Raw genomic sequence first — 144,179 nt, 5'->3', positions numbered from 1 at the left:
TACAAGTGCCTTTGACTAATGCTTATGAGTACATTTATCTCAAAACTGGGAAGAACTCTACTGAATGCTGATCGGTAGACACATCTGCCAATGCAGATCTGAAATTATGTTGTACATTTAAATCTACACGTGGTGGGCCATAAAATGTTAAAAGTGAAAGTGTTCTGATTCCATTTCCTACTTTCCCTGACTCTAATGGCTTCTTTGATCTTTCTTAGAAGCTATAATTGGGACACTTCAGAGTGAGATAACCGGAAGTTTCATTCACAGGAGGGTAATTTTGTTTCCTTAGGGTATGATCATCCTTCTGGTATTTTGCCAAGAATCATTTTTTAAATTCAAATATGATTAGGGAATCTTTAGAAAAAATATATAATGTTCTTACTGTGCAAAAGAGGTAAAATAACTACCCTCCAAATGTAAAGTTTTAAAGGGATCACAGAACATAATGGAATGTCTAGTTTGCATTCATACATTACAAGAAGTAAAGTGGGGGTGCAAGAGGAGAAAAGAGGTGCAATAAGTGACACAAGCAGAATCTTCAAAGAAGAAAATAAAAGCATTAAAGAAAAGGGGAGCAAAGGATACAGAGAGCTTATACATTTTCTGGCTGATTGCAAGGAAGTTTAATGGAATTAATCCTTTTTACACATTGTATCATGTCAGAGAGAGGCACTGCAGAGAGCCTTTTCAGAGTAAACAGAAAAATGGAAAAAAGGCAATAGAGAAACAGAAGACAATCTGAATGATCATGGATCAAAAAATTAGAAAGAGATTTATAAAATTCATGCCTAAATAAGTCGTACCAATTACCTAGTTTGACACAAACTTGAATGACTACACTTTTAATATATTTCCATGATAAGTGTGTGTTTATTGTTTTTTTGTTTGTTTTTTGGTCTTGTAATGAGGATTTTTAAGATCTATTCTCTTAGCAACCTTCAAATATGCAATACAGTATTAACTATAATATAAGTGCTGTATTATATCCTTATAACTTACTTATTTTATAACTGGAAGTCTGTACTTTTTGACCTCACACTTGGTTTTTAAAATTTATACAAAATATATAGTATTTAATGTAATGACTATAAATCTAAGTATACATTTTATCGTAAACTAAGTTCTTTGTTCCACATTTTATATTGGTTAGATCATACAATACATTTTTGTTGCCTTAAAGTAGGGACACGTTATGTCGATGGAATTTAGTTAAACTGAGCAAATTACCTTAAATGTTTCTGTTTGTCTGCTGCCCATAGTTATTATGGAACTGCGCTGAATAACAGCTTCATTTGGTTTTTAAAGTGTTTTTTTTTTTTTCTTTAAAACATGGAACTGTTGATTAGTTAGATTGGTATACAGTTCTCTTATATATTCTGTAAAATGTTTACTATTATTTTTCAATGATTGTTTTATGTGCACAAATCGTCAGGTTGTCATCTAGAAAGACAAATGTGGAATTTTGTTGTAAACTCTAACTCATAAATTGTACAGCATCAATTGACATAGCACACAGTTTTCAGAATTTAGAAGGAAATGAGAATTTCAGATTATATTACCCAGAGAAATATTACAGATTTCCACAATCCCTTTTTTGGGGATAATTCTCTTAAGTGATAATTATGCAAATTAATTTGTGGGCCTATGCAAAAAGGTTGAATTTACATGTGCCTAGATGACGCTATTAAGTTGACCAATGCAATTACTTTTAAATCCTTTGGGGAAACAATTTCTTTCAGCTGGTCTTAAAGAACTCTTTTGTCTTCTTGAATGAATACATTAGGAACCTTTTCTTCTATAAATAGCCATAAAATCATGTACGCCTCAAGGGGTTCTACCTTTGTTCTCCATTTTCTTTTTCACTCTGAAATGTAATGGGCCAATCATTTCACCACAGGCCTCAGATAAACTAACCACATGGGAAAATTGTGAATTTATTCCAGTCTGATCTAGGAAAAAAATGTTCAGAAGTAAATATATATCTCCCAGATGTTGGAAAACAGCCTTGCACTTAACATAACCTCTATGTATTTTTTCTTCTTGCCAGTATATTCTCACAAAATGAAAGTGAGTCAGTCCACAATCATCCACCTATCCATTCAGCTTGATAGTTTTAAAGCTTACAATAATTTTTGTGTTTGATGTTTATGTGTCTAGAGAGAGAACAAACTGGATACACATAATCCAAGTTTTTTAATGTTTGAGAATGTCCTAATTGCTAGTACTTGAGAAAATATGTTAAGACTGCTTTCCCAAGGGGTTATATGAAATGTCAAATTCGATGGTATTTAAATAGATACTCAGTTGACCACTGAACCATACAGGGGTTAGGAGTGCTGACCTCCCACATGGTTAAAAATTTCTGTATAAAAAGTATTACTCCTCCAAACTTAACTACCAATATTCTATTGTTGACCAGAAGCCTTACCAACAACATAAACCATCAACCCGTATTTTGTTATATATTTTATATACTGTATTCTTACAATAAAGTAAGCCAACGAAAAGAAAAATGTTATTAAGAAAGTCATAAGGAAGAGGCAATACATTTACAGTACTGTAAAAATTCCACTTATAAGTGAATAAGTTCTCTTCAAATCTATGTTGTTCAAGGGTCAACTGTGGTCAAAGAAAGTTATAGTTTTAAATGTTTTTGATGAGTTCTTGGGTTAAACATTGGGTGACATATCCATTCTCAGTACCAAAATCTGGACCCTATCATATGCTAACATAGTGTGAAAATCTTCATTGAATATGCAAATAATGCTTTCTACATTTAACCACAGATTTTTTTATTTATAGTGCATCTTGCAAGATGGATATTCCATGAAATATACTGTGATATATTCTACAGTCAGCTATTTCGAAGCCTCTCCATTTTCTCTGAATTTCTCATTTCTAACACCCCCTGTCTAATATTCAGTACAGAACAGATGCCAATAAGTATAATCTCACCCAAGTTCCTAGCAGAAATCCAGAAGAATTATTTATATGTGCATCAATATGTTTCATTCTTCTCCCACCTAAAGAAACACCTCCAACCATGCTCTGAGCTCATTGACTTTCATCTTCTCAGAATTATCCCTCAACTCAGTTCATTCCTATGTTTTCAGCCCCTCCAATTTTACTCACTTTTATTCTTCTCTTCTCCGAGTTTACTCTCCCCTAGGATGTTAGAATCGAAGTTCTACCAGAAGTACGATTATATGATATCAATCTTAAGTACAGATTGTCAAAATTGTTGCTCTAGAATCTTTGGCATAAGTCTAGAAACCCTCATAGATTCCAAATTAAACCTGAAGTAATAAAATTGCCAAAAGAAACAAACAAAAGAAAAAACCAACAGATTTAATAGCAAGGAATTTTCTGGAGATATATTTGGAGTGCTCTATTCAAGATCTTTTAAAAATCTTCCTTACAAATGAAGAGGGATGGAAAGTGCTCTTTTACAGTGCAAGTCTAGAGAGAAAAACTTTAGTGGGACCAGTGAAAGGGAGTAATAGCATCACTAAACTTTGGGAGCCACAGAGGCCTGGGGTAGGAGCATGCTATTCTTCTGATTACCAGGTCACCCAAACCATTTCTCTTTCTTCCTGAAACTATATCTAAGTTATAGTTCTCAACTTCTCATATATGTGGATGTGTGTTTTCCATTCTGGCCACTACAATGTGGAAGGGAATTCAATACAAAACTTCCAAGCCTCTATAAAAAAGGCCCTTATTTCTCTCCCTCTCTGTCTGTCTCTCTCCCTCTTCTGTCTCTCTCTTCTTCTATTGTTCAAATGCAAAGAATGGTGGAATTGCAAAATGGAAGGGCCCAGTTGAGCTCCTGAATGGCTGTTCAGAAAATCAACTTCAGTACAGCTACTTCAAAGTATTGACTGAGTATAAAATACACTTCATTCATATTGAATTAAGCGATCTGGATATGAAGGTTGGTTTTTTTCCATATTAACTTATATAAGGTAATTTTTTGCCCAAGACAGTTGGAGATAACAAGAGTTATACTGATCAGATACTTAGAGAGAGATAATGGAGACATCCTATCAAACCTAGAGAGAAAAGACCTGCTGACAAAGTTTCAGGTGTGCTTGTGTGTTTATAGGAAATGTGGACCACACAGACAGCAGAGAAAGAGATGAGCTGTTTTATAGAAACTTTCTTTTCTCCCCTTTCCTTATTTTTTCTGTGATTCAAACCTCGAAAGGTCAAAAATATTAGCTTCCAGGTTGAGGGAGGAAATGCCCAAAGAGATAGTATGGACTAAACTTCATAGCAAATCATTAACCTACAAGACTGAATTGGGTGGCTGAGAGTATTTAACATCACAACAAGTTGAGAGTTTGATAATTTTGAGGAACTGAACATTCCAAAACCTATAACCAAATATCTATCATGTTTTTGAAACCGAATAACCTTTGGAAAGCTTATTTCCTATGCATCCATGTGCAAGATAGAAATTTAACTCCTTATCAGATAAGTCTGAGATAGTATATTGACTCTAGTTCATCTATTGCTTACATCATTATTTCTAGTAATTTACCATTTACATATGTTTCCACCTTTACTGCATTTTATTAGAGATGATAGAGTAGGCAAAGAGCAATGTTTTAGGGGTTAAGCACATGAATCTTGCTCCTATTCTAATGATTGACATCAGTGATATAACCACACTAGCTGCAAGAGGCTTTAGGATTAATTATTTATTGTGTATGACCATTGGCTAGGCTAAAGATATTATTACTCTGAAGGAAAGCCGTAATAAATATGAGGTTACAATTAGCAATCTGGCCCATATTCTACGAAATTAATGGTAAAGAGGCAATTGCATTTTTTATTATATCCAATGGGTCACCTGCCTTCAATATACTAGTAATAGATGGTAAGAAACAACTTAAAAAAAGTCAACTCAATAAATACAACAAAAGACCTTTACTAAAATTAATTCCCATTTCTTGATTGAATATTTACCTGTATTGTTTTTCCTTCATCTTCTTTTCTTATTTAATTCACAATGGCATGGTCCTACTGACACTATTTTACCCATATTACACTCATAAAAACAAAACAAAAATCTCTTGCTTCCAGCTCATGTTCCATCTAATCTTCTTGTGTTATAGCTATATTGAGGATAGTTATCACTAGTGATAAAGATAAAATAAATATAAGCCATGAACTTTTTTTTTGGCTAGTCAGTGTGTGTCTGTGTGTGTGTATGTGAAGGACTGGTTTGGAGAAAATCCAATCCATGAAGTTGTTTCCAATTTTGCTATGAGCCTAAAACTACTCTAAAAAGTCTTTTTTAAAAAATGTTTTTACTTATTTGTGTGTGTGAGAGACAGAGAGACAGTGTGAGCAGGGGAGGGTCAGAGAGAGAGAGAGATACAGAATCTGAAGCAGGCTCCAGGCTCTGAACTGACTCTCAGCACAGAGCCTGACGTGGGGCTCGAACCCACAAACTGTGAAATCATGGCCTGAGCCAAAGTTGGACGCTTAACCAACTGAACCACCCAGGCGCCCCTAAAATAGTCTTTAATAAAATAAATATAAAAATGAACAACTAACAAAAATGTTTAGATTCTCAAGAAATAAAGCATATCCACACACAAAAACAAGTATTCAAATGCACATTGCAGTATTATTTAAAATAGTCAACACGTGGAAATGAATTAATTGGTGAATGGATGAACACATTTTGATATATCCAAACAATGAAATAATATTTGGCAATAAAAAGAAATGAGTGCTGACAACGTGCTATAGCATGGATAAACTTTGAAAACATTGTGCAAAGTGAAATAAGCAAGTCATAAGAGGCCACATATTGTATGATTCTATTTATATGGAAGGTACAGAATAGGCAAATTTATAGAGACAGAAAGTATGTTACTGTTTGCCTAGTGTTGGGAGGGAAACTTACTACCTATGTACCTATGTGAAAGATAGAGGTTTCTTTCTTATCATATAAAGGTCTTATCTTGTATACTGGCTCTGCTTCATCTATTTCTTACATCATTGTCCCTTGTAATTTACCTGCATACATATATTACCACCTTCACTACATTAAAGGCAGTAGAATAGTCAAGGAATACCTTTTTAGTGGTTAAACACATCATAGATGGAAAATAGAAGGGTAACAGCTAAGGGGAGTGGAGTTTTGAGGGAGATAGTAAAAATGCCCTAAAATTTCTTGAACGTGTGGTACTAGATGCAAAATGTATTAATGGATACACAATTTTGTGAAAATACTAAAAAGTGTTGAGTAATGCAGTCTAAATTGGTGACTTTTATGGTTATGAAATATATTTTGATTTCAAGTTGTAAAATATCATTTAAAATTTTTTTTTTATAGAAGAAGGGACCTGCAAAGGCAAAGCTTCCTGTGGTTCATGAAAGCCACAAGACATCCCTGACTATATATGCTATCAGAGGCTTAGAATACATTTGCCCTACACCTGCTGTTTTTGCCCCTGCTTCTATTTCTGACCTCAAAATTCAGAAGCAGAGGCAAGCCAATACCAATAATGTTTACCTATCAGATCTGTCAGTCCCATTCTATGTAATTTTGAAAGCATACAAATAGTTCATGAGATATTTATGGTTAAAAATACCTCTGGTTCTGAAAAAAAATACAAAATATCTGACTCTGGGTAGCAGGTACACAGCTGAACTCAGCCCTTTCTCTAGCATGGCAGATTTCCTGAATGACCTCAGTCTGGATCAAAATTGGAACAGAAATAATGCTCTATAATTTTCATAAATGTAGCATATATTAAAAGAGAAAAAAAACTCTAAGAAAAATTCAGTAGAAATGCTGGTCCTTATTCTGATATTTAAATAAAAAAAATACAGGCTGGGAAATAGCAAGCTGAATAGGACACTAAAGCCATGGTTGGATCTTCAGATAGAATTTACTAAGTACGGGACGTTTCATCTAAATGGTATTAGGATTCCAGTTCCCTTAAGGATAACATTTGGTGAATGTTCACAAATCTAAAATTGTTCCTATCCTAAATTTGGAGGACAGCTAATACATAAGCTAGATTCAGGTTTTTTTTTTCTTCCAAATACATGGATTTTTTGGCAGTTAATTATACCCTTTTATGATGAGAACACTTGAATTAAATTATTTAATAATCATCTTTTTGGGGGTTGTGGTACAGTTAGGCTGTAACAGAGGTACAACAATAATTTAGCCACTTAAAAAGGCTCTGAATTCCTTTCTCTTTCACGTACCAAATCACGGACAGTATGACGGTGAGCTGCCAGCTCTGCACCTTGGAAGCCTGGCTCTGGTCTCTGTGATCTCCAGCCCCACACATTCCAGCTGACATCTGAAGCTACTTTGTCTTCTCATCATGGACTAGTATATTTAACTTATTCACTTTTAGAACTCTTCACCTTTAGAGTTCATTATTTTTTAAAATGTTTATTTATTTTTGAGAGAGAGAGAGCCAGCGAGAGAGGGAGAGGGAGACACAGAATCTGAAGCAGGCTCCTGGCTCTGAGCTGACAGCACAGAGCCCGATGCGGGGCTTGAACCCACAAACCAGGAGATCATGACCTGAGCTGAAGTCGGATGCTCAACCTACTGAGCTACCCAGATGCCACCATTTGGAGTTCATTATTTAATCCATCTTTAAGGAAGCAGATTAAGGAAGCAGATTTTTGGTTGGACTAAAATAAGTGGTTTAGAACCTGTCACAGCCTTCCGATAAAATACTCTGGATTATTTTACAATAGGCACATCTGTAGAATCTAGAGGCAGGCTGACTGAGGGATATTTTGAGCCTTATTGCTTAGTAACTGTGAGAACTTACACATGAAGCTCTCCATTTAATGGCTCTGTATCTGTTAACTCATCTCAGAAATGCATGTTCTAATAACCATACCTCAAAGATATATTAAATCAATTAATAAATGTAAGAGCCTAGAAGAGTAGCAAAGCCATAGTTAATGCTCAATAAGTAATACTGAGTCCACTAAAATATTAAGTATCTTGAAGTAAGGTAAGATGTTGTTGTTGTTTTGTTTATCATTTTATCCCCAATGCCCAAAGGGCCTGGTAAATAGTAAGCACTGAAATGTTAGAGTTAATACATATTGAAGCATTACACAAAATATTCTTACATTTATCTATTTGTTAAAACAAAAGATCTAATATTCAAAATGGTTTGTTGTAACTGACATAGCATAACATTTGTGAACTAACATATAGGGATGCATCTGTTTAACTTGAATGCTGGGTCTTCACCCCCTAAAGGTTTATTTAAATTCTAAGTCACATTTGCCTTCTCAATAAAGTAAGACTACTAAAAGCATACCTTTCAAATATTATTTAAGGATCAGGTAATATGATATACCTGAAGTGCTTAAGATGATGATTAGAAAAATGATAAATGTATTACTGGTATTATTACTACTAATATTACTTCCCATTTGGATAATCATTAAAAGTGTAGGGGTTCTCTTTATGCTGTAATTACATTAACATCACTAAACCTACTTTATACCCTTGTTATTTTGTCTTTCATTAACTTTTAAAATGCTTGTTTTCTCAGTAGACATGTTTCATACCATTTTATATTCCATCTGCTCTCACTGGTATATGACTGCAATGAATGCCAGGATGGTGATTCATCCTAGTGATTTAGAGAAAGTATTCTTTAGATTTAAAATCAAGTAAACCAGTTTCTCTGTGATCAATTACTCATGTCTTTATTTCAGGAAAGAGATATTATTTAACGGGGCTGTCACTCAGTAACCTCTCAGAAACTTGGTTTCCTCGAGATACCCTCTTCATTTAAATGAATTATTCTTTGCCATCATGCCAAACAATAGTAGTACTTCTCTTAGGCAGGGGTTCATTGTTTCTATAGGCACCGTTGGAAGAAAGCTCTTCACAGATTCTTTGACACTTATTGTCCCTTTGGTATTTTTCTCACTGACAAAGGACAAGAAAATGATCTTTGACCTTATCATTATTATTCAGTAAGTCTTTTTAGTGGAGACAGTCCCTTGGGAAAAATTGTTGTCATCCATTTACTTTTCTTCCTACAGAATCATTTTGAATACCTTCTGGCTTTTAGGAAGTAAGGTTTTCCTAGTCGGCTCTCCTCTTTGAAGGCAAGGAATATTCATCCCAAATATTTTCATTTGGGTAACCAACAAATATATGTATTATTAATTCCATTGTATTGGCATATGCTATGTGCTAAGGATAAGCAGGATTTAGACTCTGTATGTATGTTGCTAGTGTCTTAAGGGATAGAATTTATTAAATTTTGAAAAATGAAAGAAAAGATATACATTCACCCAGCATATTATTTGGGTTCACTCTTGAACTTTGAATAGACATTCAAAGTTTTTTACTTTGTCACTATGTTTATTTATTTTACTTTGTTAACTGTATGTTTACTTTGGTAACTGTATGTTACCAAGAAATAGGAGTCATTTATTTTAAACATAAAAGATCTTTCCTTCTCATATTTTCTACTGAAACAGTGCCAAGATTAATAAACTAAGGAAGCCCACCAAATTATCAAAATGATCACATTTCATGAGAACTTATTAACTTTCAGGTTTTAGGAATCCAGAAGCCTTTATATATCTACAGGTTTATTAACATTAGAAAGTTATTGCCATAATGCTAAGGTGTAATACTACCCAAATGATCTTTTGTTTTTGGCATAGTGTATATTTTTTTGGTATGTGGAATAATTGTGTAATTGTAGTTTGACCTTCAGAATGTTTTAGAAAAGTAGTCATCTATAAATGTAAGCTAATTACTTGCTTACATATGCAATTATAAGAAATCAATTAGGAATCTCTCATTGGGTCTCTTAACTCTGTCCCCTCTTCTGTGTATAATCCTTCTCTTCAGTTATTGAACATGTTGACATCTTTCTTTTTTGATTAATTAAACATAAGATGAGGACAAAGTATGTCATTAAATACTTCTTTGAGGTTTACAAATGGACCCATGAAATATCTCTACCCTCCAATTACCAACCATGTACTATTCACCTCATTTTATGTACTTAGAATTACAGAGAAGCAGAGGGATCGTCATGAGGTGCCAAACGTTAGAAAAGATCTTGTTCAGGGCGCCTGGGTGGCTTAGTCGGTTAAGCGTCCGACTTTCGCTTAGGTCATGATCTCGCGGTTCGTGGGTTCGAGCCCCGCATCGGGCTCTGTGCTGACTGCCAGCTCAGAGCCTGGAGCCTGTTTCAGTCTGTGACTCCCTCTCTCTCTGACCCTCCCCTGCTCACGCTCTCTCTCTCTCTCTCCTAGAAATAAATAAAACATTAAAAAAAAAAAGATCTTGTTCATGGAAAACTGTCATTTTGATTCCCTTCCTCAATGTACAGGGGAGGAAATGATTCTTTCCCAGTGCTGCTTGCTATATACCAAGCTATCCCAAAACTTAGGGGTATAAAACAAAAGCATTTTACTTAACTCATTATTTCATGGGCTAGCAGTTTGGCCAAGGCTCAAGCCGGGTGTCCACATATTGGTTGGATATTATTTTCTGGGTTTGTTCACCTTTCTGGGGGATTAGCTGGAGTAGCTGGAGGCTCTCTTTATATGAATATTTTATCTTATATGCCAAGCTGGTAGCCAGGCTTGTTCACTTGAGGGCAGGTTATTTCTCAGGGCAGGGGTGGAACTGCAGGCTCAGAACTTGGACAAATCATTTCTGCCACATTCCATTAGAATAAAGCAACTAGAAATACCAGCAGCCTAAATTCATGGCCTGGGGAAAGAAATTATGATTCTTTTTTGTTTAAGTTTATTTTTATTTATTTTGAGAGAAAGATGGAGAGTAAGTGGAGGAGTGGCAGAGAGAGAGACAGAGAGGGAGAGAGAGACAGAGAGAGACAGAGAGAGAGAGTATCTGAAGCAGCCTCTGTGACTCCAGAACAGAACTTGATGAGGAGCTCAAAACTCAAAAACTGTGAGATCATGACCAGAGCCGAAATCAAGAGTTGATGCTTCACTGTGAGAAATTAAGCATGAAGCATGCTGAAGGTGCCCCAAGAAATTATAATTCTTGATGGGAGAAACTGTAGACAATCTTTGTCCAGTTTTTAAATGTACCATCCATAGGTCTACCTCCCAGAGTCAGATCTTCACAGTCATGTGAAGTGTTGCTCCATGAGAATCCAAGAAAATTCACCTGAACAGATCAGAGATACATTACAAAAATATAATCTGGCTTCCCTTCTCTTCTTAATTAGATGCTGACTAAGTTCCTATATAGGAAAGTTGCTTTATTGTTGTCATCAAAGCAGAAGAGAGAGAACAGAACAGGATGTCTTTTTGGAAAAATGCAACATGTGTCTCATAACTTTGAATGGTGGGTAATACTCTGTAGGTCCTTTTCATTTCTGTTTAGATGTTTAAAACTTTGATAATAAAATGGCTGATGATAGTGGGCTAAGAACAGAGTATGGAATAACAGAGTACCCATGGAAAAGATGGAGGCTATCTCCAAGTTCCTCAATTCTGCCTCTCCCTCACATTTTCCATGACATGTAGAAGGCAAAGAGTATCTTAGAACTTCTGAAATACCACATGCATAAGTACATAAACCAGAGAAAATGTGCTTGTATTAAAGAGACTGATGATCTCTAGAAAAAGAGAAAACTTTGATTTGTGAGTGTGAAGGCAGCTGGTCAAATCAGTATATGATACTGTGCAAAAACTGACTCAGTGCCTCAAGGCAAGTAAGTAGTGCTTTCACACTGAAGCAAGCCAAAGTAAATTAGTGATGATGGTTGCTTGATAACATCAAAAGTGGAAATAGTAAAAAACTATATATAACTTAAATAAAATAAGCAAGATAAACCAAGGAAACATGTGTGTGTTTTCTTGTTTACTATCTCTCCTGGCTACTTATTTTTATTCCTATCAAGATGCATTATGGCTTTGTACTGATAAAGGACATTTATATAATGAAAGATAATAAATGCCGTAGGAGCACATGAGAACTTTCATATGAGCATATTATTCCTTAAATCATTGTCATCTTTGTTCTCAGTGGATTAGAGCTTGACTCATTTCTATGGTTGATTTTGTTCTATTTGGGATTTAATTTTAAATTAATTTTTAATGAGGTAATTTCCTTTTCCTCATAAATTGAAGAAGAATAAGGATGAACTTTCTTCTTTCTTCCTCAAAATAGAATTCAACTTAAAAAATATCTTGAAAATGCAACTATCCTTTGAGATTTGTAGCATATTTTTTAGCTTAGGGCTTTTCTTTTTGATCACTTACATTTATGCTTTTCTTCTTGGACCTTTCATAGAAATCTATTAAAAGAGCTTTTCTCTCAGAGATGAGCAGAATTTCCTCTAACTCTTAAGTTTACTTCATTGGTCCCAATTCACAAAGGTGTTTTTGCTGCATATGCAGAAATTCACAAAAAATATATGCCTAAAATTGTTAAGTACACATTAGTTTTTCTTGGGAAATATTATTTTATTTATTGGTTTCTGATGCCTGGTGGCATGTATATTTATTCTTAAAAGGAAAATGAATATAGTATTTAGAGAATCAATGAAAGATATTTTGTTAAGCTGCTGAAAATAAAAACATGTTAATTAATTTGTCATATATGATCTAACGGCAAGCAGTTTAGCTGTATTAGTTTCAATTGAATTAGATTAGATTTTTAAATAATTTTTTTAGAAATTCAGATCACTCCTTCATTTAACAGAGATTTGCATTTAAATATCTTTTAACATTGTTTCTAAATTATTTGTTATTCAGTGAGTAAAACTGATGGTTATTGCATTAAAGTTTTAATGAATAAAGGTTGAGAATATTTAATATAACTTCATGATAATAAGTATGAGAGTAGATTAATAATGAAAAAATGCAAAATATGATCTTTCATTATAGCTGGAAGGTTAAGGAATTAATTTCACAGACCATGAAATGGAAATAACTTCCCCACTATTTTATTAACTGATGCTTAGATCAGTATAATCAACTCTCCTATTCAGAGCATGCCTATCTTCTGATCTGGTAGTAGTAGATCGACATTTCCATCAGTTCATTAGGTTAACATAATTCAATAAATAAATACTCAAGTAAGAACTACATCATATTACATGATTATTTCTTGATAAGATGCCTATTTCATTACACAAATACATCAACAGTTCTAAAACTGAAACAAGTGTGATTTGTTAGCAACATTTTTTGTAAGTTAAGCAATTTATTAGCATGATCCAATCAATACAGGAAGCTACCATTCACCCAGAATACAAGGGGAATATTTAGAATACTGTGAACTTCCCAATTAGTTCTTTCTTACCAGTTAAGTGAGTTGTAATTCAAAGTATGTTTATTTCTATAAAAATTAAAATCTGAGTATATAAACACTCTCAGATGACATATATGAATAACCTTCTACACTTTCAGAAGATATTATTATATCGATGCTATATTTTAAATATAGATATAAATATTCTATCTATCGAGATTAAATGTGTTTTAGTTTTACACTTGACAATATCCAAAATTTTCCATCGTTGAGAAGATAATGGCTTCCAGTTATGGAATGAAAAATTTATATATAATAAAAATAATAAAATATAAAAAGATTAAAATTTTAAAAAGTCACGCTTGGGGAATTGGTGGATATATGTGTGATGCAGAGTGGAAAGTCATCAAAATTTCTCCCTGGGTTACCTCAGTCATTTGCTTTAAATGAGTATACACGGGAAAAAAAGGCCATATATTTTATTCAGTGGTCAAAGGGAAAAATAATGAGACCAATGTCACCATTGCCCATTCCTCTATTCTTTCCTCCTAATAAGTTGTTCCTAATTTCCAAATTGACCTCTTTAGAATGACTGTGGGTAATGATAAGTTCAATATTGCTTCTTGACATTAGACTTAATTGCTGCCAGGCACCATTTTAATTTGCTTGCTCTACAGATTAATTCAAAAGTGGTCTTTCAAAGGTTTGAAACTATGATATGGAAATGCAAGATACAAGGTCTCACTTCTGACCTCAAATCTTTGTTTTTTGCTTTCTATTGTTTCCTCTGCCCCAGTCCTATCTGAGAGAATGTGGCAAGCTTCCACTATTACCTGGCTTCAATGTGCAAATACACATTTGGGCACCTGGTTGGCTCAGTTTATTAACCGTCAGACTTCATCTCAGTTCATGTTCTTGTAGTTTGTGGGTTTGAGCCCCACATCAGACTGTGCTGTCATCTCGGAGCCTGGATCCTGCTTCAGATTCTGTATCCCTCTGTCTCTCTCTCTCAAAAATAAATATTTAACAAATTTTTAAAGAAGTGTGAATACAAATTTGCCTATTATTATTAGCATTAACAGAAGGGTAAAAATAAACTCAAATATATTTTAATTTTGAGGAAAAGTAGATATATCTAATTCTACAAATACTCCACATGAGTTATTATCCAAGGCAAAGTATTTAATTTACAAAATTTTGTGGGAATTTCTCCAAATCACAGCGTAATTTCCCCAACTAATGATAAAAAACACAACAGAAATCTCATCCATATAGTAGCATTTTTAAATTATTTTTTAAGCTTATTTATTTTGAGAGACAGAGAGGGAGACAGTGCACATGAGTCGGGGAGGGACAGAGAGAGAGAGGGAGACAGAGAATCTCAAGGAGGCTCCATGCTGTAAGCAAGAAGCCCTACCTGGGCTCAGTCCTACAAACTGTGAGATCATTATCTGAGCCCAAATCAAGATTTGGACACTTAATTGACTGAGCCACCCAGGTGCCCATCAGAGTATCAATTTTTAATACATTGTTTTATATGCTGCAGTTTTGTTAGCCTTTGCTATTTATTATTAGATATTATATGTCTTCAGATTCTTATATTATCCTTATCTAGAACTTGCTTGTGTAATTTCAGATCTTTTCATTTATAAGAAAAGTATTTTATATCCTTTAGTTTTTCAAAATTCTAAACTGTTAGTTGACATATTATTATTATTTTTTAATTATTTTATTTCTAAATTAATCTTTACACCAACAGTGGGCTCAAGCTTACAACCCCAAGATCAAGAGCTTCATGCTCTACTGACTGAGCCAGCCATTTCATTATATTTTAAATCAAATTGAATATTATTGATATTATCTGAGACAAATATATGATTAAAAGTTCCTAACTCATTGCTACTACCATGCTTTCCATGTTATAAAATGATGTCCTAATATATAGGATACTGGTTAAAAGCAGAGCCTACTGTATTGAGTTAGGTTGCCTACATTTAAAGCTTTCCTTCATGTTTTACTAACTTGTAACAAATAAATTTTAGTTCCCTATTCTATATGAAGACAAAGATAATACCTAAATAAAAGACTTTTGAGACTTAAGTGAGTAATCCCTGTAAAACGCTGAATACAGTGCCTTGCACTTGGAAGCATCAGTACATCTGAATGTAGCTATTCTCTTTCTCTATTTACCAACTTCCTTAGTCTGTCAAAAAACCAAATTCGCATTACACTATAATTAAAATCACAAATATGCTCTATACTAAATTGTTGCATTTAATAAATGCAATGATAATTTGAGCAATTTCATCTTTAAGAGAACCATTATAAAGTATCTCTTAAGTATTTTAGAGTATTATTTAATGTTTATAAAATCATATTTTATGTTTTTAACGTTATCAAACTACAATTTTTAGATATCTAAAACTTAGTTGTAATTTGTTTCTTGTGGTCTCCTGAACACGTAGATGGACTCCCACTCAAAGTATGGTTTGGATGCAGAGACCAAAGACGCCATGCACACACACCAATAAGGTATGAAAAGCTTTATTATTTATATAATTGACACCTCTTGGAAGAACACTGTAGCCTCTCAAGTAAATCCAAAATGGCTAAGTTTTATTGTGGTTAGTGAGTAAGGCTGGATGAAACTTTGGTCCTAGGGGTAGGATGTACGTGAATTGAATTTCCTGTCTGACCCCACAGAAGGAAGGCCCAGACTTTTATCAGCTAGTCTAGACTTGGGGCTCAAGGAAAAGAGGGAAGGGTAAGCCTTTCAAGCTCTCAGTAGTTAAATATCAAAAAATGGTGTTAGTGTCTTCATTACACTGTGACCTTAAATTATAATTTGAATCAATACTTTCCATTAAAATCGTTACTTTTCTCAGCACATTATTCCTATAATTAATATAAAAAGGTGCCAATGTGTTTCCTATGAAAAAAAGAAATTTGAAACTAACAGACCACACAACTGAGCCATTCTTACAAAGTTGGTATTAGAGAGAGGTTTTAAATGTGATATACTCTGATGATTATAACATTTGAATCAAATATATAGAGACATACTTTATTTGGTTTAGTTGCTATTATGCGCATAATATTCTAGATCATGTTGTACTTGATTATTAAATGAATGTGAACATACTGAATTTCCAAGTATGTGAAGGTATTAAATGAATTTTGCAGGATTATATACAGTGAAAAGTAGAATTGAATTGGCATAATAAAATCAAACAGACAAAATCAGATCTGACTGTTTATATTCATCTCAAGAATATCACTACCCAAAATGTATTTCCTTATAATACTTACATGCGAGGATATTAGTAATGATTATATACTAAATTTATAAAAATTAAATTTAAATAAATAACATTTATCAGTAATAGCATTCATATTTTTTTTTTAGAATTCTGGCCAGTGTTTTATAATAACATTGTTACAAACTCAAATGCCTAATGCCTATGAGGAATAGGCAGACCATATAAATTAATAAAGCTGTTGTGTAAATGTCCTTAGAGAAATTTCTGGTGGCCAAGGAGTTGAAATATTTTCTTCAAACAAGTGAAACTTCATGGTACCAATACAGTTAGAGCATAAAGACAATTGATTACTAAAGCATTTTTGTTTGTGTAAAACATAATGGAACTATAATATTAGACACAAATGTGCAGTAACATCATTTAAGAGATATGTAGACAAAATTATCCTAAACGTGATGGGAAGAAGGAACAAGAAAAACAGACTGAAAGTTCTTGACATGGCACATAGGACTCCAGACTCCAATTCTGGGGGAGAGACCCAAGGAATGTGCAGGTGGATGGTGGGAGGAGGTACCAGGATGCATCTGGCTTAAGAAGGGAGTTAATCCCACTCACTGGAGCAGTTCAGTGACTGAAGGAAAGATTTCTTCAAGAAGAAGAAATTAGCTCTCCACGATTTTTTGTTTGTTTCTTTGTTTGTGCTTCTGAATTTCTAATTTTAAATACCTGACAGTTTGGAGCTGAATTAGTAATAAGGATATGTAGAAAACTGCACAGGGAACTTGTATGTCATAGCATACATAATTTTGGTTATATTGAAATTAATTACAGTGAAAATGCAAGTCACATATTTGTGAAAGATATTTATAATATATGTTATTGAAAAATGACTATCATCAAAATTACATAATTATGTGTTTAGAAACAATATGAAAATAGCGGTCATGAACTGGCAATTGGTGAGATTTACTGAGTGACACATAAATGTAGCAGAAAGCTGCCTAATTTCACTACTAGCTTCCACAAGAAAATCCAGAGGGAATTACATATAGGTGAAATACCTTGACTTCTCAATGCTGGTGATTTTTGTTACACTTTTTAACACTATATAGGAAATAATATTCTGTCAAACAACAAGAACAAAGACTACAGGTAAGTTAAGGCCCAATGTCTGTACATTGCTAGTGTGAACGTAATGACTTAAATAGCTGGTGTTTTTATTTCATATAAACTGTTATTAAACAATGCTTATTTATTTTTATTTTTAATGTTTATTTATTTTTGAAAGAGACTGAGCTCAAGTGGGGGAAGGGCAGAGAGAGAGAGAGAGAGAGAGAGAATGAGAGAGAGAGACAGAGATTGGGAGACACAGAATCTGAAACAGTCTCCAGGCCCTGAGCTCTCAGCACAGAGCCTGATGTGGGGCTTTAACTCTGAAAGATGGGATCATGGTCTAGGCAGAAGTCAAATGCTTAACTGACTGAGCCACCCAGGTACCCCCAAACAATGTTTATTTTAAAAAATAATCACACATCATTACTGAAATTTGGAAAGTAATTAAACGTATTTAAGTAAGAAAACATTTTCTTAGAGTTGTTCAGCTTGCCTTTACTCACAATTACCCAAATGTGAGAAAAGAGGGCTAAATACAGTACAATAATTAGGTGATTATAAAGATAATTAAAACTGCCCAAAAAAAGCTGTTTGTTTGATTCTTTCTTTGTGTTGGCTTGTGTTTTGATACTGACATTTAGAATTGATGGTCTGAAATCTAATAAAATCCCATTACCATATTCTTTTAGAATCACAGATCATTGAATACAATTTTAGTTTAGTGAGGCTTTTTTAAAAACTGGAAAAAATTAGTCATGCTTTTCTGTAATTTTGAAAAGATCCTTTTAAATAGTGATCTAATCATGATCCACCAGAATTCAGCATACAGTACTTAGATTTAACAGTCTAGGTGATAATCAGTGCTGTGTTGAAAGCATGTACATTGGTATGAATTTGAGTATAATAATTATTTTTTGTTTACATTTGTTTATTTTAATCTCCTATGTATTCATAATATTTTACCAAATTAAGAAAAGTATTATATCTAAATATTGAGCATGTCACTTAACATTTAACAGATATTTGCTGCATGTTAACAAGATATGATTTGGGAAGAAAGGATGTCATCTCAGGTTAACCCCAAAACTGGACCCTGGGTTTTCAGAAGCTCCTCACATCCTTCTCCTGTTCGTGCAATGTACATTGTTTTTGCTAACCATTCTCACACCAGGGGCTGTTTCAATGATGCATCCTTGAGAGAATAAGGAGTTGTTGAGACCATCTAGGCTGAGTATGTGACTTATGTGACTGAATCCAATTAAATCCTTGGTATAGATTTTTAAGATTCTGGCCGGCATGTACAGAAATGTATCTTGTCCTGTTGCTGCTCAAGATAAGCCTCGTATGTGAGTTCCCTTGCTTATTAAACCTGCTCCGGCCAGCCTCGAGGGGCCTTCCTCCTTCTTCCATCTCCCCTGCCCTGTGTGTGGAAGGGCCAGTTTTTGAACCAATTCTACATTCTAGTAGAAATAGGCAGGTGAAATGATTAAATGATAAACACGTTATGCATCGTGTTCAATAGTGATATTTTCTGTGGAAAGTATTTATTTTAAAATAAACTGGGAAAGGAGAAATGCATTTGGGGGGGTGTAGTTTTAAGTGATGTATGGACCAGGACTTGAAAGAAGTTCTGTGGTTAACTTCATGGATATCTGGGGAAAGCTAATTTCAAGGATAGTGATCAGTAATTTCAAAGAGAAAGTGCTTAGCATTTTTAAGGAACAAGGAACTCATAATAGCTAAAGTGAAATGAGTGAAGGAATTAGAGGAGAATAAGATCAAAGAGATACTGGGTACTTGATCTGTGACCAGGTAGATCCTCTGTGAGGACTGACTTTCACTGTGATGAATAATTGATAAGTTTTGAATAGAGAAGTGAGGTGCTCATGCTTATCTAATTAAAAGGAAGGAAGGGAGGAAGGTGAAGGAAAAGAAAGAAAAGAGGAAAAAAAGAGAGAAAGAGAGAGAAAAGGAGGGAGAAAGGAAAAAGGGGAGGAAGGAAGGAAGGAAAGAGGAAGGAAGGAAGGAAGGAAGGAAGGAAGGAAGGAAGGAAGGAAGGAAGGAAGGAAGGAAAGGAAGGACGAGAGAAGGGAAGGGAAAGTAAACAAAGAAAAAAGAAGAAATGCACCCCATTCTGTATTCTCTGTTCAAAATAGATGGTAGGAGCCTCAGTGAGTAAGAAAGAACACTTAGAAGCGTACTGCATGAATCCAGGTAACACTTTTAAGCCAGGATTGTAGCCGGGGATGTGATGAAAAATCATTATATGCCCGACAAATTTTGAAGGTATAGTCAGTAGGATTTCTTAAAGTGCAGCATATGAAGGATTATAGATTAACAGAAATGAACAATGACTACAAGATTTTGGGCCTGGACAAGTAGTAAGATGTTGTTGTCTTTTATTGTTGTCTTTCCATCAATTTGGGCCACTTTGAGATTAGAACAGAGTTTGGGGCCAAAATTAGAGGTTATAATTTGCACATATCCCACTTAATTAGGTATCCTAGTGGAAATTTAGAATAGTTCATTGGACATATGTTTAGATTATAGGAGTGAGGCAAAGATGGAGATCTAATTTTGAGAATTCTCAATTTATCTCTATATTAATATATCTATATGTGTATGTAGATATTGACATAAATATGCATAGCAACTGGGAAGGTGTATAGATCATCAGGAGCTAAAATTTAAATTAGGAAAAGAAGGGGCACCTGGGTGGCTCAGTCGGTTGAGTGTCCGACTTTCACTTAGGTCATGATCTCACGGTTCATGAGTTCGAGCCCCGTGCTGGGCTCTGTGCTGACAACTAGCTCAGAGCCTGGAGCCTGTTTTGGATTCTGTGTCTCCTTCTCTCTCTGACCCTCCCCTACTCATGCTGTTTCTATCTCTCTCTCAAAAATAAATTTAAAAAATTAATGAATAAATAAATTAAGAAAAGAAAAGGAAAAAGAAGGCTCAGACCACTCTAAAATACAGAGTTAGAAAGAAGAAGCCAGTTAGGGAGGCTGAGTAAAATAAAAGAATACCCAACATAATAAGAGATCCCAGCAGCCAGCCGCAGTTCTTATGCCAAAGTGGAAGGAATAATTAACTAAGGTCATTTCAACTGCTGGCTATGGTAGGAATTTTTTTTTCTCATTTGTTTGTTTCTTTTTATTGATAATGCTATTTTCTTTTCTTTACTAAATTGATTTTTAAGTGTCTGGAATCTATTTCATGTGTCTGAAGCAGTATTGAATATACTCCTATACAGTCCATATTTGAAAGTTCAAATAGTGTAGATAGGTTCCTCTCTGAAAAAACTTCAGATATAAATATACACATATACATTTTGAATTTTTTGAATATACAAAGTAAAACAATGATAGTTTTAATTATATTTGGAAAAAATGGTTACTCAACTAGCTTCAATTCTATCTTACGTTTAAACAGTCGAGCTAACTAATTTATTTTGTTTGGAAAGTAAAGACACTTTAAGAATTAATTAAGAGTAAAGTAATTAATTAAGAGTAATTACTAATTAAGAGTAATTAATTAAAATTTAATTAAGGGTAAATATTATCATCTCTATTTTTTTTTTAATTTTTTAAGGTTTATTTATTTTTGAGAGAGAAAGACACCATGAGCAGGGGAGGGGCAGAGTGAGAGGGAGCCACAGAATCCAAAACAGGCTCCAGGCTCTGAGCTGTCAGCACAGAGCCTGATGTGGGGCTCGAATTCACAAACTGTGAGATCATGACCTGAGCTGAAGGCGGATTCTTAAGCGGCTGGGCCACCCAGACATCCCTACTTTTTTGTGTGTGAAGAAGTTATCGTTTTTTTTATTTGTCAGTTAGGATTTTTTAAAATTTACACAAAAACTGATCAGGCTTCTAAATGCAGTTTTCCTACTATAGGAATTTCATAGATTATTAGAAAATTATAAAAATTATTAATATTTCACAAATCTTGTAATTTCTTTGACCAAATTGGACTCTTTGACTTATCGCAAAAACAATCGTATACTTAATAAGTATTAAATCTGTTAGCTCTGTCCTCATAAAGACATCAGTATATCAGTCATTCTCAGATCCAGGAAAGAGAGAACTCAAACCAGTTTCATTAAAGTGCTGAAAAATTATAATCAAATGAACGTTTCTTCATAACCATTCTTAGAAATGTAATGTTTCTTATTCAATGTAGTATTAATATGATTTACTCATTGCAGTTGTAGGCTTACAACTTCTAGGTAGCTTGGTTTGTTTGTTATGATGTGCTTAGTATTTGAAGCATAGTAAATCCAGGCATGCGGTGTAACTACCAATTCCCCTTTTATGATTCAACATAATTTTGTTTCTTTTCTAAGCAGCTGTTACACGTACAGTCATTATAGGCCTCTTTTTAATGTGTTTACTTCTTGCCACTTATTCTAGTGATTATAGAATAAGTGATTATAAAGAGGTTTAATAGATATCTAATTCATTTTTGCTGACTACTTTTAACTCAATGTTATCCTCCTCAAGTATTTGTCTGATTCATGCTGGAATAGCTCTAGCAATGGGAAAACTTACTTTCTAAAGTGAAAACACAAACAAAAAAACTTTCTCAACTAAAACTAAATTTCTTTTTTCTGGAAAATTCCAATGATTAGAAAAATTTCAAATGTTTCTTAAGTGCAAAGTATGTTTTACTTTCTCAGCATCAAATTAAATCCTTAATATGTGTCAACTACTTGTAGTAAAGTTCTTGAAATAGTCTTCAAAAATTTTATAACATAGTATCAGAATACACAAGTTTGTCTATAGCTGGCATGTGCTATTTAAATAGGCTTGGTAACAGACTGGTCAGTGTTAAATTTCTAAATAAATTCCACACTCGGAACCACCCTGGGTATGATATTTACTCCTTAAAGGATGAATAATAGAAGAGAAAGAAAAAGATAATTCATGGCACAGAAAATGAATAATGTGCAATCACTTTGTGAAGTTTCCATTTTTTGGTTTACGTTTTATTTTCCAGATGAAACCAAGTCAGGTTTTCTGCACAGCAGTCTCAAGAGATTTGCAAATAACTATTATGCACAATTGTGCCCCTCTCTTCTCCTTTCTCATGTCTTAATGGGTCCAAGTTCTGTTTTCTGAACAATCCCAGTTACTATCAAAATCACACATTCCCTAAGGTTTTCTATCTCCAGTCTACATGCCCCCTGTTCTTTCAAGATTTCCTCAAATGCAGTGACTTTGAACCTACCCAATGAAGTTTTCAATTAAAAAAAAATTCCTCTAGTTTGTTGGTATATATTTTAAATGTCACCTAGATTATATACCATGGATTATCTGACAAGGAAGAACAAACACAGTACTGTTCCTTTTCATTCTGAAAACTGTTCTGCTAAAGGAGGAGTAATTTACATTTTTTCCCTCATACACGTAACACTTCTTACACACACTTCATATACTCTCAAATAAAATTCACTGGCTGATTCTATAGAAAAAATTATACAAAAACTATAATCATTCACAAGTATATTTATAATAGTTTATATTTCTAAGTTCTCATATCCTATTGATGGGTAGATATCAGTGGTTCAATAAGCATTTGTCTATATTTAAGTGGCAGAAACAAAATATCATAACTTATACTAAAGCTCTTTTATAGTCTTGCTACATTCTAGTTCCAAATCACATGCAGTTACTTAGCTGATTTTTCCCTGAGTAAATCGTGTTTCACCTATAAAGATGTAAAAAATTTCTGTTATAAGTGAGATCAGAACTGCTTCTAGGAAGTAAATAAAATGATATTTATTTTTATAAATACTAGTTTATTTCATAAAAATACAAAAATATAAATATACATTTATAAAAATATGAATGAATTAACACAAAGACATTCTTCAACTAAATAAATATGGCAGTAATAGTCATTCCTATTTCTTTAGGGATATATTTTCATATTAATTTACAAAGCAGTTCCACAATGTTTAATAGTAAAGGTGACTATAAGTCAGTTAAGAAAACATTTATAAAGTCTTTATATTTAAGGAAAGGCACAAAAAGCCTTTTATGTAATTGTTATTGATTATTGATGTGATATACTTTCCTTCAGAGATTGTTAGGCAAAGAGAGTGAACTGGTTATTATTACTTTTTGTTAAAATCTATATCATTCATATTCATTCACAGAAACTTACTGATTAAGCAAACCCTTACTAAGACAACACCTACGTATTGTTTGTAATTTCGATTTTTAAAAAATTTCCTCCAAGGAAGAGAATGCAGGCCACTCAATCTAGTAACAAGAAGCGTACTTCCACTAACATGGATCAAGTCATACAATACTCTTAATCTCGGTCACTGTCATCACCCCCATACATATCAGCAAGCTTTTTAAAACGAGGTCCCCAGTCGCTGAGGTAATCATAATCTTGGTTACAATCTGCTGTGAGGGACTCCAAAGAACTGAGTGAATCGGCTATGGAATCATTCCCTTCATAGGCGTATGTTGCCAGTGAATCATAAGGTGGTGCACTTGGGTCTGAGTCATTTTCTTTCATTCTTCGATGGATAAAATCTTGTACATCAATATTTTCCCACAGAGGCACAGTCCTCCTTATCTGAAAAATAGTTTCGGGCATTACATCCCTTCTAAGTTTACTGTCTTCTCTTGCTTCTGGATTCCTTAATGTGCCGATATCAAAAGCTTGGGTATCTTCTTCCCCACCGCCTTCATCGTTGTAGGTCACAATGTTGTCACGGACATCGTCTTTTGAAATTATAAGAGGTTCCTTTTTTCTCTGCCTCTTCAGTGCAGCAAACAGCACAACTAAGACTATTACAATAACAACAACACAGCAACAACAAAGAGAAAATAATGAGATTCCATGATTCAGGTTTAAATTAAACATAGCACATTTTGGAAAGGGAAGTTTGTGAGGTATGGGAGATGCTAAGATTCGTTTGGATAAAGACTATCTTACACAAATACACAGTGCATTGGGCCAATGACTAAATGTCCTGTATTGATAAAAGAACAGATATTACAGTCCATTTATTTACTTTCAAGAGTCACTCTCCTGTAGAGCTCTGGCATTGAAAAATCCTTATTCAGTTATGGCTATTTAGCCAACTGTTAATTATGTGATACCTCATTCCTCCCCACAGCATACTTGCTTAAAAACACTAAAATTCTAAAGCTACATTCATTATTATCCCAAGATAAATTGAGCTACAATTTAATACTCTCTTAATAACTCAAGAGAATATATGCAAAGCATTATCCATATATGCATATATGTGCAATACATATGTGATATATTATACACACATATATATGTGTGTATATATATACCTAAATATCTATGTGCTGCATATCTAATCTCTTCTAAAAACTCATATTTAAATTCCTTTATGGACCTGGTTTTGAAAGCATGCTTAAAATCTGAGCTATAACTCTATAAGCTACGATATAGAATTCAACTTCTTACTTATCTTTAACCTGTGCTCATCTTATAAGACAGTTCAGACTAAGTATCATGTTATTGAGGATTTTCTTGACTTATACAGGTACATTGGGACCTTCTGGCTAAACTGTTAATTATAACCGCTCTAATTGCTGTTTTGTTTGTATTATTTATATACTTGTGTTATTAAATTAATTGTGAACTCCCCCACATAAAATATACTATTATATTTTTTGTTAATTACTAAAATTTAACAAATGCATATATGCAACAATGAATGTAGGTATGCAACATAAATGCATTTTACAATTTATAAATACATTTTAAAATAAGAAAAAATAGATCATTTCCATTGAAAATGGACCAAGTCCCTAATTTTGTATATAAGAAAAATTAAGAATGAAATAAAGATAATCTTTCCCAATACACACTTACACATTGCATGGGAGAAATAAAAAACAGCTTTTTCTTACTATAGGCAGCTAAATGTTTTGTTAAAACTATTTAGGTTTTATTAAAAAACAAGAAAATATTGGCTCAAAGATCTATCATTTCTTTTCTTGATCTTTGTGTTGAAATGACACAAAGCAAACTCATTTACACTGAAACCACACTTCACTGTGGCCCTTGAGTTCCCTGTAACTCCATTATAGCCTGCCCAACACTATTCTCATATCAGTCAACACACTATCCTTAGTTCCTAATAATTGGTAGAAAGAAAAAAAATTATTAGAAACATCTTCAGCTAACTTCCATATAATAGGCTGTGGGTGCTGAGCTATATTCAGAATCATCTTAGAGAAAATAAAAAAAGAAAACTATTCAAAAACAATGAGACCTATCTGTACTTTCTCCTATTAAAGGATGAACATAAATTAATTAACTCATTATAGATCTGAAATCTACCAATCTAGTGAATCATGATGTAGAAATAAATATTTTTTCTAAATTTAAAGTTGAAATAATTTATAAATTTTCTACTTCCCTCAAAATTTTTATAAATTCTAACTATAAAAGAACAACATAGTCAAATTATATTGAGGGTTCTTAGCTAATATAATATTTATTAACTCCCACAAGTAGATCTTGGCTCCTGTTCTGAGATTTTTTTTCCTCTGTTGGGTCAAAATTATCTGCTTCGTTTCCCTAGACTGAAGTTATTAGTCTGGGTTATGTGAATTGAATTCAGAAAGGTTAAGAAAAGGAATAGAAAAAAGCATGTTATTATTTTTATTAATCTATATCTAGAATTTAGTATTTCTATTATTAATGTCAGAATATTCAGGTACTATAATGATATAACAGTATGTGTGACTATTAAACTAATATAAATCATAGATATTTTATGTTGCATTTTCATTATGAAATCTCAAATGACATTAGACTTAACTAGAACAAGGCATATTTGACAATAATTAAGCATTTTTTGGCTTTTGTTTCTTATTTAATTTGGATAAACATATTACTTTTTGTCACATACCCTGTTCTTATTAATTTATTATTCTAAATAGTTCCCATAAACTTCATCTGATTCCCAAGGTGTCTAAGGAACCAGAATAGTTAAAACGTCCTGCATCAGGTTTGAATCCTGGACGTTGCTTTGTAACGAAGACAAACTCTAAGAACTTTATTTCTTGAAACTGTAAAAGGTAGGTCTAAGATGTTATTGTCCATACTAGATCACTTTCCTGTCAAGAGCAGACTCTTCTAACTGTAGAAATTCAATAACTGTGTGCAAACAAAAGATGTGGCAAGGATGTAGAGAAAGAGGAGCCCTCTTGCACTGTTGGTGGGAATGCAAACTGGTGCAGCCAGTCTGGAAAACAATACAGAGGTTTCTCAAAAAGTTAAAAATAGAACTACCCTATGATTCCACAGTTACACTGCTAGGCACTTACCCAAAGAATACACATATACTAAATAATTATTTACAATAGCCAAATTATGGAAACAGCCCAAGTGTCTATCCACAGATGAATGGATAAAGAAGAGGTATATATATACATATATGTATATATACATATACACAAACACAATGGATATTACTCAGACATAAAAACAAATGAACTCTCATGATTTGCAACAATGTGGTTAGTGATAAAGAGTATTATCCTAATTGAAATAAGTCAGCCAGAGAAGGACATATACCCTATGATTTCACTCATATGTAGAATGAGTACACAGGGGTGGAAACAGAGGCAAACCATAGCTATTAACTATAGAGAAGAAATTGAGCGTTACTGGAGGGGAACTGCATGGGGCGGGGGTTGGGTTAAATGGGTAATGGGGATTAAGGAGTGCACTTCTTGTGATGAGCACAGTGTTTTATGGAAGTGTTGATATTGTACACCTGAAATTAATATTACATTGTACATTAATTAAATGGAATTTAAACAAAAACTTTAAAAAAAGATGAAATCACAGCAAAAATATTTTAGGATCTTTGATAATGAAACCTTCTGAATCAGAACCAATTATAATTAAAATAATAGAAAATCACTCCATCTTTATGCAATCAGTGGGGCAGATGGAAAACAAGAAATGTATGCCTTCTATATTGTAGAGGGCAGAAAGGTGACCTACTTTTCAAAATAAAGAAACAGCCTTCTGGGACTTCTACTGAGAAAAAAATGTTGAACAATTTAGTGTCATAAGGATATAATGTCTAAGTTAATTGAGGGGGCGCTGTTGTTTCCTCACATATGCATGTGTGTCTTATCTTAATACAGACATTTATTTATTTTTTATTTTTTTAAATATTTTTATTTATTTCTAAGAGAGAGAGAGAGAGCGTGAGCATGGGAGGATCAGAGAGAGAGGGAGACACAGACTCTGAAATAGGCTCCAGGCTCTGAGCTGGCAGTCAGCACAGAGCCCGACGCGGGGCTTGAACCCACGAACCGCGAGATCATGACCTAAGCGAAAGTCGGATGCTTAACCGACTAAGCCACCCAGGCGCCCCCAGACATTTAAAAGTCAAATTTAAAATATGCATATTTCCATGTTGTCCTAAATTAGGGAAGTAGAGCTATGTGACCAAATAAAACAATGTAGTATCAGTAGCACTAAGCTAAAAGGTAAGCCCAAATTGATTCTTCATGGGGACACAAAAATATTTTACAAAAGAGCCAAACTTTCTAGCAGCAGTTCTGAGAGGTGGACTGGTGTTGGTGGTATGTATGGTCTAAGGCACCCTGAAAAAAAATGTCTCTAAATAGTTGGATCATTTTAGGTGAGACAAATGTTTTCCCCTCGCTTTTATCAATCCCCCACTGAAGTCGTGCAGGATATCTGGCCAGAGGGATTTTATCCAGATAGCTTGAAAAGATTTGCAGTGAAAAGGAGCCAGCACATATGAGCATTGGAACATGAATTTGGCTGGCTCTCATGTCCTGAGCATAAGCATTTTGGATGAATATTTGATGGAAAGAATTTTGGGGGGAATGTTTTACAGTGGAACAACTGTTTAATTGAATTAAATCGTTGTCCTGTTAGGGCATGCTCAAATCGAACATTTGCTATAGCAGGCATGACTTTATTTAGGAAACACTGCAGGACTAGGTATGACCACAATGCCATAGTGATATTTTTAAAAAATGAACTTACACCTTTAATATGCACCTATGTTCAACAAATTGTATCAAAAAAATGTTCACCTTATATCGACAACTTAAATGCGTTTGCCAACTCGGTGTCTAATATACATAACTTAGTATTTGTTAGCTATATTATTTGTAAAGGTACTCTTTGACTTTGAGACTAATAGTTTAGAAGGAGAATTCTGAAATAGACTAATCTATTGAATGCTAGTTAAAACATTTTCTAAATGTGTGAATTTGTATAAGTTATTTAGTCTTCCTTGAAAAGAACCAAAGTATTCATTTATAGAACGGATAGGAAACTTAAATCAGTTGTAAAATTAAATGTGCTGAGAAGAGTGACCAAGATTGGCTAGTACTAAACAGTATAAGACAAAATAGAGCCTGGCAGCAAAACGGCTCCTGCACTGGGGCCTGCATGGGAACCTGCAGCCCACTGAACCTGCTCTGGCCGCAAGAGGCAGGCTCCAGCCATGGTTCGTGTGCTCACTCAGAGTGCCTGCGCCCAGGTGGGATGGAAGAAGCTTGTCAGATGGTGACATCCTGAATAGGAAGGTGCACAGGATATAAAGAACTGTCTTCCAGCAGAGGGGGGCAAGATAGGAGAGAAGTAGGGAGCTCTGTACATTTTGCTCACCCCCATCTCTCAAACACAAATAGTCTGAAGCCTTAGGACACTGAACCACTGGGAGGAGTCTGGGAAGAAGAGACAGAGTCCACTAAGAAGACAACCTTTACTTTAATACTCCATTTACAGCAATGGTTAGATTAGCTAGACACAAAATCAGTAAAGACACAATGGACTTGAATGACACATTGGACCAGATGAATTTGACAGATATATTTAGCACTCTACATCCTGAGACCATGAAATTCACTTTCTTCTCAAGTGCACATAGCATATTCTCCAAGATAGATCACATACTGAGTCATAAAGCAGCCCTCAATAAATATAAAAGAATTGAGATAATACCATGCACACTTTCAGATCACAATACTATGAAACCTGAAATGAATCACAGGAAAAATTCTGGAAAACCTTCAAAAACATGGAGTTTAAAGAACAGCCTACTAAAGAACGAATGGGCCAATCAGACAATTAGAGAAGAAATTAAAAAAATATATGGAAACAAATGAAAATGAAAGTAAAACAATCGAAACTCTATGGGATGTGGCAAAAGCAGTCCTAAGAGGAAAGTGTGTTGCATTCTAGGCTTATTTCAAGAAATTAGAAAAAGCACAAATACAAATATAATGGAACACATAAAGGAGCTAGAAGGAGAGCAACAAGAGCACCCCAAACCCAGTAGGAGAAGAGAAATAGTAAGACTCAGGGCAGAAATAAACAATATAGAACCCCTCCCCCCCCACCCAAAAAAAAGGTGAACAGATCAATGAAACCAAGACTTGGTTTTTTGAAAAAGTAAATAAAATTGACAAACCTCTAGCCAGGCTTCTCAAAAAGAAAAGAGAGAGCAACCAAATAGACAAAATCATGAATGAAAATAGATTTATTACAACCAATCCTTCAGAAATACAAGCAATTATCAGGGAATACTATGAAAAATTATATGCCAGAAAACTGGACAACTTAAAAGAAATGGACAAATCCCTAAACACACATGCACTACCAAAATTCACAAGGGAAGAAATAGAAAATCTGAATAGATCCATAACTAGTGAAGAAATAGTTATCCAAAAACTCCCAACAAATAAAAGTCCTGGGCCTGATGGGTTTCCTGGGGAATTCTACCAGACATTTAAATCAGAGTTAGTACCCATTCTTCTCAATGTATTCCAAAAAATAGAAATGGAAGGAACACTTCCAGACTCATTCTAAGAAGCCAGCATCACTTTGATTCCCAGCCCAAACAGAGACCCAGCAAAAATAGAACAACAGGCCAATATCCTTGATGAATACAGATGCAAAAATTCTCAACAAGATACTTGCAAATCGAATGCAACAGCACATAAAAAGAATTATCCACCATGATCAAGTGGGATTCATTCCTGGGTTATGGGGCTTATTCAATATTTGCAAATCAATCAATGTGATACATCACATTAACAAAAGAAAAGATAAAAACTATATGATCCTGTTGATAGATGCAGAAAAAGCATTTGACAAAATACAGCATCCCTTCTTAATAAAGACTCTCGAGATAGTGGGGATAGAAGGAACTTACTTAAACATCATAAAAGCCATTTATGAGAAGTCGTCAGCTAACATCATCCTCAATGGGGAAAAACTGAAAGCTTTCCCCTTGAGATCAGGAACATGACAGAAATGTCCACTCTCACCATTGTTGTTTAAAATAGTGCTGGAAATCCTAGCATCAGCCATCAAACAACAAAAGGAAATAAAAGGTATCAGAATTGGCAAAGAAGAAGTGAAACTTTCATTTTTTGCAGACGACATGATACTCTACATAGAAAACCTGACAGACTTCACCAGAAGTCTACTAGAACTGATCCTTGAATTTAGCATAGTCACAGGGTACAAAATCAACATAGAGAAATCAGTTTCATTTTTATACATCAGTAATGAAGCAACAGAAAGAGAATTCAAGAAACTGATCCCATTCACAATTGCATAAAAAAAACCATAAAATACCTAGGAATAAGCCTATCCAAAGATATAAGAGATCTATATGATGAAAACTATAGAAAACTTATGAAGGAAATTGAAGAAGACACAATGAAATGGTGAAACATTCCATGCTCATGTATTAGAAGAAAAATATTGTTAACATGTCATTACTATCCAAAGCAATCTACACATTCAATGAAATCCCAATCAAAATTGCACCACCATTCTTTTCAAAGCTAGAACAAACCATCCTAAAATTTGTATGGAACCACAAAAGATCCCGAATAGCCAAAGTAATATTGAAGAAGAAAACCAAAACAGGAGGCATCACCATCTCAGACTTTAGCCTTTACTACAAAGCTGTCATCATCAAGACAGTATGGTATTGGCACAAAAACAAACACATAGACCAATGGAATAGAAGACTCAGAATTGTACCCACAAATTTATGGCCAAGTAATCTTTGACAAAGTGGGAAAGAGTATCCAATGTAAAAAAGACAGCCTCTTTAACAGATGGTGTTGGGAGAACTGGATAACAACATGCAGAAGAATGAAACTAGATCATTTTCTCACACTATACACAAAAATAAACTCAAAATGGATACAGGACCTGAATGTGAGACAGGAAACCATCAAAACCCTAGAGGAGAAAGCAGGAAACAACCTCCTTGATCTCAACAGCAGCAATTTCTTATTTGGCACATCGCCAAAGGCAAGGGAATCAAGAGCAAAAGTGAACTATTGGGACTTCATCAAGATAAAAAAACTTCTGCACGGCAAGGGTGACAATCAATAAAGCTAGTAGGTAACTGACAGAATGGTAAAAGAGATTTTCAATTGACATATCAGATAAAGGGCTAGTATCCAAAATCTATAAGGAACTCACCAAACTCCACACCCAAAAAACAAATAATCCAGTGAAGAAATGGACAGAAGACATGAACAGACACTTCCCCAAAGAGGACATCCAAATGGCCAACAGACACATGAAACGATGCTCAGCGTCCCTCATCATAAGGGAAATGCATATCAAAACCACACTGAGATACCACCTGACACCGGTCAGAGTGGCTAAAATGAACAAATCAGGAGATCGTAGATGCTGGTGAGGATGTGGAGAAACGGGCACCCTCCTACACTGTTGGTGGGAATGTAAACTGGTGCAGCCCCTCTGGAAAACAGTGGAGGTTCCTCACAAAGTTAACAATAGAACTCCCCTATGACCCAGCAATAGCACTGCTAGGAATTTACCCAAGGATACAGGAGTGCTGATGTATAGGGGCACATGTACCCCAATGTTCACAGCAGCACTCTCAACAATAGCCAAACATGGAAAGAGCCTAAGTGTCCATCATCGGACGAATGGATCAAGAAGATGTGGTTTATCTATACCATGGAATACTACATGGAAATGAGAAAGAATGAAATCTGGCCATGTGTAGCAACATGGATGGAAACTGAGGGTGTTATGCTGAACGAAATAAGTCAGGCAGAGAAAGACAGATACCATATGTTTGCACATATAGGTGGATTAGGAGAAACTTAATGGAGGACAATGGGGGAGGAGAAGGGGAAAAATAGTTGGGGAGAGGGAGTGAGGTAAACCATGAGAGACTCTTGAATGCTGAGAACAAACTGAGGGCTGATAGGGGTGGGCGAGAGGGGAAGAGGGATGATGGGCATGGAGGATGGCACTTGTTGGGAAGAGCAATGGATGTTATATGGAAACCCACTTGACAATACACTATGAAAGAGAAAAAAAAAAAAAGAAAGAGAAAATAGATATTCAAACGTGTGTGCATTCATGTATATAGCATTAGCTGTTATCTCTTTCTCACCTCTAGAAAGTTAGACCTAACCTCAGAGACTACTCAGTTTGTTTTTCTCATCGAAAGAACGATTTTAATAAAGAGTCAAAATTTTCAATATTTAGTCTAGGGAAGTGTGCTTTTCAATAGCCCCATTATTGAACAGCATGTGGGAGATTTATCTGGGATAGTGAGCATTCAGAGGCAGAGCTTACCAAGGAGTATGATGACGCAGAGAAGGATGGCAATCAGAGCCCCCGTGCTGAGGCCCGCTGACAGGACCAAGGCCTCTGCATTGCAAGACTGCATGTTCCCTTGATTGTCACAGGCACACACGTGGATAGTGAGTGTACCGGTGCTGCTTTGAATTGGATAATCATTGTCAAATATTAAAATCGGCAGTAGATAGGTGCTCATCTTGTTGCGGCTATACCCGTCTTTTCGAGTCATGATTCCTGCTGTATTATCTAAAAGAAAAAAGAAAAAAGAAAAAAGTGGGGAAATTTCAGATCAGTCTTTAATTTTTAGATCGTAAGGCCTCATAATTTTACTTTTAAAAATGTTGTATACCTTTATTATCTACAATGGTGAAGTTCGGATTGAGAGGAAATTCTGGCACTGGTTCAAAGAAAAATTTGTGGCCTCGGGGAGGATCATCTTTGTCCATGACACTGACAGTCTGAATCAGCTGAAACCAAGTCAATAAATTAAATACAGCACAATAGAAAGCAACTCGTGTTGTTTTTATAGGACATTTTAAATCAGTGTTTGGGTTTTAAATGTATCATTGACATCAAGGAAGCAAACATAGTCCATTTTCAGAAATTATGGCATAGCTTTTTATGGTTCTGTATAATATAACAATTAGTTAAGGATTAGAAAATGTCCATCAAGTATTACTGTGCAAGGTGTCTCTATGAATTATTGTCCGATTCCCAGCCACTGCAACATCCAACTTAAAGAATAATTTAATCATTCCATCATCTCCTCTTTTAATATTTTTAGAAAGTCCCAGCATGTTTTAATAATAATGTTATCAATCTGTTGCCTCCACTAAATGATGATTGTGTCAAAGGCAGAGAACATAACAGATGCATTTTTTAAAAAAAAACAAAAGTGCTTAGCACAGCCACTCCTACAGATCAAGGACACTATGAATATAGTTTTGGAACAATGAGCAGTATGCCACATAATACCAGAAAGCAAAAGATTTTAAAGCTATGGGGCACCATAGCTACAATCACGTTGCGTAGTTTATTCAAATTATTTACTTTTCTTTTAGTGGTATTTGCAAAGTTTAGAAAGATATACAAATAAATGCTTTGAAGGTTTCATAAAATTCAGTGTTGACATTGAGAAATTATGATACCTCTTAGACGTGCTCACTATAAGTCACAGGTGTGTCCTGGTGTGAAGATGAAGTGGCATATAACAGGTCAGAAAGAAAAATTCCATTGAACATTTTATAGTGGAAAAAGCACTAAGCTACACATCGGGGTGCTTTTTTTTTCCTAGTCCTGAGTCTGCCATCTGTGTGGCTTTAAATCATAACCATTTAATTTCTCTTACTTTCAAATTTCGTTTCCACAAAAACAAACAGTTGCTCTACTTCCAGGCCTAACAGTCCAACTTCTGTGACAAACAATTGTTGGAATTCCATAGTAGGTTGACATATCCATGGTGTTGGTTATTGTGAACCTTCTGTACTCATACTAACCTGACTAATCACAAGTCAGTGCTTTTTCCTCCTTTTTTAATATTAACTAGGGTTTCATTCAGTTTATTGACACAGTGGCTTGTAAAATTCACTTTTTTATACAGTTCTCTGAAAGTGCGCAATTAAGAGAAATTTAATGCACAGTTTCCCCTTAGAAGATTGGATCATGACTTAGAAAAAATACTTTTAAGACTTCAGTACTTTTTTTTAACCTCCTTTTCTATATTGGCAATGGTATATCCAGTATTTAGTAATATTTTAAATCCTAAACAATGTAGGTCTTCTGTGATATGGCTGAGTACTTGAAATGATTAGATGAGCCATTGTTTAACCATATTTTAAAGAGAATATACATCAATATAGCAATAGCTTAAAATATATTTTAACCTTGTTACTTTTAACAAGCAAATTGTTTTGTGAGTATAGAAACAATTACAGAAATTTTAATAGTAATAGTATAAATTAGAGACGCCTGGGTGGCTCAGTCGGTTTAGCGTCTGACTTCGGCTCAGGTCATAATCTCATGGTTTGTGGGTCTGAGCCCTGTGTCGGGCTCTGTGCTGACAGCTAGCTCAGAGCCTGGAGCCTGCTTCACATTCTTTGTCTCCCTCTCTCTCTGACCCTCCCCTGCTCACGCTGCCCCCCACCTCAGAAATAAATAAAACATTAAAAAATTTTTAAATAAATTAAAATACTTGTTAGTTAATATCAATTATACTTTATCAAATATTAATTTGTAATACATATCAATTACATGAATAAATAAAAGAAAATCATATTAATAGACAAATGAGTAAAGGATATCTATACATTATTGTCAATTGATTCTTTGTCTACAAAATATATGTCCAAATCCTAATTTTTAGTACCTGTGAATGTGGTCTTTTGGAAACAGGCTCTTTGTAGATGCAGTCAAGTTAAGATATAGCCATAGTGGTTTAGTGTGGATCCTAATCCAATGAGACTCCATGAGAAGAGGGAAATATGGATACAGATAGAAAAAGAATGTGATGGGACAGTGTGCACAGAGATTGGAGTAATTCTTATAAACCAAGGAATGCCAATGATTTCTGATATTTACAGAGGCAAGGAAATGGCAAGAAAGAGTCTACTCCTAGAGTTGATAGAGAGGGAATGGACTGCTGACACATTGATTCCAGACTTTAGTCTCCAGTCTGTGTGAGAGAACATTTTTGTTGTTTCAAGCTTTCTAGTTTGTTGTAATGTCTCATGGTAGCCTTAGGAAACTAATATAGCTGTGAAGATTATTTTAATATGGCCACATAATTATGAAAAAATGTACAGCCCAAATAATTTTGGTAGAATCCATGTTAAAATTATTATGAGATGTTATTAATTGGTAGACATTTAAAAGTCTAGTATTGCCCAATAAATAGGCAGTCATCTACTAGGTATATGATACATTTGGGCACCTACTTAGAGGCACTGATGAACATTTACATATCTAATTTAATTATTCCTACTTTGAAGGTTGTATTAAAGGAAAAAAATACCAGGTAGTTAATAAATATAAATGTGCTATAATGCTCATTATAGTGCTATCTACGGAGTAAAATTTTGTTGGTAAACCAAATTTCCATTTTAAGTGGGTAATTGAATAAACAAATGAATATATAGTTATGCTGTAAAAATTCAGCCTCATATTAAAAATAATCATTTGCTAAACTTTGAATATGTCCATCACATGTTGCAAAGTGAAAAAAGAAAAACAATTTTTAATCCAAATAACTATGTAATGATTCTTTTTTGGCAAATAAGAAAAGAATAATATCCCAATTCTATTTTTGTGTATCCAAGTAGAGTATGATACATATCTCTGTCTTAGTCTACTTGCTTAGGCTGCCATCAAAATTACTGCAGCCAGGAAGGCTTCAATAGCAGAAATTTATTTTTCTCAGAGTTCTGGAGACTGGAAGTCTGAGATCAAGGTGCCAGCATGGTGGGCTTCTGTGAAAGCTTTCTTTCTGGCTTGCAGACAGCTTCATTCTTGCTGCATCCTTACACTGCCTTCCCTCTAAGTGTGTGCATGAAAAGAGAGATAGGGGAAGAGTGATCTCTCAGTTGTCTCTTCTTTAAAGGACACTAATCTTTACAGATCATAGCCCCAACCTTATGATCTCATTTAATTTTAATTGCTTCTTTAGAAGCTCCGTCTCCATACAGGGGGTTAGGACAATCTCTTTTAGAATAAAAGGAAGACTGTACTTCACTTTTATTTTCTGTATTAAAAAAAAAAAAAGAAACATGATGGAGGGGAGCCTGGGTGTCTCGGTCAGTTGGGCGACTGACTTTGGCTCAGGTCATGGTCTCACAGCTTGTGAGTTCAAGCCCCATATCAGGCTCTGTGCTGACAGCTCAGAGCCTGGAGCCTGCTTCAGATTCTGTGTCTCCCTCTCTCTCTGCCCCTCCCCCACTCACACTCTATCTCTCTCTCCTAAAAATAAATAAACATTAAAAAGATAAATAAAATTTAAAAAATGATTGAATATGTGATTTTTAACATCTATCTTTTCATTAAAAATAACTTAATAACTAGTTAATATTTCCATCAGTGAAATTTGTGCAGTCACTATCATTTGTGAAATACTATATTAGTGTCAAAAATGAACATATTCTGCATGTGCTTAAAGTTACTTTAGAGATATTACATATATTAGTGGACTTTGCAAGAGGACTTTGTAACTCTTGTACAAACCATTTATTTTTATCTCAAGATTAAAGTTGAAATATCACACAGTATAACTTATCAAACCAAAATGTCCTGCCTGAGAGATTAAAAGAGGAAAATATAATCAACAAGATAATTATTATAATTCTGTTTATACTAACACAGAACAATTTAATTTTCATACTTTGTGTGCTATTTAATAATGTATTTACATTCTATTCTTGAATATTACTCAGTTTCATCATAATTATGAATCTGGGTAGAAACTTTTCATCATAGATAGATTGATCGATTGATCTATATGTATAGATATTAATTATATACCAGTATGTAAATTAAAGCATTTATTACAACTTTTTCTTTTATATCATAGGTTCCATAATAGAAACAGTTTCAAAAGTCATCTTTTTAGATCATTGTGAGTGTTTTGGGAAGGGGAGATAAACAGGTGATAAAGACTAATGACAATAGTTTCCATGAAAAAAATTGTGCAAGTGAATTAATATAATGCTATCTGCCTTTGTAAAGAGGAAAAAAAATATAATGATAATATTTACCTGCCCAGGTTTTGCATTTTCACAAACAAATGTTTCATAGTACATGGCAAATTCCGGAGCATGGTCATTTATATCTAGAATTCTGATGAAGACAGGGATGTGGCTACTTTGTTTTGAGTTATCTGCAAGGAGAACATGTGTAAGACTTCATTCTCATTTACAGAGAAGTGGTGATACTGCTCACCCCATTTGTAACTTAGCAACAGATCATTTCTGTGGTATTCACTTTCTCAATTGGATTGCTGATGAATATCTCAGCTTTCCTACATGGCCCAGATGGAAAGCATGATTAAAAAGAGGAGAATATGATTGAGAATGAAGTATTATTTGTAAGATGTAATTTTCTTTGACTGCTTATTTTTATGAGGTTAGATTGTATTTCTATCCTATAGTAACCTATAAAAGAAAATTAAATTTAAAGAGTGGATATTTGATAATCATTAAAATAATATAAATATCCAACACACGCTCATGCTGCTAACGATAAAATTATTTCACTCGAGATAGAGTCTACATAATGGCTGTTGTTTTACCACTTTGGTGTTCAGGTGGATGTATTTCCCACTCACTTATTTCTGTGGCTGTAATGGTGATGTTGTGCCAAGGAGAGGATTCCCGGTCCAGGGGCTTCAAAGTGAAAATAGAGCCATTTTCAGAGTGAATACTAAAAATCCGGTCCATATCAGTATGCCGATCAATGGAGTATCTGGCAAAAAAGAGATTCATTAATCTAGGAATTAAAAAAAAAAAAATTATTAGTTCACCTACAGTTTCTTTTCTTTTTTAACAAATTTTTAATGTTTTATTTATTTCTAGGAGAGAGAGAGAGAGACAACGTGAGCAGGGGAGGGTCAGAGAGAGAAGGAGTCACAGACTGAAACAGGCTCCAGGCTCTGAGCTGGCACTCAGCACACAGCCCGACGCGGGGCTCGAACCCACGAACCGCGAGTCGGACGCTTAACCGACTAAGCCACCCAGGAGCCCCTTTCACCTACTGTTTCTTAAAAGTTATAGGCAATTCAAACAATGTTCTGATAAAGTCATGATAGTAAAATGCTGATAACTTTCTTGACTTTTTATTTAATATAATTGTCATTTAGCAGATTTTATATATTTGGCCTTTTCCATCATTACTATTCTATGATTGTATGATTTTAGAGTTATTATTTATACTCAGGAATCCTTGTTGCAGCCTTTGAGTGAGTTTTAATTGTCACTTGATTTACTTATCCTATCATAGACCAATTGAAGTGCTTGAGACATATTAAGTAGTCATATTAAATTTGATAGTCAGTTGCATTAGATAAATTGAAATTATGTTGAAAAGAAACATAAGAACTTGTCCACAGAGTCCTTATGGCTCTAAATGAATAGAGAGGCTGTTGTAAAATACTTTGCTATTGAATGGCTCTCTATTCAAGGAACATATCAGCTGAATCAGAGGTCATTCTCCAATCTATTCCTCTGACCTATTCCAGATAAAAATGAAATGACATATTACACAGAATTCTATGACTTTTTTTTTCATCAGAGTTGGATATGGACACTCTATGATTGGCAAATAATGCCTCCTGATGTCCCCAAAGAATGCCTACCTCTTAATCTCTGAAACCTATGGAAATGTTACTTTACACGGTAAAAGTAACTTTGCAAATGTGATTAAGATTAAAGTCACTGAGAAGGAAGATTATTCTTAATTATCTAGATAGGCCTAAACTAATCATGCAAACTTTAATGTGGAAGAAGAAGGCAGAGATGTGCTCTAGAGCAATGAGATAGGAGGGGAAAAATGAGATTTAAAGTATGAGAAGGACTTGACCTCTTGTTGCTGGATTTGAAGATGGCAGAAAGGGGCCACATGCCGAAGGATGCAGGCAACTTCTAGAAACTCAGAATGAACCTTCAACTGACAGCCAGCAAAAAAATAAGAATTTTAGTCTTACAACTGCAAGGAACTGAAATCTGCTAATAACCTGAAGAAGCAAGGAAATTTCTCTCCTACCATCTCTAGACAGAAATATGGCCCTGTCCATGGTAACATCTTTAGCCCAGTGAGATTCATCCCAGATCTCTGACCCATAAAACTGAAAGATAATAAATTTGAGTTACTTTAGGCACTAAGTTTATGGTAATTTGTTATGACAGCAATGAAAGGCTGTAATGTAATCACAAGAAAGATCTTGTAAAAGCCTAGCTTATAATAAAATACCTTACTTAGGTCAGGCCATGTTAGGGTGTATTAACGCTTTACATCTCTTTGAGATTTCTGCTGCTGAGTATCTAATTAAGCCATATAGGAACATAAGAGTTTCTCAAACGTTAATGTTCATTTGAATTACATTGGGATCTTTTTATTTATTATTAATATTAAACGTTGGTTTTAATGTTTAATCATTTTTGAGGAACAGAGTGGCAGAGTGCAAGTGGGGGAGGGGCAGAGAAAGAGAGAGACAAAGAATCCGAAGCATGTTCCAGGATCTAAGCTGTCAGCACAGAGCCCAGTGCCAGGCTTGAGCCCATGAACCAAGAGATCATGACCTGAGCTGAAAGTCAGATGCTTAACCAACTGAGCCACCCAGGTGCCCCTACATTGGGATCTTTTAATTTTTTTTTTTTTATGTTTTATTTATTTCTAGGAGAGAGAGAGACAGCGTGAGCAGGGGAGGGTCAGAGAGAGAGGGAGTCACAGACCGAAAGAGGCTCCAGGCTCTGAGCTGGCAGTCAGCACAAAGCCCGACGGGGGGCTCGAACCCACAACCGCGATATCATGACCTAAGTGAAAGTCGGACGCTTAACCGACTAAGCCACCCAGGTGCCCCTACATTGGGATCTTTTAAAAAACAGATTCTGATTCAGTAGGTCAGCTGGGATTTTGTGTTTCTAACAAACATCTTAGGTGAATCCCGTGTTATAAGACAAGGCTATGGACAAGGCTTCAGATAGTAAAGCTATATACTATGGAATAACTGTTTAGAATAAAGATGGAAAAAAGAAGAATATGGCAGACAACAAACTAATCAGCTTCTGGTATAGTTCTCATTTTTCTAGATATCTTATTAAAGCCTCTTAGCAAATGAACTCCTTTTTGATCTGGTGAATTATGAAGTTACAACTCCCATTATGAATCTGTAATATTCACTATCAGGCATTGACTTTCATAAACATAAGTAATAGATATTGAGCAGTAATGTTCTTTTTGTTTCCTTCCAAGATGTTATTTAAATTCAAATTAGTTAGCATATCGTGTAATATTGGTTTCAGGAGTAGAATTTAGTGATTCACCAATTACATATAACACCCAGTGCTCATCCCAACAAGTGCCCTCCTTAATGTTCATCACCTATCTAGCCCTTCCCCCAGCCATCTCCCCTCCAGCAACCCCCAGTTTGTTCTCTATAGTTAAGTATTAAGAGTCTCTTGTGGTTTACCGCCCACACTTTCTTATTGTTCTAAACACTGTGAAACTTTGTAATTTTTAAAAGTATTTGATGAAAACACATTTAGCTAATTTCTGTATTTTTTTGTTTGTTAGCTTTGGTAGTTTTAGTAAAGAGCCCATGACTTAGTCTATCGCTATAAGACCTATATCAAACTTAAGAGATACTTTAGTAAACTCAGACTTCCAAAATAATTGTTGTAATTTAACACCATGGGCCTTGCTATTTTATGCTAAATTTTATAAAATGACTGTCTCAACTGACAGATATTATTTCAAAGTGAGTATTTGAGCATGTGGAAAAAATATATATCTTGGATTTCATCTCAAAGGTAGAATAGCTAAAACTTTGCATAGTTGGTTTTAGATTCCTTTCTATACCTTAGTCTCAAAATATAAAACCAATACAGTCACTTTCTTGTCCTTTGGAAGAGTTGTGCAATGAGCAATAAAGCTACATGGAAGTGGTAGTATCTTCTCACTTTTTCAATAATCATAATTACATATTTTCTACATGATGTTATGAAAAGAGATTTTTAAAAAAACCTTATATAATATATGGTCACTGCCTAAGAGTGGTGATACTTTTGATGTGGGAACTCCTAAAGAGATCACTAGAACCAAGATGTAAAAAAATCAATATATAAAATACATAATGCTCTATATATAATATCTCCTAGGAACAAAAGTTCTATCAGATTTTAACTAACAATTCATTGTCGGATAAGGATCTGAGATGGCTCTTATTTTTCAAATAACTATTAATGTACTAAAATTGAGGACAGCAGTCATATTAAAGTTTTTTAAATCTCTATTGCTTTAATGCATGATGAAATGAAAAAAACGAAATACAGTGTTTCCTAAGGTCAATTGTTTTCTAGAGGTCAAGACTCCTATAATTTAGTTCCTAATGTGGGCTAGGAAAGTCACTAGAACATTTTTTAAAATGCTCTATTTTACTTAAATTGTTACACCAAATTCTGCTCATGAATAAAACAAACCTAAAATGAACACAAAGAAAGCACAGTAAAAGAACATAACTCAACCACATCTATGTTTTGAATGGGATTCAATGTATAATATTTGCCTGGATATATATATTTTTTTCATTGTTGGAAAAGTCAATAGCAACCATTATCTGCTTATGGCTAAACAGACATTGGATTTTTTCCTACTGTATGAATTGCAGATCAAAATAAAAAAAATTCTTTATGTTCATGGTTACTTGCCCTAGAGATTGGCATGGGGGTTTCTATGATTGAGGAATAGCTAACAATTCTAACCTTATGTGAGTCCAGCTTTGACACAATTGGAACTTATGTGGGATCAAAATAGGTCTGAGTTTCTGACTGTCCTATTCTTGGATTCAGTCCTGAAAGGCACTACTTTTCAAGTTGGGAATTCACTTTGACAATGAGAAGTATCTTGCTTTAACATGAATACTGCAAACTTCCTGGTCTGCATTTGCCCTAGTGCAAATGATGTCTCACAATGTGTCAAAGCCCAGAGATATTTTTGTTTTATTCAGCAATCAATATTCTATTTTCAACAGGGAATGGGGCATTCTTATTTACCTATTAATAATAAATACAGTGGATTACCACAGATGACCAGAAAGAGCCTAATAAACACTTAACAGGACAAAGCTATCTTTATGTTCCAGCGGATGGTCTATTAAAACAACACTATTTTATTGATCTCGTTACATTTAAGTTTGAGCAATATGTGTTTTTTTTTAAAGACCACTGGTATAATTTTTTAACTAAACACCTTCTGAAAAAACAGGATGTGCAGAAACAGCAAATAAATAAAAAGGAGCACAAGGGAACTGAGGTGTGGAAGCTGAACTCTGGTTTTACTTTGTTTCCTTTTCATTTTTAATGTTCTCCCATTAAGAATCTAACCCATATCAGATCCCTGCTTTCATCTACCACAATAAAACATGTAAAGTAAATTACAAATACCGGAACAAATCAGTACTATGCAAGATAGTATTTCCCTTCCTTTCCTAAATTCCAGGTACATCTTCCCCTAAGTCAATATAATTAACTTACAAGTTTGTTCTTCTTTCCATCCACTGCTTCCAGAAATGTGTTTTCTATCTATGACCTATAAAAATTTAATTGTCCTTCAAAATGAGAATGTGGTTATACAATGCTTGAGTGAATAGTTCAAATCTTTTTTATTCCCAATATTAGTGGCATTATTTTTATTTTTAAATGTTTTAGTGTTTTTATTTATCTTTGAGAGACAGAGAGAGACATAATACAAATGGGGAAGGGCAGAGAGAGAAGGAAACAAAGAATCTGAAGCAGGCTCCAGGCTCTCATCTGTCAGCACAGAGACTGACATGGGATTCAAACTCAAGAACCATGAGATCGTGACCTAAGCCTAAGTTGGACACCTAACAGACTGATCCACCCAGGCACCCCGGCATTATTTTTAAATAATCATAACCTTTAAATAAATAATAATTATTATCTTACTCATCTTACTGTATAATAAAACCAGACAACTGTTAGGGAAACACTGTTCACACACACACACACACACACACACACACACACACACATTCACCAGTTTTAGTTTAGGGTTGAATCATGTACATTTTACTGAAGCAACAACACTAAAAAAGCATTTTTTTCCAGCAAGTTTGTTGTGTACATACTTCTCACTTTGCAGTAAAAAAGATTTCTTCTAAAATTTGTTGAACTTTAAATATGTTGAGCATAAAATAGGTGTGAAATGAGACAACATGTTCTTTCAGAACCTCTAAAGCTATAATCAACCCTATAACTTGAGAAATCCATGATTACTAATGAGGTGAAACAGAACTGACAACAGCTGCTAATTGTAATCATAATCTCATGTTGCAAGTGGCAGATGTATTTCAGAAAATATGTTTGATGAACAGATTTACTGGTGAGTGAGAAAGAATTCCTCATATTTCCCTGGAAAATATTTGTCCATGATGCTTATCATAGCCTATTTTCTGCTCTGGGGATCAGAATAGTCTTCCTTCTAAATTCTATAAGAACAAACAAAAGAGTCACATATTATAATGTTGTCTCCTTGTTAAATTATTGCTAGTTTTTCACACTGTAATTTGATAGGTAAAGGTTTTCTTTGCATATATCTTTATGTAAACAGGAATCAGCTTATATGCTATATTTTCAGGAATGGGTTTATATGTTCACAGACTTGGGAATATAATTTTAGAAATACAATTTAAGATAAATTTCTTTCTTCAATATTTTTCTTCTTCTCTTTGTCATAATTTCTTGAGTTTTTATAGGTAAAGCCACTGTACATTGTTTCTTTCTTTATAGTTGAGTACCTATAAAACACAAATATTTTGGGGACAGCTATAAACTTAAAATTTATCAGCCACTTTTATATGCTATAAAGCAATGTTGCAAGTTTAACTATCAGTCTTTGACCTAGAAATTTTACTCCTAAAATTGTATCTTGAGGAAATTCCAGATACAGGAAAATATATATTTATATAGATTGGGTATATTATATATCAATCTATATTTGTATCTTTTTACATCTAGGTCTAATCCATATATACATAGATTGATAGAATGTTTGCAACTAAATTCCCATCAGTCATGTATCACCTACATACTAGTGTGTTATTTATACAATAGAAGCTTATTGAGAAGTTTAATGATATTATCAAATATTCATAATCAATAAAAATACATAATCCTATATATATTATAATGATCTCTACTTACTAAAATTAGTTAGGTGATTAATAAATTTAAAGTTTCAATACTTGATAGAAATAGAATAAAATGGCACTGAAGTCTCTATTGAGAAGAGAATTATACAAGTCTTCTTTGCTACAAAATTTCCTGTGCAAGAATGACTAAATATTTTGATCAGAAGCATGTTTAAAGTGATATTTTGAATGTCCTTTTTTTAAAACACCTATAGAATAACAAGGACCGGCTCCCCAAACACACACACACACACACACACACACACACAATTCACTAACACTAAGTGAAATATATGAAACAATTATTTTTTTAAATTTTTTAATGTTTTATTTATTTCTGAGAGAGAGAGACAACATGAACAGGGGAGGGTCACAGATAGAGGGAGACACAGAATCTGAAGCAGGCTCCAGGCCCTGAGCTAGTTGTCAGCACAGAGCCTGACACGGGGCTCGAACCCACGAACCGTGAGATCATGACCTGAGCCAAAGCCGGACGCTCAACCAACTGAGCCACCCAGGTGCCCCTGAAACAATTATTTTTGATTGATTAGACACCAGGGAACAATGACAGTAAATCTCAGGGAAGAGAGATAGATACAAAATGATACATAAGACTGCTCTAGTGTGCTGCCAGGGACAGGTTCCAGACAGCAAAACAGCAAGTGTGATCCCAGATGGAGCCTGTCAGTCCCCTCAGTTCAGGAGATAGTGCTGATAGTCTATGTTGAAACCAAACTACCTAGAATTTTAAAGATGGAGTAATTCAAGGGAGAGAGTTTCATAGAGAGGGACCTACTGAAATCTAAAGAAAATACTACTCAACATTCCAATTGAGTTCTGATCAGAACATGCTTGGGAACAGATAAAGTGAAGCAATAAAGACAATCAATCACAAGGATTAGAAGGAACAAAACTATGAACTGGCATGTTAATGGGAAGAGTTCTAGTTTCTACCAGCCAAAGGATAAAGCTCAAACTCATGGGGCTTTGGTAGACTACTCAGAAAGGTTTTACTTGATTTTTTTTTGTTTATTTATTTATTTTGAGAGGGAGAGAGAGAGTAAAGAGAGCAGGAGGGGCAGAGAGAGAGGGAGAGAGAGAATCTGAAGTAGGCTCTACACCATCAGAGCAAGGCTGGATGCAGGGCTCAAACCCATGAACTGTGAGATAATGACCTGAGCCTAGGTCAAGAGTCTGCTGCTTGACTGACTGAGCCACCCAGGTGCCCCTGAAAGACCTTACCTGATCTAGGGGGCAAATTTAGGTCTAGAAAAAGGGCTACTGATAAAGCACAAAAGCAAGTTCCAAAAAGTTCCATGTTTCAGGTAATTTAATCACATATATGAATGTAGCTCAAGAATATTTATGCAAATGCAAAGCTATGTAACAGTAACCACAGTAAAAGCACAATGTTTGACATCCAATCAAAAACTGCATGCATAAAAAAAACAAGAAAATATGACTAAAATATATAATTGAAGAAAATGCTAGCAATTGAAAACACCCAGAAATAACATTTCCAGAAAAGAAATTATAACCTATGAAATAAAAAATATTCTAGATGGAATTAAAGTAGGGTAGATATAAAAAAAAAAAACCTTGGTGAACTTGAAGATGAAGATTAAAAGGGACTATTTAAAATAACTAAGAGGGGGAAATGAAGATTAAATAAACAAACAGCACCAGTGTGCTGTGTTACATTTTCAAGAAATCTAGGATAATTTTTAATTAAATGTCCTTAAAAAGAAGAATGTAGGACAAAAAAAATTTACAGAGATTGCGGCTGAAAACTTTTCCAAATTTGAAGAAAGACATAAAGTCACAGATTCAGGAAGCTTTATAAACCTCAAGTACAAAATAAATGAAGCATATTATAGAAAAGTGCATCATAATTAAATTACTTAAACTAGTAAGGGATGTCTAGCTGGCTCAGTCAATTAAGCATCCGACTTCAGCTCAGGTCATGATCTCGTGGTCTGTGGGTTCGAGCCCCACGTTGAGCTCTGGGCTGACAGGTCAGAGCCTAGAGCCTGCTTTTGATCCTGTGTCTCCCTCTCTCTCTGCCCCTTCCCTGCTCATGCTCTGTCTCTATCTATCAAAAATAAATAAACGTTAAAAAAAGATTTAAAAAAACCTAGTGACACAATTTAAAAGCATCCTAGGGAATAACTGACAAGTTACAAAGGAACAATAAAGATAAGGATTATGCAAAATCCTTGCTAAATCCTTTATAAAAAATACCTTCTTATTGGTAGAAACAACAACGCATCTAAAGCTGTACCTAAATAAATAAATAAATAATTAAGTAAATAAAATTTATTTAGCACTAACATGTACATATGAGAATAATAATAGGTCTCAAACCAATGACCTCAGTTCTTGACTCAAGGGAATAGACACAAAGAGCAAATAAAACTCAATGTAAGCTGAAGAGAGAATAATCATAGGGGAAAAAAAGAAAAAAAAAACAGCAAATAAACAATTGAAAAAATCGTTTAGTCACACAGGTCAGAAAATAAGGAAGTGGATACAAGTTAACAGTATCTTAGAGGGCTATTAGTACTAGAGGTATCAAAAGGATAATAAGAATATTATGAACAACTTTTTTCAACTTTGCTGAAATTAACAAATTCCCTAAAAGATGAAGAAAAAGGAAAACAAAGCCAAACAAGCCCACGTAAGAGTCAAGATAACCTTCAGTCTTACAAGTAGTAAGGAAATAAAATTTGTAGTTGTAACTCAGAGAAAAAAGATAATATTGTTCTTTGCTTTTAAATTGTACTAACCATTTAAGGAAAAATAACATCATGCTTTTAAATTTTACTAAACATTTTAGTAAAACAATGTCATTTATATGCAAATTCTTCCAAAAAATTAAAAGAGAATCTTATATACTTCTGACTGCATTCTGTGAGACAGTATTACCATGACACTAAATCCAAGCAGACATTACATGAAAACAAAACCATAAAATAATGTCCTAATAAAAATAAGTGCTGGGGCGCCTGGGTGGCTTGGTCGGTCCAGCATTAATCTTGATTTCGGCTCAGGTCATGATCTCACAGTTTGTGAGATTGAGCCCTGCAGCAGGCTCCACTTTGGGCTCTGTGCTGGAGCCTGCTTAAGATTCTCTCTCTCTCTCCCCCTTCCCCCTAAAAAAGTGTAAAATCATTTTTAAACTTTAGTAAATTGAATTAAACAATGCATAATAAAATAGCATAATGTGGCTAAGTGGCATTTACCCAATAATGCAGAACGTGTTCAATATGAAAAATAAATCAAATCATTCATCATTTTATTATATGGCCATCTCAATAGACACAGAAAATATCATTTGACAAAATCCAAAGTCTACTCATGATAAGAATTTTCAAAACAAAAGGAATAGAATTAAATTTTCCCAGTTTTATAAAGGCTTAAAAAAAGTGCTGATGGCATCGTACTGAATACTGAAGATTAAATAATTTCTTCATAAGACACAGAGGAAGGCAAAGATTTCTGCTCTTCTCACTTTTATTTAACATTGTTTTGGAGGTTCCTACCAATGCAATAAAGCAATAAAAAGAAATATAAAAGATGTTCTTTGAAGACATAAAACCACAAAATACAGCTGAAAAAAGTCCCTATATAACTGGAGAAATATACACTATTTATGGGTTAATAGATTGAGTATCATTAAGATATCATCAATTCTGCCTACATTCATCTACACACTTAAGAGATTTTAAATAAAAATTCTAGCAAGTTCTTTTCTAGCAGTTGACAGTTGAAAATACAAAGGGCATATAATTACTGGACAAATTTAGGGAAAATAAAGTTAAATTACAAATAGTATTAAATTTCAAGACCTTTTTTTTAGGTTCATTTATTTATTTCGAGAGAGAGAGAAAGAGCAAGAGACAGCACACGTGAGTGGAGGAGGAACAGAGAAGGAGAGAAAGAATCCCAAGCAGGCTCTGCCTGTCAGTGCAGAACTTAATGTGGGGCTTGAACTCATGAACCATGAGATCATGACCTGAGTGGAAACCAAGAGTTGGATGCTTAACTAACTGAGCCACCCAGATGCCCCTTAATTTCAAGACTTTTTATGAAGGTACAGAAAAGTAACTTTCGTAAACATAGGTAAATGTATAATTGCAATAGAAGAGAGTCCAGAGTTAGATCCATGTATACATGGACAAATGAGTTTTGACAATGGTATGAAGGCTCTTGAATGAAAAAAAAAANTACATGGACAAATGAGTTTTGACAATGGTATGAAGAAAAAAGAATGAAAAAAAAAAAAAAAAAAAAAAAACACACAGTATTTGCAACTCATGGTGTGGACACATTGTGGATCCATATACAAAAAAGACAAAGAAGTTTGATCCATACCTCATACCATATAAAAACTAACTTAAAGTGAATCATAGATGCAATTATAATACTGAAAGCAATAAATCTTGTAGAAAACACAGAATGAAAACTTTGGGATCCTGCAGATGTTGTCAACAATTAGGTACTAAAAGTTCAATCCGTAAATTTAAAAGTTAATAATTGGATTTCATCAAAATTGAGAACCTTCATCCTTTGAAAGTCACTTAATGGGAATGGAAATAAAAGTCACTAACTGGGAGAAAATATTTGTAAATCACATATCTAACAAAGGACTTGTATCGATTGTGCGAAATGTGTGTGCTTATCTCCAAATCATAATAAAGAATACATTAAAATTGAGGCAAGTATTTGAATGAATACCTCATCAACGAACATATATTGGTGGCACCCTGAACATATAAAAAAACACTTGCTATATAGGCAATAGAGATACTATTATACACCTATTAGAATGGCTACAGATAAAAAGGCTGACTGTACCAAGTATTGGTGAGGCTATACAGAAACTGAATCCATCATAAATGCTGGTAAAAATGTAATATTGTATAGCCACTTTAAGCAATATTTTGGTTTCTTAAGTGCTAAACACACATCTGCCTTATGGTCTGACCATAACTTTTCTAGGTATTTATTCAAGAGAAGTGAAAACACAACTATACAAATACTCATATACAAATATTTGTGTATGTGCTAATCAACTATTCAGTGAACAGATAAGCAAAATGCGGTATTTCTGTACATTGGAATACTTTTCATCAATTGGAGGAATCAACTACTGATGCACATAATATGGAAAAATCTCGATATGGTTGTGCTAAGTGAAACAAGTTAGACAAAAGAGAATAAACATTGTATGATTGTACTGGTATAAAATCAAGATAACCGAATCCATTCTGACTTATATGAACAGAAACCTGATCATGTTCACCTGGGGGTTGGGGGTGGGTTTGAGAGGGAGGCATTAAAAAAGATATGAGGAAATTCTTAGGGATAAGATATATCTACATTGTCTTGATTTTGATGATGTTTTAATAGGTGTATGCGTATACAAGAGTTTCTCAAATCATATAGCTGGAGCTTATGAAACTCCCTACAGTGGGCAATGGGGAAAATGAAGGGAAACCAGACCAAATTCTGAAGGGCAAAATCCATGTTTTGCCTTTTGCATAATTTTCCCTGAGGGATCTGCCTTGTATATCTGAAGTTAGTCAAATTAGTCAACAAATGCAGAACATTATATTAATGATCTCTAATTAGTAAACAGGCCTTTAAGAAAGCAGAGTATGTGTGCTAAAGAATTGCCTATGCATTCAGATCTGCAAGAGTTTGAATCCTCTGTCTGCTAATTATACTGCACTGTATCCTAAACTCTTTGCATCTCAATTTATTCTCCTATAAAATTTGGGTGATAATAGTTGTACCTGCCCAATAAACTTGTAATGAGGCTGCACTGAGCTAATAAATATAAATTTCTTCAGACTTTCTAGTTTATACCAGGTGCTCAATAAACGGTAACTATTATTTTACAGAAGAAGGGATAGGCAACAATCTCATGTATGAATTTAATGCCACAGTCAGGCACAGCTGCTCATCTTCACCAACCCATTGTATTCATTCATTTATGTCACAACTATATTTACATTCCCCTTAAGGACCATATAAAGCAGTCTCTTAAGATTCTGGCGTATTTGAAAGGTTTGAAATGGTTCATATACTACTCAAACTTTGGGAAAGTATTATGCTATACTACACAATACCATACTAATTAAAAAATTTTTGTAATCTCAAATATCATTACTTTCTTTACTAATTCTGTTATTAGTAAAGGTTGACATATTGCTTCTTCCCAAAATTTTGGTGCCTAGTGACTATTTTTATTTTTTTAAAATTTTTTAATGTTTTATTTATTTCTAGGAGAGAGAGAGACAGCATGAGCAGGGGAGGGTCAGAGAGAGAGGGAGTCACAGACTGAAGCAGGCTCCAGGCTCTGAGCTGGCAGTCAGCACAGAGCCCGACGTGGGGCTCACACCCATGAACCGCGAGATCATGACCGAAGCGAAAGTCGGACGCTTAACCGACTAAGCCACCCAGGCGCCCCATTTAAAAGATGCTTCCACATTTTCAAATTACTTCTTAATAGCATTCTAGAACAAAATTTTTTTTCTAATTTATTCGTTTAGGTCACTTATTATTTGAACTATGATTTCTCCAAGAGAGGCAATGAGATAAGAATCACACAGCTGAGGGATTAAATTCCAGACTCTTAGAGCCAGATGGCCTTATTCTCAAACCCAGCTTTGCCACTGACCAATTGTTTGGCAAGATATTTGAATAATCAGTGTCTTACTCTTATCATCGCAGGCAGGTATAATAATAGGTTCTACCTTGGAAAATGATGAGTCCAATGCAATAATATTTTGAGATTACTGAGAAGATAGTTCAGCGAAGAGTTGCACTATGGAAGTATTTAGTCTTATTACTGTATTTGATCATACGTGGAACCATGCTCTATTTTTTCAAACAGCTTGTAAACGGAAGAATTATTTTTCTGCAAACTTAAATTACCGCAAAATACTTACTTGATTAAATTGTTCATTGCATCTGGATCATATGCTGTAACCTGTCCAATGATGCTGCCCTCCTTTACATCTTCATCTACTTCTATCAAGTAATAAAGTTTACTAAACACAGGAGGCTCATCTGTATCTTCTACAGATATTTTGACCACGGCTGTGTCTTTGAAAGGTCCCAGGTGTAGGAATCGTGGATCAGGATGAGTGTTACTTGCATCGACTCTTAAAGTGTACAGCATTTTGTTTTCAAAATCTAAATTCTGAAGTTAAATAAGAAAAATTAGTATAAAATAGCAGATATTACAAGGGAAGACAATATTATAATTTAAAAACCAGCTCTGTTAATGGTACCAGGAACTGTCGTTAAAAAACTTCCCCAAATATTGCTTCATAGGTATATCCAATAAATTAGTAAATTTTTGTTTTGTCTTACAGTTATTCATAGGGGGTAACTGAATATAATGGTATCACATTAAGATTGAATCCCACTTATTAATGTATTTCATATTTTGATGGTCACAGGCAAACATATTATCTAATGGATATACAGATTATTTATTATTATTATTAAAGTTATGTGAAGTTAAAATCAGCGTAAATATGGAATAAAGTAGAGATTTAGCAAACTGCTCATATAAGTTGACTCCTTTGTTCCAACATTTCTAAAACTGATATTTTATTTTTTTTTATTTTTATTTTTTTAATATTTTTATTTATTTCTAGGAGAGAGAGAGAGACAGCGTGAGCAGGGGAGGGTCAGAGAGAGAGGGAGTCACAGACTGAAACAGGCTCCAGGCTCCGAGCTGGCTGTCAGCACAGAGCCCGACGCGGGGCTCGAACCCACGAACCGCGAGATCATGACCTGAGCGAAAGTCGGACGCTTAACCGACTAAGCCACCCGGGCGCCCCTAAAACTGATATTTTAAAAGAAAAAGCATATTTCATTAATCTGATCAGTATGGAAAGCAAGATGCGAATGAAAACAGATATATCAGGAAAGTAGAACATGATCAGCATTTAGCTGGATTATTCGAGATAAAGTCTCATAATGTTCTCCCACACTGCATTAAAAATCAAGAAATCCAAAATAAAACACACATCTTCAAGTTTCATCTACTTGAAGAGACAAATTGAAATATTTTGAAAAGTGTGTGAAGGAAAGTTATGACTGCATGCTACTTTTTTCAGCCATGGAGAATATAAAACAAGGACTTTCCAGGCTATCTCTTCCTAGTGTGTCTCCTATAAGCACTAACAGTTAAGGTTTTGCATGTCAATGATGAGGATGCTTAACTCGAGATGAAACCACAACTGTACCCACTTCTATGAAGGCTGGACAGCATGTAAAGATGGGAAAAATAAATCCTAGGCTTTTCTTCCCTTGACTGAAAAGCAAAAATGAACGAACTATAAGTGCTCAATGAAAAAATGAAGACAGCGTAAAGAAACCTGTTTGACAGTTATAATCCCTTCCTGTGTATCCTTGTCAGTGATGACATCAAACATGTCTGCTCCGTCTCCTTCAGCAATGCTGTATTCCATCTCAGCATTTTCCCCCACATCAGGGTCATTGGCTTTTATCCTTCCAAGATGGGTTCCAAGAGGTACAGACTCAGGAGAATTAAATTGATACGTACCTGAAAATTGAATCAGAGCTGTTTTGGCATTTCATCTTTAGATAACAAAAATCTTTTGTTCTCTGCCTTTTTTACTTCAATAAGTTAATTTTAAACTGGGAGAGGTTTTCATCATATTGAATTGTAAGCTGTCAAAAATTATAGATTTATTAAATTGTAAAAATAATTTATAAAGGCAAAGCACTCTCACTTTGTAAATGAGAAATATAAGTTCCAGGAAGATTAAGTGAATGTTCCAAGGTTACTTAGATAACAGATGGTAGGCATGATATTAGAATCCAGAACTTTTACTTACTAGGGCAAGAAAACCAATTATTTACCGCTTATCTGGAGATTTCAAAATTGTCACAATATTTTTATAAATTTTAAATTATTTCAAAAACATGCACTTATTCTTATATTCCAGGTCAGAGATAGAAAAATAATTCCATACACTGGAATTTCTGCCTTCCTTCCTCCCTTCCTCGCTTTTTGCTTGTTAATGCTTTTAAGTGGGATATGGATGTTTCTGTTTCCTGCAGTTCCAGCCGTGCATCGTGCTGTCCTTGAAAGGATTTTAGTTTGTGACAATTTATTCAAGAGTCAATAGGAAAAAGTTATAAAAAAGTTAATGAAATTTAGAAATGTTTTTAAACATTTAAAATGTACTGCATTCTATATAAGGCCAAAGGCCCTCTATATTAATTTGTTTAATTTTAATATTTATCCTCATAAGACCAAGATAGGGATAGGGCTCAAGGAAACAATCCTATAAAATTGAGAAAAGCAGCATGCAAAACTGAGACTCTCTGACTTCAAAGTTTTCTCTTTCTAATTTGTTAGGTGATTAAGGAGGACTTCTAAATCCAGATGCCTGGATTTGAATTCTCATCACTGGGCAAGTTGAATTCTCTAACCCTTGATTTCTTCATCTATAAAATTGGGTGATAATGACAGCAATCATCTCATAGTTTTTTTTTTTATGAGAATTACATGAAATTATGTCTTCTATATGTTTAGCCCGGAGATAGTTCTTAAGCACTTTTATTATTACTACTATTATTGTTCTAAACCTTTTGCTAAAATTATAATGGATCAAGGAATTATAGAGTAGCAAGCCATTTGAGAATTCATCAAGTCATACTGTTTCAGTTTATATTTAAGGAAACTGAATGCAAAGTTTAGATTTATGTTAATTAGGCTTATTGTTCACATTCTTAGCAGACTTTTTTTTTTTTTTTTAACATTTATCAGATTGTTATGTCAAACAGCCAAAGCTGAATCATCAAGCAGTTTAATTTTGATTAGTTTGGAAAAATGCTCTAATGTATTGGATTCAATATCACAAGTTTAAATCTGAGATTCCCTTAACTGAACATTTCAAAATAGGGCGCTTTATATTTTTATTCACTGCAAAATGGAAACATTCACGGCAAAGGATGGGAATCTATTTTTGTAGGAACCCCTGGCATCAAAGCATCCAGGGTTTAATATACATGGCTACAATGGTGATATCTAAAAAGCTACTGACTGATTTGACCTTTACAAGTAGATAACAGATACTCGTAAACTCTAACATGTCTCAGATGCCATTAGAATAAACGCATACCATAACTCTACAGACCATTAGAAAAAACAAATGCTGCTGTTTAAACCCAATTTGTGTTTATTATAATACAGCATCTGATATCTGAGACTTTAAAATAGAAAGTCTGTGTTTTAGAATCAATTAAGTAAGGGAGTATAATTCTCATATACAGATATCTGTATATAAGATAACCTCGGATAACTGAGGTCTGACAAGTAGCAGACACGGGATTTGAAACCAGGCTGTCAGAATTAAGAGTCCATGCTCTAAACCGTGAAAGACATAAGGGAAAGGGTGATATGATTGCAGCCAATATTGGGAAATCCATTTGTGGGAAGTTATAAAATCTCATCGGGGGGATAAGTTGTGGATTCGCCTTTGCTTACAACATAATAGTGAAAACACTGGTACAAATATTAGCTGTTCGTCGTGTGTCAGAGAAGGCTTCCTACGTGAGAGAAATAAAACCTTCCTTACTCTGGGGAAATCGTGGAGGATTGTTGTTGACATCTGTCAGAGTGATGTTTACGGTGGTGGTTCCAGAAAGGCCTCCCATCTGGCCGCCCATGTCTTTGGCTTGTATAACCACTTGATACTGCTCTCTATTTTCTCTGCTCATGTCTGGTAGTGCAGTTTTTATTATGCCTTTTAGAAAAAGTAGACAGATATTTTACAATTTAATCACTGAGTTTAAGATTAATCTATGCAAGATTTTATAATTTTTTTTTTTAAATTTATTTCTAGGAGAGAGAGAGGGAGAGACAGCGTGAGCAGGGGAGGGTCAGAGAGAGAGGGAGACACAGACTCTGAAATAGACTCCAGGCTCTGAGCTGGCAGTCAGCACAGATCCCGACCCGGGGCTCAGACCCACGAACCGCGAGATCATGACCTAAGCGAAAGTCGGACGCTTAACCGACTAAGCCACCCAGGCGCCCCAGATCTATTTTATAGAAGTTCATCATAACAAACAGCTAAGAAGTTGGTGTACCTAAATCTATGAAATCCATAACCAGTTTAATATCATTGACAGCACAGAAAGAATCCTTCCAGTGGCTATTGTACAGGGAACAAGCTTTGCTAAATCAATTTAATTATCCTTTTTGATTAAAAAAATTAACTTCATTCAAAATTCTTCAGATGAATAAGCTTGCTTAATTTGATGATTTTCGCATGCTTTCAGTTTTTAGTATTTCCTAGAACACAAAAAGTGCTAAATCTCAATTTTGTATTTGGTGTCATAAATTTAAACTCTGTAAATAATAGTCTAAAAAGATAACAGTTCAAATAATCTATTTAAATAATATGAAGTTTGATTTTATTTCCATAGTGTAACTATGGGGAATAAGTGGAAGCATGATACTGAATCAATAGCTTTTAAAATACAGAAAAATCTATAATCGTGCATCCGGATGTACTACATAATGAGAAAGAAGCCAAGTATGAAAGGCTATTACCTGATTCTGGGTCCACTGAAAAATACGGCTGTCCTTGCAGGATGCTGTAGACCACTTTCGCACTGTTTCCATAGTTGGCATCATCTGCATCTGTGGCAGTCACTTGTATGACCGGCGTACCTACACGAATCCCACCCACCCAAACACAGATACTTAAGCACTTCTAACTCTGAAACGGTCTTTCCAAAAATTATTGCTGGTGGGTCATGTGGTGTGTTAGACAATGATCTCTGTTCAAAGAAATGCGTTGAAATGATGCAGCTTCAAAAAAAAAGAAAACACTTCTCTTTTTTCATTCATTTTTTTAAATTTAAATAACCCTTATTTTTATTGTTTGGGCTATCCAAGGAAAAATCAGTAACCTGTTTTATCACAAAAATGAACATAATGAGACAAATGCACTGCACTTTTTGTTGACCGAAAACATTGTGAGGAACAATTTTTCACTGAATACAATGTACATGCAATTTTCAATTAATGCATTTCTTGCTTACTGGAAATGTGTATTCAAAGATAAAGCCAGTATTAGTAATGTCCAGGCTTCTTTTTACTCTAGCATATTAACTATATTACAAATAGAATAAAAATTAGAAGGACCCTGTTTTTACAAAAAAAAAAAGGCAGAAAATTGACCTGTAATTTTTTTGTGTATGTGTAAGATATAAATGATTATCAAGTGTCTGGGCCTCCCTCTAAAATATAGTTAACATAGTCATATATGATTATATCTATTGATAAGCTACATATTATTTGTTGCACATAAGTAAATCAGTAGATATTTTCCCCAAATTAAGAAAGTATAGATTCTGTCACGTGCAACACTATAATTTAACACTATTCTGTTAAATTTTATTTTACAAAACTTAAACCACTGTCTTTTAACTTTATCACAATTTTTTATCTTTAAAAGAAAAATATTTTTAAAAAGCTAAACCTAATGGAGTATATTAATGGGCTTTTCTGATATCTCACTAATCACTATAAAGATTCAAATTATGCTTGTAAAACTATTATTGATTAAAGCCTACTCTGTATCCCTTGGGCAAAATTAGTTTGTATGACCTTTTCTAGTATACTACATAGAACTTTCCAAAGTTTGACTCCGATTCTATGTAGATTTTAAAATTCTTTAGAACAGGTAAGTTCCGTATTGGCCATGTCACATACTTTAAAACCCTATGTATGTTACACAGTCAGAACTGGTCTGATTTAGTTGTAGTGAATGTTTCTCAAAATTTGCATATATATGCTTATGCAAAATCTAAAATTTTATTAATTGTACGTTAAGATTAAACTAACAGCTCATTTGCCATCAGTATATTTGAATACTAACAAAGGAATCTAGCAGCAGTCTTTATGTTTTTTCAAAATTAATTAGCGTAGAAAACTTGAGCTCTTTCTCTGGAGGCTTCTGTTTCCTCAGCTGCAATGGAATTGATATGTCCTGTGAGAAGACACACTACAACTCACTCAGTCAATCCCAGGCTTACTCCTTGCCGTTTAAAGAACACTCACTCGTGTCCTAGCCAGACCAAAGCAGAAAGAATATATTATAATATAATATGTATAATACAACAGAATACTGTAAGGAGAATTAGGAGGAACTTCATGGAAGACTGTGGGCGAGAAGAAGGGGAAAAATAATCGAGGAGAGGGAGGGAGGCAAACCATGAGAGACTCTTGAATGCTGAGAACAAACTGAGGACTGATGAGGGTGGGGGGAGAGGAAGGGGGGTGATGGGCATGGGGGAGGGCACTTGTGGGGATGAGCACTGGGTGTTATATGGAAACCAGCTTGACAATAAACTATTTAAGAACAAAAATAAAATATGTGTTTGGCTTTATGTGACATAATTCTTTAAAATGGCCAGGTTAACTCTTTTGGGCTCATTTTTGCTTATTTCTCCAAAGAGGTGATTAAACCAAATGTAGTATCTTATGTGTGTGTATGATTTGTACATTTATATTTAAAAATAGATACACATACAAAGTCTATCAGTGGGCCAAATGAAACAGTTAATACAGTAATGTCAATCTTAGACTAATAGTAACTTTCTTCCATAGATAGGATCAAGATTTATCTGTAACTTTTAAGTCTTTTTTTATTAATATAAAAGTCTGCAATAAGACCCATACAGCTCTATGTTGTGTTTTTTTATTTTGTTTTGTTTTTTGTTTTGTTGGAATTGTAGACAGAGAGGCAATGCAATTGATAATGACCCAAATTCTCATTTGTTTAACTTTTTAAAAAATGTTCATTTTTGAGAAAGAAAGAGAGACACAGTGGGGAAGGGGCAGAGAGAGAAGGAAACACAGAATCTGAAGCAGGACCCAGGCTCTGAGCTGTCTGCACAGAGCCCAACAAGGGGCTTGAATTCATGAGCCATGAGGTCGTGATCTGAGCCGTGTTGGCTGCTTAACAGACTGAATTACCCAAGCGACCCAGTCATTTTTAAGACTGCAACAATAAGAAATTGTACTGTTCACAATTTAAAATTTATATAAATATAGATAGCTGTCCAGGTAGGGCTTTTTGGACAAAATAACCTACAAGCCTTCTTCCATGTATAAACTTATGTATTCTGTATTTTAAGGGTATTGTATAAGTAAAGATTTTTTAAATAAAATATACTTGTGCTTATTTTAGGTCTGATCTTATTACATATTTGCTAAATATTAATATAACTTAGATGACACAGAATATGTTTGAATTAGATAAATGATTGGAATATACAGAATAAGAGATAATATTGCATTAAACAGCTCAAAATAATATGAGATTAAATACAGGTATGGGAGTTTAAATATTAATAGTCTGATAAATAAATATTCTGGTATTTAAAACGAAGTAATTCTTTGAAAATTTTAAAAGTTATTTAACTATAAATCAGTTATTATCAAAATGTGTCATATTCAAATATCTATCATCCAAATTATACTTTTTATTCCTGTAGGCATATCAAATCTATTTCAGGGAGGATAAGTGAAAGTTTTTGTATTATTAAGTGTCAAAATACCTGGCAAAATAACATATATGCAGGACAAACAATAATGTCTTATAAAAGTTACAGGGTGTTAACCAGAAAACCAAACTATGCTAGAATACTCATCAGCAGGAAGTTGAAATGGAAAGTATAATTTTAGATGTATCTTCATCTCAAATATAAGCCCATAAAGACATCATGATATATGTCTACATTAGCCTACTGGCTGACCTTGTGGATCAATCCAGTACTTTCCATGGATCTATACCAAGCTAACAGATTTTAAAATATTAAAGAAAACACAACTCATATTTCATCCCAGGCTTTATGATTTCATAGGACCTCTATCTAATTTGATAAATCCCTTTCATATTATTGGAATGAATACCTGAAAGACAATAAAAATGCCTGTTTTCTCAGGTAGATGAGATTTCATTTAAGGTGAAAGGAAATAACTTCTTTACAAACCCCTGGTTCTTCTGGCTAGATGACACACACACATAGTTAAGAAAGCTTTTATATCATTCACTCAGTAAAGATTGATATCATCTTGTTTTTCTTCATAAAAAACTATTTTAGACTGAAACATGTACTAATTGTAATAATGTCAAAGTTAATCACTGAACACTAATTTTGAAATAATATCCAACAACATAATATCAAATTTTGAAAATCAGTTGTATATATTGGATATTATAGCAAGTTTATATCACTTCTTTTTAAATATGTAATGACTTAGTAGCTCTTATTTCATTAAGAAATTTAAACATACACATACAGATAAATTACATAATAACAGAATGTTATTTAAAATTGTGTGCAGCCTTAAAAACAAAACAATTATTTTCAGGTTGCATGATAAACTATTATTTGGTAGTAGAACACAATAAAATAACATTAAAAGACTTGGAATATTGTTATTAGGCTACCAGGTTATTTGCTCTTAATTCAGTTGCTTAATCTTTCAGAATCCTGGCTCCTAATTAACAGAATAGGGATTTAAAGTTCTATTTCCCATGCCTTCCACATGAAACTGTTTCAGTGATCAAATGAGATGATCAAAAGAAATTTGTCAAATGCCAGTATTAGTTGTTATGCAAAATAATGCAAGCAAAACTATCCAACACTGCTGACACTATTTGATATCCTTTTTCTATTTCAAGCAGATATACATTCATCTTGATTGCTATTTGAATGGTAGTTGAGTAGAGGTGAAGGTGTGGTAGAAATGTGATGAAATAACTATTCTGAGTAATCATATTTTTAGATCATATTTTTAGGTATCATTTTAGGTATAAGTTACAACATAGTGGGAATCATTAAAATATATACAATTGAAAATAACTAGAAGTGAGCTAGTTAAAACTAAATAGTAGTTTTCAGTTATAGTTCTTATCTTGAAAGAACCATATATGGTAACTGTATGCCCATAATTATTACCTTAGCAAACAAACAAATAAAATATTAGTTAACATGGATTAACATGTACGTACCGACTCCAGACATTTCAGGAACACTGGCAGTGTATAAGTCCTTTGTGAATTTTGGTTCATTGTCATTGATATCATGGATTTTAATAATAAATTCAGATTCAGGCTCCACCTGCCGCCCAGTCTTTCTGTCTATAGCCTTGGCACGAAGAATGTATAGGGATTTTTCTTCTCTGTCTAATTTCTTTGCAGCATGAATATCTCCTGTGTTTTCATCTATAACGAACAGACTGCCAGCCCCATCTCCTGTTAATATGTATTTTAAATTTCCATCTCCTTTATCTTGGTCAGTGTGAAGCTTCAGAGAGGCAGAAAAGAAAAGTTCTATAAATACATGCATTTCTATTACAGAAAAAAATTAATTTTGGCACATATCATCTAATCTCCACATAACATCACTAAAACAATGATTTCAGTGGGTATCTTAATTTTCAGGTGAGGATACTAAACATTTCAGTTTTATCATTCTCAAAAATTTTAAATAATTACATTTACACATCATAGGGGACTAAATTTACAATAAAATAAAAATGAATATATCTTTAGAAACACAGCGTTGCATGGTTCAAAGATTTACCCTGGAACATTAACAAAGAAAAAACAAAGTTCCATAAACCTAGAACCTGAGTATAAAATATTGATATCTTCCTGATTACATTTAGTGTCTCAGAGATTATGTGAGACTTTCTGAACTTTTCATGATGAGTTTAGAATATATACCATAACTGCAAACTGACCTTACCTCCCATCAGTATAATATTTGTAGATTCAGAGGCTCTGTGTTCAGAGAAACCAGAGAGACAGAATTTTATTTCAAAGATTCTTCTCTATGTGATTTTGGGAGGGTACACTTTCAATAGGATGTCCTTCTTTTTCTTTCTTTCTTTTTTTATTTTTAAAATTGACATATTTTATAGACTTCTTTAAAATTCAAGTGATACATAAAAAACACAGGGCTCTTCCACTGGCCATATACATATTTTTTTTCATAAATTATCTTTCTTCTGATACAAAACCATCTAAAAAATAGACTACTTAATGTAGGAGACAGTCCACTGAGTTCTTTAAACAAACAGATCATGTATTCACAGAAATTTAGAATTGGAAAAAGTCTTAACATATTTTCAAACCTAACATTATTCTGAAACTTGAGTCTTAACTAGCCTGCCCTGTGTTTCTTCTATCATATACTCCACAATTCCCATTACTTCCTGGCTCCACCTATTTCTGTGTCCCATTCTATCTTTGAATTATTTGACTATTTAAATAGTTTTTTTTTATGGTAGCCAAAATAACAAACTTCAGATGCATATTTCACTCTTCTTTACTTTTAATCACAATGCCAAAATAATCATATGCAGTCTTCTCTGAAACCCCTTCTCCCACCCATCTCCATGTCCCCATCTCTATGGCTATCACCCTGGTTTTGTCTGCATCATATCTTATCCGGACCACTGTAGCAATCCCCTAATTGATGTCTGCCACTCCTCTCACTCTACTCCAAAGAGTTCTCCATTCTAAAAATGATTTTTCTTTTCTTTGTTTTATATTTTTTTTAAAATTGTTGATGTATTTTTGAAAGAGAGAGAGCAGAAGCAGGGAAGGGGCAGAGAAAGAAGGGGACAGAGGATTACAGTGGGGTCTGTGCTGACAGCCTGATGTGGAGTTTGAACTCAAAACCTTGAGATCATGACATAAGCTGAAGTTGGGTGATTAACCAACCGAGCCACCCAGGTGCACAAAGAAGGTGATTTTCAAAGTCACAAATCTGGTCATGTTACCTCTTAGCTTAAAAACCTTCAACAAGGTACAGTGCAACAGAAACATGAATCTGAAGTCTTACAAACTTGGGTCAGACTCATGCAAATTTTTGTGTTATAGTGGGCAAATTGTGTGTGTGTGTGTGTGTGTGTGTGTGTGTGTGTGTGTTTAAGCCTGTTCTATTAAAAGACACAATTGTGTTTTAAAAAACAATCTTTACTTTTATTATTATTCTAATTGTTTGGACTTGATCACCTTGTTTTTACATCTTCCGTAATCTTAATCCTCATCTCCAGATACATCTCTGACACTTATACCCACTTCGTTACCATTCTATAGCAACCAATTGCATTGTTTTTGTCTTGTTCTATTTTCTTCACTTCCCAGAGAAAACTGTTGCAGTTTTCATTCTTGATGTTTGCAAACTTTCTTCTTACCCCTTAACACTCTTCTTCTTCTCTGCATTGTCTCCTAGTTAAATATTATATTTCATTTAAAATCAGGATGACTTTTTCTACTCTTTAGATTAGAACATAATATGCCAGCTAAGTTGTTACAAAGCATATTTCATTGTCCTATTATGATATTCATCACATTTGATGAACTGTTTACTGTGCCCACTAAATTATAAAATCCCAAAGAGAAAGATTGGTATTATTCTTTTAAATTGCTAGAATTTTATTGAAGATGACACAAAAATGGAAAGACATTCCATGCTCATGGATTATAAGAACAAATATCATTGAAATGTCTATACTACCCACAACAATCTACACATTTAATGCAATCTCTATCAAAATACCAACAGCATTTTTCATGGAGCTAGAACAAACAATCCAAAGATTTATATGGAACCACAAAACACCCTGAATAGCTAAAGCAACCTTATAAAAAAAGAGCAAATCTGGAGGCATCCCAATTCTGGACTTCAAGTTATATTATAAAGCTGTAGCAATCAAAACATTATGGTACTGGCACAAAAATAGACATATAAATCAATGTAACAAAATAAAAAAATCCCAGAAATGAAACCACAAGTATATGGTAGGTTGATCTGACAAAGCAGGAAAGAATATCCAATGGGAAAAAGACAGTCTCTTCAACAAATGGTGTTGAGAATACTGGACAGCAACATGCAAAGGAATGAAACTAGACAACTTTCTTACACTAAACACAAAAATATTCAGAATGGATTAAGGACCTAAATATGAGACCTGAAACCATAAAAAATCCTAGAGGAGAGCATAGATGTAACTTTACATGGACCATAGCAACTTCTTACTAGGTGTCATTAGAGGCAAGGGAAACACAACCAAACATGAGCTATTGGAACTTCAAGATAAAAAAGCTTCTGTACAATGAAGGAAACATTCAACAAAACTAAATAGCAGCCTACAGAATGGGTGCAAAGATACTTGCAAATGATATTTCTGATAAATTGTTAATATGCAGTATAAATAAAGAACTCAACACCCCGAAAATAATCCAATTAAAATAAGCAGAAGACACAAAGAGACATCTTTCCAATGAAGACATGCAGATGGCTAACAGACATATGAAAAGATGCTCAACATCACTGATTATCAGGGAACTACAAATCAAAACTATGAGTTATCATCTCACACCTGTCAGAATGACTAAAATCAACAACACAGGAAACAAGAGGTGTTGTCAAAGTAGCAGAGAATGGGTAACCCTCCTGCACTGTTGATGGGAATGCAAACTGGTGCAGCCACTCTGGAAACAGTATGGAGTTTCCTCAAAAAGTGAAAATAGAATTATCCTACAATCCAGCAACTGCAGTACTAGGTATTTATACAAAGGATACAAAACTACTAATTTGAGGGAATACATCAATCTGAAATTTAAAGCGGTATGACCAACAATAGCCAAATTATGGAAAGAGCCCAAGTATCCATGTCCAATGGTGAATGGATAAAGAAATGATACTTAGTGTATATATACATATATATAATTACTCAGCCATAAAAAGAATGAAATCTTGCCATTTGCAACAATGTGGATAGAGCTAGAGAGTATTATGTTTTATGCTGAGCAAAGTAAGTCGGTCAGAGAAAGACAAATACCATATGATTTCATTCATATGTGGAATTTAAGAAACAAACAAAAGAACATGGGTGAGGTGTGGGAGAAAGAAAGGAATGCCAAGAAACAGACTGTAAAGAACTGTGAAGAACAAAGTGTTGGTTACCAGAGGTGAAGTGGGGGTGGAGGGGTTGTGGATGAAATAGGTCATGGGGATTAAGAGGACACTGTGATGAGCATAGAGTGTTGTATGTAAGAGTTGAGTTGAATCACTAAATTCTAAACCTAAAACTAATAATACACTGTTTGCTAACTAACTGGAATTTAAATCAAAACGTGAGAAAAACAATGTCAATGGAAATTTTACATATATACACATAAATACAAATTTTTAATTTTTTGTATACCCTTCTTATTAGTGTTCCATGTATTTAACATAATTATAAGATGTCAATGTAAAAAAAATAGCCAGGTATTTTGTTAGAAAGATGAGTTTATTCAGGAAGAGCAGAAGAACTCTACTTCAGGACAAGCAAACTGTCACAAGCTATAGGCAAATCTGAGACAAAGGAAAGATCAGCTTTGTTAGATTTTAAGAGGAAACTGAGGAAGATTGTTTTATTTTATTTTTTTAAATGTTTTATTTATTTCTAGGAGAGAGAGAGACAGCGTGAGCAGGGGAGGGTCAGAGAGAGAGGGAGTCACAGACTGAAACAGGCTCCAGGCTCTGAGCTGCAGTCAGCACAGAGCCCGACGCGGGGCCAGAACCCACGAACGTGAGATCATGACCTAAGAGAAAGTCGGACGCTTAACCGACTAAGCCACCCAGGCGCCTCTGAGGAAGATTGTTTTAAACAAAAGTTGATTGGAGAAAAACAAGATTTTGAATTTGTGCCAGTTTCTCATTGGCTGCAAGTGATTAGTGGGTTGTTGCTGGGGCAGGAAGAGATCTTCCTTCTTTCTGCAGGTTATGTAGGCTGCAACCAGTGGTACATTGGGAGATATACACGTGTATATACATTTATATTTGTGTTTACGTATTTTGAAAGAGAGCGAGAATGCAAGCACAAGTTGGCGAGATGTGGAGAGAACGAGAGACAGTTCCCAAGAAGGCTCTCCACCATCAGAGCAGAGACTGATGTGGGACTTTGACTCATGAACTGTGAGATCATGAGCCAAGACCAAGAGTAGGACACTTAACTCCCTGCACCGCCCAGCCGCTTCCGGAGTTATGTTTTTATATCTTACTTAGATTCAAATGCCAATGGAAACCGTTCACTTTTCAAACATTTCTTCTCATTTAAACTATTTTGAAGTCTGAAAAAATACTCACCCAAACATGGTAATTGTAATCACTACACTTTTCTCTGAATGATTTTATATTTGATTGTAAAAATTTCAGGGAAACTTCAGTATTAAAATTATGCTGCTGGGACTGAATATGATGTCCAGAGAAAAATTAAAATAGTAATGGAATTATAAGATTTTCAGAATAAGTTTGTGGTCTGAAAATATTGAATTTTAATTACAAAATGAAATATTTGCAACAAAATGATAATATTATTTTAGTCATTCATATGTTGAAATCATAATTTAGATTTATATCCTATTCCTATCTATACTAATTCCTGCCACGATATTTTATGTGTACTCTTTATTCTCATAATTTAAAATGTCATAAGAAAACAAAATAAAATACCATTTTAAAAGAATTATGTCACATAAAGTCAAACACATATTTTTTTTTCTTAAATAGTTTATTGTCAAGTTGGTTTCCGTATAACACCCAGTGCTCATCCCAACAAGTGCCCTCCGCCATCCCTATCACCCCTCTTCCCCTCTCCCCCATGCGCCCTCAGCCCTCAGTTTGTTCTCAGCATTCAAGAGTCTCTCATGGTTTGCCTCCCTCCCTCTCCCGGATTATTTTTCCCCTTCTTCTCCCACTTCATCCTCCATTAACTTCCTCCTAATCCACCTATACGTGCAAACATATGGTATCTGTCCTTCTCTGCCTTATTTTCCTCAACATAACACCCTCAAGTTCCACCCATGTTGCTACAAATGAAAAGATTTCATTCTTTCTCATTGCCATGTAGTATTTCGTTGGATAGATAAATCACATCTTCTTGATCCATTTATCAGTTGATGGGCACTTAGGCTCTTTCCATGATTTGGCTATTGTTGAGAGTGCCTCTATGAACATTGGGGTACATGTGTCCCTAGGCATCAGCACTCCTGTATCCCTTGGGTAAATTCCTAACAGTGCTATTGCTGGGTCATAGGGGAGTTCTATTGTTAACTTTGTGAGGAACCTCCACACTGTTTTCCAGAGGGTCTGCACCAGTTTACATTCCCACCAACAGTGTAGGAGGGTGCCTGTTTCTCCACATCCTCGCCAGCATCTATTAGTCCCCTAACTTTTTCTTTTTAGCCCCTCTGACCGGTATAAGGTGGTATCTCAGTGTGATTTGATTTGTATTTCCCTGATGATGAGGGATGCTGAGCATCATTTCATGTGTCTGTTGGCCATCTGGATGTCCTCTTTGGAGAAGTGTCTGTTCATGTCTTGTGCCCATTTCTTCACTGGATTATTTGTTTTTTGGGTGTGGAGTTTGGTGAGTTCCTTATAGATGGCCCTTTTTCCCATATGTCATTTGCAACTATCTTTTCCCATTCCATCAGTTGCCTATTTTATTGTTTCCTTTGCCATGCAGAAGCTTTTTATCTTGATGAGGTCCCAATAGTTCATTTTTGCTCTTGATTCCCTTGCCTTTGGCCATGTGCCAAATAAGAAATTGCTGTGGTTGAGGTCAAGGAGGTTGTTTCCTGCTTTCTCCTCTAGAGTTTTGATGGTTTCCTGTCTCACATTCAGGTCCTTTATCCATTTTGAGTTTATTTTTGTGTATGGTGTGAGAAAGTGCTCATTTCATTCTTCTGCATGGTGCTGTCCAGTTCTCCAGTTCTTCAACCATCTGTTAAAGAGCCTGTCTTTTTTCCATTGGATACTCATTCCTGCCTTGTCAAAGATTAGTTGGCCATACATTTGTGGGTCCAATTCTGAGTTCTCTATTCTATTCCATTGGTCCATGTGTCTGTTTTTGTGTCAATACCATACTGCTTTGTAGTAGAGGCTAAAGTCTGGGATGATGATGCCTCCTGTTTTGTTTTTCTTCTTCAATATTACTTTGGCTATTCGGGGTCTTTTGTGGTTCCATACAAATTTTAGGGTAGTTTGTTCTAGTTTTTAGAAGAATGCTGGTGCAATTTTGATTGAGGTTGCACTGAATGTGTAGATTGCTTTGGATAGTAATGACATTTTAACAATATTTTTCTTCCGATACATGAACATGGAATGTTTTTCCATTTTTTTGAAAACACATATTTTAAAGCAGTGTCTTCAATTTATAATTTTATTTTAAGAAAGAAAACTCACGATTCTTATTGTCTGGTGCAATCTAACAAAAATGCTGTTTTAAAATACTGGATTTTTCCATCATATACATTATTAATTTTCAATTACACACAGTTGATAGAAACCAATAATAAAACCTATCATAATATAAACATAAATGTCTTATATATGAAATCAACACTCAACAATTTTATAGAATCAAAGAAACAAAATAAAGTAGAAATCTTATGACTATTGCTTACCTATTACAGAACAAAGCTCATGTAAAATCCTGAAGAAATATGAGTACCAAAATATAGTTATATTCTTCAGATCTCAATGTACCAAGTAGTCCTCCTTTCATAGAAATAACTTATTTGTTTCTCCTGAACTTGAATAAGACCCTGATAGCCCAATAATTCCTAGATAATGTTTTAAAATACTCACTATTATTGTCCAACAGTTTCATGTTTTGTACAAAATCAACAGTACCATATTTTTGCCAGCTACAGTTGTTTTTAGAAATTTGAAAAAAAATATTAAATGTACATGCAAAATAAACTAAAAATTTAAATTATGTCTCTGATGTTTCAAAACATATATACCCCCACTGAAGTGGTCTAGAAGATATACCTTTACCACTACTAGGAGAAATAAATTTGCATGGGAGCCCAGCATCACCAAAGAGCTTTGTGATCACTCGCCTTTGTAGGCCATAGCTTACCATACTGACTGCAGTCACTGAATTGGGAAACCTAAATGCAATTGGAGTAATTAGATCTCAGAGTGGCTGGTGTCAAGTGGCAGCACTCAATTGCCAATAAACAAAAAGCAAAAACAAAACAACAACAAAACAGTGGCAAGATTACCATAAAGGACAATGTAGTCAAAGCAGCAGTCAGAATAGTCTGACTCATTCAGACCTATGACATTGTCTAGTTGATCAGTTGTGTTCCTAGAAGTGCAAGAAATAGGAAGAAGTCTACCAAATCCTCCCCTGATCTGTAAAAGCAGAAGAGTTCAAAGTAAAAAAAAAAAAAAAAAAAAAAAGACTAACTTGAACCATAAAAACAAGAGTCATGACTCCTCAGTCCATCCCCAGACTTGAGCCAGTTAAGAGAACTACACCCTTTACATGAAAGGGATGCTCAAGTCTTCTTGAGGAAGGTCTCCAGTACATGCCCAAACATTCATACTATTAGGCTTTCTCCTGGACTTCCCTGAATGGGCCTATGCCTTCTACCAAGGTCACTGTGCACTGGAAAAAAAAAAATCAGACACTTAGGGAGTACTGGACAATTGCTCTGAATTTTCATTGACTCCAGGAAACCCAAATCAGTGTGATCTGCCAACCAGAGTAGAGGTATGAGGAAGTCATGTATTGATAGAGTTTTACCTGATGTCTGTCTAATAGTGGGCCCAGTGCAATCCTAAACCCATCTGCAGTAAATGATAAATTGCTATATCTGTCCCACCCTCCAAACAAAACAGAAGCACAATACTTAATGGTCTTTAGAGGTAGCATATTTTTCATTTGTGTATGTTATTTCTATCCATTTACTGAAACACCTGGAAAGCTCCTAGTTTTGAATGGGGCCCAGTACTTGAGAAGATAGAATGACTTGTTCTGTGTATACAGGTCAATCTCTTTCCTCAGTCAGTTTTGTCATTTCTTAGTGGGCTCATGAACAAAGTGGCCATGGTGGCAGGAATGGAAGTTATACATGGGTTTAGCAACATGAACAGCCATTGAATAAGGACCTTCTGGCCACAGTTACTGCTGAACGCCCAATGTGCAAACAGTATAGACCAACATTAAGCCTCCAATATGGTACTATTTCTTGGGTGATCATCCAGCTTCCTGGTCACTAGTCAATTATACTGGAATGCCTCCATCCTGGAAGGTAAAATGCTGGATTTTTAAAGTCTATTTATTTATTTTGAGAGAGATAGAGAGCATGATTGGGAAAGGGCCAGAGAGAGAGAAGAGAGAGAGAGGAAGTAAGAGAATCCCAAGAAGGCTCTACACTGCCAGCACAGAGCTCAATGTGAGGCTCAAACTCAAGAGACTGTGAGATCATGACGTGAGCAGAAGCCAAGAGTTGAACATTTAACCTACAGGCACCTTGGGACAATATTTATCATCATCATCATCATCATCATCATCATCATCACTTCTGGAATAGACACTTAACACTGGATATGTATTTGCCTTCCCTGCACACAGTGATTCTGCCACAATTACCATCCATAAACTTACAGCATGTCTTATGCATCATCATGGTATTCCACACAGTATTTGTTCTGATCAAGGAAATCACTTCACAATGAAACAGTGTAACAATAAGTAGACATTCTTGGGGTTCACTGGCTTTACCATGGTCCATGGTCTACACCATCCTAAGCAGTTGATTTGGCACAATGATGGAATGACCTATGGAAAATCTGTTATTGTGACATCTATGTGCCGATACCTTGCAAAGCTGGGGTGGGTTAATCTTGAAGGTTGTTTGTGCTCTGAATGCATCCAGCAAATGGTGCTGTTTCAGGATTCACAGGTCCAAGAACTAAGGAGTGGAAATGAGAGAGGCATCTCTCACTCTTACCCCTAGTAACCCACTAGCAACATTTTTATTCTCCTTTCCTGAGACCTTATGCTATCCTGGCCTACAATTCTTAGTTCTAGAGAGAGGGGGGAGTTTTTCCACCAGAAGACAAAACAATAATTTCGCTGAATTGTAAGTTAAGATTGTTGGACTCCTCATTGCCTCTGAATCAATAGGCAAAGAATAGAGTTACTGTATTGCCAAGGTGATTTGTTCTGACTATACAGGGAAATGGAGGCAAGGAAGAGTATGCTTAGAATACAAGAGATCCCTTAGAGTATCTCTTAGTATTACAATGAAAAAAGGGGCACCTGGGTGGCTCCATCAGTTAAGCATCCGACTTCAGCTCAGATCATGATCTCACGGTTGAAGGGTTCAAGCCCCGTGTGGGGCTCTGTGCTGACTGCCAGCTGGGAGCCTGGAGACTGTTTCAGATTCTGTATCTCCCTCTCTCTCTGGCCTTTCCCTGCTTATGCTCTCCCTGTCTCTCTCTCTCTCTCTCTCTCTCAGAAATAAGTAAAACAATAAAAACATTTTAAAGAAAATGAATGAAAAACTACAATCACCTAGTCCATAAAAGACTATGAGTGTTTCAGACCCTTCAGGAATCAAAGTTTGAATTGCTCTGCCAGATCACTACAACCAGATTAGGTAGTTGCTGAAGGCAAAGGGAATAATACAGAGTTGGTAGTAGAGGAAAGTAGTTACAAATACCAGGTATTTGTAAGTTACATAATGTGTCTAGTTACTTATTTTGTTGTGAGTATGTTCGTGTGTATGTTTTTATAAACACAACAAATTCCTTTGTTTTTCCTATCTCTCTTTCCTTTATCATGTAACATATGATACATGAACTTGATATCATAGTATTTAAATATGATTAATTTTACATTATTGTATTTATGTTACAGGTTATTAAGGAGAAGAATACACATCAATAAAGGACTATACCTCTTCTGGGAAGGGGTTAGCGTAATCCCAGTTGTGTGCAGAATAGTTGTATTAGGTTAGGCAGAATTATGACCTTTTTATTGTCTTTCTTTGAGATTATGCATGGTTTAAGGAGCTGTGTGTAAGTGCCAAGTTAAGAGGAAGTGACCTTATCATGGTTAATTTTATGTGTCAGACTGACTGTGCCATTGGGGCTCAGATATTTGGTTAAACATTATTCTGAGTGTATCTGAGGCTGTTTCTGGATGAGATTACTATTTGAATTGGCGGGCCAGGTAAAGCAGCTTACTCTCTCCATTGTAGATATGAATCATCCAATCCATTGAAAACCTGAGAGATAGAATTTGCTTTCTTTGCTGGACTGTGTTTGAGCTGGGTCGTTGATCTTTTCCTGTCTTTAGATTTGGGCTGGAACATAACACTTTCAGGCCTTCAGACCTGCAGTGAAACTATGTCATTGGTTCCCTGAATGTTAGGCTTACCAACTGCAGATGTTGGGACTCCCCAGGCACCAATACTCCAATATATATATATATATATATATAGTATATATTGTATATATTTATACATACACACACACACACATACATATATACCTCTGTATATATACATAAACACTGTATATATATATATATATATATATATATATGTATATACTGTAGACTACTACAACAATTGAAGGCAAAATTTGCAAAATCCAAACAAATTGATTCCTAATCCATTTTCTTTTATGAATGTAAGGGTTTTTTGATTGCCTGCTTGTTTAAACTTTTATTTAAAGTGTTTATTTTTATTTTTATTTATTTTTTTATTTTGCACGCATGAAAGGGAGAGAGAGAGAGAGAGAATAAGTAGGGGAGAGGGAGAGAGAGAATTTCCACACCCAGCATGGAGCCTGAGAAAGGCTCCATCTCTCAACCAGGAGATCATGACCTGAGCCTAAAGCAAGAGTGGGACACTGACCTGACTGAGCCACCAGACACCCCTGTTTAAAGTGTTTTTCATTTCAAGAGTATAGGGTTCGTCAACTCTTATTATCAATGATCTTCACATATCCCTAAAAAATATATTTGGAATTTTCTAACTTTGTTCAATTTTTAATGAGGAATACATAAGAGCTATAGCCAACAGTTACTAAAAATCATTATTTTTATAACATTTTTTTAATAAAATGTTTTTTTATAAAAAAACAATTTTTATAAAATTATAACATAATTTTATAACATTTCTGATGTTTTAATAATGTTAAAATATGTGTCCATATTTTTGAAAATATATTATTTTCGAAAATATATTATTTTCAAAAATAGTATGTTGTGCATCAGTCTTCAAGTAGATTTTTCTTCTTTATTTCAGATAAAGTGAATTATCTTTAAATTTACTTGTATTAAGTATTGGCCTTATAACTAATAATATGCAGTTTTGGTAAGTGAAAAATATAAGGCTACTGATATGCAATATATTCATGCCATAAGATGTCCAGTTTTGACTAATGATGCATTAGGTGGACTTACCCTCTCATAGTAAGCAACTACAAATCCGGCCAAATTACACGAAGTCGCCGTTTTCAGGAATTGTACAACAGAAGAGACGCAACCAAATGAGTTATAAATTCATTGTAGCATTCTGCCTGGGGAACGTTTTACTGTAGGGATGTGGAGTATGTACAGAGTAGCATGTGTGCCGGCAGAGGAAACAGAGATTGGAATTCAGGGCTGTTGTTGCGGCAGCAACTTGCTAGACAGGAAACAAAGAGGAGAGAGCCAGAGTGCGCCAGTCAGAGCATCTGTGTAAGTATAGTAGAATCACAGAGTGCACATGTCCACAGAGGGTCAGCATAGAAAATTTCTGGGGGTCTGAAATTTTAATAGAGAATTTCACCCATTATTACAAAGAAATGGAAAGAGAGGAGTTTAGGCACAACCAGAACGGTTTGGTCTTAACTAAATATTGTGGGTGCTAAGAACTGAGAAAAGCCTTAGGAGAGACGACTGTGTCCACGAGAGAAGAATACATCCTAAGAAAAAAAAAATAGAGGTACCTCGCTGGCTCAGTCAGTAGAGCATGTGACTCTTGATCTTGGGGTTGTGAGTTCAAACCCACATTGGGTATATAGCTTCCTTAAAAAAATCAGCAGGATTTAATAAAACTTAAAAAATGAAAATTCTTAAAAAATAGACAAACTAAAATAGACCCATTCAAACAGTTCTTAAAACAATGTTTGACAAGAACACTGTATGATCTACAATGTCCAGAATATAGTAATACAGTAGTCTCCATCAATTACTAAGTTCCAGGAGAATGTGTTTTGAAGTCTCTCTCTCTGTCTCTCTCTCTCTCTAAATTCCCCAATGGAAGCAGAAACACAGACAATACCAGTATGTGAGCTACTAACAGACATACATGTAATTGGAATAATGTTCATGCATTTGCAGTTGCAAAAGGCAGGAAAGAATATGACAGAATATTTTTAAGAGATAATTGTAAAAAAAAAATCTTAAAAACACCTGAGGAATAAGTATAAGTTTAGGGTAAAAAAATATAACAAGAAAGACAGCTGATTTCATATTAGAAATAATGAAAGCCACAACTGTTCAGTAAAAATAACCTTCAAAAATTAAAAGATAGTATTTTGAGAGAAAAAATGCTGAGAGAATTCACTGCAATAAGACTTTCACTTCAAGCAATACCAAATAAATATCTTTAGGCTGAAAGAAAATAATGCTAAATTGAACCCTTGACATAAAGAAAGAAATGAGTATCCTTCATGAGAGCTAAACAGCTGGTGTAAGAGATTGTTTAAAAGTATTTTTAAAAGAAAAATGGCTGTTTAAATCTTGTATAACTTCAACATATTATAAAATTTATATAGCATACTAAACATAACGTACATAACAATAATAGCAAAGTAAATGGAATTCTACTTTCACAAAGTTTTAACATTATGTGGTAATGACATCATATTCCAGTTAGACTTGAATAAGTTAAGGATGGATATAACCCTTAACCTTATAATCCTTTTATAATCCTCAGTGTAATGCTAAATAATACAAGGAGATAAAGCTAAAATGGCAACTGTGGAAATAAAAGGAAATACTAATCAGGAGACAAACAGAAAGATGAGGAGAGAGAGAGAGAGAAATCTTTTTCTATAAACAAAGGCAAGAACCAAGAGGTAAATGGTGAATAATTAGAACAAATGTAAAACAACAAGGCCAGCAGTAGATATAAACACAAACGTATTAGTGATTACATCAATTCTAGTAAGCTAAAACCTCAAGTAAGACGACTATTAGTCTCCACTAATAGTGGAGATAATTATATGTAGAGTCTTCAATATGATAGTACAAATGAATTTAATGGTTTTTTTTTTTTTTTTTTTTTTTATTTATTTCTAGGAGAGAGAGAGACAGCGTGAGCAGGGGAGGGTCAGAGAGAGAGGGAGTCACAGACTGAAACAGGCTCCAGGCTCTGAGCTGGCAGTCAGCACAGAGCCCGACGCGGGGCTCGAACCCACGAACCGCGAGATCATGACCTAAGCGAAAGTCGGACGCTTAACCGACTAAGCCACCCAGGCGCCCCAATAGTACAAATGAATTTAAAATAAAGAAGTAAAAATGTCATAAATACTAATTATAAGGAAGCATGTGGGGTATATTAAAATTAAACAAAATAAACTTTAAGAAATAAGTTTCTTCTTTAAGAAGAAACTTAACGCTAAAGGGGACATTATCTCAGAAAGATATAACAATCATTATTGTACATGGAGCTAATAATAAATTTCAAAGTGAACACTTGTCATAAAAATAAAAGAAGTTGTAGACAATCCAAATCACAGTAGGATTTTATTATGGAAATGATTGCTTTTTATTTCTTACAAGAAATTAATACATTGGATAAATATAATTGAAATAATGAGATTTTAGAATAGATATTACAGTGAGTCATAATACTACCCCCATATCATCAGAACAGCAAAGAACAATACATATACAAATAATAGGCATGTTCTTCTAATACTGTACATGTATATTAATAATGTTTTTAGAAATTTTTTTTACTTACAGAAAAATTATGAAGATATCTCTATCTCTTCCCACATACCTCACACCTAGTTTCAGTTATTAACCTCATATTATGATATATTTGTTACAATAATGAACCAATCATGACAAATTATTATTAAAGTCTATAGCTTATTCAGAGTCCCTTACTTTTTACCTCATATCCTTTATCTGTTTCACATTACATTTAGTCTTCATGGTTCTTAGACTCCTTTGTACTGTGACAGGTTATCAGACTTTCTGTGTTTTTTATTATCTCCATAGTTTTGAAAATGTATGTCATGTATTTAGTAATATATCCCTTTATTGGGACTTATGTTCTTTCTCATGATTATACTAGTATTATGTGTTATATGGTGAGAGACCACAGTAGTGAAGTGCCATTTTCATCACAACGTTTCAAGGGTATATCTGTCATCATGATATATCACTGTTGATGTTAACTTACAGTGTCTGCACTATACAGTTATGGTATTTCTCTCTTTTCTTACTAGATTCTTTTTTAAAAGTGTATTTCTTTCTTTTGAGAGAGAGAGAGCAGGTACATGCAAGCAGGGGAGGGGCAGAGAGAGAGGGAGACAGACAATCCCAAGCAGGCTCTGTGCTGTCAGTGTGGACCCGATGCAGGGCTCGAACCCATGAGTGTTGAGATCATTGCTTGAGCTGAAACCAAGAGTCAGATGCTTAACCAACTGAGCCACCCAGGCACCCCTTACTGCATTCTTTAAAAAGAAGACACTATGTTCTGCCAACATTTAAGGAGTGGGGACTTATACCTATTTGAAGGGAGACTATCTTCATCTATCATTTGAAATTTCTCTCCATGGGAGAATTGTTTATTCTCTCCTTTTTACTTATTTATCGTTATTTATTTATATCAGTTTGGACTCTTGGATTTTTTAAAAATATATTTTGAGTTATTGTCTAACACCAGTGTATTTCATTGCTCCAAGTTTTTCAGTTTTGCCCACTGGGAGCCCTTACAGTCAATTTTTGCATTCTTTTGCCATATCTCTATCTTTGTTGTGTGTTTTTGTCTGTGTGCAGTTCCTTAATTTCTGGCAATGCAAGATATGCCATAATCATCTTGTGTATTTCTTGTGGTATTCGTAGAATCATCCATTTTTTCAGGAAGCTTTAGTTCCCTTTATTGGAGAATGGCAGTAGAAATCAAGATGAGAATGCTAGATATGTTTACTGCTACTAGGGTGTTGTTGCTTTTAGAACCTGTAAGCTGACCAAACATTGAAACATATGGTTGACCACTAGTCTGAGTATTTACCTACCTATATGACACCAGTTGTATCAACATAAAGTTCATTTTGGTATTTATATTTGCATATTTTAACACACTAATTTGAGTAATTAGAGAACAAAAAGACAAATAATAGTAAAGATATAGAATATTTGGGCAGTGCTATTAACCCAATCAGTCCCAATAATACTTCAATAGCACAAAACCCAGCATCTGCATAATATGCATTCTTTTCACATACACATGTAACATACATCAGATTATGCTATATATTAAATTGTGTGGGAGCTGAAAATATCTGGCCCACTTCCTATTAATGTAGGCTCTGTATTATGTTTGTTTTTCCCCACATATATATGTATATATGTACATATATAAAATATCTTGTGTAATATATCATATATAGAGTTAATACTATCCTTATCAAAATTTTAGTGTTACTATTTACAACAAATTGATAAACTGAAACTAAAATTGACATGAGAATGCAAATGACCTGTAGTAGCCTGGACAATTGCAAGAATAAAAAAGTAGAACTTATATTGTTAAAGTTCAAAACTTCTTCTAGAATTACAATAATGAAGAGAGTGAAGTACTAAATAGACAAATGAGAACAAAATAGGAAATCTAGAAATAAACTCACAGATACACTGGACTTTAGAAAAAGGTGCCAATGAAATTGTTTTGTGGAAGAATTCTCAGCAAATTCTGTAACAACTCAATTGATACCAGTATTTAAAAAACGAAGAAACTTCATTCATACCTCACATAATCCACAAAAAATAATTTGAGATATATTTCAAACTTAAATATGACACCTGGGGCAAAAAAAGCAGCATGGAAAAAACATGACATTGATTTCATGATATTGAGATAGGAAAATATTTCTTTTACAAAATCAATAGGTTCTAACAATAAAGATAATAAAATAATATTTTATTTAATAAAAATTAAAATATATCCATCAAAAAACAATGTATTTTGATGCTCTGCTGTTAACTACACAAACATTCAGGTCTTTTTGGAGGAATGACCTTTTTATCATTATGTAATGTTTCTATTTATTCCTGATAATGTTCTTGTTCTGATATTAGTTGTGTCTGAAGTTCATCTAACTATTTCAACTTTCTTTAGATTAGTGTTAGCTTGGAATATCTTTCTCCATCTCTGTACTTTTAATCAGTCTAACCCACTTTATATTTAAAGTGGGTTCATTTTAGACAATATATAATGGAGTTTTGTATTTTTTATCACTCTCTCTCTACCACTGGTATGTAAGACCATTCATGTTTAAGAGTTTGATTGGTATTACTGATTTAATATACACCATATTTGTAATTACTTTCTATTAATTACTGGTTCTTTATTTTTTGCTTATTTTTCTGATATTTTTCTGCTTTTTTCCCCCTGGTTTTATTGAGCATTTTATGTATTCCATTTTCTCTCTACTCTTAGCAAATCAATTATAAGTTTAAAAAAGACAGATGTGAAAGAGCTTTAAATGTATGTTACATTTAAATGTAAGTGAAAGAAGCTAATCTGAAAAGACTGCACACTGAATAATTCTATGTGATATTCAGGAAAGGGCAAAACTTTAGAGATAGTCAAATTACCACTGGTTGCCAGGCATTCAGGAGAGTGAGGGAGGGATGAATAGATATAACACAAAGGATTTTTAGGGCAGTTAAAATACTCTGTATGACACTATAATGGTGGATACAAGACACAATTCATTTGTCAAAACCCATAGAACTGTACAACACAAAAAGTGAATGGGAATGTAACCTATGTACTTTAGTTATAATGTAACAATATGGTTAACATCAATTGTAACAAATGTACCACACTATCGCATGGTGGTAATGGAGAGGGAAAGCTACTTTCTGATCTGTTTTTCAGTAAACCCAAAACTGCTCTAAAAAATGAAGTCTATTAATTAAAAACAAAACAAAAAATACAAATTTATAAAAAAAAAAAGGTACATGTAAAGAAAGTGAGAAGCCACAGACTGCATAGTACAAGTATAAAATAGCAAAGGACTCATATTTCTAAATATGAAAATACTACAAATCAATAAACAGAAGATAAACTTAGCCAATACAAAATGGGTCAAAGGAAAACAGGCATTTTCATTAAAGGTGATACGTGAAAAGTCAATAAACGTAAAGATGTTCTCAACGGTATTACTCTTCATCAAAATGCTTCAACTGTGAAAGCTCAGTGGGGAGTGCTACACATATTCCAGAAAACCTGAAATTAAAAACTAAACTGAGAAAGAAAGGTTGTGCAAAATGCTGTTCAACTTGAAAGGTAGCTGTTTCACAGATCTGATATATTCTTTTGCATTTTCTAATAAAATCAATTATATACTTTCCCTTAGACCAAGTATATGCATTCTTTGTTATGTATCTATATGCCAACGGCCACTTTAAACACTTGCATAAATTTGTTCATATAGGTTTTATTTGTAATAGTCTGACAACCAGAAGTAGAAATGAGAAATTATTACTGTGACTAAAACCATTTTAAAGAGCCTTATGATTTCATTGATATAAGTTCAAAAACAAGCAAAACTGAATTCCGATAAATAAATCAGAGTCTTGGTGTATTAATTAGAAAACTCAAAAAAACACTTTCAGAAATGATGGACAGTCTGGATACCTTGATCTGAAAAGTAGTCACTAGTGTGTGTGTATGTGGTGTGTGTGTGTGTGTGTGTATACCTATAAACATGTATGACATTATCAGGCTCTTGAGATTAGCTTTACACTTTATCATGTGTAAATTATGACTTAAAATTACTATAAAATGGTGATTCTTAACACAGAAAGCAGATGACAGTTCATAAAGGCAATGGAATGCCAAGGCAGTGCCATAGTCAGATTTCTGGTCCTAGCTATTTGAGTGTATAAAATGAAAGGATGTGTTGGGGCTCAGCCAATCACTGATGTGCTGGGAGATAACAAATGCTCCTGGCATCCAACAAAATATCTAATGTGTCAAGAAATTCATCCAATATCAACAGAAAAAAATTGCTTGAAAATTGCTGTGGGTAAAGCTCCCAAGTACAAGGGCATGACATAGCGTATATCACATGACCTCTATTTGCAGCTGAGGGGTTACGAATATGTGTTACGGGGGCTTGCCACTGATTCCTAGTTCAGTTTTATTAATCAAATAAGAAGTGTAACATCAGAGGATACATTTAAAGGATTAGAACAACAATGTGGCCTGCTTGGGTATATTTCTTCTACCAAAGCTACAAGTTTTTATTCAGTTACTACTCTATAGATAGAAGCAAGCAAACAAATTTTGTAAGCATATTACAGTACTTGTTACACAGAGTGAAGTGCTCTATTCAACAGGCAATTGAAACCCTTTTTATTCAAAACAGATGACTGAAAAGGCTCTATGGGTTGTCTTAATAGTTTAAATGAACATGTCCTTAAGCTTGAGTGTGAGAGGAAGTAAAGTGAGGTCTTTATTTTTTTTTTAAATTTTTTAATGTTTTATTTATTTCTGAGAGAGGGAGAGACAGCGTGAGCAGGGGAGGGTCAGAGAGAGAGGGAGATACAGAATCTGAAACAGCCTCCAGGCTCTGAGCTAGCTGTCAGCACAAAGCCTGACGCTGGGCTCGAACCCACGAACCATGAAATCATGACCTGATCTCTTAGGCCAAAGTTGGACGCCTAACCAACGGAGCCACCCAGGTGCCCCAAAGTGAGGTCTTTAAACTAGAATTGTTTTAGCTTCTAGAGGAGGAATGGACAAGGAGGGAATGCAATTACAAAACACTTCATGTTTCCAAGAAAAATTTTCTTCCATTCTTCTTTATCCAGTGATGTCACATCTACTTACAAATGTTGTCTATGTAAAGAATGCCTAAGGGCTCCTGGGTGGCTCCATCAGTTAAGCGTCCGACTTTGGCTCAGGTTATGACCTCACGGTTTGTGGGTTCAAGCCCCGTGTTGGGCTCTGTGCTGGCAGCTAGCTCAGAGCCTGGAGCCTGCTTCAGATTCTGTGTGTCTCTCTCTCTGACCCTCCCCTGCTCACATTGTGTGTGTCTCTCTCTCAGAAATAAATAAAAATAAACAAACATTAAAAAAAAACTTAAAAAAAAAAAGAATGTCTAACACCTAATGTTAATGTCACTGAATTTACCAGTGCATATTTTTAAAGGTATTTTGGGATAAGTCATAACACCAACCCCTGTGGCCTAATTAGGGCTACCTACAAATGCAATTTCATTATCAAGCAGCAGGTCTTGGCCAGTATTTCCTACCTGCAAATCCCAAATATGCCTAGAGATGAGGGCAGGGGTGGAGGAAAAGTGTTAGTAAAGCAGCTTTTATTACCAGCTCTGTAGGTAAATAAAATGCCTGGTAAGCTTAAAAGTCAACCTTAGGTGGAAAAGTAATAAACAGAAATGGGAGCCATACCAAATGGAAAAGGCATTCATAAGAAAAGATTAATCAACCAAGAAGATAGGTAACTATGCAATTTCCAGGTGAGCTTCTCAGAGCAAGAGAATAAGACTTTTACTTATCCCTCTCAGATCTAATGATAACCATTGGCGGGTGGAGAAAGAAACATCAGGACTTGTTATTCACACAGAAGAAATACTGAACTCACACTTATCATGCTTTCACAAAAACATATGTGCTGATTTGTAAGCACTGGCCTCGTTGTTTTAAATGTTGCTTGGTACAGGAGGAGCCCACCTGGAGATTCTAAGTAGGATTGAAATAACATTCCCAGAAGGTTGCCAGCATGATGAAAATGTCTTGTTTATCCATATAGGGACATTAGAAAATGCTCTTTTCCAGGAGATTGACAATGGCTAGAAATTGGTCTTGAGAGAAAGCAAAGCTCTAATTGTGTGAATTAATTTAATAATAACTTTAACAGAGTTGTCAAGAATGGTGGAAGAGAGCTTATTCATTACAAGGAAAGGCTACCAGATATCATGCAATGGCTTGAGGGTGTAGAAAGGCAAACAAAAGAAGTTCAACTGTGTAGCTTCACAAAGAAGTGTGGCTTTCATCATTGCTTTCTAATGGCCTCAATATCTCAGATAAAAGAAGTCTTCACTATGATGTAACATGCTGAGTTTGAATAGAGAAGCAAAGTTGAGTCATCTCTACTGGGTATGGATGGACTGGGTGAAACAGTGCAGTTCTAACACCTGGAAGCCAATATCCTAAACCCTTTCCTATGATAGCTAGGATATTTTTACATTCACAAATCAAATATAACCCAGAATTAACAGAATAACGGTCTTTGGTCACCATCTCAAGTCAGTAGAATGTGTGGTATGTAGGGAAAAGTACTACATTAATCTCTCTGCCAAAGCTATCTGATGAACACATGCTTTAGAGAATTAAATTAGAGCTAGTCTGTGTAAATAATAATTGTCTAGGCAGAGAAAATATTTTATGATATAAACTGAAGCCACCACTTTAATGAAAGGACTCTGAAAACAGTTTGTCCAGAAAATGAAGTAAATTTGGCCTTATAAAAATTACACATTCAATAAATGCTTATATCAATGTATAAAAAGTTCAAATGACTCTCATCACTGGGGGAATAAGAGTAATTGCACTGACAAAAGAATATTAAAACAACTCAAAAGGGATATCATCGTGTTTAACAAGTTTTGCAAAGGAAATTCCTATTTTCTTTTTTTTTGCATGAGTCAAATCCCATTCATTGTCATGGTATTAGTAAGATCAGTCTTTGCAGAAAATATAACACACGCTATAAAACAGATAATTAAAATGTATCTTAGAAACATGAAGATATTGACTGAAGACAGAGATTAGAGTAGGGAGTTAGATTTTACCTTCAATGTGTTTCCTTTGCATTACTAGACAGACCCTCCTTAGGTTTAAAGAAGACATCCAAACATCACCTAACTTCAGTGTAAACACTCAAAGAATAGAAGTCCTAAAAACAAAGTAATGGCATTTGATAGGAGGAGAATAATTCTCTTTTAAATGCATTAGTGGACTATCCCTGGTATAGGTTCTCCTTTGGTAATTAAATAAAACATATCCATGATTAATGAAGTATGCTGTCTGGAAAATGTCACATGTGAGCTATTTCAGTACAAATGGAGATGCTTTGTAACCTAAATTTACTCAGTTTTCTAAAGCAGGTCACTATTCATTTCTAGCAGAGACCTATTCTTTAGATATGGGCTGGAGATGCATCATGTGGGATCTAGGGAGCTGTACGGAATTCCTCTACCTCTCTCTCCTTTATATATTTCTTTTTTAAAGTTTATTTATTTACTTTGAGAGAGAAAGAGGGGAGAGAGAGAGAGTCCCAAGCAGGTTCCATGTTGTGAGGTTGGGCTCAATCTCATGAACTGTGAGACCTTGACCTGAGCCAAAATCAAGAGTTGGACATTCAACTGACTGAGCCACCCAGGCCTCCCTCCTGCATATATTTCTGTAGATTACATGTATCCTTGAAATATATGTAATATCAAAGGCTTGATATTGGGTAATGTATCTGATCAATCCAAGTCTGATTTGACAATTCCCAATCATTTGTCTTATTAGCTCAGAAGGAAATAACAATTATTTATCATTTCTTAATCAGAGGCATCCTACTGATGTTCTCACAGATATATTTTTCCTTGGTTCAAGAGTCCTCTCAAAACTTTGTCTTCAACACATAGGTTCAGTTAAAAAAATAAGAAAGAAAGAAAAAAAATTCCAAGGAATTTTGTTGTTTTAAGACTAATTCTCATTGTATTAAACCAAAATTCTCCTTTCCCTAAAGAATACACAATTTAAGGAGAAAATAAAGTTGAATGGTGATTTTAAAAACAGTAAAGAACATTGAAATAAACATGGAATTACGATGCATGCTGTATAATTGATATTCTATGCAGTCTCAGCATAAAACACACTGCCTATAGTCGATTCTCCGCATTAACTTTGGTGTAACCTCAGTGTTTATGGAAGCTTTCATAATTCTGCAACATATTTCCTCATTTTTATTGGAAAGGATTAAACTTCACACTTAGTAATAAATCATTCTTATTTAAAAACCTACTAAGTCAGTAACTTGACATATAAAGACAATATATTATTTAGATTGTATTATTACAGAGTGAATTTGAAACTTTAACTATTATTCTATTAAGTTTTCTCTATTATACTTCAAAAATGTTATTAAAAATAAAGATTATGCACTAGTACACTGCAAGTACACTCTCAAAGCATTCTCTCTGAGACATTGCCATGGATACCACCGTAATGAATTTATTTTTATACAATAAGAGTCCTTATCCTTGTATTCTATTTATATTTTCTTCATAAGTAGTTTACTTAGTAAATGACTTTGCATGCAAATTACATGTAATGACTCTCGCAATGATATCTTCATCTGTAATTTTTCCACTGTCTTTTCAAATCCAATATTTAAATGCCTGTCTTTTATACCCATCAATGTGTCAAATAAGCCACTTCAACTTTATATGGCTGAACAAGATTCTCTTATTTCTCTCTGAGCTCGCCACTACTAATCTCTTCACCTGCTGTTTCCACTGTGATCAATAGCGCTATCCTTTGTACAATTGATCACACTAAAGTTATTTTCTCTCCTTCTTGAAACCCCTTCATCCAGTCTATCTGTAAATCCTATGGTCTCAAAACTTTTTTGTTAACATCTTAGTCCAACTTAGTGACTCTTAGCCAGCACTGTTGACCACCTTCACTACTTCAATGACCTCCTACTCCATCTCCTTGAATCTCCTTCTCCATTAGAATCCATGTTCCACACAACAACCAGACTGATTCTTTTCAAAATAGAATCGGTTTATATGAATCACCTGCTTAAAACATATCTGTCTTTTCATTACTCTAAGTCATACACACACATGCACACCCACATCAAAACTGAAAAGCCAGACAAACAAACAAAAACCACAAAGAAAACCAACAGATTCCCATGGCTTTCAAGAAGCTACCTGACCTTGCTTCCTTCTCCCTCTTCAAAGTTACCTAGTCATTACTTCTCTCCTCGCTCGCCGAGCTGCACCTACATTGGCTTTCTTTTTCACCACAGATTTCCATGTAACTGATCACAAACTCTCAATTTAGAAGGACACATTGATTACCTTGTTTAAGGTCATGTTAGAATTTTATTCTGCAAAGATATTTAAACAAAGACTTCCTGAGTTTGTCATTGTTCATTCTTTTCTATAAATATCTAAATTAGAATTAACAACACTCACCACAGTGTCCTTTATTCGTGATGATCAGTTATGACTATTAATTCTCTCTCTAACTAGATTTCTGAAAAAGTTAGAGCTTTTTTTTGGTCTTATTAGTAACCACCCACTTTTTCCCATTCTTGAAACACTAAATCTCCACTTTTTGGATCTTAAAAACTCTCTTCCTTTGGTGAAGATAAAAAATGGTGATGTAAGTAAGAAAAAATTTAATGATAACTTTTTAATTATATTAATCCTGATGAAATGTCATAAAATCGAATGTGGATTATGTCATGTATGTCCTCATAAAATGTAACCTAAATAGCAGTTTATATGGGACTGTTAGAATATTTTCATAACAAGCTGTTAAATACTCACTGTAAACTAAAACCAAACACCATTAATTTATCATTCCTCAACTGTTCTTTTCCTTTTTAACAGTTGGCTGTATCTCTCTTTTCAAACATTAACCCTCACTATCTGAAATATCGCCTCCTCACTTCTTTGCAGTATTAATTTCTGATTGCTGTTAAAAGTTCATTAGATGTTACAATATTCAGAAACCTTGACTTGCTACTGCTGCTGTAACAATTTACCATAATCATATTTATTTATTTTTTAAAGTTTTGAGAGAGACAGAGAGAAAGAGGGAGAGAGAGAGGAAGGGGCAGAGAAGGAGGGAGAAGAGAGAATCCCAAGCACAATCTGCACTGTCAGTGCAGAGCCTGATGCAGGGCTTGAACTCATGAACCATGAGACGATAACCTGAGCCAAAATCAAGGGTTGGATGCTTCACTGACTGAGCCACCCAGGCACTTTACCACAATATGAATGGCCTAAACTAACACAAATTTATTATCTTTAGTTTTTACATTTCTCTAGGTGAGAAGTCTGACAGGTCTAACCAGGCTAAAACTGAGATATCACCAGGGTCACATTCCCTTCTGGAAGCTCTGAGGGAGAATCTATTTCCTCACCTTTTTAAGTTTCTAGAGGCTGCCTGGTTCCTTGGTTTATAGGCCCCCACCTTCATCTTTAAAGCCAATGATAGCAGGTCAAATGACTTTCACATGGTAGCTCTCTGAGATTTTTGTGGTTGCATCTCAGTCTCTCCTCCTCTCCTCTTCTCTAGTCTTCTCTCCTCTCCTCTCCTCCCCTCCCCTCGTCTCCTCTCCTCTCCTAACCTCTCCTTTCGCCCACAACCATCTCAAAATCAGCTGATTTTGTCACATAATGTACCAAATCCTTTTCTGTCACATAATGTATCAAAGTCACAGATTCTAGGCATTGAAAAACATACTTGTACATGACTGTTCATAAACACAATAACAGAAATGTGGAACCAAAGACCCATTAATGGATGAAGGGATAAAGAATATGTGGTATATTCATATAATGGAATATTACTCAACTATAAAAAGAAAAAAATAAACAAAATACTGATATGTGCCACAGTAAAAGTGAACCTTAAAAATATTATGTCGTGTGAAAGAATCCAGAAGTAAAAGGTGGTGTAATATGATTACATTTATATGAAATCTCCAGAAAAGAGAGATTTCTAGAGACAGAAAATAGGTTAGTGGTTGACAGGGACTGGGGGCTGAGGGATCAGGGAGTGAGTGCTTAATGAGGATGGATTTTCTTTTTGGGGCAATGAAAATGCTTTGGAACTGGATATAAATGATGGTTGCACATTGAAAATTTCACGGAATTATATACTTCAAAATGGTTAATTTTATGTTAGTAATACCTCTATGAAAACTTTATAAAAGGGGTCACTGGGTGGCTCAGTCGGTTAAGCATCTGACTCTTGATTTTGACTAAGGTCATGAGAGAGATCCTCAGCCCATCATGCTGAGTGGAGGCTGCTTGAGATTCTCTCTTCTCCCTCTTTCTGCCCCACCCAAGCTCACACACACTCTCTCTATCTAAACAACAAAACAAAACAACTTAAAAAAAAAACATAATGAAACAAAAATTTGAATTATCTTAAATTGATTTTCTTTCTTTTCTGTTATCATGAACTTTTACAACACTACCTAAAGAAAAGTCACCCTAAATGCTTCCAGTGAAGAGATCACTTGCTTGGGAATATGCATTACGTAAATGGTAGACTTGCCATCAACAGTCTTAGACACTGAAAGATAAAGAAGTGATCATTATTGTGAACATTGATGTTCATGTTCAAATTATTTTGAAACTGAATTCCATACTCAGTAAAATTATTAATTAAATGTGAGGATAAAATCAATATAACTCATGCATGGACACAAAGAGCTTACCACCCATGTGTCATACATAAAACAACTGATAAGTTTAGACATCATATTAAACTTTCAAAGAATAATATAATTAGTAATACAATTATGATATAGGAGGCTTTTTGTTGAGAATGGTATTTATAAATTTTCTCAATGTAAAAGAAAACAACTGGTGACTTCAAACAAAAATCTCTGCAAAGTACTGCCAGTTCAATTAGAAAACAAACTGAAATGTAACATGGTTGTAATAAAGGTATATATGAAGAGAAGAAAATTGATATGGTTTTGAATCTTTGAATATTTTGTCATTTAAGTGACATTAATCTTTAAATGTATATTATAGCTCCAATTATAAAACTGGTACCACCTTATATATTCAGAGCTTGAAATTTTAGATAAAACTGCACAAATCCCATTAACTGTTCTATTAAAATTCAAAACCCTCCCATCACTGAACAATTATCAGAGTACTTATATTCCATCCCTTCCCTCTTCTCTTGCATGTTTTCCAAGTATTCCAGGTATAAATTTTTTAAGTAAAGAAAATAAGAAAAAAATTAACTCAGTTTCCAAACAAACATATGAACCAATCAACATACCTACTAAGAGTTCCATATGCAATTTTTATTTTACTGGAAGATATTTTTATTTATATATTTATTTGTTTGCTTGTTTACTAAATCAAAAGTAACAAAGGAGGCTCAGCCGACTGCAAGATCTGTGCCAAGGTACACTGAAGACCCTCTAGCTGATTCTAACATAAGAGTCCAGAACCCCTCAGGTTACTGACTTTTAATATAGATGTTGATGAAAAATCTAATGAGGAAGCAGAACCTTCCTCATCATGTCTTCTGAAAACATATTTTTTTCATAGCAACTCTTCTCTTCTTTTAGTGTTTTCTGTTTATCTTTGTCCCTAATGGGACAAGGGTTAGTATCATCTCGTATGTCAAAGAGATTATAAAGGTACCTCAATGCAGAACATTTCTGGCTTTGGCATAATGATTTTTTTGATCATATACTTAAATATTTGGACAATATGAAATTAAATCCTTCAATATTATTAAAGCAAATAAACAAACAGACCCAGGTTTTTGTTGTTGTTGTTTTTAATTATAAAGCACTATATTATCAGAAACGTGTCAGTTTCATTTTCTTTTCTTTTTAAAGTCTCTTATTATTTGATTTCAGAAAACTCATGCAATGTACTAAATAATTTCATCATTGATACTTGTTTAAAATCAGACTTATGATAATAACAGAGTAGAATCTATTATAAAATAAAACTAATTAAAAAAAGCTAAGAGGGCAATAGATTGTATTTATTATACGACAGCCCAGGCACAGTCTCTGTGAACACTACACAGAAAACTAACACTATGTGTTCACTGTGTTAAAATCCTTTTACTATCAAATCCAAGGTTTTCTTTCTGACTTTTACTGATCCTTCACCACACAGAACAGGTAGCTTCCTGTCGCTAATAATCTCCCTGACCTCTGTCCTCTTTTGTCGGTCAGTCCACCCACAGACAAAACCCCAGATTTTCTTCTTTTAACTATTTTTTGTTGGTTTACATTATCCCCTAAAGATCTCACTCTAAAATCAGTTTATCAAATGTTTTGTAAACAAAAATTACTTTCTTTAAAAAAAATTTAGTTGTTTTTTTTTTTTTTTTGAAGAGAGACAGAGAGCAGAGAGGGACAGAGAGAGAGGGAGAGAGAATCTCAAGCAAGCTCTTCACTGCCAACCAGCACAGATCTTGACACAGGGCTGGAACTCACATACCAGGAGATAACGACCTGAGACAAAATCAGGAATTGAATGCTTAACCGACTGACTCACCCAGGCATCCCACAAAAATTATTTTCTTAATAAAAGGAACTTCTTGACAGCTAAGTCAATATATTTCCTACTAAAACAAAACAAAACAAAAACAAACAAACCTCCTCTATGAACAAATTAATCTGCACAATGATATCATGACAACATAAACGAAAGTGAACATTCACCCGTGTTACTATTATTTGCAAAAACAATTACTATAATAGACAAAAATACTCTGTGACAATTGATCAGAACTCATTAAATCACTTTAGAATTGATCACCTAGAACTACTGATAGTCATATAATCTTCAGCCTATAGCATTTAGATTTTGTCCTTTTTCAAGAATAGTGTTTTCTTGGCTTAGAAGAAAATGTAGAACATAAAATGGTGCCAAAATAATTTACATTCCTTTGTAATTTAGCAGTGGAACAGCTTCTGGCTCTAATCTCTTGTAAGATGCTATCTGTTGGACTTTTAAGTAAATTTGGGATATGTCGCTAATACCTTAGATCTCTCAAAGTATATTGAAAAATAAGGGTAAGCACAAAGACAATGAATGTCAATTCTGTGTTTTCTGGTTTATGCTGACAGCAACCGTGCATTGCCGAATTTTGAGCCCAGCCAGAACATTACAGGATAAAATCAGAACTAAATAAATAAGTTAGATAGATAGAAAGGTAGATAAAATAAATTAAATAAATAAATAAATAGCCATTAGTATTCTCCCAAAATGTTCTGAACAGAAGAAACCTGAGAACGTTTATTGAATTATTGTATTTATTTTCCTAGAATAATGGGTACAAATGCAAATTGACTCTTACCATGTATCCCTGAACATTATTGCAGATTAGTGAGTATGTCTTTGTCACTCTATAAAATGACACATTATTTCAATGGGCATTGTGAAGTTACTCCTAGAGATTAGGTAACTCAGTGAATGTTAAATGACTCAGAAAATAAGAATACGGGAAAATGTACCTTTAACTTGATCTAAAAGATTACTAGAAAGAAATGGCACTGATTAGGAGTTTGAAAACCTTTCTGGATAAATATAACTACGATTTTAGAAAAGACATTTAATCCATCTCACTAAATTGAAGGGCTCTTACCAAATTATGTTCAAGGTTCATGGAAGCAGTAATATTACAATTTTCCATTAAAAGGAAAAGAAAAAGTATGAGTGCTCATGCTAAATGTAATCAAGAAATTGTGAATAGTACTTTCATAACCTTTGTAATAGACCTGTCATTGTTTTATTGTTTTGTTCAAGGAACGATTCTCTTTATAAAACTTATGTTCAATATAGAGCAAGCCTCTATGATGATTCATACACACACACACACACACACACACACACACACACACTTATTTTAGAACGTGGGGATGGAGAAATTTTTTAATTTTTTATTTCACTATAACTAGATTTCCAAGAGTGTCACATGGAGACCATTGTTTCTACTCCATAGGAATATGGCCTACTGAGTTATGGCATATCCTTTCTCAATGAATGCACAGGAATCAAAGTCATAAAATATATAAAACTATAACATGTGTTATTTTTCTCCAATAATCTTTTTATCCTCTCAGAAAAATAGTGTGTTGATTGAATGAAATAATTTTGCCTTCATAAATCAAATAGATTTTCTAAATACCATTATATTTAAGACTTGTAATTATTTTGTAAGATGTAAGGAGAACAGCTTCTGATCCAGCAAAATTCCAATCACTTGTTCCCTAGGTAAAACTTTCAAGCCAATAATTCTAATTCTTATTGGTCTCCTAGTGATTTTACTCAGACAAACAATGAAGAGATTAATCAAGACCTGAGACTATTATAATATCCTTTATCCATGATACTCCTTTTTAACAGAACAGTTGTAAATCTGTCCAAAAAAGAATGGAATCTCTTTTAATTAAAACATCCAGGAAACGTTGACTTTTAACTAGGCTATATCTGTAAAATAGCTTTCCTATTATATCATTAAAATAAAATATCTCTCTTTTGTAACAGGTGATATACATATAAGCTTTATGAACAGGAAACAGTAATTGGACAACTAGAAACTGAATGCACTATTTTAGCCTAATTATGTGAACACATCTGGGCTTGTCCCAAGAAATGTGGGCTCCATAGTGATAGAAAGAGCCAAAGTACTAGATTGTTTAGTTCATTTTCTCTCATGTTCTAGGACTCAAAAGCATTGCAACAAAAGTAACAACAGCAACACCAAAATTAAAGATTTTAAATTAATTCTATGACAATATAAAATGAAGAAAACATTTCATATTTCTATAAGCATTTAAATGTCAAATAACTATATAAATATTTTGGTGGATTTAAACCTATATACTCTACTATGCTTTATATCATAATATTATACACTATTTTTGCCAACTGAATTTAGTACTATAATATCAGAACTGATACCTGCTCTCCCCTTCAAGACTAGGGGTGCTCTCCCCAGGTCACTGATGAAATTCTATTTCATTGCAGCTCAATGAAAGGGAACCACCTCACCCAACTTAAACCCCTTCCCTATGGCTCCCCACATCCAATGCTTGATACACAGTACAAAGTCTCAGGTTCCTTGTCTCAGTTCAGGGTAGCTCTGAAGGGCAATTCCAGATCTAGAACTCTTCATGGGATAGGCTTTTGCACCATCTCACAGTTCAACTTCCTCTGTCCAATCCTGAGCCTTTACTGTCTGTGGCTCTGCTTCATAGTGTTTCCTGCTAGATCTTCAGAACAAGCTCTCAGTATCTGCTGTGGTAGGAAACAATCTAAGATGCAGTCTGTATTTGGATTATCTTCTAAACACACGTCACCTGATTTCTTCCAATTATCCATCCAAAGAGCAAAATATTTAATTTCTGTAAAGGTACCACTTATTTTTCCTTTTCTTTCTTTTTTTTTTTTGTGCAATAAATGAAAGAGCCTCTACTAACTTTCTCCACTTACTCTACTGACGTTCCCCAGAGAGTTCTTCACAAGTTGGCTTCTACCTACAAAATTGAAATGTTCTTTACAGTTAACAAACTCAGTATTTCTCTTGGCCCAGTTAAATAAGTACATCATTGTGACATCATTTATTATATAATTATTGCAAATTATTATTGCTTTGCAATGTTGAATTTTTCTAGTTCTCTCAGAGCTTGCCTCTGTCTGTAGTTTTCTGACTCTTGCTGGAATAACTAGCCTTTTCTTGCTCTGAAAATGTATGCATTCCTTAGTGTTTGTCTTGGAGTCCTCTTCTGGTGTCTCTTTTCTTATGGTTTTTTTTTTCTTCCTGTCTTCTTTCCCTATATGTGTCGTCCTGGTAATTGAATTTCCATCAGTGTCATCAAACACCATACTTACCTGAGAAGTTTCTCGAAAGGAGTCGCCTTACTCATAAGATTCGAAACCAAGTTCTGTTGGATTGTTTTTCTGGAAATTAAAACTATATTCATATTTAAATTGATTATAAATTCAAATCCTTAAAGTTATTTAATTATAAGTTTCCTATAAGTACTTAATAATAAGTACTTATTAACGTCCTCATTTGTTTAGTATGAAAATATATTCCAGGCACTTTTTTAGGCACTGTGAATACGGCAACGAACACAAGTGAAAATGCCTGCTAACTGGAGCTTACATTCCTCTAGGGAGAAATAGTGAGAGGTATGCACATCCTATTTTAAGTGACAACCGTATGTTTAAAATTCTGGTTTGTGGGCACCTGGGTGGTTCAGTTGGTTGACTGACTGTCCAACCTCAGTTGGTAAAGATCTCAACATTCCCCAGTTAGAGACCCACACTGGAGCCTGCTTCTGATTCTGTGTCTCCCTCTCTCTCTTCCCCTCCCCTACTCGCACTGTCTCTCTCTGTCTCTCAAAAATAGACTTTTAAAAAATTAAAATAAATAAAACTTTGGTTTTTAGTTTTTATGGTCTTTATTTCACTTTTCATTTTATAGATCCACTGTGAACCATCAGCTACTCAATACATTATATCTAAGAGATAAAAGTAACATTAAGCTAACGGGTTTACATTTTAGTAGAATGTCAGGGATTCAAACAAAAGAAATACAAAATGGTATTTCTATATTATTAGAGCATATATAGAAATATGTTCAGGAAAGAGAAGAAACCTGGGAATATTTGAGGGCATATTTTCTGGAATTGATGGTTTAAGAGATGAGTTTTGATAGATAAATAGGTATTACATTAAGGAGATGGCAAACCAAAGAGATGGGATGTTCTGAAGACAGTAACCATTTCAGTATGGTCGAGAGTCTAACTTCTGGGAAAAATTAGTGCCTAGAATTTAAAGAGAGTGATGGGACAAAGTCTAAACTGATTTTCATGTCACACAAATTAGATAGAAGTATGAGTACTTTGTCTTACTATAAAAGCAATACATGAAGATGATAAATAATTAAGCTACTATACAATTATAGAAACCAAATTATATATAAATATACTATACAAGTATATAACCCAAATTAAACATAAAGATCTCATATTTCTTCCCTTCGTTGACCAGAAACACAGTCTATATACATCAGATATCTATGTATACATCTATTAACAGATTTTTTATCCTCCTTAAACCTAAAATCTCACGATTTTTTGTTTGTTTTACGAATTTATCTCAGAGAACTTCTCATATCATTTTATATAGTTTCATGCACTCATTTTCCACAGTGAAGGTATTATTTATTCCTGTTTAAATAACCTTCAGTGAGTGGATATTTAGTTTGGATCCTTTGTTGTTGTCATTGGTTATTATAACAAGGTTTAATGAATGTTCTTGTCCATATAGCTTCATATATTCCTAAGAATATATTCACTGGACAAATTTCTAGTGAGGAAGTTGCTGCATCAACTATTAACTATTGTTTTATTTTTTTTGCCAGTTTTGGATACTTATAGCTAAAAGGTACCTCAAAATCCCTTGCCAAATATCAAGCTTTTTCACTTTTTCTAGGCTCATTGGAGATGAATTGCATTTGACTATTGTTTTGATATTATTTTTGTTTTTGTGGGTGGAGAAACTGTTCTAATGTTAATTGGCCAGAAAAGGGTTTTCAGAATGATAATTATTTCAAAGTTTTGAGATATCAGTGTAGTAAGTTAGTGTGAAAAATAGCTTTTTCTTTGTATATATATTATTACTCCCATTACTATTGGATTCTGTGATTCTTATAAACATTCACTGTAAATCTGAAATGTCCTAGTATAATGCCTCAAACTAGCATATATCAATATATAGTGGCAGAGTTTAATTAGATTGTATTGATACTTTAAAGATTCAAAATTTCCTTTGCTTGGTATCTACACTTATCATTTCTATTAATTCTCTTTCCCTTGTTTTATTTCTGACATCAAGAATCCTAGATTTTTATTTTTCTTGGTCTGCTGATTTCACTGGTAGATTGAAAAAGAAATTATATATAAACTTGTATATTTATACACTTTTTCAAAGTAAGTCTGATGAGTTTCAAACTTTCTTCAAAACAAACTATAGTGGTAAATTTTGAATTCTTATAATTCAAAAGATGTCAGGTTTTCTTTTTATGGAAATGTCACAAAACTAAGTAGTCATTGTCTTTTTCTTGATAATACATACAATTTAAATTAAAGCTATTGACCTTAAATTATATTTTTTACTAATCAATTAAACTTTTTCAAATAGCTTATGAGAAATTATTATGAAGCTCACTGTTTTAACAGCAAAAAATAATTCTTATCAATTGACTGTTTTTTTCTAACAACTCACTTAACCTGCAATGAGAAACAAACCTCATTAAATTAATATATACATACACATGATGCATGTGGTTCCATATTCATGTAAATGGTTTTCCCAGTATTGTATTGCTTTGATATTTAAGATCAACCTTTGTTTTTCAAGATACATCACACTTACCAGGCTTATTAATCTAAAATAAACATAGAAAATAACTAAATCATTGCAGCTCCAAAGAAGTAGTATAGAATAATTGAGTACATCATGAAGTTTTTGCATTAGTAATCAGAACCTTCATTTCTCTGCCTTCACTGAATTTTCTTTCCATATATTTACATAGACTAGACCTTATTTATTTGATAAAAACCTCATTTGGCAAATTTGACCTTGTCTTCTATACCTGTATACATGTAAATAAGATGATTTTTTTCTCATAAATGTTGCAGGTCCTACAGCGATTCAAATGTCTAGTGTGAATGTAATAAAAATGGTCCTGAGATTTTTACATATAATTCAAATTGAATACCAACATAAACTTTCATTTCTGATCCATAGTGGGGAAATGAATGTTAGCAGTAAAAACCTCAGGAACGTTTCCGACATAGAAGAGGCTATTCTTATCACAATTCACACATTTCAGCTACCTTTTATTCTATGAAGTTCCTTTTGACATAAATGCAAACTCTGCTTCTTTTCAGCTTTATGCAAAGCTAAAATGGGAGCCTCTATTTCTAGCCTTGACCAGAAAGTCAGAAAAGATAATGTGTACTGTATGATTCCAGCATTATTCACCATGAAAATGGTCAAGATGAAGCACATATTACCAGGAGTGAAATGACATGAGAGAAAATTAGGATTCACTCATTGGTCATATTATATCTCACAGAATACAAATGAAGGTTATTGCCTCGAACACATGATTTTCAAGAGGCAATTATTATACTCTGGGGAGTGCTAACTACAGCAATGTATTACCACTCTCACTATTTCATTCCAACTTTAGAGAAATACCTGTTCAGTAGGGACAACTTAAATGGTATTATCCATTGTGCCCTCACTGCACAAAATTTATTAAATGTAAGACCTGCAAGTCAAAAAGAAGAGAATTTAGAATGAATCGTTTTCATGCAAGTTATTATTTGTATATGTTGCTAGAATCGACTACATGGCTGAAAAGCACTTTGACAACAGGATTTTCCTTAGGATATTTGCTCAAGAAGTTTAGTGTCTTTACAAAGAAAGCTGTTCTTATTTCTCTAACAAATATGTGTGTGTGGGGGTGTGTGTGTGCACGTGCATGTGTGCATGCAGGCACTGGACTGGGGCATTGGAATTTAGAGGGATTAAGTAATTTTTCTTTTCAGAGCCTCACAAAAATCACTTAACATACGCAAGCACACACACTCATGTGAATGTGTGGGTGCACACATACACATATTACATACAGCTGTGTGATAAGAAGATATAAAATACTATAAAATATAGTGTTAAAGGACAGGGAAATTAGCAACTGCTGGCTGGCAGACGGATAAACAGTTCATAAGAATGATATCAAAAGTAGACCTTTTAAATTTGAACAGGATTTAATATGCAAAGAATAGAATAGAAGGTATAAATGAACTGTGGAGATGTGGGGATTAAATGGAAATTAAGTCTGGTGTGATTGTGCTATGAAGAATAGTGAATGCCCTATTCTTAAAGGTTTTTAAAATAACAATAATCTCAACACATTTGAGCATTTTCCCTAGGCAAGAGCCATTAAAGATGTTCAAAGAGGATAACATAATTTAGAAAAAGTACTCTCACAGAGTATATAAAAGTAATTTGAAAGACAAAACAAAAATCAGAAGGAATAGGACCAGTTAAAGATTTAATATAAGAATCCTGACAAGAGACACTGAGAAACTACTTCACCATATTTATACGTTTGGGAGATAAACTAATGGCACCAGATCAATCACAAAATAGGAATGAATTTGTCTTTCTTGAATATATTTTGTACATTAGACACTTTCCCGTGGTCATGTCACACTAAATATTAAAAGCATCTTTATCAGGACTCACATCATATGGCCAAACATTTAAAAATGTCTTTTGGTTTTTCACTTTAGTTGCAGGGGGGCAGGCAGGAGCAAGAAACTAAGGAGTGAGAATGATGAGTTTTAATTTTAGGATTACTGACTGCAGCTAGGAAATAGTAACCTTATACTTTTATCCAACTTTGAAATGATACCTGATCAGGAGAGGGGCTTTAAATTGATTGTTAATGTGCTTTTTTATTACCTCTATACTATGGCTTCAGTTAATGGTTTAATAATTTGGAAAACCTAAGCAACCATCGTCTGTAACCTGTAAAATGTTATGCGAAGTATGTGCATAAATAGATCATTTGCTTTTGTTCTTTAACTTGCAACTTGCAACTACTTTTATGGCAACTATTATTTTACTGAAAAAAGCTCCTTGAAGATTAGCAGTGCAAGCCATATTAACTATTGATATCCAGTAGAGACTGAATTTAAATTGATCACAAGCATATAATTATAGAATATTATCCATCAATTTCAACCTCTTCAAGACTGAACCTTTTCAAGTGATTGTAACAAGAAGTTTCACCAATTTGAGTGTCTGTCTCTCTACTTAAGGAACATCTGTTAATATTTCTTTGAATTAATTTTCTTTCTCTTATATTGTGATCTGCATTTTTAATATGTCATTGATTTTAAGGTCCAAAATAATGCATTTTTACAATTTAAAATACATTGAAAGATCAACAAAATAATATCTAATGTTTATAGTATTTAATACGGCTCAATTTTGGGGGCACCTGGGTGGCTCAGTCTGTTAAACGTCCGATTTTGGCTCAGGTCATGATCTTACGATTTGTGAATTCGAGTCCCGTGTCGGGCTCTATGCTGACAGCTAGCTCAGAGCCAGGAGCCTATTTCAGATTCTGTACCTCCCTCTCTCTCTGCTCCTTCCCTACTCATGCTCTGTCTCTCTCTCAAAAATAAATTAACATTTAAAAATTTTTTAAAATATATGGCTCAATTTTTTCTTATTATCTTACCCAATATATTTTAAAACTTAATTTATTTTTTCTTCTGTTTCATTTTATTAAAATCATGTCTTCATGGTAAGGCCATATTTAGTGAGCAAATGATGATTTTTGTACTTTTGAAGACAAATAAATAAATAAGTATGATATATAATTTTTCCCCTTTGCAAAACTCCTCTAAAACAGTTCAATGGTTTTGGAAAATATCTGCTTGTTTAGTTTAACAGTGCCTTGTCCTTAATGAGTGCAGTGATAACAACAGTGATAATAATATCACGATCCCATACTTGAAAACCTGGGTTAAAATCAACATTGAATTGAATGTTAATATGTGCCAGACACTAAACTAGAAGAAAAAAATCTATAGCTTTAAAGAATAAACCAATCTGAAAAGATATATTGGATACATTTTTATAAAATTTGGTAAAAACATAATGGTGATGTTGGTATTTATTTTACATAATTCTATTATATATTTAGTAGTATGAAAGATTAGATAGTTCCAGAAATGAAGGCTAGTTAGTAACACCTGACCTCTTGTCTCTACACTCTTACTGATGGAATCAGTGGAGGTGTTCAAAATTGCCCTGGAAAGAAGGGGCACTAATCACCAATCTCACAGGGCACCACCACATGGTGATGAGAAGAGCAGATATAACTCTAAAATGGACTTGCTGGTCCAGACAAGAAATGAATAGAAAATGTTTACAAATGGCCAATGCAGATGTTCATTGAAAGATCTGAGTTTTTTGCCAGGAAGGAAGCAGTGAACCATGATATTTTATGCTAGAAAACCCCAAAGTACCAACAACTTATCCTTTAGAGTGACTTATCACAGTAAGGAATCAATTTACACTATCACCTATGACAAAAAAAAAACTCTCTGGAAGTTCTACCTAATGTGATGAAACAAGAAACAAAAATAATAAGTATATCCTATTTGTTTTAGGCACTTTGGACAAATATTTTGATCTTAATATCACAATCCTTAGTGGCCCATGAGCCCTACCTTCACATTATCACGTGTTTCTCAAAAGCAATCTTGGAATTTAGCTGCATTGGACAAATATACCCAATGGGAATAATCATAAAACATGATCAAAACAAATAGATATGCAGGCAGATGGACAAAACTGATGACCAATCAAAAGAAGAAGTACTGCAAAGGATAGACCTTGAGTTATGCCTTTTGTGGCCTATGCTATTAAGAGACTTTTCCCCTGAGCGTTTTCCAGTTATGGGGTTAGTGACAATATATTTAGAGTCCAAAAAGAGAGAAGCAGTATTATCTGGCTGAGAAGACAGTGGTAAGAGTGTGGGTTTACCAGAGTGGCTAGAAATTGGAGAATACAATCTTAGGGAGGATCACAGAGAGTAGAGCCCCCCATGTCTCTGCTAACATTTCCAAACTGATGTATAAACTTCATGTACTCAAGATCCCAAACCAGGAAACTTAGTAGAAAATGTAAGCATGGAGGCTGAGAAACTGAACATATTTGAAATTAAACATGAATTTAATCGAAATTAAATTTCAATCATCTCCAAGTTAGTGTGCATTGCAAGTACTTCAATTCTTCTGAATGGACAAGTACTGAAAGTAATGACAATATTGAAATAAGTCCTCCATAATAGGAAATCTGTACAAGGAGAGTGATAAAACAAATTGACAAAATATTGATAATTGATAAACCTCACTGAATGGTGTATGGAAGTTCTTTTAAATAACTTGAGTGGCCCTCTCAATGTTTAAAATTATCTCAAAATAAAGTTAAAAGAAATACACAAGGTATCAATGGGATGGTACTTAAATCTTTAGAGTATTTTTGAGTCTTCTAACATCAAAGCATATTGTATTTTTCCAAATAAGTGTCCTTCAATGTTCCTAGCATTTGTAGTTCATCCTGAATCTGTGAGAGCTTCAGTTTGTTCATACCGTCTCCTCCTCTTGGAATTTTCTATTTACTATTAGTCATTCTGGTGTTTGAGTGGTTTAAATCTGCATTTCCTAATGAGCTGAACACGTAATTACACACACACACACACACACACACACACACACACACACACACACACATATATACTTATTGGCCACTTGGGTATTATCTTTGTGAAATAACTGTTCAATCATTTTGCCTATTCATCTTTTTCTTGTTCATTCAGATATTTCTGTAGGCATATGATATCTGTCATATCTAGTATGGCATGTAGTATATGAAATGAAATTGCCTTTATGGGGTGCCTGAATGGCTCAGTCAATTAAGCGTCCAACTTAGGTTCAGGTCATGATCTTGCAGTCTGTGAGTTCCAGCCCCGTGTCGGGCTCAGTGCTGACAGCTCAGAGCCTGAGCCTGCTTCAGATTCTGTGTCTTCCTCTCTCTCTCTGCCCCTCCCTCACTCACACTCTGTCTCTCAAAAATAAATAAATGTTAAAAAAATTAAAATAAAAAATTGCCTTTATCGATTTATAGACATCTTACCAATTTATACCTCCAAATGAATATTTCAGGACAAGAAGATTTTTTTAAATATAATCATGGTAATAATTATAAAATTAAAGAAATTTAACATTTAAATAAAGGTCCGTCTTCACATATACCAATTGTTCTAGTAATGAATTTATGATAATATGCTACCAAAATCCAAGATTCAATCCAAGGTGACACTTTTCCCAAAATAGGTGTGTCATTTTAGTCTCTTAAATCCAAAATAGTTCCTGAGACTAGTGGAATTTGACAAACTAATTTTTTAAAGTTTTTGAAAATGAAGAAGACCTCAAAAGTCACAGTAATCTTAAAGAGGAACACAGTTGAGGGACTTAAATGGTTATATTAAAAACTAAAACAATAATGCTTTGACAATTATCAAACTTTGATATTAACATAAAGACAAACAAAAAGATTAACAAACACATGCACACACAAACAGCCACATGAATTACACAAAAAGTGGCCATTGGAATTAGATATAGAAATTATCTTTACAAAAATAATACTTTAGCAAATCTAGGTCCATGTGCACTCTTTGATCTACTTTACATGTGGTCCATAATGAATTTAAATTGGCTTATAAACATAAACTTGGTACATAAAGCAATGAAGTGTCTAGAAAAAAGCAAAAGATATTATCCTAATGATAATTCAATCATAGCACACCAAAATTAATAGCCTCAAAGGAAGAGATTGGTATATTGAACTGAACTAAAAGTGAGAAACTGTCTTCATTAAAAGACACTATGATGATCATGAAGAAGTAAGGTGAAATTAGAAGAAAATTTCAATATCTCTCAAAAGATGACTTGTACATATAAAAACCTTTATAAAATGGCAAGGCAAAGGTAATAGCAATAAAAGGACTAATAAATATATGGAGTAAATGGAACACTCACAAATTCCTGGAGAGAGTGTTCAGTTGATACAACTCTTTGAAAATACTTCATGAGTATCTGCTAAAGATAAATCTATGACCACTCTATGATTCAGCAATCCTACTCTTAAAATATACCAAAAGGAAATAAATCCACATGTAATGATAAAAATATGTAAGAGTCTTATAGCATTTTTTAGATATAATAATGTCCAGTTAGAAACACATCAATCATTTATCAGTAGAATAGAGATGTTAATTGTGGCATATATTGAAACAATGGCATACAGTACAGCCATTAAAAATTAATTCTACATATAATGTCATGGATGAAGTTAGCCGTATAAAATTAAAATATAGAAGCCAGACATACTGTGTAATCCCATGAATATAAAATTCAACTATTTGTAAACTTATCAATAGGCATTTGGGTCAGCAAAGTGCTAACCTCTGGGAGGGCATTGATTAGGAAGGGTAAATGAGAGGGTGTCTTCTTGGATGCCCAAATTTTTTTTTAATTTTTATTTATTTCTAGAGAGAGAGAGACAGCGTGAACAGGAGAGGGTCAGAGAGAGAGGGAGACACAGATTCTGAAACAGGCTCCAGGCTCTGAGCTGGCAGTCAGCACAGAGCCCGCCGCGGGGCTCGAATCCACGAAGCGCGAGATATGACCTAAGCGAAAGTCGGACGCTTAACCGGCTAAGCCACCCAGGCGCCCCAAGGATGCCAAAAATTTTTTATATTGTAATCTTGGTCATATTAACATCGGCAAATAGAAATATAAAATCTCATTGAGCTGTACAAGCAAGATGTGCATACTTCAGTTTGTATATATACATCTTAAACTAACCAAGTTAGCAACACACACCCACACAAACACAGGCATTCATTAAAATTTTTATCTGTTGTTCCAGAAATATTTGTGTTTCCAGTCACTATATTGTTATTTGTAAAGGGGTTCTTCATAATGTTGTTTTTGTTTGACACAATATTACATAGCAATTGAAAACTATTTCTGGAAAATCATTGTGGGACATCAAAATATGCTCACACATTAATCTTAGTTAGGTACACAGCTGGGGTGCCTAAGTGGCTCAGTCAGTTAAGCTTCCAACTTTTGATATCAGTCAGGTCATGATCTCACAGTTTGTGAGATGAAGCCACACATTGGGCTGCATGCTACATCATAGAGCCTGCTTGGGATTCTCTCTCTCCCTCAGTCTCTGCCTCACTTAAAAAAAAAAAAAATTAGGTACACACATAGAACACCATTTGTACTTTGCAGATATTTACTACATACAAATTTTATGACAAAAAAGAATACCGAAAAAATTTATCTCATCATAACTATAGTTATCACTGAGTTTGGGGGTTATATTTTCTTCTTTACTTTCTTCATCATCTATAAATTCTCCACTATCTATGTACACTTATCCTCTCTTTGCACACTTTAAGAGAAAAAGTGTTACGATTTTACAAAGGAGACCATTTTATTATTTTTAAAAAAATTTTACATTATTTAAAAAAAAGTAATGGGTTTTTTATTTATTTCTGAGAGAGAGAGAGCGAGGGAGAGAGAGAGAGTGAGCAGGGTACGGTCAGAGAGAGAGAGGGAGGTACAGAATCTGAAGCGGGCTCCAGGCTCTGAGATAGCTGTCAGCACGGAGCCCGATGTGGGGCTCAGACCCACAAACTGTGAGATCATGACCTGAGCTGAAGTCAGATGCTTAACTGACTGAGCCACCCTGGCTCCCCAAGACCATTTTATTATTGATCAACTCTAGTTTTAAAATTATTTACAATTTTCTAACTGCACTTTTTACACTCTCATCCCACATCGTCACATTTTATATTACTGCCCTTTACTTAGAACTTAAAGAGAATATCAAAGGACACAGAGATAATGGCTAAGTGACCCAAGGCAAGAGAGTAAATTAGCAGGCAAAAGTTGAGGGGCAAATATGTAACACCAATTTCCTGGCATCTCTAAGAGTTATTTTTAAGTCTGTGTTTATGCTTCATCGACTTTCTTTCAATTTCTCTAAAGCTTCTTAAGAAATCATCAAAAAATAATCTTTATGGGGGCACCTGCGTGGCTCAGTCGGTTAACCATCCGACTTTGGCTCAGGTCATGATCTCACCGTTGTTGGTTTGGAGCCCCTTATCGGCCTCTGTGCTGACAGCTAGCTCAGAGTCTGGAGCCTGTTTCAGATTCTATGTCTCCCTCTCTCTCTGACCCTCCCTGCTCATGCTGCCTCTCTCTCTCTCTCTCAGAAATAAATAAAACATTGAAAAAAATTTTTAAAAATCTCTATGAAATTAATTCTAAATGTTATCAATTCTCATAGTCAAAGAATCACTCTATCACTGTTCTGAACTAAATGGAACTTTGAATGACACATAGTTTCAGTATATTTAAAAAAATATTATTGAAGTATAGTTGACATACAATGTCATATTGGTTTCAGGTTATGACATGGTGATTTGACAACTCTATACATTACTCAATACTCACCATAAGTGTAGTCACCATCTGTCACCATACAAAATTATTATAGTACTGTTGACTATATTCCCTATGCTGCATATTTCATCTCCATGGCTCCATTTATTTCATTTTATAACTGGAAAACTGTACCTCTTAACTGCTTTCAACTATTTTGCCCATTCCTTCCCACTTCCCCTCTGTATTAAGAGCCTGTTCATTTGTTTTGCTTTTTTAGATTTCACATGTAAGTGAATTAATATGGTATTTGTCTTTCTCTGACTTATTTCACTTAACATAATACCATGTAGTTCAATCCATGTTTCCGCAAATGACAAGATTTCATTTTTTTTATTGTTGAATAATATCCCATTGTATATGTAGACCACATCTTCTCTATCCATTCATCCATCAATGGATATTTTTAGAACTAATAAATGAATTCAGTAACATTTCAGGATACAAAATCAATATAGATAAATCCGTTACATTTCAATACACTATAACAAAGTATTAGAAAAAAATGTTTACAAATGATCCTACCTACAACTGCACCAAAAAGAATAAAATACCTAAAAATAAATTTAACCAAAGAAGTGAAAAACCTATATTCTGAAAACTAAGATACCATTGAAAGAAATTGATGATAACACAAATATGATATACCATACTCACAAATTAGAAGAATGGATATTATTAAGATGTCCATACTACCCAAAGCAATCTACAATTCAATACAATCCCTCTAAAAATACCAATAGCATTTTTCACACAATTAGAATAAATAATCTTAAAATTTGTATGGAACCACCAAAGCCTTCAAATAGCCGAAGCAATCTTCAGAAAGAACAAAGCTGGAGGTATCACAATCTCAGGTTTCAAGATATATAAAAAGCTATAGGAATCATAACAGTATGATACTGGCACAAAAACAGACATACAGATCAGTAGTACAGGATAGAGAGCCAAGAAATAAATCCATGATTAAATGGTCAATTATTCTATGACAAAGGAGACCAAAATAATACAATGGGGAAAAAACAGTTTTTTTCAATAAATGGTATTGGGAAAACTGACAAGCTACATGCAAAAGAATGAAACTGGGCCACTTTCTTACATCATACACAAAAATAAACTCGAAATAGATTAAAACCTAAATGTGAGACGTGAAACCATAAACAGCACCAGCCAGTAAATACTTGACCTTTGGCCTTAGCAATATATTTATGTATACTTCTGTTCAGGCAAGGAAAACAGAAGCAAAAATAAACAATTGGGGATACACCAATAAATAAATAAATAAATAAATAAATAAATAAATAAATAAATAACTTTTTAACTAAAGCATTTTTTTGTGTATTCTTTGCATAAACACTAACCAGACAAAGCACTTTGTGGAATAAGGCCTAAGCAATGTCTAAAAAGTATGTCTATCCTTCTCATTTATAACCTTATCTTTCTTCTCTTGGCTAGCAATGGTCAAGCACTTTAACTTTCAATGTAATCATCCAATTTATCACCAACAAAGCAAGTTCTTTGGTAATATTAGACTAATAGAACCAGTAAGAAGAAAAATGAAAATTGTCTAGTACCTCAGATCTAAATAATTTGAAGATATTGAAGTTTCCTGACTTACTTTAGAGAAGTTATTATAATGAACTTTTTGGTAAATATGACATAACTTTGCATTTATGATATTTCATTTTCATTGTATTCGTAATATCCATTTTATAATAAAATTTCACCATTTCTTTGTTCATATTAATTTTGAAGTAATATATATATTCCTTTATGTGAAAAACATTTGCTAAATTTAGCTAATGATAAATTAGAAATTAAATTTACTTAAAAAATCAATATATTTAATGACATGTTTGGGGACAAACAGAATATAGTTTATGTTTCTGTTCTATATTAGAAAATTGACTTCATAACATGTTTAAACAAATACTTTTTTGTCTGTGGTTTGACCAAGATAGTTTTATTTTTTCATATATATACAAAATAACTTCACTTACTTGAAGTGAAGATTTTTTGACAGTTTAAAACATGCTTTATTGAAGTAAGCATAGGAAAGTCAATAAAACTTTTTTTTCACAGAGTGGTAAATTTAAAGCTTTTGTCTGTAAGTTAGTATTCTGGGTCTTTAAAAATATTGAATGTTGCATTTTTATTGATTATTATTAAAATGAAATATACTATAGTGACTACAAAGATTGATTTTCTAAACAAGTAAGAACTTATAAAATATGTTTTTGAAATATTCATCAACATAATTACTGGAAAATATTGTGTTTTTCCCCTAAGATTTATTACCTTTTAACTTATTCAGTATAGCAACTAAATTTCAACTGTGGTTGACAGATAAAGAAACAACATACCCCGAAAAACTGGTGGCTATAAAGAACAGTTACATCCAAATTCTTACTTCTGCCTAGTCACTGCCTTTATTCCTGTATAGTGTAATGACTTAATAATACCTAATTTCTTAATATTATTTAATGACTTAATATTCTCTTCAAGCAATTTGCTTCTTCAACTATCTCTCTTAACATATTGACAATACTATTTCAATTTAAAATCTGAAAATAGTTATTTACAGAAGAATTTTAATATTTATTATGTGATATCCTTAGATCCTTAGGGCCTTTTATAAAAGTGCCAAGGTCTTTCTTCAGTTCCTCTTATGCTGTGGAAAAGAAAAATTATTCAAGAAAAAAAATGAAATAAAATGTTTTCTTTTTTATAATGTTTACTTATTTATTTTGAGAGAGAGAGAGAGAGAGGGAAAGAGAGAGAGAGAGAAGCAGAGGCAGAAAGAGAGAGAGAGAATCCCAAGCAGGTTCTATGCTATCTTCACAGAGCCCAATGCATGCTCCATCTCACAAACAATTTGATCATTACCTGAGCTGAAACAAAAGTTGTACACTTAACTGACTGAGCTACCCAGGTGCCCCAGAATAAAATAATTTTTAATCCTTATGCTCTAAATTATATTTTCAGCACTGACTTTGTCTTACAGGGCTTCAGTTTTTACATACATTCAATCATAAGATATTTATTTAAAGGAAACAATTTTTAAGAAAGCAATAATACATTGGAGTTCTGATTCCAATCATGGAACATAGCTTGTTTGGGAACAACGCTCTTGTTGAAATAATGAATTCTTTACAAATTAGTTTAAAAAAAAACCAAACACTTTATAAAGGTGGTAGATAAGAATCAGGAGCAAAAATTGGAAGGCTTACTAGCAAATAGGGAATAAAGTAATTTCCACATTAACCCCTTTTTTTCTTGCAAGTATACCACATTTCATGTATCATGAAGAAGACAGAGTTCAAGCAGAAATCAGCTGTCTTTATAATGAAGAATCAGAGGTCATGATTCAGGGACATTATCATGGCTAAAAATTGAGAGAAGAAATCCAGGAAGAGAGAAAGCCACAGAAGAGAAAGCCCTAAACCTTGATACTGACTCCTAAACTGACCATGTATAGACTAAGACTACAAGGAATCCAGAGTAAAGGAATAGTCTGAAGATTAATCACTAAGCAGAGAGTTTAGCCATTCCAGATACTAGGAATGAAGAATTTAAGATTAAAGCTCCTTGTAGGTAAATGTGTTTGGTGAACACTTTGAGATTTCCAATAAAACAGCTGAAAAGTGATAACTTAGGAGCCAGGAAGATGTGCTAAGATTTAGGGTTGTACTACAGGGCTAACAGAATAAACAAAATAGTCTGCCCTGAAAATTCTAAAAGCCTACATAGAATCAAAGTAGAATCCCATAATTTCACTTCCTTTGGGGACAAAACTCAACAATCTTCAGAGGAAGAAAACAAAATCCAGAATCTCCACAATATGTTACCCAGTATATAATATAATCTTGTAGAAATTTAAAAAGCAGAAAAATATAGCAAAACAGAATAGTCGATATAAATATACAAAAATAAGACTCAGGTGATAAATTTATCAGACAAAGATAAATTTAAAAATAGCTATCATAAGTATATTAAAGGAAGTTTATGGCATACTAAAATAATGAGCATAATAATATAAGGGATTTCATAAATTATATGAAAAAGCAAACAGAAAAGGAAACCTAGAAATGGAAATTATAACTTCTGTAATAAAAATGTGTAACACTGGTTTGGACACAGAAACAAAATAAACAATATATTTGATGACACTAAAAATAAATTATCCATTTAAGTCGTTGATATAAAAATATTTTGACACAGACATAAAAATACATAACACAGGGGTGCCTGGGTGGCTTAGTCGGTTAAGCATCTGACTTTTGCTTGGGTCATGATCTCGTGGTTCGTGGGTTCGAGCCCCGCATCGAGCACTGTGCTGACTGCCAGCTCAGAGCCTGGAGCCTATTTCAGAGTCTGTGTCTCCCTCTGTCTCTGACCCTCCCCTGCTCACTCTGTCTCTCTCTCTCCTAGAAATAAATAAAAATATTAAAAAAAAATACATAACACAGTCTCAATGATGAGTGGAACAATGTGGAGTGCACTAATAAACTTGTATTTGGGGTTCTCCCCCTCCAAAAAAGAGCGATCAGGACATAAAAATACAAAAAAGCATGTAATGAAAAAGGACCCACTGGCTAATAAGGCCAGTGAATCCCAAACAGGTTAAACAAAACTCCTCTAGGTATCAAAGTTCAACCCCTGTTCAAATAGACTGTCAGAGAGCTGAGAACACAGACCCTTAAAAGCAACCAGAGAGAGAGGTATGTGGGTGGCTCAGTCAGTTAAGTGACCAACTTCAGCTCAGGTCATGATCTCACGATTTGTGGGTCGAGCCCTGCCTCAGGCTCTGTGCTGACAGCTAGCTCAGAACCTGGAGCCTGTTTCAGATAATGTGTCTCCCTCTCTCTCTGACCCTCCCCTGGTCATACTCTCTCTCTTTCAGAAATAAATAAAACATTAAAAAATTTTTAAAAAGCAACCAGAGACAAATAGACATGAAATACATATATTACTACCAAAAGTAATGAAATCCATAATTCAATGTAGCAAAAATTTTAAATACTAAAAAGAAAAAAAAACCTATCAGGTCAATCTGTATATATCTATATTCAATTAAAATCATTTTATTTTTAGGGGTGCCTGGGAAGTTCAGTTGGTTAAGCATCCATCTCTTGATTTCACCTCAGGTCATGATCTCAAGGTTCATGAGATCAAGCCCCATGTTGGACTCCTTGCTGATAGTGAGGAGCCTGCTTGGAATTCTCTCATCCTCTCTCTCTTCCCATCCCCTGCTTGCCCTCTGTCTCTTTCTCTCTCTCAAAATAAATAAGCTTAAAAAAAGTAAAAAAACATGTTTTTCTTTCTCTTTGTTTCAAGGTTTTATTTAAATTCTAGTTAGTTAACATCTAGTGTAATATTGGTTTCAGGAGAATTTAGTGAGTCATCACTTACATATAATATCCAGTGCTCATCACAAGTGCCCTCCTTAATACCTATCACCCATGTCACACACCTCCCCTCCAACATCCTTCAGTTTGTTCTCTATAGTTATGAATCTCTTATGGTTCGTTTCCCTTTTTTACCTTCCATTACGTTCATCTGTTTGGTTTCTTAGGTTCCATATATGACTGAAGTCATATGGTATTTGTCTTTCCCTGACTGACTTTTTTCACTTAGCACAATACACTCTAGCTCCATCCATGGATAGATGTTGTTGGAAATGGCAAAATTTCATTCTTTTTGTTGGCTAAATAATATTCCGTTGTATGTATCTACCACATCTCCTTTATCCATTTATCACTTGTGAAGTAATGATATTTTCAGTTTCAAAAAAACAAAAAAATTGTTTTCATCAGATACAAACTACAATTAATGTTAAAGGAAATCTTCAGGTTGAAAGGAGATGAAAGCACACAGAAATTCAGATCAATATCAAAGAATAAAAAGCACTGACTAGAAATGGTAACTATATAAGTAAATATAACATAACATAATGTAACATAAACATAACATATCACTGTATTTTCTTTTTAGGTTTCTTAATAAATAGTGAAATGCTTATTAGCAACACACGGTACAGTTTATAATATATACAAAGAGAAAATATTTGACAAATACAGAATAAAATCATATAGAGGATAAAATCACACTGCAGTAAGATGATTACATTGCATGTTAAAATATATAATATTTATTTAATTTATATAGTAGGTTAAGGATGAATTATAAAGACCAAATTTAGATACTTAAAAAAACACTCAATTGACCCAAAATATGGTAGGAAAGCGAAAACTAAGGCAGAAAGAATAAATGGAACAAGAAAATGATACACTTAGAGCCAATTATATCAATGAGTGGACTTAACACTGATTAAATATTAAAGATTGTCAGATTGGATAGAAAAGCACAAACCACTTCCGATATGATTACAAAAGCTTTGTTTTATATAGAATTGTACAGAACGGCTGAAAGCAAAATGATATAAGTAATCAACCGGACAAATATTATTATAAATGAATTCGAGTGGCAAAGTTTATATCAGGGAAAGTAAGCTTCAAGCAAGCAGTATTATCAAAGATACAGGTGATATTTATAATAATAGAGCACCAATTAATCAGAAACATAAGACATAATTGGTCATGCGTACAATAATTGCATAAGGATAAATAAAGAATATTTGACAGAAGTAAAGAGAGAAATTAAAATATGGAGCTTTTAATGTTCTTCTCACAGTAAGAATTGGAATAAGGAGACACAGACCTTTTAACCATAGAGAACTGAATAATACTATCATCAAGTTTATATAAGATTGCAGAATACTGTACCCAGTAAGTATGCAATAATTCTTTTTAAGTATAGAAGACACATTTACCAAAATGGTTTTTAAATTGCATTTTTCTCTAAAACCATTAATATACAATAACATGGATCTTATTGTATTTATAGAGTAAGATCAATAGAACATAAACTGTGGGAGAATGTTTTAATTTTTCAAGAAAAGCTTTTGTTATAGAAACCATTAAAGAAGCTGAAACTTTCACAAAATGGCCACATATAAATATATCCTTTCCCATTGTAGGAAGAAGAAAAGGCCTTTTTCCTCAGATTTGCCAAGCCACTTACTCATTGATCTTGAACTCATTTTTGTGCCTCTGTCTGTTAGTGTATAGTCCTCAGTATGATGATTTATTGTAATAGCATCCCTAAAATTTCTGACTATGAAACAGGATACTTACTGAGGGAATTCCACTAAATGTATATTCAATGGCATATCTAGAGTGGCCTCATTTACTTTATTAAGTCAGTGCAAAAAAGGCTGACAATCTTTTATAATATCGTCCTAACTCCTTTTCCATGAACAATGCCACCAAAAGACTATTTGTATGAGTTATTAGAATTTACTGTGGACAAATTACAGAAAGTTTGCACAAGCAAAGTTTAAATATTTTGTGAAAATCTGGTTTAAAAAAAAGTCTGTGTTCATGGGAATAGGGAAATATGGCAGTCCTAAATTAACAAATAAACAAACACGCGCACATTGTTAACTTGGAGGATGATTCTAGTGCTAAATTACTCTCAGTAGAATTTAGTTATTAGGAATTCAATCTATTGGATAAGGAAAAAGTATTATCCTTCATCTAAATTGAGACTTCTATCAGGTCTTTCTCCAACAGGCAAGCAATAATAGCATTTTGCTTATTATAGATAGAGACTGTTCTACTTACAATAAATTCTTTCTATATATTTCTAAGATAGAGACCAGTACATCTTATTAACTCTTAGTTTTAGAATTCAGTCTTGGTGCCCTGCATTGTAGGTGTTCAGTTTCTAAAACTAATTGAATAATAATACACAGAGTGAAGATCCACGTTAACATAGTCATAACTTTACAAATAAATATCCAACACACTAATGCCTTATGTTGGCATATTTCTGAAAGATAAGTGTCATAAATTTTTCTGAAATGTAGTGGACTAATGCACACCCAAAGCTTCAAAATCCATTCATATCTTTGACTCTTGGAATTCCCCTTTCAGTAATAATCTAGTAAGTGTAATCTAAAATACACTAAAAGTTATTAAGTAGCAGATTTTCATCACAGAAATGTGTGTGTGTGTGTGTATAAAACCAATCTAAATAGAAATTTCAGAAAAAATATAAATTTAATGTAATTAAAAATTATATATGATATGACAAATACTGAAATTTTAACAACATGCAGAAACACAGAATTAGCTGAGAAAGACAAATTAAAATATATATAAGGATATGAATTCAACAGTGCTAAAATATATAACTGAACATAAGCAGAAATATGTAAACACTTAACCTTATCTTCATACTGTGATTATAGTTATCTTTGATATTCTTTTTCATTAATTTTTAATTTTATGGGCCTAGTCTGTTATAAGGAACACAAATAATATTTATTAAAATAATAATAGATGATGCTTGTCCTTAAACATTTTTTCACAATCGTACCTCTAGACTTTCCTAGAGATTCTGCTACTAGTTTTTAAGTTTATTTCTTTGTTTTTTTTTTTTAAACACTGATGAATATGCAAGCATGGATGTGATCTTTGTAAGTTTGTCAACAGAGAAAGAGAATGTTAAAATATTAGAAATAGTTCAAAAGCACTGAAATTGGTGGAAGATGTCATCATACTAATAAAATAAACATTTTCTACCATACTCTAATATTACTGAATGGTTTAGCAGTTACTATATTCCAGAGGGGAAAAAAGTTTAGTTAAATTTTAAACATAAATTTTTCTAGAAGTAATTATATTTCTTTAATCAGTCAGAATTTGTTTAATCTTATCTTTCAATTCTTTATGCCTGTTTGTATTACCTGTATTCAGGACAAAGAGTTTATATTGGAATGCAAATGACTCTAAAATGAGAGGGTCTCAGTTGCAATTAGGAGCCTCAAGGATAATGGAAACACAGGAAAGGAATCGACTTTGTTGCAAAATGTGTCAGAAAAAAAATGGGTTATATTTATTTTAAACCTTCTCTGCTGTTTCTGTATATCAAAGTGCCAATCTCTCAGGATCTAGAGTAATAAATGCTTAATAGGGATCTATTGAGATAGCAATTAAATATTAACTGAGTAAATAAATACATTATGTCAAACATTTTGGAAAAGAAAAAAATTAAATCAAACACAGATTGAAAGCCCAAAGGTCACAGATTCTAGATGGTAAAATATTAGACCAGAATAATTTAAATTATGCCTTGAATAAGATTTTGATATGTTGTTAAATTTTGATGGGAACTCTAGCCGAGGAGAATGGCGATGGGCTTTACGTAGAGGATGAACTTGAGATAGGACTTAAAACAAGGAGAAGAGATGAAATTATCAAAAAGAGGGTTAGACACTCCCTGTAAAAGGGGCTGTGACCTTGATAAAATAGAAGTGAAGCGTATGAAAGAGGAAAGGTTTCACTTTGTCTAGAACTAAAGCTGTATGGTGGGCAGACATAGAACACGGGCTGGAATGTAAAATGATATCAAATACTTTAAATTCTACTTAACTGAACTTTTCTACAGATATTTTGGCCGAGAGGTTGGTATCATTCAGGAAACAATGTGTAGTAGGTTTTTCAGAATTAAAAAAAATAATGAAGTCAAGTAAAAAGTCTATTAAGTGTGCTAATGCAGTGGTGCAGGGAAGGGGTGATATAGCGCTAGCAATGTGGGACTTGACAGTAAGAATTAAATAGTAGCATTCTAGTATAAAAGCCAAGTTTTAGAGATCTCAGTGTAAAATAAGCCATTGTAGACTGTCCAGAGAACCTGGGCTTAATGCTTAATATTTTTCTCATGTGTTTTTAGTTTTAAGCAACTAACCTATAAAGAGAATTTTGGGATGCAATGTGCCCATAAATCTGAAACAGCTGCTATATGTACTGCACCATAGTAAAACTTTACAGAGATAATTTATTTAGATGCTGAAAAACACTATAATATACTATAAAAATTTATCAAACATCCTTCAGGAATTTTGAGACTTTATTTCTGTTTGTGTACACATCAAAGTGCCATTTTCTGAAAGCCTATGAGAAAATTGCCTATCCAAGTACATTATTTTATGTATGCTTTGGGGGAATATCAATATTTAGTACAAATGTCAATATCTGTAAGTGTAAAGGAGAGTCATCCTACCGTTTCATTACTCAGTCAAATATAAACCACACTCCCATCCATTTTCCAGTTGGTACCTGTGTTTTCCATTGTTTTAGTAACAGGTAAATCATTAGTATCCAGTTGTAACTAAGGGCTTGAAAAATGTTAAAGTCCCCTTCCATTCTGAGATTCTATGATTATACTCATGGTAATTTCAGCTATGGTCTAGTAAAAGGTTTTGAATTAAAACCTAAAAAATATAGAGCTAACTCTGTAAGAATATATTGTATTTAAATGATGACTAGTTATAACCACTTCCACGGCATGGTGTTGACTGCTCTGAGCAAAGCAAATGCTTTGAATTAAAATGTAATGGTCAGTTTAGCTGATATTTCAATTATTTTATGAATACCAATGTTTTCTATCAGAAGGAATAAACACGACACTTGTAAGTTTGGTATGTCTCCAAGTAATAAATATGTTTTAGTAATCAGAGATTAAATATAAATCCTCAATAATAGGCATATGATCGATCAATTAAGTATTAATCCATGACAACTAGGGATTCCTCAGTATCTCGATCTAATATGTAAGAAAGCAAGTGCATGTGAAGTTTCTCTAACAGAATAGTAGGAGCCTTTCATATACTTCTTGTTAAATTTATTTAATTTCTTATCTTTAGCAGTATTACTCTTTTGCTTAAGTAATTCAGCCACATTTAAATTATAGGGAAGGTACATGGCAATTGTCATAACTTTGTAATCCTCTTAAGAACCAAAAATTTCCCTCATTACAGAAAACAGAATTAATAAACGTCTGATAAATGAGCAACCACATTTCAGATTGCATTATTGTGGAAAACAAAAAAATACTTTTAATTGTATTTTTTAAATTTATTTTTTAATTTTAAATCCAGTATAGTTAACATACACAAACTACTCTTAATTTTAACACTCCTCACTTTTCTGTCCTTATTGCAAAAATCCAAAATTACATACAGAAATATCCCCTTATTTTTCCTCATAAAAATGCTATTTTTGATTCATTTTCTTGTTCCTCCAGTCCATCCTGACAATGAAAGCAAACTGAGAATCCCAGACTTCTGCTCGGCCAATAATGAACTAGTACAAAAGCTTTCAACAGGGTTCAAGTCTCCATGCTGTATATAAAAAAAACAACTCAGGATGGAATTCATGCTGTATATAAAAAAACAACTCAGCATGGAATTCTGAGCCTTTGACAGTAGTAGTCTAACTGTATCCTACTAAGCTATTGTGTGTGTGTGTGTGTGTGTGCATGCACACGCCCACAGTGTTTCACATGCATATCATGCCATATGCAATCCCACATCCTTGGATTTATCCACATGTAAATTTTATTAAATTTTTACTAACTCTTCTTGCACACAAATAGAGTCCCATCCACAATCCTAGAAAACATCAGAATTTTAGAGTTAAAGAAATCTTAATAACAAGGTAACCTAACAAGAATTTGAGGTTTGGAAAGTTTAGTTAACTTCTAAGTTGTATCTGATTACTAAATGGCACAGTCAGTACTGACCCTTGTAAGTTACATCTTTATGTGCATGTAAAAGTATATTTCATTACATTTTATGGCTACCATTTTCATATTTGTTTTAAAACCTCTTCCTTTAAGTTCAGGATCAAACCCTAAATTTTTCATCCAATGATTATATATCCTTCCAACTTTTACAATTTTATATTTCTTGTAAATTATAATAGGTCTTAATATTGTCTGCAATGCCAAGCCTCTGGAAAACTAAGAAAAAACATGAAACTCTCTTTCTATTAGAGGCTACGTATTCTTTTTGAATCATGGTGCATGGTAAATATGGTGGGCCTTTACATCACATGGGCATTGCCAAGGCAGTGGATCCTAGAAGAAGAGGTAAACATAACAGTGTAGTCAAAAAGAATCTGTTTGGTGTTCAAAAAGTTAAGCACTCATGTTTGTGACCAAGTTGAGGTGTAAAGGCCTAGCTAGGCTCTGTATATGCAAATGAATAATAATGTCAAAAGCCAAGAAAATTGGTTCCGAGTTCATAGACCCTCAAGTAGCTAATGAAAAGCAAAGAGTAGTTGGAAGCCTACTTTTATAGTGAACTCCACATATGGTGCATGGTATATCTAAGACAAGGCCCTATTACAAAAATAGAAATCATTTTTTTCTTTTTTTAAACTATTTTTAACATTTATTTATTTTTGAGAGACAGAGAGAGACAGATCATCAGCAGGGGAGGGGCAGAGAGAGAGGGACACAAGAATTAGAAGCAGGCTCCAGGCTCTGAGCCCAACACAGGGCTCGAACCCATGAACTGTGAGATCATAACCTGAGCCAAAGTCAGACGCTCAACTGACTGAGCCACCCAGGTGCCCCAAAATTATATTTTTTTTCAAAATGCCATTTTTATTTTGTTGAAATTTCTCTTTCAAAAATATGTTGCTTTCCAAATATAATATAAAAATAGTTGACCTAAACTTTTGATTTGCTTATCTTCATTTAATAAAAATTCTGATTATTATAATGGGTTTTCCACTTTTGGCTCCTAATCTGGTTGTCAAGGATAAATAGGCAGAAAAGAATTGAACACCTTAACGTGTATGGCTAAAAAGCAGGTTATTGTCCAAAGACAAGTGATCAAATATTTTGTGAAAACTAATTAAATAAAACTATGCACACATTTTAGTAACTATTTTTTGACAGATTACTGAACTAATTAAAAATAAGCAGGATGGTACAAAAAGATCTAAAGCATAGTGTATATTTTAAAACATCGGTGCAGTAATGGTGTCTGTTAATCAATGCACACATAATTTTTAGAAGGAAGCATTTTTGTTTACAGCTAAAAATAAATGCTTGTAGTGGAGCCTTGATTGCCTTACAATTGAGCATCTCTTTCATCTGTAGCTATTCTTCTGCATCTGTGAGTCTCCAAGGATGAAACCCTCTATGTAAGACCTCATGAACTGAATGTGCCCTTTATACACTGCCTTAGAAAAAGAATCATAAGGCAATTTCAAGTCCTTAGACACAAACATTTGTCAGTTGAACTTGAAATATCCTGATGTTAGTTATTAACTATAGTGTGAGAAGTGATGTTAAATGAGGGATGCTGGGGGATGCCCTATGACTAACCTGAGGAGAAAAAGAGGGAAGAAAAGAATCAGCAACTGAACTATATGGGGCAAAATGAGTGTGACCTATGGAAGAAGGGGAGAGAGATATCAAAAGAAGAGGAAATAATAGGCTTCTGATAAAAGAAGTCGTGTTTGAAAAAATATACTGTCACACACACACACACACAAAATGAAAAATTAGATAAAGATTTTGGCAGTTTCACAGAATAAATGTACTTCTGGTTTAAAAGCAATGTAGGCATGACTTTTGTGATATCAGGTACTTTTTGCGTTTTTATTTTTGGCTCTTTCTATCTTATCTGCCTTGTATCGCCAGTAAGAAAAAAAAATACTGAGACCATCACAATCACTTTTAGTATCGTGTGCTGGAAAATCAAGAAAAAATCAAGAAAAAAAAGTATGTGATATATGAGCAATGTTAGTATTCATCATTGTTTATTTTGTTTTATTCTTAGAATTTCAAAGTATCGCAGCATTAGGCACATATCTGGGATAATCCAAAGAACAAAGGATTTGTTTTGCATGTCGAATGGTAGGAGTGAGATTGGTCAATAGATAAATAGAAAATTCTGGATGTTGGAAAGATCATGTCATCTATTTTGAGGAAGACAGAAAAGAGGAAGAGAAAGGTTATGAATCTGTTTCCTCAAAGTTGAATACGAGAAGGAGAGTTACATCTTCTCCTTTGCCATTTGTTTCAGACTGCTAATGGGCACCTATTGCTGCTAGGATGGTTTTAACCTTCCTGAAGGCACTGCCTTCTTTCTGCTTCTGTTTTCTTTCTCCTTCTTGAGCCCTTTGGTCTGGATTACAGGCAGGAAATAGTTCAGTTTGACTGATATTAAGAAACAGACCATCTAGATAGAAGAATTTATACTTATTTACTGCTCATACATAGCAGACTATTCTTAATTATGATAAATTGTTTATTAGTAGACACCAATATATTTTGAGTATACTCTAATTGCATTCTGTGTTGCCTTACATAGCACACTAAGTTATTCTTTATCCAACACTTTAAATTAAATTTCAGAGAAAGTTTTTGAAACATTTCAGATGCACATCCATAAAATTTAATCATATTTGGCTGATTAATAATCCTATGGACACTGACCTACATTTAGCTACCTGAATAAATCACATTCCCCATGCTACCCTACTGAAAACATTCACAATATTATGCCTTCTGCACATCATAGTCAAATATTGTAATATAATTATTAATAATACATGAAGTTGCTGTATAAAGTAAATAAATTGCTATCATTTTCAGCTTCTAGATTTATCACATAGAAATTCTTACCTTGCCAACATATTGTGTGTCTGTACCTGTGTACTCTTCCAACAAGAAGAACTGATTCCACATCCAGCCACGCTTGGTACGATGTAACATTTTACTGTCATCTTTTGTCAGATCCACAACCCTTTTGCCCAGTAAATCACTACTTGCTTTTTCTCCTAATGGGGTAGCATCAACTGCATGAAACATATAGGTCCAGATGAATAGCGATAGGCAATAGTATGTGCTCATTATAAGGAGTTTCAGTAGGATATCAGATTCAATATACTGTCCGATTACCCTGAGGAATAGAGGGAGAAAAATGGTATATTAGTGTGTGTTTCATTTTCACCTAACTTGTAAATTATAAAACTTTTCTAAATATTATTAAAATTTTATAAATTATATATATATTATTTTCCATGCTATATCAGTGAACTATCTTTTAATATATCACAACATATAGCTCACATATTATATAGCTATATAAGGAGACATATGTAGCACAAATAAACTAAACAGGAAATTAACAGGTCATTTTAATATCATTGTATTGCAGCATATAAATAAGAGCATATTTGTAATTTCAAATACTAAGAATTTGAAAAAAAAAGCTCTGCAATATACCAAAGATCATATTTAATGTTCCTAAGTGATTAAGACTAATAAAAACTGTGTATTTATTAATATATACATATATATGAGCTTATATACTTTAACAGTTTTCTGTGTACAATCTATCAACTTGTATAATCTGTTTCTTCTCCTCATCCTTTTCCTTTTCCCTCCCTATTCTTCTTCATCTTCTTCTTCCTCCTTGTTCTTCTGTAATATGATAAGGTATTACCTCAAGGCAAATTAAATTATACCAAATACACTTTGGATTGTGTCTTGCAATACCTAACACCATACAATATTGATCCCTTACAATTGATAACTGTCTTTTTACTAACAGTCAGCTGAGTAACTCACTCAAATTTATTTGAGGCTGAAAAGAGCATGCTCTAAATGGACACATTTTACCTGATAATTAAAAACAACACATACTTATTTCTGAAAGTAACAGGAAAAATGTGCACGCATAATTGATGTGGTAATATTCGATCTGGGATATTAGCTATGAGATAATTTGATCTAGAATTTTGCAACAATGTCTCTCCGTTGAGATGGTAAGTTGAATTTTCTTGAAGTGAAAAAGTTAGAGTACCTTTGGTATTTAAGAATTAATTTTATTTATTTCTGAAACATATCATTCAGAAGATGTGAAATTCTAATAATGTTGCTGCTTATGGTAATGATATTGGTAAGCAACAGAAATTCATCTCAAACTAATACAGGCAAAGGAAGAATTCACTAGATTATAAAATCAAATTAAATAGGGAAAGGAAGAAATGAATGGAGCAAAGAAGCAACTGGGCCTTTCCTGATCATGAAAACAAGAATTAGGGGCTTGGGCACTTTAATACTATTTTCTCTTGCTCACTCCTCTCTCCTCTCTTGCTTTCAACTAAGCCTCCTCAACCTGATGGGTATAGGAATATATAAAGTTCAGATTTAACATCTTCCAAATACAGAAGGCAACTAACAGTATTTTCTAATTTGAGTTTGAAAAATTGTGGGAATGGACTCTAATTTACCTGGCTTAGGCCAGATGCCTGACACTGGGCCATCAGTCTTTGGAGTCCATTGTTGTTATCAAGGCATAAAGGTCAAACATACACCTCTAACTTGGCTTTATCCATTATTATCTGTGAGATTTTGTGATATTTACTTGTTCTCAACTACTTATTCCTAGAAAAGTAAAATAATTAGTACCTGCCTCACAAAGTATTGTTATTAATTTTATTTCAAACCTTTATCAATACAAAGTAATAGTTATTTGTATCAGAACTTTATTTTATTTCTACAACAGGGTATACCCATGAGAAAACTGAAGTGTGAAGAATTTAAGTAATTTGACAAATGCACAAGTAGTAAGTATTGAAACTACTTTTTAGATACAGAGACTTAAACAATCTTTTACAAAAGATAACATATGTAAAGAAGTTAGCATAGTGCTAGAATATAAATTTTCAATATGCTAATGCCATCATCATCATCATCATCATCATCATCATCATCATCCATGGCTGCTTCCAGTATAGTCATAGTCATACATGTCTATCAGATAAGGAAAGGTAACTAGATATATATCAGTTAAGGAATGGTGGTTGGCAGATAATGGGATTTGCTGTGGTCCAGAGCTATTGAACTCAACACATACTCTAATTTCCATATCTATTATTAAAAAAAAAAAATTCTTGGGGTGCCTGGGTGGTTCAGTCGGTTAAGCATCTGACTTCGGCTCAGGTCATAATCTCACAGTTCATGGGTTCAGGCCCCGCATCACGCTCTGGGCTGACAGCTAGCTCAGAGCCTGGAGCCTGCTTCTGATTTTGTGTCTCCCTCTCTCTCTGACCCTCCCCCCTGCCCATTCTGTCTCTCTCTCTCTCAAAAAAATAAATATAACGTTAAAAATTTTTTTAAAAAACTTCTTACTTAATAAAATACACATATATAATCACAAATCCACACACTCCAAAATGAGAGAAATTAAAATCACCTTACATTTTGACTCTGACATTTCACATACTTACGTTTTATTAGGACTTTATGTGGGTTTTCATAATCCTGCAAACTACAGAAATTGGTACATTTAACCACAACAGATGTAAAACTCTGAAATAAATATCAGAAAACTACAGTGTCAAAAAGGACTTAGAAAAAGTGCAATGGAAAAGTACCATTTAGTGGCCCCTAGCTCAGAACGTGCCTTGCATGCTGAACGGTGATGGTGTGGTATGAAATGAGCTGCCGGAGAATCTAAGAACAGTTGGTGTCTCACTTTGATAAAATACAACAAATTCCTTAGTTGACTACACTCGCCACCTGTTGTCCCCCAGTGGGAAATCTCTTTTGACCATCATTTTTACTGACCACTCTTGAAAGAGAAATTAGAAAGCATTCTTCATTTCCTGTGGTCTGTTCTTACTGATTCCCACTTTGGGTGGAACATAAGCCTTTAAGCAGAAACGTTAAGTTGTAATAGGTGGAGCCAGAGACTTAGGCAGAAGCCAGTATCCTGGAGGTCTTTATAAACTACAGTAAAACAAAATGCATTCATTTTCAGTGAAATTGAAATCAGCTGGAATATTTTCACATTTAGAAAAGATCAATCTGGCTGCAGAGTGGAAAGTAGGTTAGAGGGTAAGCAAGAAATTCGGTTAAGGGGGAGATCAGTTAGAATCTATCTCTCTAGTCAAGAAAAAGATGGCAGTGGCATGTAGAGAAGCGATTTCTAGTGGACATTGATACTGTGCTCAAGTTCCACTTCATTCTTTAATATGGACACATATGCACACACACACACACACACACACACACATGCATGCATGCACACACTACATGCACTACAAATTTTGCAAGCTTTTGCCTCTAATGGCCTGCACCTGCAAGTCTCTTTGGAGGACTTCCCTTGGCTACTAGAACCACATGCACAGGGGGCCTAAAGTACCTACAAGTTTACAATCATCTCCCATGAAATCCTGGAGCCGCTGTCTAACAGGTGCAGAGATGTGGAAATTCACACTTTATGTACATCCCAGAGATCCCCTACATAATCAAGAGAGGCTGGAACTTTGATATCACATCCTGTTTGGATTTTCTTTCTGTCCTGTTTTCCCATGCTCCTTCTCACTTCCTAACCTGGAAGCAATTTGTTAACCAATAGTTGTACACAAATCCTTGCTTTAGGATCCACCTCTCAGGAAACGGACCTAAGGCATGAATACAATCCACATATTGACGTATAAAGAGGGGTAGATGCTACCTGCTTATGTACTAATTATTGAAGTTGCAAAAAAGATAAATAAAGTATAGCTTTTGGGTTATTCATTTTTGAATGAAGTAAATTATTATGCCATTTTTGTGGTGTCACTTATAGCAGGGAAAAGATGATCTGTTAGGTAAATGAAGAATCAAGTTTCTTTCTTATTTTTGGCCATTTTTATACTGCTACTACTAATAACATTTTGACATATTAATCATAGGAAGCAAAATGATTCACTGTCCTACTAATCCAATCTATATATTTATGACAACTCTTTAAAATGAGTTCTTCTATAATCCCTCATATTATGATGAGGAAACGAAGGAACAGAGAGGCTAATTGGCTTGCCCGAGTTTATATAAGCAGAGACAGAAGAACCGAGAATTAAATCCCAGTACCCTCTTGCATTGGGCTCCACTGCTTCAGAAATAGCCACCTCACATCTGTGAGGCTGGCCACCAGCATTAATTCTAATGTACATTCTGTGTTCTAGACACTATTCTGAGTCTTTTTTCAAGCACTGTTTCTTTAACTCCCATCACAGAAATATTACAAGGAAGGTATGACACATTGGACAAAGGGGCAAACTGAGGCTTTGTTCAAGTAACCTGCTATTATTACAAGGTGGTAGACACCTATAGGAAAGGCGGAAGGCAGCTTATCCAGGATTTGGATTCTGTTGGACTGATGTCAATGCTCCTGACATGAATTGTACTTCTGCTAAAATGTTCCTCCACATGTGCCCACCTGGGGCCTCCTTCACTGGCTTTAAGTACATACCCTATTCAGGGCCTTTCTTTCCTCACAGTCTGACCTGGAACAGTCTTATTTGGTTCATCCATAGCCATCTCCATTTCATTGTTTTCAGTTTCTCTATCATATTCTGCTTTCTTGAGGATTCCTCTATAACAACGTTTTCAAAAACAGCCTGTCGCACTTTAGTCTCTATTGATTTCTTTCATACCATCCATTTATTTCCTACATATTATTTACCATGATTTCAATGATCTCTTTTGTTTCATGGATTATATGTTTATTGACTGTTTCTTCTAGTTATTATATAACTTGTATGGTAGTGAGATACTCTTGTAAATCACTGTATTCTGTATAAAATAGTTATTGATATACAGTCAGTGCTTAATATGTTATTTATAAAATCAGTTCAGTGACTCATGCCTAAATAGAAAATCCTCATTTGGAGTCAGGGATCACAAATAAAATTGACTTAATATTCCATTGCCTAAACAAGCTAATAGAGATAAGGAAAGAGCTGAGCTGGGAGGAAATATGCCTTTAATAGAACTCTGGTGGTTTTCTTCCCAACTAATGGACTACAATCCATATTTTCAGTGAAATAAGATTGATATGCATAAACATTTGCATAATGTTGGATTAAATATGAACTTCAGAACATGATTCATATAAGTTATAGACTGAACTTGAATCCCTTTCACTAAGTAGATTCTTTATTTTCCTCATAATTCTTAGCATAATTCTTTCACATTTAGGAAATATTAGTGTATGCCTCCTGTGGCCAATTTAACACCCATACATTCCTCTGCTCTTAGACAAAAGTACACATTATAAAACATTTTTTATTGCACTTTGTTTTAAAGTCAGCAAGCTCTTATCTCATGAGGTTTATTAAAAATTCTTGCTATCCTTTATTCATTCAATAGCAACAAGCTGATTACTAAATTTTCTATGCTTAATTATCTCTATCAGCCTTAAATGTTCTGCATTTTAATCATATTTTTGTTGATAAATAAATACCATCAGATGTATTATAAAGTACAATATTTTAAATTTGCTTCAACTTTGATTTTGTAATCAGGGAATTCACTTGAATCTTGTTAACTTTAAAAACTGAAAATTGTTTTATTATTATTCCCTTGTTCCCATAATTATATTTCAATTGCATTTGTGAAAAATGGCTGTTGGCTATTTGTGAATCCAAAAAATAAAAAATAAAAAGAACGTGCATTATTGTAGTTAAGTAGGATGTTCAGCATATAAAACCCACATCTAAACTTAAATTGTATCATTATTTCTTATCCCTATAGTGTAAACTCAGATAAAGTATTTTAATAATTCCAATCATGTTTTTCGGGTAGTTTCCCATATGAAATGTAACTATAACACAATTGTATACTTGTATCTTATTATAATGCTTGTAATCAACAAAGTACTTCCACATACACTAACCTATTTATATTTTTAAAAAATTTGGATATGGTCATATAATTTAAATTTATTTTTCAGATAAGATATATGAGGATAGGAGAAATGAAGGAAGTTGTTTCTGATTACACAATTATTTTATGATTTGGGCAATAGTTATATACATGTTATTTGATTCCTTGACCAGTGATCTTTACAACATAGTATTTTATTTTGTTTTATATCGGAGAGGCAAGTCTGAAAACTCAGTTAAGTGACACATATATAAAGAACTAATTCTATGAATTTATTTTATTATTTTTTATATATATATATTTTTAATGTTTTATTTATTTCTAAGAGAGAGAGAGAGAGAGAGAGAGAGAGAAAGAGAGACAGTGTGAGCAGGGGAGGGCCAGAGAGAGGGAGATACAGACTCTGAAACAGCCTCCAGGCTCTGAGCTGGCAGTCAGCACAGAGCCCGATGCGGGGCTCGAACCCACAAACCGCGAGATCATGACCTAAGCGAAAGTCGGACGCTTAAGCGACTAAGCCACCCAGGCGCCCCACTAATTCTATGAATTTAAATAGACATTAAAATTAATCTTACATAATCAACTATTGAGGGCTATATGTTTTAACAGATCTATTTTTCATAGTAATTGATGATTCTTCCATTTATTATATAAATATATGTGTGCATACATATGAAAATATATAATTGATTACTGGTTTGTTATACCTATTCAATATATATTTAAGGACTATAAAATCATTTATTGACATTTTTCAACAACCTCATATTCAATTATTGTAACATTGCAATTTGAAATTTTACCCCTACCTAAATAATGTTGTACATGATTTCAAGAAAGATAGAAATTGATGGAAGAAATAAGAGCTGCCAGCTTTGTATAAGGATTTCTGAATAGTTAACATAAGTAAACTCTCACCTTTAAATATTTAGTTTTAGGTCTTTAGAAAACTGATAGTATAGACTGATATCAAAGAGAAGCTCTTGAATCAAATTTTGCGTGTCCTATCAAAATAACAATGAAAACATTGTACATAATAGACTATAAAGACATATATAAATATATAGAATTATATAACATAAAGAGATGTAAAGAAACTGTTTCCAGAATCTTAGAAAGATAATCACAATCTATAAGGTTAGTGAGGCTAGATGAGGAAAATAAATAATGATTGATGATTCTCTTTTATATATGAAAAATACATTGACTTTCAATTACAAAGAAATAGGCACTTTTTCCCAGTATTGGTCCCCTGAACGGGGATCATGAGGATCAAAACTTATGTATAATCCTTTTCTACAAAGATACCCCCTTTGATGTTTGTTCTGATACTAGTATATCTATTCAATACATGAACCCCTTGTATTGTAACAGGGCTAGGAGGGAAAGGAGACAATATATGGGTATTATTTTGTATATATTTTAATTTGGAAATATGCCTTATAAGTAAATCATTTTAGTTAGTGTCAGAGATGGAAAAACTAAGTGAGAAAGGTCCATGTTTAGGACTTATTTAAACATGTTGGCTAATGAGGTATTATTGGGGTAGGGGGCAGGTAGAATTTGATAGTATCATAAACAAATGGTGACATTTTCAGTCAATATGTTCTTAAAACACTAGAAACTAAAATAAACATTTCCACATTAGTATGGGGAAATGGCATAATATACAGCATGAACTTGAGCTATAAGAAAGCCTATGGGAAACCACACCATCCTAACACACAAACGCATGCAATAACACTTTCAGCTGAGGGAAAAACACACAAAACCAAACAAAATAAAAACACCAAAGCACAACAGAGAGTCTGTGAACAATGTAGCAAGTCAGATAAAGAGAGGGCTTTATGTGGGAAAGAGCAATCAAACTTCTGTAAGAGACAGAAGAGCACTTGAGTCTCAACACATCTCACAATCTGGTGAACTTCTTAATACATGGGAAAAGGGGAAAAAAGACAAATTTTATAGAGAATGAATCTGTATCATTGGCAAACAAAAGTATTCTTCTCAAAAACAAACTTAAAAATGAAAAAATAAAAAAAAAAATCTTCAAAACTAGTTACAAAGTAGTGGACTTATATAAGTATTTAAAAAGAAGTGCAGATGAATTATGGACCTGTGTCCATTCATTGTCTAAGAAAATTGATAAAAATAATGCCTTTTGCAAAGGCTGTTCTAGACACTGATGATATAGTAATGAATTAAAAAGTACCTAACCTTGTAGAAATGTTAGCAGAGGACAAATAGTCATCAACAACAACAAACAAGTAAAGTGGCAGACAATTCCAAAACTTACTATAAATTTACATTGATCAAGACTCGTGTTTTTGGAAAAAGAATACACATCTATTAAATCAAGTACAGAATTTTATCCACAAAAATGTAGTGAACTAATATTTGATAATAAGGCAAAGGCAATTCAGTGGAGGAAAGATAGCTTTCTCAACAAAATGCACTCTAGTTAATAAAGTTGATTCCCACAAGGATATAGGTTAACAAGTCTCCTGCTGCTATACATGTGTACTGAAATTGAATAATTAAGTAAATAGATGACGGTATTGGGAGTCCGGCTTCTTACCATAGTTACGGGAATTTACAGATAAGCAAAGGGAGAAGGGTGAAATTCATGGGGTAATGGATTAGAATTAGAGGCATTAAGAAAAACTTGTATACTTTGATATAGTTACAGATAGATGGCTACATATTGAAATATTTATAGATATGTGCATATATACAAGTTTGTATACCAGCAAAGATGGCTTAGCAGCATTGCCACCCAGTACCAATAAACCTAGCCCCCAAATATTGGTTTCTAATACAGTTTTCCAACAAAGTGAACCAGAGATCCTTGGGGGAAATAGTTGATTCTAGGACTAGATTAAAAAACATGCAAGATGAGTCGGGACCAACTTGCAAGGCCAGAAAGTAAAGGCATACTTAACAAACACCCAAACACCAAAAACATTATTACATTGACAGGGGTATGTCAAAAGCTCACAGAACAAAACAAAAAAAGCTCTCAATGGCCAAAACTGGATTAATTTGAGCAAGAAACTAAAATATTACATTATAATTACATGGGTAAAATAAATATCCATACATTCAGATTGATGAATAAATGATTCAATCAATGCGCGATTGAGGACGAGAAGACAAATCTGCCTTAATATGAATTCCAAATAATTTATATAGAAACTCTGCCCTCAAGCAGGAAGATTCTATATTCCCACTACGTAAGTGTGTGATGTACATAGTAACTTCCTTCCAAAAAGTATAGTATAAAAATTGGAAGAAACAAGTATTTTTTTAACTTTATTAATTTATTTTGAGAGGGGGAGGGGCAGAGAGAGAAGGAGAGAGAGAGTATCTCAAACAGGCTTGCACTGCCAGCACAGAGTCTGACGCAGGGCTCAAACCCACCAACTCTGAGATCATGATCTGAGCCAAAATCAAGAGTTAGACTCTTTACCGACTGAGCCACCCAATTGCCCCAGGGGGAACAAATATTTTTATTTTATTTTATTTTATTATTATTTATTATTTATGTATTTTTTTGTGTGTGTAGAAACCTAAGAAACACTAAGTCAGGTGATCAAGGTCAATATCAACAATGTTAAATCAAGCTTATATTAAGTATCCTTGATACAATATCAGGAAAATGGCACTTTACCTCCATGGTCTTCTCCTCCAAGCCAAACTCAGACTACTCTGAGAACATTAGACAGATCCCAATAGAAGGACACCCAACATAATGCCTGGCCAGTTCTCCCCAAAAACTATCTAGATCACCAAAAGCAAGAGATGTCTGAGAAACTTTCTTTGCCAAGAGAAACCTAAGAAGACATGACTACTAATGAAACATAATATCCTGGATGGGATTCTGAAACAGAAAAATTATTAGATACAAAGGAAATCTTAAACTATAGACTTCAATTAATAGCAACATATCAATAGAGGTTTGTTAATTATAAAAAATACATATTATACTAACATCATATGTTGATATTAAATGAAACTAGGTGAAAGATGTATTGGAACATTTTGTTCTATGTTCCTTATTTTTCTGTGAATCTAAAGCTATCCTAAAAATAAAGTCAAAGAAAAATAAAGTAAGGTTAAGGGATAGAGGGGATAAGTTATGTGTGTCGGGGGAGGTGCTGTTATTTTTGATAATATGATCCAAGAGGGGGGACTTTCAATTACGTTGATATCTGAGCACAAAATTGAAGGGATTTAGGGGGATAGTTAGGAGGATTTCAGTGGGAACATTGTTCCAGAGAAAGGAACTAACAACAGGCAAACACTTAGCATTGAAGAGATGAGGGAAGAAAGCATGTTCATGCTAGAAGAGGCCTTCAGATCATAGTTTTAAAAGACATAAGTGTAATTACAGCTGAGTGAACAAGGGAACAAGAAAATCATGCAACTTACATGCAATATAATGGTATCATTAAGTCATCACAAAAATCTACCTATTACTTTAACCAAATATATTCAAAATGCTTACTCTATTTCTAGATATTTTTCTAGGTGACGAGAATAGCAGACTCGTTGAGGAGTTTGCATTCTAGGAATATAATCTACTGACATAAACGGAGTTTATTTATGAAGCACCCCTGAAGAGATCACTGACATTAGAAATAATTTTTTCTTTATTTCCTGCATCCAAAACCTGTTTCTACTGGTACTGGGGTTTTGTTGTTATTTGTTTTGTTTCCTAGATTCCACATATAAGTGAAATCACACAGCATTTTTGTCTTTCTCTGTCCAACTTATTTCACTTAGTAAAAATCCTTCTGTGTCCACCCATGTTGTCACAAATGGCATGCTTCCATTTTTTTATGGCTTAGTAATGTTCCATTATGTATGGATATGTGTGTGTGTGTGTGTGTGTGTGTGTATGTTTGTGTGTGTGTGTGTGTGAGAGAGAGAGAGATCACATCTTGAATTTATTGAATAATATTTAATCTATTGGGAAAATGAAAGAACAACTTATTTTTATATCTCAAATTTTTAATTAGTAGAGAAAGGTATAAGCGAATTTCCTGTCTGTGGTTTCATGTCAGTTTCCAGTGACAGAAAAGAACATCAGAGTCTGTCAGATGCAAATTAATGAGGGTTTCACATGCCATCAGCCTACACTAAGTATTTCTCACTTAAGAAAGAGCACATAGTGCTAAAATTGTCCATATTTAAAACTGTATTTGATTTGACAGAGCTTCTTTCCTGAGGTAGGTCTAGAAAGCAGTAGTTTGGACAACACTGTTGGCCTGCTTATGTCTTAGAGGGGGAGGGGTGAAATGGGGATAAGTCGGTGCAGGGGCAGGATGTGCTTGGCAATATTGAGGAGAGGCAGGGAAATTAAATAGTGTGGAAGAGCAAATTATAATACAAATATACAAACATTTATAATAATTAACACAATAGAGACATAGATAAGCTAATATTTTAAATATTTAACGTTTTAAAAGTTTTAATTAAATATTTCAAATATTCAAGAGTATTATGGATTTCACTTTATTATTATTGTTTTTTAAATATAGAACGGTTAATGAATTTGTGTTTCCTCCCTGCATGGGAGCCATGCTAGTCTTCTCTGTATCGTTCTAATTTTAGTATATGTGCTGCCAAGGCAAGCACAAGAGAATATTATGGATTTTTAACAGGAATTTCAGTCTTTTTGTTTCATGAAATTTTTGTCAATCTAATTACAGAATAATGTTTTCAAAGCATGAATTAAGATATAAGTATTTAAAAAGAAATCAATTTTATTAAAATACAGCTACCAAAATATTTTAAAAACTGATTTTGGCTAAATAATATATATGCTTCTTGATTAATGCAATAAATAACAAGACCCAGCAGCAGATCTGATTAGTACCATATTTCAAAGAAAAAAATGAACATACAAGTTACTTAGTATGATATTTAATTTCTACTGATGATAAAGTCACAGATACCTCTAATATTTCTGTGTATTGATGTCCATAAACATAATTGAGAGAGATGCTAAACTTCAATTAGAGAATAGTACAAATATTGATGTAGCATTTTTTCAGTTTAAGTATGTAAACTCTGGGCTGTCTGGGTGGCTCAGTCAGTTAGGTGTCCAACTTTGTCTCAGGTCATGATCTCATGGTTCATGGGTTTGGGCCCCGCGTCGGGCTCTGTGCTGACAAACAGCTCAGAGCCTGGAGCCTGTTTCGAATTCTGCGTCTCCCTCTTTCTCTGACCCTCCCCTGCTCACGCTGCCTCTCTCTCTCTCTCTCAGAAATAAATAAAACATTAAAAAATTTTTAAATATATAAACTCTATGTTAAGATTTCTGAGAACTAGTTACAAATAAAAAGACAAATTTTGAAGAACACGTAATTTTACAATGATACTAGGTAGAAGCCTGGAATGAATAATAAACTTATGGGGAGGACATATGGATTAAAATTCTGAGTTTGTCAGTCTCTTAATGAGCTGAGGCAAGTTTATTAACTAGGTTTTATTTTCATTATATCTGGAATGGGAATCATAAGCTTATCTTATAAGGAGATAAAATGATTAAATAAAATCATGTGTATAAAAAGAATCTGATATATTATAGATATATAATATATAATTATAGTCCTCCTTTCCTTCAAGCTGAAACTATTGATTAGTTCATTCAATAATTATATTCTGTTAATGCGCAGTAAAACAATATGCATTTGCCTAGGAAACTATAAATGAGATTTGAGAGGGTCATTGTAAACCATTACATTAACCATTTTAAAGGCATAAGTACATCCATGTTTATTCTAAGTGTTAATCTGGACTCTCTAGTAGACACTATTGTGTTCCACACACTTTCTATTTACTAAGCCAATGTACTTAATAGCCAGCTGTTGTTGGGTTTGGCTGCTAACTGCTTATAGCGAACTCCTTCTGAGAAATTTTTCTGGACTGATGAGAACCACCAACCTAGGGACTTATCCACTCACTACTATGATCAGTAACAATGAAGTGCAAATAGGTCCTTTGCCTCAAGGTGAGTCAACTCTATTCCAGAGACTTCTCTCTGTGAATCAGGCAGGGCTATACTCAATCTGAGAATATGTCTCTGTGTTCTTTCCTTTTTCTGCTTTATTCCCTTTTTTACAGTTTTCTCCTGAGAAGCACATTTTCAATCAATCACCTATACTCAAATTCAAGTCTTAGACTGGTCCCAGGGAAACATGTAAGATTGCACATATATAGTCTGAAAGAACTCCTACTCTGTTAGAAGTGAGCCATTCGATTATTTTTCATATATTTATTTGGTGCCTACTTTTGCCAGGTGCGTAGCACACTTTAGATGCTTAAGATGCAAACAAAGGCTTCCGGCCTTGTGTAACTTACATTCAAGCAGGAAGATAAACATATTTCATAATAAATATGAAAATAGTACAGAGAATGTATTCAGTGCTATTGAAAAATAGTGGAGCAATATAGGGGCATCTGAATATAGGGTCTGGGTAAGGGAAGAGAAGTGAAATTCCAGGTCGGGCTCATTAGGGAAGTGTTATTTGAATAAAAATTTGAAGTAAGGAGAACTATACCAGGTAGATATGTGAGGGATAATATTTTCAGCCAGAGTAAAATCCAAGGTCCTACAAGTGCCTGGCTTGTTTTAGTTGTGTCTGAAAAACCTAAGTGAAGGGGAGAGTATAGGAAGAGAGGACAGAAAGGAAAGTATATTAAGAGGTAGTGACATCAAGCCAAGTGATCAAAAATACGGGCACTGGAAATTTACCAGTAGATTGAAACTATAACTTTCACTATGTAATTAATATATTGCAATGCTTTTGTGAATATTTATTATTTATTTATTTTTTTTACCTGGATATTCAAATGGCCTTTAAATATTCAAATGGTCAAACTTTTAAATCCTAGAATAAGCTACAATCTTTGTTAGCGACAAGTCAATTTGCAAATATTCTTATATCTGTCTTGATTTCACTTTTCTGTGAAGTTGGCCTGGAATTGTACAAATTTTAAGACTCAGACTATTACAACTTGTTGTTTGAAAGCATGAACTTTGGAACTTGGATGCCTAGTTTCGAATCACAGCTCTACTCTTCCTAGGCAGATGACCTTGAACTTGTTATTTTACTATGGTTCTCACTTTCCTTCCTGTGTATGTGGTATTATTGTGTTTTTTTATGGTGCTTTGAGTTAAATTAATTGATACACATAAACTAAATAGAATAGTTTCTGAATAGAATAGTTTGAATGGGCTATTTAAAGGATTGGTAACTGCATATTAAAATAATAATATGTTTCTCACACACATAGCATGTTTAACATAGATCAGTTAGTGAATATTGTTCCGCCTTATCTTTTTTATTTTCTCAAGATCTCATTTTCAATTCAGCCACTTACACCAGAAATTCTTTTATTTTTTATTTTAATTCCAGTATAGTTTACGTAGTGTTGAATTAGTTTCAGGTGTACATTACAGTGATTCAACAGTTCTATATATTACTCAGTGCTCATCAAGAGAAGTGTTCTTAATCCCCTTCACCTATTGTACCCCCACCCTCCTCTCCTCTGGTAACCATCTATTTGTTCTTTATAGTTAAGAGTCTGTTTTTTGGTTTCTCTCTCTCTCTTTTTTCCCTTTATTTTTCTTAAATTCCTTATATGAGTGAAATTATATGGTATTTGTCTTTCTCTGACTGGCTTAATATGCTTAGCAGAATATTCTCTAGATCCATGCAGTTGTTGCAAATGGCATGATTTCACATTTTTTATGGCTGAATAATATATATATTTATTATTATTATTATTATATGTGCATTCATCTATCAATGGATATTGGGCTGCCTCCATAATTTGGCTAATGTAAATAAGGCTGCAATAAACAAGGTACACATGTACTTTCAAATTAGTGTTTTCACACTCTTTGGATAATACCTAGTACTGTGATTACTGGATCATATGGTAGTTTTATTTTTAATTCTTTGAGAAACATCCATACTGTTTTCCACAGTGATTATGCCAGTTTTCATTCCCATACAGTGCACAAGGGTTCATTTTTCTCTACATCCTCACCAGCACTTGTTTCCTGTTTTTTATTTTAGCCATCTGACAGATAGGAGATGGCATGTCATTGTGGTTTTGATTTGCATTTCCCTGATGATGAGTAATGTTGAGCATCTTTTCATGTAACTGTTGGTCATCTGTATGTCTTCTTGGGAGAAATGGCTATTTATGTCTTCTGCCCATTTAAATTAGATTATTGGGGGGAGGGTGGTGTTGAGTTATAAAAGTTCTTTATATATTTTGGATACTAACCTTTTATAAAATATGTCATTTGCAAGTATCTTATCCCATTCAGTAGGCCATCTTTTAGTTTTGTTGATGACTCCACTATATCTTTATCAGAAATTCAGGCTAAAGGAGAGAGACATGCTTCACTCTCTACTTCCACCTTTACCAAGGTAGGAAAAGATAACTTTGCAGTTGACATTCAGTCTTTAACATCTCCACACACATCAATTACACTCCCTTTTCATTGACCAAATCAGGTGAATTTGTCTAACTTCAAACGTGCAGGTGAAATACCTTCCTCCAAACACTCAGAAGTTAGAAACATTTGGTAAATAACCTAGATGATTATGACAATTGTTATCAAATATGAGGCTGATTCTTCCTCCTGGAGAAAAATATGCAAAGTATAACTCACAAATTCCATCTAAACGTCATCAAGTGTGGAAGAAATATAGCATGCAGTAGTTTCTACATCAAATCTACACAAGGCTTCTCATGACCAGAGTTTAAAAGATAGCATGTGACACAGTAGCAGCATAAGTGCAATAAGTTTTCTCCCAAAAATGATGGCTATTTTGCAATCTGCTGCATGTCCTACTATTCTGACAGTGGAGAATTAAGCCATAATTAGAACTTATTCTTCAATTTTGTCTCTTGAGAGGATCTCCCTTATCTACTATTCTTTGTGCCCCTTCACTTTCTGGAATGCTTTCATATTTGTTGACCTCATAGACCACTACTGAATAAGGCAGTGGATAGTATCACTCTTTGCAAGATGAGCAAATTTCTTAGCCAGCTTACTGGCCATGCAAGTTGATGGTCCCAGATTCATCTTAACCTCTCTGAGACCCAAATTTTTGGTTCTGGCCTTGAGAGACAGTTCTTAAAAACTAAATCCTCTTTTTCTATTTGGCTCTAGTTAGTTTCCTGTGTCAAGAGTCACTCCATAGACATATTTTCTGTTTAAACATACTTCTTAGATTTTCTATATTTATTTATTTTCTTACCACTGATCCACAGGTCTTGCTGTATCTACTTCATTATAGGTTTCTTAATCTTACTAGGTTTTACTGGACAAACCACAGTTTCAATGTCTTTAACATGAGAAAAATTTATCTGAGTATAAGGATTTATTGAGAATCAAACACTTAACTGGGTCCTTAATTTTGTTGGCATTATCCGTTCAAGAGTTTTAAAATAGCCATGATGGTCATTCTCTTGATTTACTTTCTGCTATAAAAGTTTCAATCATCCATTTTCACATCAAACTATTATTTATTTTTAACAAGGAGCATTGAAAAAGTTAGTTCTGCCTCTCAACTTTTCAGTCCATTTATGTCATTTGCATTTCTTCACATTTTTGACATCAAACTGGCAATTATTCTCCTAATTTATCTGTTTTCTAATAGTATTTTGACAATACAGCCATAGTGACGAATATACCCTTCAATTATTCTGATCTCCCACATTTTCCCTCAGGGTTACAAGTTCACTGGGCCCAGGATCTAAGTTCCAAGTTGTGACGAATATTGAGGCCTTGTAAGAAACTAATTTTCATCTCTTGAACCTCTGATTAATCTTTCTCTATGGCTGGATATCCAGGCATTAAGTCAATGCTACAAATTTTAGGATTTGTTTTTGTTATTAGGACAGCATATCACCTCTAGTAGATATTTATGTACCTGTCATGCTATAGTAATAGAAAACTTTCAAAATTTCAGAGGCTTTAGAAACAAATGCATATTTTTTTTTAAATTTTATTTATTTTTGAGAGAGAGATAGAGACAGCATGAGCAGGGGAGGGTCAGAGAGAGAGGGAGACACAGAATCTGAAGCAGGCTCCAGGCTCTGAACTAGCTGTCAGCACAGAGCCGATGCGGGGCTTGAACCCACAAACTGTGAGATCATGACCTGAGCTGAAGTCGGACGCTTAACCGACTGAGCCACCCAGGTGCCCCACAAATGCATATTTTTATGCAGAGTATATGACCACTGTTATTGTTCTGGGAGACTATTATAAACCTTATCACCAGGAACCCAAGGACTGTGCTCCATGACTGCCAAGAGAAAGCAGAGGAAACAGAGAATCCCATGTTGGCCATTAGGCCTTCCACGCAGAAGAGACACATTTGCCCCCACATTTCAGTGGGCAAAGCAAATTCCATGGTTATGTCTAAACTCAGAGGTAGGGGAGAAAAACAATCTTATGATGTGTTTGGAAGAGAGAAGTACAGAAATATTTGGACAAGAGTTCTGATGATTGTTTCAACAGCCTCTGAAAATGCTTGTTCCAGCCAAAACTCCCCACACCTGGTACCTATGAATTGTGAACTTATTTGGAAACAGTGTCTTTGAAGATGTAATCAACTTAAGATGAAGTCATCTTGAATTAGAGTGGAACTTAATCCAATGGGTCCATATAAGAAGAAACACAAATAAAGAGTGAAGAGGACCATGTGAAGGAGGAGGTAGAGATTGGAGTTATGCTACCATAAACCAAACTATCAGAGGCTGGGAGAAATAAGGAATTATCCTCTACTAGAGCCCGTCAACAGAGTATAGACCTGCCAGCATCTTAATTTATATGTCTGGCCTCCATTGCTATAAGATAATAATACACCTCAGTTGTTTGAACCACCGTAGTTGGTTGTCATTATAGCAGCCCAATGAAACTAACACAGTGCTAATTAGATATAAATGTTTATTATCAATTTGTAATATCTCCTTGACTTTATCAGGTAAATGTAAAAGATTCATTTTCTGTTCTTCAGCATCATTAAATCCATAACATGAAAGACAGAGAGTTAACATGAAAGATTTTTAAGAATTGTTTTTGGAAGACTGTGATATAACTTTTGGTAAAACACTAACCTCTCTATGTCTCAGTTACTTAATTTGTAAAATGGTTATAATAATAATAATTAATAATAATAATAATAATACTCATGGATTGCTGCTAATTCTCTTAAAAGATTAGAAAAATGTTCAGTTAAGGTTAGATATCTTTAAATTACTTATGACTGTTTTGACTATGATTTTTGATTTTTGACTATGATTTGAAATTGGAATAGGGAATTTTTTTCATCCATATATTAAATCATATTGCTCAATGCAGAGAACAAGATTAAAAAATATGTTGACTGACTAAATAATTTAATTAAGTTAAATACTTAAATTTATTAAGTGTACTGAATTACATAGAGCATATCATATTATTTTTAGAATTCCTTCTTAAAAATAATGTAATGTGGAACAGAATTATATGAGGTACTCTAATATTAAAATATGAAATCATATATAAATAATGATAATTTATATTTAAGCATTTAACAATCTATTTTTTAAATATATATATATTTACTTTTAAAATATGTATTTTTATTTTTAAATATATATTTTTATGTTTAAAATACACACATATATATATTTCTTTTTCTTCCGCCTATATGAATACAAACACCAGCAAAATTCCATTTATATTCTTGAAATGCACTGTGAAATGAACTCTATCAGATCGATAGTAAGGATTTCTTGGCATGGATGCCAATTTAAATGTTACTATAGCAATCACCATGGTAATGTTTTCAATTAGTGATACAGTCAGAGCATAACACAGGTCTAGTGTACCGTTTGGTAACTTCAAAATGGATTGACAGATTATTTGATTTTACCAGTTAAATAAGAACTAAACAGATTTTTTAAAAGTGAAACAAGCAACAACCATGATCTATTCTTAAATTTCAAATTTCAAATATTCTCTAACTAAAGTTTAAAAGTATTTTAAATCCATTAGCATGTTTACTTTTGCAAATCACGTATGTAAGTACAACATAGTTACAAAAAGTTTTACTTAATGGGTTATTGTCAAGACACTGTCATTAAAAATCCAGTGCTTATATCATCTGGAAAGTCCAACTGAAAATAATCACATATTACAAATAGTTATTATTAAATCTTATGGGGGTAAGGAAAATAGAGATGACAGTATCATCACATTCATTCATTATGGTTTTATCCAGCATTTATTAAGTACATGTCACAGACCAGGCACTATTTCAGGTGCCTCACTGCTTTGGTAATCACTCATTCTGTTTTGAGACAGCATGAGTCATTCTCTTCCTTGTCCACTGAAATTGTTCCACCTCCATGTTTAAGTTTCCTGTGGCTATTTAGCCAGTGATGTTTGGGTGGGTGTTACGTGTACTCTCTGGGAAGAACGTTTATGAACTGCTGCATGATCTTTTTTCCTTTGCCATACCAAGATAGAAGACTTCCCAGCTTAGGACCCAAAATAAAGACAACAGGAACTTCCCCACACCCCCACAAGCCAACCTGTGATGGATAGATAACAGAAGGGAAAAAGAAACTTTTTGTCTGAAACTACCTGCACACCCTAAGCCTTTATGACTGATGCATATACCTTAAATCACAGAAATTGCTGAAATCACACGCTCAAAATCTATTTGATGAAGGCGCTATTGTTCAAATTTTATACATGAAAAATATGAAAGTTCACAATGTTTAAATAAATTGCTGAAAATAAACATCTATTAGGTGGTGAGGGAGAAAATAAAATTCAAGCCTGAGAGCTGACAGCTGGTACCTGGCCTGGTGACTAAGAGATAGGCTATGGTTTCCCCTGCTGAGCACCAACAGTTTAACAGAATACCATCATCAGATGAACTCACTCAATAGCTGTGAATGGATATGCAAAAGCAGAGATAACCCCAAAATGGCCAAATATCTTTCTTTCTTGGTTACTTTTTCAGACAACCACATACTGTTTTCCCAGCTTCCTATATAGAAGATAATATACATCTATAAAATTGCCTTGATTTCCTGATATTACCCAAGTGTTTATCTCTGCTTTTATAAGCACTTCCCAAATGTCCTAGCATATGCACAAATTCTATAATAAGCCTATCCTAACTCCCTGACCAAATTACTTCCAATTTCCCCTTGATGGGAAGTGTGCCTTGTTACAGGAAGTTAACACACCTCACTTTGATGCAACTGTGTTCTTCATGATCGTTTGGACATTGGGCTTTTCCAGTGGTAGTTGAGGTTTATACTAGGGGAATCTGGCTCTAGTACCCACAACACACCACTGTACTGTAATCCAAATAAAACGGTATGAATATTGATCATTAATAAAGTAACTAACATAGGTTATTTCCTTTTTTTACTAAGCTACTCAAGGGATTTCAGTTAAAACAATATGTCAAAGAACATTGTAGAGAAATTGCCACTGACAGGATTTATTGGGGGTGTATATATATATATGTATATGAATATATATGACTCATATATATGCATTTATAAGGAGAATTTGTTAAGGAATAGACTTACTTCCCACCCCACTGCCCCAACCTTACATGCAAAGTCTTGACTCAATTATACTCCTGTCTTATGAGCCATAATTATTGTTTGTTCATACAAGGATCTCTTATTTCATTGATATATTTTTATTTTTATTCCCATATGCCACTCTCAGCTACCCCAAATTTCCTGAGAGTTTTCAATAAATAAGAACCTATGAATCAAAAGTATCTTACAATGAAAATTAATTATCCTTATCATGCACATAGGGGTTTCTGTAGAATTATGGTCTGATTTGGTGGAGGAATAATGGATCAAGAGTTCAAATGACTCAATGTGCCTATTTTATGCCTATAAGACAGGATGCAGTGGAATACCTACCTGTAGCTAACCATTTCAACAATTTGAACATGTTATCTTTCACTTTACACATATTACACATACTGCACATAATTGAATCTAATTTTTTAAGGGCTGTGAAGTTACAAATGTTTAAATTTGGTAAGAAATCCTGCACAAAGAGGTTAATAAAGGACTGAAATATCTCTATAACCCACTGCATTCCCAAGGGACAGTATTATTCTCACCTTAAACAATCATACTCTCACTTCTAATCTTCATTAGGACATCTTTTCTTTGCTGTAAAAGGAAAACAAAGAAGCAAAAATGCATCCAAGTTAACCTAAAATTAGGCCTAACTGAAGTTCCTTACACCTCTTGCTGTGGATCCCTCTCTGTAGGGAACTCATGTAAATCTGTCACATGAGAAGAACAGTTTATTTTTATTTTTTTCTTCATATATTTGCCAAAGGAACATATGTTTGCTGCTTAAATAGCATCATTAAGCATCAGAGATATGAAGTATATTCATCAAAGCCAAAAACAGATTCTCAAATATTGCCTCTTAGGAAGGAGCTTGTTACTAAATATAAATTCTAAAATATATGCTCTTGTTATTTGGACATTAATAGTGGTTCACAGAATTATTTAATTATTATTTTTGTTGCATAAAACTATAACCATATATTCTGACACATACTTGACACAGCTTGTCTTTTCTAATAGGATTCTGCTTACTAAGCCTCTAAGAGTCAACTTTGTCAACAACACTGTGACTCAGCATATTGAGTGTCTCATATACTGAATCAATGAACAATCATTTTTAGTTCATGATTTTGTCATCCAAATCTAATGAGACCATCATCATCATCATATTCATCATCACCATCATCATCATCATCACCATCATCATCATCATCATCACCATCATCATCATCATCATCACCATCATCATCATCATCATCAGAACTAATGTAGCTAAATAGGCAGAGGGAATGTATAAAAACAGATACAATATCTAGACATTGTATATAATTTTTCTTAGATAATCTGTCCTTTAACATTTCTATATTTTACAGATTTTGAGCAGTTTATTTTTCCCTTAATTGCATCCATCCTCAGAAATGGATATTGTAGCATCTCAAAAAATCTCTATTAGATAGTACCAGCATGTAAGTATCTATTATTAGTAAATTTATCTTTACTTTCCCCCAGAACTTTGATGCCGTGTCAAGTGTGGGTTTGGGTCGTACATTCACAAGTCAATTTTATATCACAGTTCTGGAATCAATAGACTATACAAGGTTGAGGAGAGGGATAAGTTGAGACAGATTGTCATTTCATGAAAAAAAAAACATCACTCATCACAAAATGCCACAATGTGAACACAATTATAAGATTTATATCAAAACTTTCAACTACTGTGAATTTTACAGTTGGCTATTGATTCAGAAGGAGAACTCATTTGGCCAATATACTTAAAAACCTATATGGTATTCATCGTATAAGAATGCTTCAAGTTCAGTTATTTGTGAACTTTGAATTTTTCAATGGTTGAATTTAAGTATCTGAGAATTTGTATCCATCCATTTTTGGAGGAAATTTAGCATGATGGACCACATAATTTTCTCCTAAGTAGTAGTTTTACATTAAAGAGTAGCTTAAATCCAATGTAGAAAATGTCCAGGAAATGAAATTCTGTTTTCTTTAACCAACTATTAAAAGTGCTTTAAAGAATCAAAAACTTAGGATATGATAACTTTTTATTCATGAAATTTTGGTGAAAGGTGAGAGAAATATTAAGGAAGCAGATTGAAAGTTTCAAAGAACACTTTATTTCTTAATCCATAGAGAGGAAACACATATCTTTATTCACTTAAAATAACCCTGATAGATTTCTAAAGGGTTGTATTCAGATCACTTGGAGTTTCAAGCGCCAGCCTTTTATCCACTTTTACCATTTTTTTCCTTTGTGGATTTCTCTTCTCCAACATGACAAGCTTCAAGTTTAATAAATACAGGAACTTATCACCTCAAAATTTTCATATTTTCTTTCTATTGCTCCTCAATCTGGCTTTTCTTTGATTTCTGACATATATACCTAAAACTACTTTTCTTAAAATACTTTTTGTACAATGTATCTCCTTTACCATCATAGACACATACTTTTCAAGTATATTTCATGGAGCCTCACAAATGAACATATTGGGAAAACTATTATGGGCTGCTTATATAAATAAAGAAATTCAGGCTTAGGAGAATCACATTACCTCCCTAGGATTAGAGTTAGGATATGACAGTGTTGAAATGGGAAACTAGATGATCTCATTTCAGAGCACATGATTGTAAACTCTGATCGACATTGTCAAAGCAGTCTCTGGTGCTGCTGCCTACATCAGATTCAGTCTCTCTGCTCGTTTTTTCGGAGATCCATTCTTGAACTCATGCTACCCTTTCAACTTCAGGCCCCACTGTTTCCTAACACATATGCTCTTTTTCAATTATGGTTTATGTGTGTTTGAGAGAGGGATTATATTATCTTTAATTTTCATAATAAAGGCTGGCATTAGTTCTAGTAAGGCTGAGACACATTAATTCTAATTTTTATTCATTTTTTAAAAAATAAAGTAAAAGACCCATTATCTTTCTCAGAAAACTATTTGGATCAATTTCTATGTTGTAAATGGTATGTTTCATCAATAGGGGTAACCTACCAAAAAGAAAGCCATTCAGACTAATTTAGGCTTCCATTTTTTTAAAGGAACACCTAAAACTGAGTGTTATATGTAAGTAATGAATCACTAAATTCTACCCCTAAAACAAAATTACACTATAAGTTAACTAACTAGAATTTAAATAAAAACATAAGAGAAGAACTAAAGAAATTTCATTTTTATGTATTATACATAGATTGTTTCTCATATATATATCATCTTTCCTTAACCACATATTAAATATATAGAAAATTAAGTATTTTTTATATCTTCTTAAAATTAAGAGATAAAAATAGTATTAAATAGATCTAACGTATGGGTAGTTATTACTGACAAAATATTGACAAAATTAATAGCATATTTTTTTAGATTCTACTATTAGAAAGTATGATATGTCTTTATGAAAGCTCTTTTGGTTCTCAGGGAGTCCATTAAATCATGTAGATATAGATTAAGTGATGGAAAAATCCAAATGCTCATATGTCATACAGGGGTATTAATCTTTCTCTTTAGTAATGTAAAATTTTCTTTAAAAGTTAGCATCTCTGAGGGGTGCCTGGGTGGCTCAGTAGATTGGGCACCCAGCTTCAGCTCAGGTCATGATCTTGCGGTTTGTGAGTTCAAGCCCCACAACAGGCTCTGTGCTGACACTCAGAGCCTGGAGCCTGCTTCTGATTCTGTGTCTCCCTCTTTTGTCTGCCCCTCCTCCACTTGCACTCTGTCTCCCTCCTTCTCAAAAAGAAATAAAAATATTAAAAAAAAAAGTTGGCATCTTTGAGATAATGTTATTATTAAATTATTTTTATTATTTTTAAATACTTATTTTGAAAAATTGTGCATGTGAGTGAGCAGCAAAGCAGCAAAGAAAGAGAATCCCAAACAGAATCCCCACTGTCAGCACAGAGCCCTACACAAGGCTCAATCTCACAAACCATGAGATCATAACCTGAGCTGAAATCAAGAGTCTGATACTTAACCTAATGAGCCACCCAGGCACACCTATTTTACATCTTTTAATCCTTTCCCATAGTCTGAGAAGGACTGACGATTCTGAACTCCCAAATAACAGTGTCAAGGTAACACACGTTGGGTAGAGAAATGTTCTCCAGTTACACATCAGCAACCTGAGAGCAAAAGATGGTGATGGCCAGTGGTCAAATCCTGGAAAAGTACCTGGACTATGGAATTTAGATTCAGCAGTGATGTCATGCATGTCCATTTTTCTTTCCAGATGCTTTCTGGTTCCCTAACATTATCTTCATTCCTTTTGTCCTTCTGTAAAGGGTGTAAAATGATATTATTATTAATTACTGTTCTGTGCTAGTATTAGTAGGGAAGCAAGAAGGAGCCTAGTTAGGGAAAGGCATTGAGATCAGCTTAGAAACTTGAAGAGCAATCCTAAGCAAATGGTAACAGCTGAAATCCAGAATTCTTAAAACACTCCTAGAAATTTTAAAGAAATAATTGGTAGGGTGGATTAGGTTTGATTTTATCACCCAATTAGAATTAGGTATTTGGGTATGAAAGGAAAGAACAGCTTTGAAGATTGGAAAAATTAGGTACACATCTGCTGTTACAGATGCTATTACAGATGACAAT

At 33.9% G+C, this 144,179-nt stretch overlaps 1 protein-coding gene and 1 non-coding gene across 5 annotated transcripts; both read right to left on the bottom strand.

Moving 5' to 3' along the window:
• Positions 1-23,663: 23,663 nt before the first annotated feature.
• CDH9 (cadherin 9) lies at positions 23,664-119,115 on the bottom strand. 4 transcript variants are annotated; one of them, XM_039220142.1, is made up of 13 exons: positions 118,888-119,073; positions 61,300-61,594; positions 56,823-56,942; positions 55,846-56,013; positions 53,614-53,801; positions 52,171-52,424; positions 38,618-38,754; positions 38,049-38,170; positions 33,656-33,773; positions 33,301-33,552; positions 29,817-29,845; positions 25,560-25,568; positions 23,664-24,426 (listed from the first exon to the last, which is right to left on the bottom strand). In XM_039220142.1, exons 1-13 carry the CDS (start codon positions 119,071-119,073, stop codon positions 23,968-23,970), a joined length of 2,337 nt encoding a protein of 778 aa, XP_039076073.1. In that variant the 3' UTR covers positions 23,664-23,967. The 4 variants fall into 4 exon arrangements, with proteins under 4 accessions (XP_039076073.1, XP_039076070.1, XP_039076071.1 ...); XM_039220139.1 differs by lacking the exons at positions 25,560-25,568; positions 29,817-29,845 and having other exon boundaries at positions 23,664-24,455; positions 38,582-38,754; positions 118,888-119,115; XM_039220140.1 differs by lacking the exons at positions 25,560-25,568; positions 29,817-29,845 and having other exon boundaries at positions 23,664-24,455; positions 118,888-119,115.
• An 11,344-nt stretch (positions 119,116-130,459) lies between these two features.
• Positions 130,460-130,566, bottom strand: LOC120222335. Its single transcript, XR_005526022.1, has one exon. It is a non-coding gene; the product is annotated as a U6 spliceosomal RNA (small nuclear RNA).
• Between the last annotated feature and the right edge of the window lie 13,613 nt (positions 130,567-144,179).

This window comes from Hyaena hyaena, unplaced genomic scaffold (genome assembly GCF_003009895.1).
Source record: "Hyaena hyaena isolate Hyena2069 unplaced genomic scaffold, ASM300989v1 scaffold_864, whole genome shotgun sequence".
Classification (NCBI taxonomy): domain Eukaryota; kingdom Metazoa; phylum Chordata; class Mammalia; order Carnivora; family Hyaenidae; genus Hyaena; species Hyaena hyaena.
This window is presented reverse-complemented; position numbering and strand designations above follow the sequence as displayed.

Bases quoted from the DNA above. Each gene is read 5' to 3' on its own strand.
- CDH9 (XM_039220139.1), bottom strand. From the start codon at position 119,115: ATGAGCACATACTATTGCCTATCGCTATTCATCTGGACCTATATGTTT. The intron at 61,595-118,887 runs GTAAGAATTTCT...GCCTCTCTGAAG, and splicing joins ACACACAATATGTTGGCAAG to CTTCACACTGACCAAGATAA. The intron at 33,553-33,655 runs GTATACAACATT...TTTTTCTTTTAG, and splicing joins CACCATTGTAGATAATAAAG to ATAATACAGCAGGAATCATG.